General features: G+C 41.0%; 6 protein-coding genes and 56 non-coding genes across 68 annotated transcripts; 60 read left to right on the top strand and 2 right to left on the bottom strand.

The window, feature by feature from the left end:
* Window positions 1–1,848: 1,848 nt before the first annotated feature.
* Window positions 1,849–5,399, top strand: pane1 (proliferation associated nuclear element). The gene is made up of 6 exons (XM_012850478.3): window positions 1,849–1,995; window positions 2,853–2,929; window positions 4,071–4,169; window positions 4,509–4,588; window positions 4,760–4,851; window positions 5,180–5,399. Exons 1-6 carry the CDS (start codon window positions 1,939–1,941, stop codon window positions 5,327–5,329), a joined length of 555 nt encoding a protein of 184 aa, XP_012705932.2. The 5' UTR covers window positions 1,849–1,938; the 3' UTR covers window positions 5,330–5,399.
* A 6,948-nt stretch (window positions 5,400–12,347) lies between these two features.
* mb (myoglobin) lies at window positions 12,348–14,450 on the bottom strand. Its single transcript, XM_012850507.3, has 4 exons — window positions 14,347–14,450; window positions 13,589–13,690; window positions 12,862–13,081; window positions 12,348–12,769 (listed from the first exon to the last, which is right to left on the bottom strand). The coding sequence occupies exons 2-4, from the start codon at window positions 13,669–13,671 to the stop codon at window positions 12,629–12,631; spliced, it is 444 nt and encodes a 147-aa protein (XP_012705961.2). The 5' UTR covers window positions 13,672–13,690; window positions 14,347–14,450; the 3' UTR covers window positions 12,348–12,628.
* Window positions 14,451–19,454: 5,004 nt separating this feature from the next.
* Window positions 19,455–28,296, top strand: serhl (serine hydrolase like). 2 transcript variants are annotated; one of them, XR_002426924.2, is made up of 13 exons: window positions 19,455–19,661; window positions 20,270–20,413; window positions 21,407–21,520; window positions 21,647–21,688; window positions 21,764–21,783; window positions 22,452–22,526; window positions 24,196–24,305; window positions 24,392–24,471; window positions 24,552–24,586; window positions 24,757–24,833; window positions 24,917–25,004; window positions 26,810–27,210; window positions 28,094–28,296. XR_002426924.2 is itself a non-coding variant. In XM_012850508.3 (12 exons), exons 1-12 carry the CDS (start codon window positions 19,604–19,606, stop codon window positions 26,948–26,950), a joined length of 984 nt encoding a protein of 327 aa, XP_012705962.1. In that variant the 5' UTR covers window positions 19,455–19,603; the 3' UTR covers window positions 26,951–28,294. The 2 variants fall into 2 exon arrangements, 1 of the variants encoding a protein (XP_012705962.1); XM_012850508.3 differs by having other exon boundaries at window positions 26,810–28,294.
* Window positions 28,297–28,572: 276 nt separating this feature from the next.
* Window positions 28,573–38,064, top strand: atad5b (ATPase family AAA domain containing 5b). Of its 4 annotated transcripts, none has more exons than XM_021309504.2 (15): window positions 28,573–29,242; window positions 29,333–29,389; window positions 29,496–29,762; window positions 30,586–30,682; window positions 30,799–30,875; window positions 30,978–31,126; window positions 31,804–31,975; window positions 33,631–33,905; window positions 33,984–34,077; window positions 35,368–35,432; window positions 35,530–35,728; window positions 35,806–35,927; window positions 36,115–36,875; window positions 37,553–37,699; window positions 37,834–38,064. In XM_021309504.2, exons 1-15 carry the CDS (start codon window positions 28,942–28,944, stop codon window positions 37,934–37,936), a joined length of 2,886 nt encoding a protein of 961 aa, XP_021165179.2. In that variant the 5' UTR covers window positions 28,573–28,941; the 3' UTR covers window positions 37,937–38,064. The 4 variants fall into 4 exon arrangements, with proteins under 4 accessions (XP_021165179.2, XP_021165177.2, XP_021165180.2 ...); XM_021309505.2 differs by having other exon boundaries at window positions 28,574–29,242; window positions 29,514–29,762; XM_021309502.2 differs by having other exon boundaries at window positions 28,573–29,389.
* On the bottom strand, window positions 37,943–44,691 carry tefm (transcription elongation factor, mitochondrial). 2 transcript variants are annotated; one of them, XM_012850509.3, is made up of 5 exons: window positions 44,528–44,690; window positions 43,764–44,257; window positions 42,961–43,110; window positions 42,706–42,884; window positions 37,943–38,548 (listed from the first exon to the last, which is right to left on the bottom strand). In XM_012850509.3, the coding sequence occupies exons 1-5, from the start codon at window positions 44,568–44,570 to the stop codon at window positions 38,284–38,286; spliced, it is 1,131 nt and encodes a 376-aa protein (XP_012705963.2). In that variant the 5' UTR covers window positions 44,571–44,690; the 3' UTR covers window positions 37,943–38,283. The 2 variants fall into 2 exon arrangements, with proteins under 2 accessions (XP_012705963.2, XP_021165181.2); XM_021309506.2 differs by lacking the exon at window positions 37,943–38,548 and adding an exon at window positions 40,857–41,145 and having other exon boundaries at window positions 44,528–44,691.
* Window positions 44,692–48,153: 3,462 nt separating this feature from the next.
* LOC105933559 (arf-GAP with dual PH domain-containing protein 2) lies at window positions 48,154–122,454 on the top strand. Of its 2 annotated transcripts, XM_036136808.1 has the most exons (12): window positions 48,154–48,234; window positions 107,512–107,774; window positions 108,199–108,329; window positions 116,953–117,044; window positions 117,289–117,377; window positions 118,122–118,234; window positions 118,345–118,491; window positions 118,676–118,759; window positions 121,320–121,382; window positions 121,467–121,544; window positions 121,732–121,960; window positions 122,056–122,454. In XM_036136808.1, exons 2-12 carry the CDS (start codon window positions 107,687–107,689, stop codon window positions 122,082–122,084), a joined length of 1,143 nt encoding a protein of 380 aa, XP_035992701.1. In that variant the 5' UTR covers window positions 48,154–48,234; window positions 107,512–107,686; the 3' UTR covers window positions 122,085–122,454. The 2 variants fall into 2 exon arrangements, with proteins under 2 accessions (XP_035992701.1, XP_035992702.1); XM_036136809.1 differs by lacking the exon at window positions 118,676–118,759.
* On the top strand, window positions 49,495–49,605 carry trnal-caa. Its single transcript has 2 exons — window positions 49,495–49,532; window positions 49,560–49,605. It is a non-coding gene; the product is annotated as a tRNA-Leu (tRNA).
* On the top strand, window positions 51,484–51,594 carry trnal-caa. Its single transcript has 2 exons — window positions 51,484–51,521; window positions 51,549–51,594. It is a non-coding gene; the product is annotated as a tRNA-Leu (tRNA).
* trnal-caa lies at window positions 52,893–53,003 on the top strand. The gene is made up of 2 exons: window positions 52,893–52,930; window positions 52,958–53,003. It is a non-coding gene; the product is annotated as a tRNA-Leu (tRNA).
* Window positions 54,301–54,411, top strand: trnal-caa. The gene is made up of 2 exons: window positions 54,301–54,338; window positions 54,366–54,411. It is a non-coding gene; the product is annotated as a tRNA-Leu (tRNA).
* On the top strand, window positions 55,708–55,818 carry trnal-caa. The gene is made up of 2 exons: window positions 55,708–55,745; window positions 55,773–55,818. It is a non-coding gene; the product is annotated as a tRNA-Leu (tRNA).
* trnal-caa lies at window positions 57,115–57,225 on the top strand. The gene is made up of 2 exons: window positions 57,115–57,152; window positions 57,180–57,225. It is a non-coding gene; the product is annotated as a tRNA-Leu (tRNA).
* Window positions 58,524–58,634, top strand: trnal-caa. The gene is made up of 2 exons: window positions 58,524–58,561; window positions 58,589–58,634. It is a non-coding gene; the product is annotated as a tRNA-Leu (tRNA).
* trnal-caa lies at window positions 59,932–60,042 on the top strand. Its single transcript has 2 exons — window positions 59,932–59,969; window positions 59,997–60,042. It is a non-coding gene; the product is annotated as a tRNA-Leu (tRNA).
* On the top strand, window positions 60,959–61,031 carry trnak-cuu. Its single transcript has one exon. It is a non-coding gene; the product is annotated as a tRNA-Lys (tRNA).
* On the top strand, window positions 61,341–61,451 carry trnal-caa. Its single transcript has 2 exons — window positions 61,341–61,378; window positions 61,406–61,451. It is a non-coding gene; the product is annotated as a tRNA-Leu (tRNA).
* trnal-caa lies at window positions 62,741–62,851 on the top strand. The gene is made up of 2 exons: window positions 62,741–62,778; window positions 62,806–62,851. It is a non-coding gene; the product is annotated as a tRNA-Leu (tRNA).
* On the top strand, window positions 74,778–74,850 carry trnak-cuu. Its single transcript has one exon. It is a non-coding gene; the product is annotated as a tRNA-Lys (tRNA).
* Window positions 75,160–75,270, top strand: trnal-caa. Its single transcript has 2 exons — window positions 75,160–75,197; window positions 75,225–75,270. It is a non-coding gene; the product is annotated as a tRNA-Leu (tRNA).
* Window positions 76,187–76,259, top strand: trnak-cuu. The gene has a single exon. It is a non-coding gene; the product is annotated as a tRNA-Lys (tRNA).
* Window positions 76,569–76,679, top strand: trnal-caa. Its single transcript has 2 exons — window positions 76,569–76,606; window positions 76,634–76,679. It is a non-coding gene; the product is annotated as a tRNA-Leu (tRNA).
* On the top strand, window positions 77,596–77,668 carry trnak-cuu. Its single transcript has one exon. It is a non-coding gene; the product is annotated as a tRNA-Lys (tRNA).
* trnal-caa lies at window positions 77,978–78,088 on the top strand. Its single transcript has 2 exons — window positions 77,978–78,015; window positions 78,043–78,088. It is a non-coding gene; the product is annotated as a tRNA-Leu (tRNA).
* trnak-cuu lies at window positions 79,002–79,074 on the top strand. Its single transcript has one exon. It is a non-coding gene; the product is annotated as a tRNA-Lys (tRNA).
* Window positions 79,384–79,494, top strand: trnal-caa. The gene is made up of 2 exons: window positions 79,384–79,421; window positions 79,449–79,494. It is a non-coding gene; the product is annotated as a tRNA-Leu (tRNA).
* On the top strand, window positions 80,410–80,482 carry trnak-cuu. Its single transcript has one exon. It is a non-coding gene; the product is annotated as a tRNA-Lys (tRNA).
* Window positions 80,792–80,902, top strand: trnal-caa. Its single transcript has 2 exons — window positions 80,792–80,829; window positions 80,857–80,902. It is a non-coding gene; the product is annotated as a tRNA-Leu (tRNA).
* trnak-cuu lies at window positions 81,818–81,890 on the top strand. Its single transcript has one exon. It is a non-coding gene; the product is annotated as a tRNA-Lys (tRNA).
* trnal-caa lies at window positions 82,200–82,310 on the top strand. Its single transcript has 2 exons — window positions 82,200–82,237; window positions 82,265–82,310. It is a non-coding gene; the product is annotated as a tRNA-Leu (tRNA).
* Window positions 83,227–83,299, top strand: trnak-cuu. Its single transcript has one exon. It is a non-coding gene; the product is annotated as a tRNA-Lys (tRNA).
* trnal-caa lies at window positions 83,609–83,719 on the top strand. The gene is made up of 2 exons: window positions 83,609–83,646; window positions 83,674–83,719. It is a non-coding gene; the product is annotated as a tRNA-Leu (tRNA).
* Window positions 84,636–84,708, top strand: trnak-cuu. Its single transcript has one exon. It is a non-coding gene; the product is annotated as a tRNA-Lys (tRNA).
* On the top strand, window positions 85,018–85,128 carry trnal-caa. The gene is made up of 2 exons: window positions 85,018–85,055; window positions 85,083–85,128. It is a non-coding gene; the product is annotated as a tRNA-Leu (tRNA).
* trnak-cuu lies at window positions 86,044–86,116 on the top strand. Its single transcript has one exon. It is a non-coding gene; the product is annotated as a tRNA-Lys (tRNA).
* On the top strand, window positions 86,426–86,536 carry trnal-caa. Its single transcript has 2 exons — window positions 86,426–86,463; window positions 86,491–86,536. It is a non-coding gene; the product is annotated as a tRNA-Leu (tRNA).
* trnak-cuu lies at window positions 87,452–87,524 on the top strand. The gene has a single exon. It is a non-coding gene; the product is annotated as a tRNA-Lys (tRNA).
* trnal-caa lies at window positions 87,834–87,944 on the top strand. Its single transcript has 2 exons — window positions 87,834–87,871; window positions 87,899–87,944. It is a non-coding gene; the product is annotated as a tRNA-Leu (tRNA).
* Window positions 88,861–88,933, top strand: trnak-cuu. Its single transcript has one exon. It is a non-coding gene; the product is annotated as a tRNA-Lys (tRNA).
* trnal-caa lies at window positions 89,243–89,353 on the top strand. The gene is made up of 2 exons: window positions 89,243–89,280; window positions 89,308–89,353. It is a non-coding gene; the product is annotated as a tRNA-Leu (tRNA).
* trnak-cuu lies at window positions 90,270–90,342 on the top strand. Its single transcript has one exon. It is a non-coding gene; the product is annotated as a tRNA-Lys (tRNA).
* Window positions 90,652–90,762, top strand: trnal-caa. Its single transcript has 2 exons — window positions 90,652–90,689; window positions 90,717–90,762. It is a non-coding gene; the product is annotated as a tRNA-Leu (tRNA).
* On the top strand, window positions 91,678–91,750 carry trnak-cuu. Its single transcript has one exon. It is a non-coding gene; the product is annotated as a tRNA-Lys (tRNA).
* On the top strand, window positions 92,060–92,170 carry trnal-caa. The gene is made up of 2 exons: window positions 92,060–92,097; window positions 92,125–92,170. It is a non-coding gene; the product is annotated as a tRNA-Leu (tRNA).
* trnak-cuu lies at window positions 93,087–93,159 on the top strand. The gene has a single exon. It is a non-coding gene; the product is annotated as a tRNA-Lys (tRNA).
* trnal-caa lies at window positions 93,469–93,579 on the top strand. The gene is made up of 2 exons: window positions 93,469–93,506; window positions 93,534–93,579. It is a non-coding gene; the product is annotated as a tRNA-Leu (tRNA).
* Window positions 94,496–94,568, top strand: trnak-cuu. Its single transcript has one exon. It is a non-coding gene; the product is annotated as a tRNA-Lys (tRNA).
* On the top strand, window positions 94,878–94,988 carry trnal-caa. The gene is made up of 2 exons: window positions 94,878–94,915; window positions 94,943–94,988. It is a non-coding gene; the product is annotated as a tRNA-Leu (tRNA).
* trnak-cuu lies at window positions 95,905–95,977 on the top strand. Its single transcript has one exon. It is a non-coding gene; the product is annotated as a tRNA-Lys (tRNA).
* On the top strand, window positions 96,287–96,397 carry trnal-caa. The gene is made up of 2 exons: window positions 96,287–96,324; window positions 96,352–96,397. It is a non-coding gene; the product is annotated as a tRNA-Leu (tRNA).
* Window positions 97,314–97,386, top strand: trnak-cuu. The gene has a single exon. It is a non-coding gene; the product is annotated as a tRNA-Lys (tRNA).
* trnal-caa lies at window positions 97,696–97,806 on the top strand. Its single transcript has 2 exons — window positions 97,696–97,733; window positions 97,761–97,806. It is a non-coding gene; the product is annotated as a tRNA-Leu (tRNA).
* Window positions 98,723–98,795, top strand: trnak-cuu. The gene has a single exon. It is a non-coding gene; the product is annotated as a tRNA-Lys (tRNA).
* trnal-caa lies at window positions 99,105–99,215 on the top strand. Its single transcript has 2 exons — window positions 99,105–99,142; window positions 99,170–99,215. It is a non-coding gene; the product is annotated as a tRNA-Leu (tRNA).
* trnak-cuu lies at window positions 100,132–100,204 on the top strand. Its single transcript has one exon. It is a non-coding gene; the product is annotated as a tRNA-Lys (tRNA).
* Window positions 100,514–100,624, top strand: trnal-caa. Its single transcript has 2 exons — window positions 100,514–100,551; window positions 100,579–100,624. It is a non-coding gene; the product is annotated as a tRNA-Leu (tRNA).
* On the top strand, window positions 101,541–101,613 carry trnak-cuu. The gene has a single exon. It is a non-coding gene; the product is annotated as a tRNA-Lys (tRNA).
* Window positions 101,923–102,033, top strand: trnal-caa. Its single transcript has 2 exons — window positions 101,923–101,960; window positions 101,988–102,033. It is a non-coding gene; the product is annotated as a tRNA-Leu (tRNA).
* Window positions 102,950–103,022, top strand: trnak-cuu. The gene has a single exon. It is a non-coding gene; the product is annotated as a tRNA-Lys (tRNA).
* trnal-caa lies at window positions 103,332–103,442 on the top strand. Its single transcript has 2 exons — window positions 103,332–103,369; window positions 103,397–103,442. It is a non-coding gene; the product is annotated as a tRNA-Leu (tRNA).
* On the top strand, window positions 104,359–104,431 carry trnak-cuu. Its single transcript has one exon. It is a non-coding gene; the product is annotated as a tRNA-Lys (tRNA).
* Window positions 104,741–104,851, top strand: trnal-caa. The gene is made up of 2 exons: window positions 104,741–104,778; window positions 104,806–104,851. It is a non-coding gene; the product is annotated as a tRNA-Leu (tRNA).
* trnak-cuu lies at window positions 105,767–105,839 on the top strand. The gene has a single exon. It is a non-coding gene; the product is annotated as a tRNA-Lys (tRNA).
* Window positions 122,455–137,779: the final 15,325 nt, after the last annotated feature.

The raw sequence follows: 137,779 nt of genomic DNA, 5'->3' as shown, positions 1-137,779 counted from the left end.
CATAGAACTCAGACCGCCTCTACCAGCTTGTCTTCCATGTTGAACGAAAACGGCTTCGTCTCCGCCGCCGTCCTTCACCCCACGTCCAGTTCCTGATTAGTTGTGGCGCGACAAGACAAAAGTTCATTTTTCAACTCCAGCAACTGTCGCTTTGCATCAGCCGCAAGTGTCATGTCGCTCTGGCTTTGCTTTAATTTGCAAAGTTGCACCTTTTCATTGCTAGAAAACCATCTGTTGCCTCGCTTTTCGTCACATTGTATTTCCGTTACGGGTTTTGTATTAGTGTTGACACCTCTGGGCCACCGTACATTGCTCCTGTGTTGCACTTGTACTTAGAGATATTGTAAAAGTCTGTTGCTCGGGCTGCCACATTTGCGTTCGGTGGGAATGCACCTTTAGAATGCAGAATACACGATCTACAAGGTAATAATTTCAATTCTAAAAGGGAGATGTGTAGATTGATTACACACAACAATGGATTGAAATGTTTATTTTTGTTCATTTTGATGTCTGAGCATCCTAGAATATTGCATTAGAGCAACACAATAAGATTTTAATAAGGTAATGTCATGGCCTTTGTAGCCATGGAGTAGACTCCTGACTGCAGAGGCGTCCAGCAGACAGCCCCTTATACCGTGCAGAAGCAGGGGAAGAAACTAAAGGTCATTGCTAACGAAGCTCTTCAAAGTGATGTGCCCAAGCTTATTGAGCGAAATCCGAATGGAGAAAAGACAACGGGGACAACCACAATCTTGGGAAAGCCTCTGCGCAAAATCTGTTCAACAGTTTGGGGGAGATTCTTAAGGTGCCAACTGCAACTTGAGTCGGGACTAAAAGAGCCGCTACAAAGACACATTCAGGACTTTGTAAATTCTTATATATATTAATTTATAAAGCACTTCTCTAGTTATACCCACCACTCAGAGCGCTTTACACCACAGCCACTTTCACCTGATCATGCTCACTGATTAACTGAAATAATCTTAAATCTATCAGTTTGAGTAATGGCTACATAGATCTTGCCTTTTGTATTCAAATTAGGTTTTTGAAGATATTCTAATTTAATATGCATCTCGGCATACAATGGAAAACATATTTCTTATCTTACATAAAATTGAAAAAGGGCTCTTTGTAAAGAACAGACCTTTGTCGGTTCTAGGGGTTTATGTGTTAAATGTTTATTTGATCTGATCTTCACCAGGTTTTAAAATTGTTGAAATTGAACTGGAAGTGTGCACAACCATGCACATTACATTCCACCAGATCAATAGTTGTTAAATGATCAAACAGTCCGTACAAGTACAATCCAAGAGGGATATGTACACGTGAAATGGGTGTTATGTCTTTGTACCGTGACTTTTCAGAAGTAAGGTGCTGAATTGATTTGCATTTGGTAATATAGTAATTAAGTATGCCTGTGCAAATTCTCAGTTATCTGGGTCATCACAACAGCAAACAGGCTTAACTCAGAGGCAATTGGACTTTCACTGCCTCTGATTTAAGCATGTTTGCTGTATTAATTTAGTAAATATTCAAACAGTTACCTTTATATGTCCAGAAAAGTACTATACAAGCCTGAGTAAAAATATTTGAAATTATTTTTCTGTAAGGATGTTCACCCGTTGTTTTACTTTGGATGAAATAGAAAAATCATATCAATTTCACAAAACCATACGTTTACTAGTACAAAGCACTTTTGTGTTTTATTAAAATTTTTGTTGATATTTTGTTAATTTGCTCCAAACTAAATCTTGTGCCTGTCCTGTCAGGATGTTGGAACTGTTGGCTTGCAGTTCACGCTTGCGACCTCTAGATGGCGCGTAGCAACCATGAGACAGACGTCATGACGTCGGAGGTACGTTCAAAAAGGAAGCGCGAGCTAAAGAAAGGAGATGTGACAGACACGGAAAATCTTGGAAGTTGAATTTATCAGGGAGGATGTCTCTGTTAGCTCCGTTTAATAAACTTCCTACTCTGAACACGGCCAGTATCCTGGTGAGTTCGGGATTGTGTTTGTATCTTTCGGCGGTGTCGCGAGACCTTGTTGACGTTAACTCAGACTGTTCAGCTCGGTTTTTAGCTACAAAACAACTTTTACGTGCTTCTACCGTAGGTTTATACACGCCTCAGCCAACTGTGATGAACTTGCTTCGCCCAGTTTAAACATACCGCCTTTAGTCCTGTTTATTTTGATAGCTCGTTTATCCCAGCATATGTTTGATAAGTTAAACGGTGTCCAATGTGCGGCCCGGGGGCCATTTGGGGCCCTTAGACTGATTCCGTGCGGTCGCCATTGAAGAGTGATACAAAAACGGTTCCCCAGATAAGGTAGATGGTATTGCTTTGCTCTTTTTAATTTAGAGCATTTTTTTTTTACTTACACGGTGAAACCTTAAAGTGGAAACAACACAAAAGTGCTCATATTTTAATAGTCACGCCTTTTTGCTTTCTTTTTAATTTCATAGTGAATAGGACCACAAATATCCAGTAACCTAAATCTGTAATCAAACACACTTGTTCAGTACAGCTGATTTCAAGACGTTCTGTCTTCTCAAATGGTTTGATTCTAAATAATAAATGAAGTAACCAGCGATATGTATAGGGCCCATATTACCCATGTATAAAAGCAATAGTTAGCGCCTCACGCACACTTACTCCTCGTTAAATTGGGAAACTATGGTGATGTTACAAAATGTAAACCTTAAAGTTAAATACCAGCTCCTCTGTTATTTATCAAAGTTGATCCCTGGAGATCATCTTGTTCTGATGTATGGTCGGTGTCGATAATATGCTGTAGGTGTACGTAGTGTGCTCATCAGTCTTAATGTTGACACGGGATGATTTTCATGCAGCTGGTGGAGAGTGAGGAGAAGTTTCAACAGAGCTTAGCGGTTGCCCTGGTGGAGGAGATGACCGTAACCGTGAACGTGTGAGTAGCCCTCCCCTCACCCTGCTAACGCTGGAAGTCGGCTCTCCCAAAGAGAGGAATCTGGAAAGTGTGGTGTCACTAGCTATGTTTACGTGCCCAAAATTTCACGATTGAAATGTATTCAGATTAAAAAGCAAAAAAATAATCGGTTTGAACCGTTTATATGGGCACAAAAATCAATTAAGATTCAGAGATCTTAATTGATTGTGTGCCCATATAAAAGGTACAATCAATTTTCTTTTTTTTTTATACAAATACATTTAAATCTGATAGTGAAATTTTGGGCACATAAACATAGCTAGTGACAATCCTATCATAATGTGTGTTTATATGCCCCTGGCTTTATTCAGAATAGAACAACTCTGACATGCGCAGTTATTAAATTTCCCTAAAAAAAAAAAAAAAAAAAAAAACTACAGAAGAAGAACTTCCCTCTTTGCTGAACAACAAAAAATAGCAAACAAAGCATATTATCAGTTTGTGTTCTGAGCGCCCAGGCTGTACTTGCACCAGCTTCTAATTATAGTTGAGACATTACTGAATAAATAACAGTTTTGAGCTGTTTTAATGTTTCGACTAGACATGTGCTTCCCAATGTATTTCTGTCAGGGGCGCCCATGTGCACTCAGATCAGTTTGCCATATTTGGAATAACTTGAAACTGACAAGCGTTTATATGCATGTTGATCGGATTGCCAGTCGGCATACATTCGGAATATTCCATTCCGAATGAGTTTAATCTGACCATAATATTCTGATTGGCTTGTTTACATGACGCATTCTTATTCCGATCAGCCCTTTATTCCCATTACTTTTGCCATGTAAACATAGCTACTGTGTTCTTGTCAGAGAGAGAAAATCCAGATTCAGAGTGCTGTTATCATTTTCCATCTCTGATTGCAGTTTTCGCATCTTATTGAATTGCATCCAAGTTTTAATCAAGAGTTAATTTGGTCATGTTCTCAAAGCTTCTGTAATCAACCAAATGCAAGATAACTCTAGTTAACATTGCACTCAAAGCCAGTATTGCAATCAGTGTCCTTGCAACGTATTTATTGTTCTATAGTGTGAAATCAGTGATTAGTTGAATACTTTTCCCACGCATGGTGGGACTGATTTGACGTTCCCTCTGTATCAAGCAGGAGACTCGCCAGGACTCTCCCTCTTCCCTTGGAGAACGATGAGAGTCGACCGAGGATCGACCTGGTGGTGTTCATCATTAATCTGACCTCAGACCTGAGGTAACCTTCAAACTCACACTTTATTCTCAGAATCCCTTGAATGTGCGGGTTATCTCCAGGGTTTTGACACAGAAAACAGGTCCAACACATACCTAGAGCTGGAGAAATATCTAGAATCAAATCCAACACAGTTCAGTCATATAGACTGATTCAAACTCAGTTGCATACGAATCAGAAAATGTTTGTAAACAAGAGGGCCTTTATTATTCATTGTATAGACGGGGACTCCCAATGGTCGGTGCAACCCTTTTGGCACCGTCATCCATGTTTTCATTACATATCACTTTATAGAAGAATACATGCTAAAACAAATAACCCTCTGCCATGTTTGTTACGTAGTTTCAGGTCAGCAAAAGCTTCTCTGAAATATCTGGATCCTGGATACTTCCTCGGGAAAGTCTGCTTCATGGCTACTAATGGTATGACAAATCCGTTGCTGAATCACATGCGTTACCACTAGCGAAGGAGTTCACTAATAAAACCACTGCTGCATTAGCTTTAAGCCTAAATGCTTGGGACAGATGGAGGGAAACAAATGACTTTAACCATTTCTCTGTGACTGGGTGAGCTTTTTGTTCTTTTTGCCGTAGCTCGCCACGCGTCGGTCCACACAGGACTCCTGGATGCTGTCAGACAGCTGGCCGTCTCGCTCCACTGCCCCCTGTTGTTTGCAGAGGATCAGGTCTGTGCAACAATCACTGAGGATATTTCTGCTTTGTAGCCGTAATAAGATGAGGCAGAACATTAAAACGACAGAACAACGTTGGAATGTCCCCTGCTTTATCTAATGATGACAATATTAGTAGTGACCTATCTGTAGTTCAAAAATGTGAAAAAGAAAATCAGACTGCCATAATAATGATGACAGTGAGACTTGTGTGCCCATCTGGAGGCATATTGGTTTTTGTTTGTTTACATGCGTGTCTGTTCAGCCACATTAAGGACCCTCATTATAAGCATCTTCATAACAGTTTGTGTTTGTCGTGTGCGTGTTGTTCTCCCCACACCAGACTCCGGAAGACGTAAAGAGTTCAGCGAGAAGGCTGCTCACTATCCTTAAAGTGGCTTCCGGCCTCGTCCCAAACACTTCTGCTCTGTTCCTGTCAAACCTGACGAGATGCACCATGCCGCTAGACATCGACCAGCCAAGTTTTGATTAGCTCCCCTCAGTTTTTTATTTTTAATGCCTTTAAATTGGTTATGTGTGTCTGTTTCTTGAGTTTAATGATTATACTATATTTTTTGCAATTTACCTTGAATACAGTGCTATGTGTCTATCTTAAGTTGTTTTTTTTTTGTTTATTTTTAATAAAAATCCTCTGAGAAAATATAAAGATCTGTAATCACGATGTATAATTCTGCTCATCACATAAAAACGGAACCTTAGCTCATAAAGATAAGTCCTCCTGAGTAGCAGTCAGGATATAAGGAGGTCAGCTGGGGGAGGAAAAGGTGTGTCACCCGGAGCGTGTCCAGAGACACGGTCCCTAGTGTCACGTCTGCATGCAAGCACTAACACGCACACTATTAATAGTTATCATCCTGGCAGTTTTCCACCATACAAGATATTAAACACACGACCTCCAGTTGAGGACTACAAGGAGTCAGTGAGACAAAGGAATTTCTGCAAAAACAATGATAACTTTGTGTATTCTTGCTCCGAAAAGCTCTTTTCTCTCCGTGCTAGGGGCTTCGAAGACCAATCTAAACACAACACAACCAAGTGATCTTAGCACGAAATGTCCATCTGCACATTGTCTACACTTTACCCTGTTAACGCTGTAGTACAAAGAGCAGCTGATGACCTTCCGAGTCTGTATGAGTTCATCTCTGGCAAGGAATACGGAAAAAAAAACGCTCAAGAGGATGTTCATTCAGATGTTTTAGAAAGATGTTCTAAAAAAAGAAATCACTAAAAAACCAAACTAAAGCTGCTTTTACTTTTGTATGTGGGTGAATTGCAGAACACGTTAATCCAATCCAAGCGTGAGGAAATATAGTGGATTTAGTAGAACAAGGCTTGTCATGTTTAGAGTGTTGTTTTTGATGGGATTGGGGTTATGGAGTTCACAATGTTTATCTGTGTCAGGACGGAAATAGCTTGTGACATCACCTATTTTATTTCTTACATGTTTTGGATCAACTGGCCATCTGTAGATCAACATTTAGTGCTCTGTGAGTGACCCCAGATAGTCATAAAAGTACTAGCTTAATTTGAAAAGTAAGTCACCCACTCTGTTTCAAGCTTTCAGCATACCGAGGTGAGTGAATCTTCATCCGCACGACCATAATGTCTGCTAGTGTAGGGTGTGATTAAAGCTGCATTTGCTTCAGTATTGAAGCAGTGGAACATGTATACTGAATATCTATGCAGAGCGTTCGAAAGCTGTAGTGCCCATGCCACAACATTTTTCAGCATGTCCAAAAGAATCAATGACAACCTGAGTGAGTTGATGATCAAATTCTGAAAGCTAGAGCAGACGAGCCATTTGAATCCTAGCCAAAGACGGTAATCTTTAACCTTAAAGTTAAGCAAAGGCGAGCAAGGTTACACAAGGCTTAAGTTCTGGATGATGGTGATACATGTCTGTTCAAATAAATCAGTAACTATATTTATATGTAAAAAAACAATTGACCATCCAGCCTTTTCTAAGTACCACACACAAAACTTTCTGCAAGGATTTTGAAAGAAAAAACAAAAACAAAAAAAAAACTAGAAATTCAAACCAGCAAATAGTTTCCAGCAGATTTTATATTATAGGGATCCCACACTTAACTACTGGACCTGCTGAGAAGTCACAGACTTACTAAAGGCTGTATTAACCCAGCTGAATGCAACTAGTGAGGGTTACTGTTTGAAGGAACAGACACACCAGAAGGTGGCAGAAGATATTCTCAGAATCCAAAATGACTCCGCTCTAGTCGCACAGCGATGAAAGTTAAATTACTTTTAAGTTTAGCTCACAACAGAATTCCTCAAACTAAAGTTCGATTATATATTATGTAATGTTTTGACTAGATTGCTTAAACAAAGCTTTGATACTTATGATACTAACTTGATTCTAACAGCAAAACATTTGATTTAGAAATGCAGTTTTTTCATGTGAAGCCACAAGTAAACCACTTTATTTGATATATTTAACATTTTAATTAAAGCCTTTTTGCTGTTATACATTTGAAACAACCATTATTTATTGTATTTTAGTCTGTACTCTGAGATAATGGATTGTATTGCTGACACAAGTTACTTTGATCACCAAGCAGTTGGTAAAGATGTCATTTTAAGATTCAATTCCATACTTTGTACAATGCCTACTTCAATTTTTACTGGAAGTCCTCAAAAAGTCTTTGTACTCATCTTTTTGGCTGTATGTTCTTCTGGCTTTGCATCACAGTGTAGTTTTGGATTTATCTCTTAAACAAAAGGCCTTTTTTTTTTTTTTTTTTTTTTACAACTTAGAGAGTTCCGATAATTATGTAAATGTTGAATTCCGAATTTATTTTGTAGAGAAAGATCAGTGCGAACCTGAGCTGTTCATCATCGATCCAAAAAAAATCTGCGTCTGCCATATTGTAGAACATGTAAATGTCTTGCTGATTTTTGGCCAACAAGAGTGCATGTTGATGGTCTTTGATCCTTGTTTGTGGTATTTTCTTATGAAGCCTTCATCAATATGGGGCGAGTGTCATACTTCTACAGACCCACGTTTATTTCAGTAACTCATTTGAAATACACTCAACAGATTAATTACAACAGACTGATGTTTTTAAGCGTTTATTTATATTGATGATTATGACTTTCTGCTTACAGTTACCATGACATTAAAGATTAGAATAGTACACCAGACCAATTACACACATTTTTACAACAGAATTGTAGGCTTAATGAAAGGTTTGTTTAATACCTGCTTAAAAGTTTCAAAAAAGGTACTTTTAATCTGACAGTGAAGGCTCATCGGAACACGTGTAACTTACTTTGGAATACATATAATATGGATGTACTGTTAAGCATCAGAAGATGTAGAATATATTGTGTTTTGAGGCTTAAACTTTTTTCTTGTTTTTATATAGTTCCATGTTGTTCTATCTACAGGAAAGTGACAAACCTTTTAAGAGCGACTGGCTGATCGCCTCCAAGTCACGCAGCATTGAAGCAGTGCAGATACTGTACAGTGCATGCACATACTATACTATACTGTACTAAAAAATTTTTTTCGTTATTGGTCTTTTTGCTGTAAGTCATAACCATCAACATTAAAAGGAATAAAATATATCACTGGGTGAACTGAACTACTAAAATAAATGGCTTTTTTCCATGCTATTCTAATTCAGTGAGATGCACCTGTAGAATGAAACGAAGTTAGCAAAACATTCTGTCCAGAGCAAACAAAGTAAAAGTGGGTTTATGATGTGAACAATTCTTTTCATAAAGCTCTTTGCATTGAATTAATATTCATCTGATTGCTGCATAATAAACCCAAATCACTGCGAATTGACAAAGGAAAAAGATGCCACTAATCTTGCAGAACACACCATTTCCTTCCCAGCCAAAACGTTGGGCCGTGACCGTGTGAGTGTCCACAGAGTCCAAATTAACGTGCGTATGCAGATGGAGTCATCAAGTCATCTTGAGATATCAGGCCATTTCCTGTCTCTGCTGCTGTTGTTTGATATGGCTAAGACTAAAACAGCATTGAGCTCCTGTTTATTGCTGCTGAATATTTTTTTTTTTTTGCCAATGCATTATAAGCATTATAGTAAAATATATACAGAGTGTACTTTCTTTCTGCATAATATTTACGGAGTCCTCGTGGTTTACAGACATGTCAACCTACACTTGCTGGTGTTTACCATTAAAACTTTTAGTTGATACCTTAAACTTAAATCGGCATTTTATATGCTTCTAGAACTTGCATGGTAGTATTTTAAATATATGGTTTAAACCTTCTCTTTTGCCTTCTCAACTCCAACCAAACTCTCGGATGTATAAAGAAAATCTTATGATCAGCAGTTACAGTGATTGCAATAATTTCCTGGAATGCAGACTTCTTTAATTGCATGTGGGAGCCCAGCATAATTCACACTCTAACGCCCAGGCCAACTCTGAAAAACAACTAAACTTTAAAAAAATAAAAATAAATCACATATATAATAGGTCAACCACGCACCTGATAGCTACTCATTCACAAAGTGCATTGTATGGTGCTGGTCCACTGACCCATCCAAAAGCTCTGAGCGGGGGTGACCTTAGCTCAGTCGTCAGCTGCTCAGACTTCAGAGGACAAGGTGGAGGAGAAGTGGAGGCAGAGGTGTGTCTCCCTGGAGGGTTTGTGCTTCATGTCACGTCTGCAATGTGTGCAAACACACACGCGCACACACGCACTATTAAAAGGTTATCATCAAAGCAATTATCCGTCGGACGAGTTAACCAAACAGTGTTTTGGCACCAAGTGAAGACCTGGAAGGACAACAGGATGCCAGAGGGACGGAGGAATGTCCATGATAGCGCTGATAGCTTCGAGTCGCTTGGCTCTTTCACGCACGTCTTTGCTCATACGGACAGAAGCACTTGACCATTCGAGCTAAACAAAAAGGCCATGACTTTCCATTCACTGAATGTTTTTTTTTTTCCCCTAGGACCCTTGTTTTGTCCAAGGACAACTGGGTAACCTCTGTGTTTTGAGTTGTGTCTATATTTGACAACACGGAACCCAACAATCATTTTCAATCCATCCAAAACTGGTGAGGTTGCTGCCCCATGCTGCACGCTTTCATGCAAATAACATTAATGTGCATTTAAACTAAGCTAGGCTGCATCAATCCTCACCATTGTTGTTTCTAAGTATACTGTGCAACTAAGTTACACTCAAAGGGATATTTCAATCTCTTTTTGAAGTGAGGTTCAGTGACGTCATCTGTAACAGATTCCCTTGCAGAAAGATCCTTATAGCGCTGAGAGTTTATTGAGATAGGTCTTCATAGTCGTGGAAGGCTAGCTGCTAGACACAAGGGGGTCACCTGTTATTGCTTATTTTAACTATTCAGATCAACGTACACAGAAAGGTTCCCTTCTGTAGGATAGCTACCACGCTATATTTATGGATATTACATTAGTACACTTTCAGAAGAGATCTTTGTTGTGATTAAAAGAAGTGAGTGTGTTAGATGCCTGTGCAAATTCTCGGTCATTGCAAGTGCAGACGGGCCTAAATCTGAGGCAACTGGACTCTTGTTCAGTTCTTTCTGAAGACATTTCAACACCTATCCAGGGGTCTTTGTCAATTCTGGTGGCTCGCCCTTGAGCAACTGACTTAGAATGCACCTAGGAGGGTGGGGGCCTACATGTCCTTAAAATCAGCTTTGCACCCACTATAGGTTGCACAAGTGTAAGCCACCAGAATTAAAAAAGACTCCTGAGATATACATCTTTAGAAAGAACTGAACAAAAGTCTGGTTGCCTCCGATTTAGGCCTGTTTACGGTTGTGTGTGGTAGTTTCTTCAGCCAAACATCCTTGATGTTATTATGCTAAAGTTACATTAGCAGAGGTTGACTATTATCACTCTACTTGACCAGCGGATTCTGACTCCGCTGGAAAAATAACAACTGGGAATACCAGACAAGCACCAGATCAAACCACATCTGTCTGATCCGGTGCTTGTCTGGGACAAGCAAAAACGGATAAATCCCAGTAAATGAAGATGTAGCATGTAGTTCATGTAGCTAGTGTCGCACTGCTGTGAGAAAACAGCGGTAAACCTGATAACCGTCTCCTGCGAAAAGGTAGACATTTAATGTCAGCTAATTTAGCGTTGGACCCCTTGCATGTAAGCATCTTCAGCTTGAATTGTTTGAATTCATACACTCAGCCAAAACTGAAGTCTGTTTAGCTAGATGTTTGCTTTGGGTTTCTTCACTTTTCCAAAAGTAGCTTATCCCTTCATTTCATGGAACAGTTTATAACACCGCACATTTTGTACACTGCTGTTGTCGAGTAAGATTTATCAATATTTTTAGAAGCCTATATGTATTTTGACAGGAGAGAATAAAATAGTTAATCTGTTTTGTTAAAAGGCTTTTATCAGGTAAGTCTTACCCACACTCTTGTGTTTTCATTTAGAATAAACCCAACTATTAGCTAATGACTTGTGTGACAACGTTCCTTTTACCCAGTGTTTTTAATGATCTCTTTGTAAATGTTTTGTCCTCTTTTTATCTTTCTTTGCTTTTATTGCACTCACTATGTTTACTTGTGTCATTTATCTGCATTGTGTTGTTTCTTTTCTTTTTTTCTTTTATCTATTGTTTTATTGATCATAGCACTTTGAGATCTCTGTAAATCCAAAGCACATCCATCCATCCATCCATCTGTCCATTGTCTATACCCATTTATCTGTCCAGGGTTGCAGGGGGGCTGGGGTACACCATGGACAGGTCGGCAGTCCATCACGGGGCATGTAGAATGAATTCTAATCTAAAAATCATCATCCATACTAAAAAATGTCCCAGCGGTAGATGTGAATGCTGTTTCTGAACTTTCAAACAGTCTTCACGGCTGCATTGGATGAGTGTTTACCAAAGCGGCAACTGTTATTTACACAGGAAATGGAAACTGGAGTCCACTCGCCTCCAATGATCTTCCAAAGTTAAACACGCAGCGAGCACGATCAGCAAAACCATTTATTAGAAAATTATGGCAGTCTAAAACTCTACAAGATAGCGCTTACTCAAACTGCTGTAATATTTTGGAGTTTACCATTGCTTGACTTTTCTGTCAGTCAACTACTCTGATTAGAAATGCTTTACATGTTCTGTTCTCAGTATATAATTCCTGCAGGAAAATCCTTAGTGGAGAACCACCTCCAACCTACATTTCCTTTGTAAATAATCGTTTTCTTTTTAAATAATACCTGTCCAATGCAAACAGAGTAATGGTTAAAGATTTGTAAAGATGTTTTTAAGACTGTTTTAAGAGAGTCCTACTTGGTCTTGGCCTCTGTTGGACAAGTTATTTGCATCAGTCCTCCGAACCCAAATAATCAACAACTGGATTTAATGATGATAAAAGAGTTATTTACTGTGAGTTAGACATTAACCCCTTTTAATATAGCCCTACTGTGAAAATTCTGAACTTTTCCCTTTTGGGTAGATGCAAAACCACAGAGATGAGACTAAAGGGAATGAGCAGTAAGGAGCAGCAGAGCGTTTTTATTGGTTACATGAGACAATGATCAGCAGTACATCAAAACTGTTTCCAAGAATTTAGACGTATTTTATGAAAATATGCAATCAATTAAAATCAAAGCGCGTCTCTTGGGCTTAAAATGCAGTTTCAAAGGGTAAGGTTAATATTACCAACTGTCTTCTTACAAAACCAAGAGGAGCTTATGTCAAAACAGTAAAGAGCTTGCAAGTAGAAGATTCTCTGATTGTTAAAACCAGGCCTTGGAACCACAGTATTTAACCAGAAAAGCCCAGCTCTTTGTAAGTGGTGTCGATGTCAGCGATGACAACGGCCATCACGTTCCTCAGGGCCTGCTGGCCGGCAGCGTCCAGGCCGGCCTTCTCCCCCATGATTTTAGCGATCACCTCTGTAATCAGCTGAAAGGAAGGAAACATGGAGAAAGTCATGGAAACTGCTCCCAGAGAAGTCTTTGCAAGAGGAAGCGTTAGCATGAAGACAGCAGCCTCACCCTGAAGTTATTGATTGGGATCTTGTGCTTGGTGGCGTGGGTGTTGGCCAAAGGTTTGAGGATGGCGGCATGGTTGCCTTTGGCCTTTAGCAGCTCACCGAGCTTCTTCAGCACAGTAGCACCATGGGCAGAAACGGCGGTGTTACTGGCCAGGTCCCCCTTAGCAATGCCAACAAACTTCGGGAACAGCTTTTGGGTATCTGGGTGCTCATGGAATAGGCTGTGGGAAAACGCAAACAGAAGAATTATAACACATCTGTGACATTCATTTTACTGAGACATTTTAACATTGTCGAGGGAGGACGGTGTCACATATTTAATCTTTAACAAAATTTAGATTTCCATCTTGTGACTAGGCAGAGGTAGGTTACCGGTGTCACCAAAACTGTGTGTGTGTGTGTGTATAATTAGAACAATGGTGTATGTAAATTGATGTAAATCGACAAAATTCAAGGTTATATCAAATAAACTCAGGTTTAGCTGTTACATACAATTTTCTGTTGCACCATCACCTCTAAATGTGTGTAATTGATCATTTTCAGGCTTTATTGACTTCAATATAAAAAAAGTTATGTGCAAATAAAAGATATATCCTTCCTCACTGAACAAATTTCAACCAACTTCATTTACACAAGAGGGAGCTTACTTATTGAAACTTTCATTATTTCTGTGAAAACAATCAGACATGCAAGGAAGGGAAGAGTCCTATCTTTCCAGAGCCACTGACCGAGTCAGAACCATATTCCCGTGGGCGTTGTAATCCGCTTCCACTGGACCCCAGTGCTTGAGAACCATATCATAGTCCGTCATGGTCTGAGGAGACAAAAGTCTGACAAGAAACCGATTTAGATATAGCTCATGAAACACTTAGTTAAGGATTTAAATAGTTCAAAAGTAGGGCAAAACTAGTCTCCTGGTTTTAGGGTGTTTGTAAGAGCTCCACAAACAGTGTTATCTTGTTATGTGGTATTGCATTTACCCTGTTTGATTTCATGGCCTGGGGCCAAGAACAACTTCATTCAAGGGCACTTCATTACCAGAAAGATTTAGATCCATTACCTCATTTGCCCTCAGTGCGTGTGTAATGTAACCTCGATGCAATTTTGTTTAATTTAGGTTGAAATCAGTTGCACAGTAGCTTTCATTTGCATGCATTAATTTGCTATTATTGAGGTTTTTCTCATTTTAAGATATTTTCTTCTTTAAGATTTGCTTGGATTCAGCAAATCTTATTGCATGAAAAAAAATCTGAAGATTTCTTTTTATAGAATTTATGGTCAAGAACAATTTCTAACCATTTTAAACATATCTGGTATAAATCAGGACTGGTTATCTTAGTTAAATATTATTATAGTTTCTTAAAAGAAAATGTTCCTCAGACTAGCAATTTAGATTTTAATTCCATCAAACCTTTGACATTAATTTGAATGCCCTAATTTTTGCCACAGATTCTGATGCAAAACTAATAATAAAGGCATTACCGACCTGCAAGCTTAGAAATGATCCTGTGTGTTATCCAAAATTCTCCTTGGCCTGACACCCCCCTCCCTGAAGCTGGCCTTTTATACTCCCTCCCTTTGTCCCTGCCACCCAATTTTTTTCAGCGCTCCTATCAGTCTACTTCTCTCCCTGCACGTCTCTTAAAAAACGCTCTCAGCACCACAAACCTCTGATGGCCAACAAACATCAGCTCAGCGATCATCGTGTGATAACTGGGGCAGATTTTTCTCTTGACCAGCCCCAATAAAACAAGAAAAATGCTCATTTCCGTGGCTTGTCGTTTGAACTGGCCTGAAAATATATTCATACAGAGGAAGATGCTCTTAATTTATACACTATAAGAGTTCAGTAGCAGGAATTGCATGCAAACCCAAATCCTTTTCTTGGATCAGTATGTGTTTGATGGATGCAGAGAGTGGATGCAGAGAGTGCCATGCATCTATTTGCCTTGAAATTTTGTTCACATTTTGTTAGGTTAAAACCCCAAACGTCAATGTATTTCACTTGGTTTTCATGCAATAGCCCAATATATTTTTTTCCTAATCTACTGGAAGCTCCAAATCTTTTGGGTTTAGTTTCTATAATTTGTCCACGTCTGAAAACTGAAATTTATCAGACAGGATGGAGATTGCCTGTGAACAGCAACGTTTGTCTTACCACAGATTAACTATTGGATTTAGAGCAGGTCTCTGAATGGGGCATTCTGACACCCTCTTTCATTGCAATTTTAAACCCTTTCATTGCAGCTCTGTCTGGATGTTTACTGTCTCACCAACAGGTCTTCTTGTGTTTAGCTCCATCCAGTTATGCCTAAACTCTGACCAGCTTTCCTGTCCCTGCTGAAGAAAACAACCCCACAAAATAATGCTGCCACCGCTGTGTTTCACCAAGATGTGCAGTGTAGTTTTCTTGCCACACATACTGTTTTGCATACAGACAAGTTCAGTTTGAGTCTCATGTGTCCAGAGCGCCTCCCTCCACATGTTTGTTGTGTCCTCTAAATGGCATTTGTTGAACCTTAAATAGTACTTTCTGACAAAAGGGGATGCAAAGACATACAAGGATAGGAACTGCCTTAAAAAAAGACACAAATAGTTAGAAACACAGAAAACTACAAAGGTATAAAACAGAATGCATGAAAGCTTTACAAACCCAGACAAAAATGAAGCCATGTATGGCAAAAGCATCTTTTCTGTGATGGGAGTTGGGGAACAGATTACAAAAAAAACAATTACGGAAAAAATTAACAGGCTTGTAAAATGCTAAATGTGAAAAAATAAACTCTATATAAATAATACATTTTCTAGATTAGTACTGTAATGTTGTAAAAGCCACAAGTCACAGCAATTAACTATTTACACTCACGAGTTGGTTGATCAATAAATCATAAATGGTGACTTTGACTATTGGTAGTTTTTAATATTTTGGCTTCTTATATCTTCTACCCCAGACAGTCATTTTCTCTTTCATCACTGACAGTAAAGGTTGCAGCTTTGTTTCATCTTATTTGTTGATTTGCAGGATTCTAAAATTTGCACAATTAGACTTGTGATTTATTGTTTCCCTGAATGCTCCCTGCAGAGCATCGCTCAGTGGACACTTCCCTCATTTATTCTGCTCTAGATGTAAGGGCGGGGAAAAAACCCACTCCTGCACTGACTTTGAAGAAACAGAGCCCTCAAATATACAAAGGACATCATCTCAGTGTGTGGGGGAGGTTATGAAAAGGATGTGCAGCCCAAACAAAGAAGGAACACTTGGTTAGCCTATTGTGGATCTAAACTGTGCTTCAGAGACAGAGAAGTTTCTGTTCACCTGTCTGCAGTTTGCACAACTGCATGTGTTTCACTGGACAGCAAGGCTTTTTTTCCCCCCTTAGACTTTTTCCATGCCACAATGTAGTCACGCAGAGCTTGAGATTATTATTATTATTATGATACTATACACCTGCAGCTTTTGTTTTGTATAAACCCGCTGCAATGTTTTCTCTAAAAATCCAAATTTCCCCGGATCATTAACCATGCGTGTAAAATAAGTCTGAATGATGTAAAACAGCCCCCATCACGAAACATTTAAAAAAAAAAAAAAAACACTTGTAGATTTCATTTCATCTTCATATCATCTGACACACTGTTTGTCTGCCATGTAGTTTGTTTGAAAAAGAAATGGTCCAACAATGTAGCTTCAGTTATTGTCGTTTCACTGAAGTGTTTCCCCTTAAATGAAAGCACTCCTGTGGCATGCCTGTTATGCCATTTACGCATTCATAAATTCACTGAATTGACTGGTGGATCAAAAAATCGCAAATGTGGAAAACATGAAATAGTATCTGGATAACAAAGAAAGTTCCTACATCAGGCCATTGTCATATGGTGCAAAGCTCCTCTACCCTTAAACAACAGGTATATACAAAGAGTCACAGTCTTTGAACATCCAAAGTATCTCTAAGCGGTAACTCCTGAAAAAGTTTTTGCCTTCTTACAGATTTCTGGTTTTGCTTATAGTGACATTTAAATGTTTCAGATCATCAAATACATTTTAATATCAGACAGATTTTTTTGTGAGCTCCTGGATGAGTAGTTTATGTGTTTATGGATTTATTTTGATGGGAATGGTGAACCCTCCTCTTCTGGAAAGGTTCACCACTGTTTGGTGTTTTCACTGGAGTCCCAAAGACTTTCCAAAGGGCTTTACAACCCTTTCCAGACTGATAGTGGGAAACATTTTCATCTGTTGTTGAATTTCTTTAGATTGCTGCACAATGTATTGCTTTTTAGATCTTTTAATCTACTGCGTGTTGTTGGACAGGACTTGTTGATTATCAGGCTTGGGTGTGGAGGGTGAAATTGATCTATAAAAAATCTGGTTAATTGCAGTTAATTTACAATTTAACAAGGTTGATTTGATCTGTTATGTCCCTTAATAAATCAGATAATTTTTTTTAAAACTGTGGTTTGTATTTACTGTGGTTATTTCTGTCCGATGTAAGAACGTGTGGGATGATCCAAAAGATTTCAGTGTTTAGAACAATGGAAAAAGTGTAAGGAGGCATATACTTTTGTCCCAGTGTTGCACATGCAAAAGTAAAGCAATCATAAGAATTACACATACGGCATCAAGGAACCTCTGCACACTACATCTAGTCACTTTCTCGGGTTTGTGTATCTCAAAACATATGCAAAAATCCACAAATATACAAAAGTGGACTTGTGTCTAAGATTATGTTTCAGGTTGGAGAAGATTTATGACAATTATCAAAAAATATCAAACTTAAGAAGCTTAGTTGTCTATTGTTGCTACAAGAAGCCACGTTATCTCCTGAACAAGCGAACAGGAAAACTGAAAATAAAGAATAAGACTCCCTGAACTGAAGACTGACTGGATTGCTTGAAACAAATAATAACAAGGAATCCACGATGCAAGTCTTTTGTTGCATATGCCAGCATCCAAACTGCAGTTGTTCACTAAATGTTACCCTCCACATGAAGTATATCACCAAATGACCCCACAATCATCTTTTTTTTTCCTAGGTTAATTGATGATAAAACAAGAAGCAATGATACTACAACGGATGGCTTATTCATAGGCCATGTAGATAATTGCCAATTTCCAGATCTGATCCCTAGTACATGAAAAAACATTTATCAATCATAAAAAATAAAAACACCACAAAACAATGACAATAACAAAATACTAGATTCATGTTCACAGACTTGATTTGATTTGAGCCGTTGTTTGATTTCACCATTAAATGTGTTCAGATCTGCAAGAGATTTCAGTTCAGCAGGTGTGGTATTCCAGATCTGTGGCATTTTTCCAGCTTTGTCCAAAAGATGGTCCGCATCGGGCTGGTCTGCAGTTTCCATTTACTGCTCCCCTTGTAGTTGAATCAGCATTGTGACATTTCTGAGCCATACATTTCAAAATGTCATGGACAAGACCATTAATACATTAGAAAACAAATTTCACAAAAGAATACATTTGTCAAAACTTCATAAATTATGCTTTTCTTGAATTTTACAATGGTGCCATCTCGTTGGCTTTTGTTCGAGCACTTTTAAGACCTGTTTGTAAAGAGAATTCAAACCTTTTATGGTGGACTGGTTCGCCTGGCACCAGGCAGTCATGCAGTATGAAAAATGGAACAGGATCATTACATTAAAGAAAACAATTTGGCTGCATTAATCGACAAGCAAGATCTTATGTGACCAAAACAACTCGAATTAGTCCTTACAGACTTTGATCATTTTTTTATATGACCTTCAAATTTAAGATGGGAGTCCAGGATAAGTCCCAAATATTTGAATTAATTTACTCATTGCACGGTTTTTGATACATTTTTATCAGAACGTGGTCCATCAACTTTTGTCTACAAGAAAAATACATGGAGACTGTTTTAGATCAGTTAGAACAGGTATCTTCCATCCACTGAGAAACCTTGGCCATTTCCCTTTTTAACAGCTCTGCAGCTTTCTCTGGAGTCTTCGCTGAGACATAAATAACAGCGTCTTCAGCATACAGCGGGCACTCCACGTCAGTACAGATGGTTCAGTACAGACATTCATATAAAGACAGAATAACAGTAGAACCTTGTGGGATTCCCATTTTATATTCCTATGACAATATATTTTGAAGAATTATATCATATTTTTCCTGTGACAGTGAAACAAAATTTCAGCAGTTTCATCACTCTATTGGGTCAGATCTCGGCTGGTTATTAGTTTTAAAATAGCATTTTACAGCTTCTTCTGTTGCCTGAAAGTTCTTACAAATAAAATGTTTATAGATGTGTTTTCTTGCTTTTCCTTTTCCTTTTTTTTTTTTTTTTTTGGTAATGCACTTTAAATTGCTTTTTGTTTGAATAGTACATTGGTTTGATATCACAATCCAAAATATGTTGAAGGCCACACTTGAGCATCGTGATGTTGAGGCATTCTCCTGACCTTCGTGATTGATCCCTTTTGTGTAAGCTGACAAGAATGCCCTCTGCTGGTTAATGTTTAATATCGCGCTGGGTGAAAGGTCGCCCCTCCCCGTTTTAAACGCTGATTGGACTGAACCAGATGGCGCTGGACTGAACATCGCCAGCGTGTCCAATTGCAGCGTTCGCCTAGGTCACGTGGTTAGAAACACGGAAGATAGGATGGAAGTGATGTTTAGCTTTTAGTTGAAAACAAGTTTTTCTTATGTTATTATTGTAATCATTATAAAATTTATTGTTTTACTTGAGTAATTATCCGAGATGATACAAGCTTTAAAAAGTGTCAGACACGTCACGACCGGCACGGCGAAGCAAGCAGGTAACTACTGTACTTATAGTTAGAGGGAAAACAGGTTTTGATCGCTGGAAAATCACGACATATTCGAAAATCGCGCTCATAAAAGTAGGTTTTATGTGTCACATAACAAGAAAATGAGCATTAACTAATTTATCAACAGCATTATATCAGCTTGAACCTGGATATGTGTTTCCCTTTTGCAAATTGTTAGAATAGTCTTGGATTTGAAAACAAATCTTAACTTTAACATCAGCTGCTTCCTTACAGGAGCAACCTGTCATTTATACAAATGCATCCCTCAGATGTGTTCAGCTCTTGTTAAAGAAACTAATTGAAATATTTGCTTCTGTTTCACATCCCCTTAAAAACAGACTTCCCTGGAAGAATATTTGGAGAATTTATGATAGATTTCCAGGACCTAACTGGGGTAAAATGCAGATTTATGTCACTCTTCTAAAGTAAGAAGAAACTCACGGTTATTTACTTTATAGACTAGTAGGAAAACTAGTTGCAGATGGATTGACGTGATCATAGTCTGCAGGCTAAGAGTTGCAGTAAGTTCCTCTAGATCCCCAAATCATGTCTGTCAGCCCAGAGTAAGAGCATTTCTCCGCTCCCTCTTTGTCCAGTTTCAGAGCTCTGTATACCGGTCCCATGGGGGGAGATCAGAGGTAAAGCCTGGGGTCCTGATCACGGTCGGCCGGTTCTGTGCCTGCATGGCTGGGCTGACAACTGTGGGACATTCAACACGCTGCTCCCTCTTCTACCCAAAGGTGAGGGCTTCTCTGCAGTAAATGTGCAAACATGTTCTTTAATTATGCAGCCTGCTTTAATCAAACCTGGGGCACCTATTTTACTATCAGGGCTATGAAACTATCAATAACTCTGGAGCTCCATTTCTGGCCTGGTCCACCAATTTTTTTTTTTTTTTTTTTTTAGAATCTCCTCATTTCAAGGAGTTTTTGAAGCAATCTAACGCAGTTCTCAGGGAAGTGACCCAGGCCCACAGCATCACAGATCCTCCACTTTACCTAACAGTGGAGATGAGCTTTTCCAGATATTAATCCTTTGTTTCAAGCCGAACCCAAAGCACACAGTTCAAAATAAAGTCCTTTTTAGCATTCAGTTAACTCCACATGTTTATGGTTGCTATTTAAACTCTGTTACCCCAAGGTGCTATGCTGTGCAGTTTGCTAACAGTGAGTTTAGGAGATTAGTTTTTTCTTTTCCCCTCTTACCATCCTCTCCACTGTGCATGCCAGTAAGATATGCTGCGGTCTTCCTCCAGACTAATTTTTCACAGTTCCAGTTGTTTTGCATATATAAATATGTTGCTCTGAGTTATAAGGGCAAGTCTATTGTTAACAAGCTTTTTTGTTTCCTGACTAATGTCAGTCAACACACATCTGCCTTCTTGGAATGACACGTTCTCTTGTATTTTCCATTTTAGTGAGTGGTGGAAAGAAATTGGCCTTCATGTCAGATCATATGTATACCCCAGGGCAACAAAAAGTAAAAAAAAAAAACAAAACAAAAAAAAAAAAACTAAGTATGGCGCCTGTGATTTTGTTAAAAACAGTTATTTTCTCCCCTGGAAATCTACCCCCACTTTATAAATGTACTTAAATGAAAAGTTGTTTGTTTTTTGTGGTTGTTTTTTTTTCCCAGTGTTGGCTTGTGTTACTATGGGTGTTCATAAATGTGAAGGGCACTGTAACTATTTAAAGCAGGAAAAGTTCCTTGGTTTTTCTTCATCCTTTTACCAGACTTCAGGTACGTTGCGGTGGACCTGGTAGGACATGGCCGCTCATCCCATCGCCCTCCTGGGGTCCTGTACGCCTTTCCTTCTTACGTGATGGACGTGTGCAGAGTAGTTGATGGTACGGGAGCACAAGAAGTTGCAACCCTAATTTTTGGCAGCTAGAGCAAATCAAATTTTAGCACGTGAGCAGCTTTTTTTTATGACACCGAACCGATGTTGATGATGTACGAAATTACACCCACAGCCCTGCAATGGAACAAATTCTCCATCATTGGCCACAGCATGGGTGAGTAAAAGTACAGAAAAGAATTGCTTCTTTAAAATGTTCTTGTTTTTTTATTGTTTCTTGTTTTTGTTTCAGGTGGTAATATAGCTGGGATGGTGAGTGAGTCCATAAGGTTTCAGTTTACACACACAGTCCCCGGCAGGAGGACTGAGACAGCTTCCATGTTTTCACATTTTCTCATGGTTCAACATGGTAGTGGCAGCATCATGCTCTGGGAAGTCTTTTATTCAGCAGGGACAGGGAATCTGGTCAGACTTGATGGGAAGATGGATAGAGCTAAATACAGGACCGCTGTGGAGAAAAACCTGTTTGAGGCTGGAGAATACTTAAGCCTGGGGCAGAGCTTTAGCTTCCAGGAGGACAATGACCCTAAACATGAAGCCAAAGCTATGATGGGATTGTTTAAAATAGCAAGACTCGTCCTAAATCTGCCTGAGAATCTCTGGAAGGATTTGAAAGATGATGTTCACAGATGCTCTCCACACTGTCTGACTCTGTTTTTCAAAGAAGAACAAGGAGAAATGTCAGCCTGTAGGTGTGCAAAAGTGGTAGATACATACCCTAAGAGTCATGTAGCTGTAATCCCAGCCAGTAGTAGTTCTGCAAAGTAAGCACTAATGAAAGAAATGCACGCAACTTTATTCAGATTTCTTATTTTAATGTTTAAAAACATGTATAAATTCCTTCAAATTCACAATTCTGCCAGTTCAGAGTCTAATGTAGAAACGTCGTTGATCCAGCATCTATCTGGTGTTTTCCACAGTTCAGCGCTCTCTATCCGGAGATGGTGGATGCTATGGTACTTCTGGACTCTTACGGATTCTTACCAACAGATTCGGTATGTTTATCAACCCTGCAGCACTTTCTCAGTTTAATGCTCACTTCTTCACAACATCCAACACAACATGTCAAATAATGTTGGCACTTGAAGCAGTAAAAGTGTGGGAAATGGAGTGCAATGTTATCGCTATGAAAGACGATGTGTGGACCTGCTAAACTCAAACTACCCATTTGTTTCTTAAAGCTAGGGTTGGCGATTTTTTTCCAGAAGTTTCCCCAAGTCCCTTTTTGAATAACTGCCAAGTGCGAGACCGTCTTATTTAGGGGGATCCCGTGAAAATCCACTCTGGTCTTATTACTTTCTATTGAGGCTTTCTTCTCATAAACATGAACGCGGTTTACTTTTTGCGACTCTCAGCCATGTTCAAAGACTACGGTGAGAGCAGCGGAGCTACAATGAACGGCTAACCGCTAAGCTAACCGGATACATAAACACTAGAAGTGCACATGCGGAGCGAGCAACTGGAAAATAACAGGGAACGTACACTAACGTTACATGAGTGCATCAGAATGATTGCAATGTGGGACAACCAATAGATAAGGTGATACCCCCGGCACCCAAGGGACAGAGGGGGGGTAAGAGCAGGACCAAAACTCTGGCCAATCCCTGCCCTTCGGTGCAACAGGCAGGGATTGGTCTAAGTTTTTACAGGCCAGCAGCTCCCTTAGAGATCAAATTTTTTAACCTTCTTTTTCTGAATAGATGTATTGACGTCTTTCAGGATAGAAGGACGATTTCACCCAGTATAACAACAAGTGTTTCTGAACAGGATTACCAACTATAGCTTTAACAATTTTATCCTCTTCAGGGATGCTGGGGACCAGAGATGTTCGCAATAAATAAGAGAGTCTGTTTTTTTAATGCAGCTCTTTATTCTAAACACTGAAGCTTCATATGCAAATCTTTGGATGCACTGAAGAACACATTTGGTTTCACGTTGCCCTTTGTTTTATTTCATCACCAGGAGCCAAAACAGCCCCTTTGTTGACCTTTCAGCTACTTATATACAATGTGCGCTAAAGAGAATCATGACTTTCTCACAAAAGTCAGTGAATCCTGTGTTGTAAGCATAAGAAAGATGTGCTGGTTGTTTATCCTGAACACATTTTATTCGGAATTGGTAAGAACAAAGAAGGGCTGTGTTAGCTACAAGATGTCTTAATAATTTCTAAAATTTCATAAAAACCACTTCTGGGGCTGCTTCAGCACCTGGCTGACTTAATAGAACCATGAATTCTGCTCTCTAACAAAAGATCCTGAAGACTGTCTGCTCATCCGTTTGGAAGCTATAGCATACACAGGTAGAGAAGAAGAGTTTGAACGGGATGTAAAGCTGATTGAGATGCTTGAACAGGCCTTTTGTGCTCGAAATTCCTTCGATGTACCTTAACTAAAACAATTCTGCAAAAATAAATGGGCCTCAATTCCTTCAAAGCGATGGCCAATTATCAGAAAGGCTTGTTGGCAACTTTGGGTGCAATTAGTCTTTAAAGGGTAAGGTTGGTTATTGATTTCAAATCTGCATTTTGTATGTCTCTGGTTGTCCAATTTTGGTCTAAAAATGGATTGAGGCTCCAAATATATAAATGTTTGATAGGAAAAAAAACAAAAACATCCATAGAGGGGAAATACTTTTTGACAGCGTTGGTTGCCCATTTACTTGCAGAAAGAAATGCCCATGGTTTTACGGCAGGGGTTGGATGAGATGATACAGTTTGAAAAGAAAAAAGAAGACATGAAGACGAGAGTTTACACGTACGAAAAGGCTGTTGAGAGGTACCCCACCTTTCTGGTATCAGCTTTTCTTAAACTTTATTGTAAGTAACTCTCATTCCGTTTCATATTGTGTGTCCAACATCCAGGCTTTTGGTCGGAAACCAAAGTCTGACCGAGGAGTCTGCAAAGATCCTGCTGGAGCGAGGTCTAGTTGAAGTCGAAGGAGGTACATGAAGACCCTCCTCACTTCAAACCCGTTTTTTTTTTCCTCGTACACTCAAGTTGACGGATCTTTCTGTGTTGCAGGAGTGGCGTTCTCTAGAGACTTTCGGATCAACCTGGTAGGCTACTGTCCCACAGTTTGTCTCCAAGAACCTTAGGCCAGCTAACCTGACAACAGCCAGCTGTATGTATCGCTCCGCCTAGCTGAGTGGAGCTAGGCGGAGCGATACATACAGCTGGCTGTTGTCAGGTTATAGGCCAGCAGCTTGCAACTTCTTTGTGTTTTCAGAAAAACATAGTACGCATCAGTCTGGAGCAGAGTCTGGAGCTGCAGTCCAGGATAGAAGCCTCTGTTCTAGTTGTCCTGTAAGGGCTTCTTCTGCCTCCTGTTTTTCTGATTCCACTTGAATGCATCTCACTGAATACGCGTGCTATATTTGTTTTAACAGAGCAGAAGGTGGCTTTGAGAAGATCTTTGCAGAAGCTGATCAGAAGAAATTTACATCAGCTCTTCTTCAGGCCTACAGGGACCGAAGTGTGAGTTCATTCCTCCTTGCGGGGTTGTGTCCAACGGCGATGTTCGCATCTCAGTGTTCACTTGTGTGTATTAATGTATACCAATAGCAAAGATCGAAAAGTCCACTGGTCTTGGCAGTGCTGTCTGTAGTTGACTTCACAGAGGTGGATAAATCCTAGTTTTCCTTCATCCCTTTCACTTAACCAGGTCATTTTAGTTCCTGGCTGCATCTGAAAACGTCTTCTGGTTATGGACTCTTCCGCCAAAGCGGAAGTAGGTCAGCAGTCGCCATGATAAGTGCTTTCCGAATAGTGGAGTGAGTAGAGAAGGAGGTAGGAAAACGAGTCTGTATGCTTCGTCTCATAGCTCCTTCAGCATAGGAACCTCACAATGTCCCTTACCGGCACTAAGGAGCTATAAGGAATCCCTCAATCCTTTGCGTTACATGACATATCAGCACAGCCCACCTCACAGAAATGAACAAAAATGTCCAGAGAGAAGAGCGCACACTTGTAAGTAGTGCCATTTACTCTCACATATTACATGACTTGTTGGTCATCCGTATGGATGAGAGGCCTTTGGCCATCTCCGCCTTGGTTGTCTACAGCAAATAAAATCCGATAGATGGTGGCTAGGGGCTATAATTAGATGCATTCGGGTGCAGCCCCTGTCTATGCTGTGGCGCTGGAAATGCAAGTGGTTGGAACACAGCCCTTTTTATTCTCTGAACCTGGATTACAGTTGATAGAGATCAACACTGATTTGAGAAAATTGAAAACAGGACTAGAGGTTGCTTTTTTACTCAGTTTAAGAATAATTATTGCACCAGAGGTTATTTTTAGAGCTATGGAAAGCTGATATAAATCAGTGAAACACAAGAAGACTACAGCGGTAAGGTATTGACGTCACAGGCTACAGTCAATTTATTAACAAACCCCAAAATGGAAAAATGTTATCTCTTGAGTCGACAGCAACTCAAAAGGGAAAGGTTTGATACAGTTTGTCCTGGTAAATCCAGAGAGAGGATTTTTGTAAATCAAACCCTCACAGTACTGTTAAATAGTTTCGGAATTACCAGAAAGAAAAGTAATTATTGCCTCCGAGGGGGGCACAATAATTTATGCTTAGAAGATTATTACTTTTTCACAAAGGACCTGGGTGGTATGGTAGCTTTTTTTTCTCCAAGTAAATTAAATAATTGGTTGAAAACTGTGTTCTTATTTACTCAACTTATCTTTATCTGTTTTCAAAATTGTTTGATGATGTGAAGGACCTGTGTGACAAATAGGAAAATACGAGAGAAAGCTGCTCGGGGGCAAATACATCTTTATATCTTTGTGCTGTATGCCGTGGGTCCTTAAAAAAACTGGAGTAATCTGATGAGTGAAGAACACTAAAAAATGGGCCACCTAAAATAAATTTTGTAAAATGAACCACTTCATATCATTTTAAAAAAGTGAGAAGTTTAGCATTGGCAAAGAAAATAATCATCAAAGCAATGATAGTAAACACTTTGTAGTGTGTATGCATGGTTGTGTGCATGTCTGTATGTATGTCAAATACTGTGCTCGTTAGCTAAATAAGTGGCACAATTTTTATTTAACCCTGAAATATAATAGTACAGTTTTATTCTAGTGTTGAATATTCTTCATTAGTGTAGAGTTAAAAAAAAAAAACGTCTCTTTAAACTACCTGATAAGTTGAATTTGCAACATCTTCCATGGTGGGCACTAAATTCAAAATACACATCAACTCTTTTCTCCAGAACACTGGTGAGAAGTAAGAAGTTGAACTGTTTCTGCTTACAGCTGTTTCTCTGTTTCAGAACACGGTGGTGAAAGTTCCAGGCGATCATCACGTCCACCTAAACAATCCTGAAGTGGTGGCTCCTCTGGTGTCAGAGTTCCTGCAGAACAAAGCCGTCTCAGCGTCAGGATCCAAAGATGTTCACGCTCCTAAGTTATAGTGAACAGGCTATAGGACAAACCATTTCACCGTACTAATCTTAGGGACGTTTGTGATTCAACGCTGTCATTTGTGCGTTTATATACTGTAGCTCTGTTTACACTCACCTTGGTGCTTAAATCATCCAGCTGTTTCTGGAAGGTTTTGCTTGTGGTGATGAATAGGCGTAAAACTTAAGTGTTTGTTTAAAGTAACATGTTTTGACATGTTTTTTTTAAATCAAACTAGAATCGGTGGTGACAGCTCCTGCTTTATGAGCAAGTAAGCAAGTTTTTTCAAAAGAATCATTTACATTGAATGCATTAATACAATGTCTTCCTCTATACCAAGGGCAATCTAAGCATTTTTTTAACATCATGGTTGTCAAAATGTACATCAAATAAAGCTGTAAGACTTCTTTTACTTACTTTTTTCACCTTAGTGGCCTGACATGATTTTTATTGCTGTAGTAACGGAGTTAATAGCAAGTAATACAATTTTGTGAACATTAAATTATGTTACTGTTGGAGAGATGTAAGGTTGTGGAAAAAATTTACGTTTTCAGTTCAATTTAGTTCAATTTCAATTAATAAACTGCTTAATTTTAACTGCATAATGTAACTGAGAAAATAGACTACCCACACCACTTCCTTTAGTTGACAGTGATGAGTATTATCTCAGCTGTCCTTATAGCAAGGTGTAATGTCAACTGCAGGGGTTAAAGGGTGTACTCTGTTTTGTTTTTACACGTGTTGCAATGTCTGAAAGCTGTCAAAGGTTATGAATCCATGAAATATTTTTCCTATTTTATGTATACTTGCAGCCCTTAAGTGAATGTCCCTGCTTTTGTTTCACATGCTATAGCCTTTGGGTATTAGATGTATTTATTTAGGTCTGTTGTTTAAATCATCAGGCTGTTTATGAAAAATAATAATGCCACACACTCAACATTGCCTATATAAATTGTTGTGTTCCACAAGGTTCAGCCAAGGTCCATTTTTATTTCCTTTCTATTTGCTTCCACCGATTAGCATTATTCAGTCTTTTCTGATATTTGTTATCACCTCTATGGTGATGCCTTTCAGATGTCCTTTTATTCCTATAAAGTGTGCAGGCTGTCCACCCTAGTCTGCCATTTGACAGCCTTTTCTTTTCTTTTTTTTAGGTTATCCTGTCCAAAATGCCAGTATGACTTCAGACCTTTCTCCACCCAAATTATATCCAAGCATTACTCAAGTTCTTGCTTCCTTTTGCTTAAACATCAAATCCGTTATTTTTGCTTTAATAGCCTATTCTTTTTTGGAGATAGATCTAATCTGTTTTGTTTCATGTTTGTTTAATTGGGTAATAAAATTGTTGCCAGTGATCTTGCCGTCTGGTCATCACATTTTGCAAATAATGTATGCCATACCCCAAGCTTTTATTTTTATTTCTGGAGGCGCAAACCTGGTAGGGACATACATACCACAGAAGTGTTGCAGCAGAAGATGACTCAAAAGGCATTTTAAAAACATAGGATTTATTTTTCATATTTTGCAGAGAAAATAAAACAATCCCTAATTTGCCTTCCACTTCCCAATTACACACTATTGACTCTGTGTTGGTCTATAAAATAAGACTACAGTTAAAGACAGTGAAGTCTGTGGTGGTGATGACGTTACAAAATGTGAACGAGCAGTAAAACACTTTTGCAAGGCACTGTGGTTCTGTAAGCTTCTTCGTTAATAGACGATCTCTAGCAGAGTCAGCCGCTTTCTAAACAGACGATCTCTAGCTGCATTGTGACTTCATAACGTAAGATCTACGTGTTCTACAGGTGAAGATATTATTACAACCAAAAATCACTTATTGACACAGAGTTAAACAGGGTTCGGGTGCGAGCCGCGTTACGTCACACGTACATTTTTGTCGACGTCGCACAATTTGACGTCGGCGCCGTGTGTCGAATCAAAGCTGGGCGCCAAGTACGAAATGCCCGCAGATCTGAAGGGTTGACGGGGCTCAGTCAGTCAGATGAGGCGAAACAAACTCAAACGCAACAAACGCGTCCAGATCAAAGAGGCTGATCGCCACCATGTGCAAGCTGCGGTCATCGTGTTATCGGACGGCAGCTGCTCCGACGGCGAAAGTCTCCCAGCGGCTCACAGCTCGTTCAGCAAAGGATCAAGAATAGCTCCGATCTTCGGAGCTGCAGAGCAGCTCAGGAAGAAGAACGGCAGCTCTGCTGGGAGGTCTGATCAGGCTGGGCACACATCAACGCACCCTTCTCGGCGTGGTGACGCCAAGAGTCCGCCCCCAGGATCCCAGCTGGCAGGTAAACACAGAGCCGCGGCGGCTTCCTGCAGGTCTTCACATCTGGAAAGCTACCTGGAAGAAATCCACAACTCAAATCCAGCTTTTCCAGCTCCAACAGTTTTTAGCACTTTGCTGAAGAAAGCAGGCGAGGAGTCAAGGCCCGTGGGTGAGATTTACCAGCGTTACATTCATTCAGTGTTCATAAATATAAGGACTGACGCTAGACATGCACGTATTTCTATTATGGCAACTTCTCAAAAAAACAAAAACAGAGCACTCTTTCTATCCAGAGGCTTTGCAAACGCTCCTGAAGGAGAAGAGCAGAGGACCTGAAGTCACTCTGCAGCCTGACCCCTCTGCAGACCCTGAGGTGGGACCCTGTCCCCTGACGGGCCAGGATGGGAAGCAGCAGCCCAGAGGAAACGGGCTGAGATGCTGGAGGCAGAGCCGGAGCCCTTTAGGCCTGGGAGGCAGCTGTCATGTAAACCGCATCACGCCAGATGCTGAGCTAACGAAGGGTTCAGACCGGGTTCAGCCAGGTAAAGCCTGTCTCATTTGGATCAGTTTTGACCATAGGTCTGGGTAAAAAGAAAACCGCAACGCCCTCTTGGTTTTTACAAATCAGGACGTGACACAATCAGCAAACCAAACGACAGATTCCACACTCTTTGTTTATGAAATGTATAAGGAGCCAGAATGGAGAAGCTGTATGCTTTAACTAAGTAAACCCCATGATTCACTAGCTATAACCACTATTTTCACAGCGTTGTTTGATCAGTCTCACGTCACTATCAAATCATTTTGAGCCACTCACTTTATTGAATTTTGTGGTCTTTCATTTATACCTTTCAACTGGCTCTAGTGTTGTTACTTTGACTGGGCCACTGCATCACCTCTAGATCCTCTAGCCGTTGATGTTGTCTCCTACAAAAGATCATGGCCTGCCCTTTAGACTTGGCAACAGAGGTTTCAATTAAAGTTTCAGCGCACATGTGCCTGATGGTCCTGCAGACCCTCTGATTCAGAGGGAGTAGGCACATTTCTGCTTAACCCTATATAGAACACTACAGAATAAAAATAACAACAAACCAACTCAATCACTGTGTTGGATTTTTACATTTGCAGGTATTCTGTAGATTTTCTGTTTCGTCTGTCTAAACGGTCAGGATTGAGGCAAACAGATTTGTTTCATAAATCTTTGGTATATACAGGTTCATGGTTGGTTCAAGTCTAACTCATTTAGACAGTCCTGGCATGTAAAACCTCAGAGTTAAAGACTGGGTTTACTTTTATTTTTTACAGAGTTTTAGACATTGACAAGCTACAGGATAGGAACCGGTTTATTTCCCTTATTTTGTCCAGAGTCCAGTTTTGAGGATGTTCTCTGGACCGACAAGTATGCTCCCCGACATTCAAGTGAAGTCATCGGTAACTCTGCCTCAGTGAATAAACTGTACAGGTACATTTTAGTCTGCTCCTGAGCTCTGCCGTCTAACAATCAAAAGTTCTTACAGTAAATACTGTATGAGCAGAACTGTGTTTTTCCTTTTTCACACTTTTCTTTGTTGTGATCAGTTGGTTGAAGAAATGGAAACTAAGAGCTGACGCCGACGAGCGGAGACAAATGGAGCAAAAGCAACGAGAGGAAGGCAGTAAGGGTGTTTGTTTAGACTTTTACTAACATAAACTTTTGTTCAGTTGAACCCTAATTGCTTTTTTATGTTTTGGGAATATTTTAGTATCCTCCTGCGCAGCTTCATGGGACCGTGGAGACTTTCAGGGTGAGGCTGGCTTGGAGGATGGAGGAGAGGAGCCGTGTTGTAATGCCATGCTGCTTACAGGACCCTCAGGTGTGGGCAAGACGGCCGCTGTGTACGCCTGCGCTCAGGAGCTCGGCTTCAAGGTGAGCATTTACAATTTACTACTTATTAGACTTCTTTGGTTTATATTGGCTCACAGATACCCTGAGCTGATTGGACAGAAAGTATTTCCTGCTGTGGAATAATTGTATCATTGTATTTAGACATTATGATGGTAGATCCATTCTTGTTGTTGTAAACACCTTTACCAGGCCAAAGGAGGAAACCTCTTCTACCTGAGTTGAAACTTTCATATTTTTCAAAAGCCTTGACCTTTCTCCACATTTTGTCACGTGGTGACGACCACAAGCTTTCATCCATCCAGGATGTTCCTGTGCTTAGCTTCGCCCTTTGTTCAAACCTATCAGCTTAAAGGAAGCTGAATACAAATGCGTTCCACAATTTTTATATTTCTCCTGCATAGGAATGTAGCCACAGTAATACAGAAATTAAAAAAAGAAAATATTTAAGCATTATTCGTGCCCGTGACCTGAGACCCTCTTGTCAATAAAGCTTTTGCTATTTTTCAGAATATTTGATAAAAGTTAGAAGAAAGAAGATCGTTTTGGCACAATTAATGAGAAATATAAACACAAAATGAATGATTGGAACCATTTTAGTTGATATTAGTGGGTACATTTAATTGCTTATTCATGGGTCAATGTGAGATTAATTGAAAAATGTCATAATGAAGTTTTACTATTCCTTCTTTCAACGACAGGTGTTTGAGGTGAACTGCTCGTCGCGGCGCTGCGGCCGCCATGTTCTGGCCCAGCTGAAGGAGGCCACGCAGTCTCACCTCGTGGACACGCAGGGGAAAGATCCACTGAAGCCGGCTTACTTTAACAACTACAGTGTGAACAGCTTCACTCCTAAATCAGAGGCCTTACCAGGTAGGATGCTGTTTGCACTTAAATCCAACCAGAGCTGTTTTTTGAAATACAACAGAAATGTAAATGTCAAACTTTTTTTCCACCTAAAAATAGTCATTTATTCATAATCTGAAATAAATGAAGTTGATAGCAGCCACACATTAAAGGGTGCATCATCATGCTTTTAATGCCTTCCTTTTCACCTTGAAATCATTCAGTTGTGGTCTACATAAAGAGGAACTGCAAAGCTTTGGTCTGAATTACTCGTTATTGTTGCCCCACAGCCCCTGTTTTACCCTTGGTCTGAAATTTGTCTGAGCTGCGCTGTCTCTTTAGATGCAAATAAGGCACTTCACACCCCAACTCTTCCCACGCCAGGTCGCAGAGTGTTCCGCTCAACCCCATTCAGCCATTTTTGTAGCATGCAGGAAGACGGTGTAATGAATTGTGTGGGTTTTCATACACCCAACAACTGAACATTTTCACTTATCCTCTTGCAGCTTTGGCCTCCTTCAGCTCGGATTACAAAATCACCACGAAAAACAATTCAAATGGTGGATTCGCAAAACTGGATAGCAGGTCCATGACCTTGTTTTGAAGCTCTGCAGCAAATACTGTGAAGTAATTGTTTATAAAACATAATCGAGAGCAGAGAAAACTGAACAGATGGAAACATATTACTCAAGCAGAATATAAAGAGATCTACGCAGCACCTGGACGTACTACATTCAGATTTTCTGCACTGCACAAGACAAAATGTACTGAAAGGCAAAAAAAAATTAGATTTTGATTTATGTCCCCTTTTTACAGGGAAAAAAAAGTTTGGGTGAATCAGAAAATGCTTGGAGTGTTTATGTAAAATGTGAGGGACTTTATAGTCAGCCGCTTAAGTGGTGATGGGTTAAGACAGAGTACCCAGTATCATGCATGTTTTTGGCGTTTCCCTGCCTCCACACACCCAACTTAAATAAATGGGTGATCAACAGGCCTCTGCAGCTCTTTTATTCAGGTGAGCTAGAGCAGAGACACGCCTAAAACATGCAGGACAGCAGGTCCTGAGAACCAGGGTTGAAGACCTCTGGGTTAGGACACACATGTGAAACTGCTTTAGCACTCCTAAATGAATTAATTAGGCACGACGTGTAGAAGCTGATGACCTGCTGAGGAGGCAGCTTAGCCATTTTATTCAGATTTGTTGGACCAGGGACACGACTAAAGATTGCAGGACACTAGCCTTCAGGTGCTAGAGTCCTGCAATGTTAGGTAATAAAAGGAGCATCCACTGTAAGCTCAGTCTGTCCAGCAATGACATCTGGATCATTACCATGTGAAAAAAAATCTGTAAGTTAATTAGAGACGAATGCAAAACTTGGGTCTTCCAACAAGTACGCTGTTGGACCTTATTGTAAATTGACGTAAGGAGTCCATATCCGTGTCACAGTGACTGTTCAAGGTGCAGCTGCATGAACAGAGCATGTGTTTGACTGATCTACAGTCCAGATAGATCTGTTTAACCTCCCATCTCTATTAGAGATTATGGTTTCAAGACACGTACATACTCTTCCAAAAATATGTTTCTTATTTGCAACAGTAGAACCCTAACCCATGTTTACACAGTCATCCACTGAGTGCTTTTAAACCTCTTTTTCCTGTTTTATATGCTTTTTGTTTTACAGGAAAATTACAACACCCTAAAATTATCGCATCTACATCAAGAAAACGCACAACTCGAAACGTCCGCTCATCTGGTCGTAAATTCAAAGATAAGCCAGCCGCTGTCACCTTGGCTCACTACTTTAGGGTGAAGGGAAAAGCCGATTACTTTGACATTTCTGACAAATCAACAACTGGAAAACCAAAGACGGAGGAAGTGGAAATCTATTCTGCAGGATGTGATGAAATGGTGCCACACAGCAAAAAGACAGCCATGTCACTAATTCTGTTTGAGGAGGTAAACTTTTTGGGTATAAATAATGCTCTGTTTTAGGTGTTGTTTTATTATTTTATTTGCAACGTTCTGCCGTCACAGGTTGATGTCGTGTTTGAGGACGATGTTGGCTTCCTGGCAGCAATAAAGGCTTTCATGACTTCCACGAAACGGCCAGTCGTCCTGACCACCGGTGGTAAGTTTCATTTTTCATCTCTCTTTGTTTTCAATAAAAGTTGCACATTTTTTCTAAACTGCACAAGGTCAAAAGTATACATACAGCTGCAATAAAATGAAGTGTTATATTGCTCAGCACTTTCTGTAGCCACCAACAGGCTTTATTTAAATTGATCGTTTTCCTGTTTTTCAAACTTGGTCCAAGAGTTTTAATAAAGTCAAGGTCAGTGCCATTCCAGAAGATTTGTCCATTCTAAAACCAGTAAAAAAAGTAAAAAAAAAAACAGGATCATTGTCTTTTTGAAGCACCAAGTGTGCCATATGATAAGAGAAAACTAGTTTGGATGTTCAAGAACAACCCAGGAACCACTAAGGCTCTAGCCTATCCCAATACCAGCTACTCTTCTCTGAGGCGGTACGAACTGAGGAAAAGGAACTTACTCCAAAATTGGACCCATCAAGCAAGTCTGTATTTGCAGCCGTCCGCAGGGATAAGCTGAATGGGTTCTGGAAAAAAGTTTTATCATTAAATTGGCCAAATATTAACTATTTGGCTAGAATATTGATTTTTAAATTAGTCGAGGCAAAAAAAAGAAGCCTAAAAACAATGTGTTGTCTAGAACAGTGGTGATCATTTATAGACTTCTATCCCTGAACCATTCATATGAAAGTTCCCAGAGTTGACAAAACAGAGCGCAGCATTTGATATTTTATTTTGACAAAAGAGCAGCAGCCTGCAAACATGGAAGCCAGTAAGAGAAGCGGAACATAAGAGAACATCATAGACCTATGCTGTTACAGTAAAAATTCAGTGGCGTTTCACAGTAGCAATGGACCGTTGAGTAAATGGCGGGTCTCCGAGAAAGGCACAGTGTATGTGTTGTACGGATTTTACCACTAAGTGTCACTTATAGATCCTTTGATTGAACTCAGCGAATTCTAGCATGAAAGGAGCCAATTAGACCAGAAGATTGTTGATGGATGCAGTGGGGGTTCTCTGGAACTTGCTAAAGGAAATTTTAGGCAGGTTTCAGAGTATATATACATATCCTCTGAATTTATTATTATAGCCCTTTGAGAAAAAGGGAAAAAAATCACACTAAATAAAACTTTGTGCACCCAGTTTTGTTCATAAGAATGTTTTATACACATCTACCTTGGGGGAAAAAAAAAACCTTAATGGAACCACTTAAAGCTCCAAATGAAGGAGATTGATTGCTAACGTCTGATCAAATCGTTCAAACACAAAAACGCTGTTGCTTTCAATGCCTTTAAAGACATGCAGAGATGCTAAAGATGTTTTCCTTAGATCCATCTTTCAAAGAGAAATTTGACTGCTACCTGGAAGAAATCATTTTCAAAACTCCATCAGCTGTAAGTTACCCTAACATTCTTTCACAGCACCATGCATGCACACGTGTCACCACAGTGGTTGTAGTTAATTAGGCTCCACTTGTCTTTTTTTTTGAAGGTGAATATCTGTAGTTACCTGCAGCTGGTGTGTCTGGCCGAAAACGTTCGCCTGCCTTCAGATGATGCCAGCAGCCTCTTCAGCCTCGCATGTGGCGACGTTCGACGCTGCCTCCTGCAGCTGCAGCTCTGGGTCAGCGGGAGCAAAGGAGGGAGCTCTCAGGGCGGAGGGCTCGCTGAAGAACCAGCCAGCTCCCTCTGTATGTTTCACCCTGGTGAATCTGTTGGTTAAACCCCAGGACAACTAACCCGCCAGCCGTTTTGTCTCCTCACCCAGACTCCAGGTCGACAGGAGGAGGCGGTTTAGACTCAAAGTTTCCTCCGTGGCAAGCAGGCTGCTCTGCACACATGTTGGGTCTCCACCCTGTAACCCTGGATTACCTCAGAAATTCCTTAAAGGCAAGTAGGCCTACTTTACTACTGCATTCACACAGGGAGGCTCTATTGACTGGCACTGGACTTTAGATAGCCAGCTGAATAATATTGAATGCCATGCTTGTTTTAATTGTACAATTTTCTAAGTCTTTTTTTTCTTGCCCATCAAAACTTTGCTAGTTTGTGCTTTTTTTTTTTGTTTGTTCTCCAGCCTGGGTCCTGGTCTGAAACAGACACGACTTTTCTTAAAATCCTGGCGGAGAGCTGGAGAAGAAGTGTGCCTCTTCTCTATTCCAACCTGGAGCTCCTTCTCTCCGCCGCAGTCCCTGGACCTAATGCCGAGCCAAAATGCTCCGACGCCCATCTTCACATCCTCCGACGGAATCGCACCATCGGCTCGGAGGCGTCGCCGACCTGCACCAAATCTTCCAGGCTTAGCCGAAGGAGACGCATCGCTTCAGCGTCCCACGCCAAATCAGCGTCGGATTTAACCAGCGGACCTCAGAGAGCGTCATCGCTCCGTGAGACCGGGTCAAAAACGCCGAGCTCATGTGAAAAGCCAGAAGGCCGTGCTGCCAAAGCGGTTACTGACTGCTTAGACGGCCTGGCAGATTTCTTTGACCTCATGTCGAACATCGATGCCATGCTGCCGCAGTGCATTTCAGATCCACGCGCGGCTGAAGCGTTCGTTTGGACCGGAGCGGCTGTGAAGGACGGCTTGCTGGATGAGCCGGCGGAGGAGGACAGCAGGAGTGGGACGCAGGACAGGCTTCAGGAAATGAAGGCAGCAGCTGAAGGTCTGGGCTGTCGCCGGTGCTGGTGGAGAGTTACTGAGGCGCAGACTGAGGCCCACAGATGGAAACAAAAACTGGATGCCAAGCAGTGGGACAGACTGCAGGAGAGGCTGATGTTTACCACCTGCTCTCAACGGCAGAATCTGAGCTTTACCGCTCAACCCGGAAGTACACCAAGGTGAGTTCTCCACTTTTAACATGCAGCACTGCTTAGATCTGGAAAAAACTCATCTTACTGCAATAGTAGAAGCTCACTGAAAAAAGGAGCTTCAGTTTGAGTACGTTGCCCTGGCCCTCTACTACAGAAACAGGCCCACAGCATCACAGATCCTCCTCGCCTAATGGTGGGCATGAACTTAATTTTATTCAACAATTTTAAAAGCAACAAACACTGATCATAAAATAAAAACATGGGCTCCAGGTCCCTCATAGAGGCAGTTTTAAATGAAACTGAAAATGTAGAAATGACATGATTATTCCATTTCATTGACTAAACCCCAATGCCATAACTTAAACCCAAAGCGCATTCTGTTTGTCAGGGTGTTGACCTCCACTCATCAGGGGTCAAATAATCAGACGGTTTAATTAGCATCTGGCTACCTTCCTTTCTAAATTGAAAGTGAACAGCAGTGGTGTACGTCGTTTTCCAGTTTAGCTTTGTGCATCATTAAATGAGTGTAAGGAATCTGTGTGGTTTTAGACACTTGAGCCTAAATTTAAAAACTTTTACAACCTGGTAAATTATCTAAAGGGTCTCAGTCTTAATTTTTTTTCTGGGAGTATAAAGGAAGAACTGAACAGTTACAGGGTGCTTGATTTGTGTGACTTCTCCTCCCCTTTCTTTGACCTGTTCAGCGTGTTCCAGAGGAGGTTCAGACTCAGTCGGCTGGTGCTCTGCAGCAAGTCCTTCAGCCTGCTGGGGAACAGGCGGGCCGTCTGTGTCGACTACCTGCCAGTTCTGCGCTTCATCTGTCGCACTCTGGGTGCACAGCGGCTGGGAAGGTGGGCCGCTGATACCGTCCTAAGCTACACCGTTTCTGCTTTCAAAGCAAAGAATATCAAGAGTTAATTGTTGTCAAGATTTCTAAATCTAAAACCAAACAGTCCTTGAATCTTTCTGCTTGTTGTCCTTACAGTGCTTGGAACTACCCGAGCGCTACGCATCTGGGACTCTCAAAATCTGCAATTCGACTCCTGGCTGAAGATTTCACTGCAATGAACATTCAGAAACACTTCTGAGCTCGACATGTTTCACCATATTTATTTTACCTACACACGCTCCAATGGACTATTATAAATAATCATATTTTATTTTTCACATTTCAAGTGCAAATAGGAAAAGTAAATAAAACTATTTTTAGAAAGGATTTAACCACTCATTAAGGGGTGCTTTAATTGCTGAGGTCTGAACAACTGATAGTGAAGAGGTTCCAACACCGGAGGGAAAAACAGAATGTTGTGTAACAAAGATAAATACCAGATTCTGTACAAATCTCCTTAAAAACAGCCTAAGGTAGCGCTAAAGGGCTGATGGTACAGCTCAGGAGTCTGTAGTGCAGTCTGACCATGATGAATCCCAGAGGCAGCTAACAGGAGGATTCAGAGAGAAGCTCATAAAACGCCACGGCCTGAAGCAGAGCGTCACACAGCTCCTCCCCTCCTCTCCTGCTGCCCAGGTGGAAATAGTTCCTGTACTTGGCCAGCAGCTCCTGGGGGAAGTTTATCCTGGGAAACTTCTGCGTTACCGACTCAGTCATCAGCTGCTGCAGCGTCTGAGCCCCGCTCGTCCGAGACTCCCCCACAATCAGGCCGAAGTGCCGTCCCACAGCGATCCTCATCATGTTGAGAACCCTGGTGAGGAAAGCAGGGATTTGGTAAGAACAGAAAATGTGAAACGATTCCATTTAATGTACAGGGGTTGGACAATGAAACTGAAACACCTGGTTTTAGAATTTATTAGTATGGTGTAGGGCAGGGGTGTCAAACTCATTTTGGTTTAGAGGCCGCATACAGCTTAATCTGATCTCAAGAGGGCCACACGAGTTAACTCATTGCAAGATTAAATAGAACTAATAAAAGTGGACTTGTTGATTTTTATATTAAATTAATTTCACTTTTAGACAATATATTATGAATAACCTCAGCGTTTTTTTAAAAAAAGTATGTGCAATTTCAACAATACTTTACTTGTGCATTATGCACAAGAACTGATCACAGTGATTATACAATGTTGAAAAACATTTATTCACATTTTTGGAACTTAAAAACACTGTCCTACATGACAAAATACATCAAACAGATAAAAATTAAGAAATGATTTCAATTTTTCCACACCTGAAGCAATCTGCTGATTAAACACAGCGCCCCTCGTGGACAACATAGGAACTGCATATTTTCAATTAAACGAAGTACATGTTTTTTTCAATAATTGTTTTATATCATTCTGTTCCTTTTATCTCCTCTTTCACCTTTTCTTTTTTCTTCTTGTTCTTCCTTTCTTATCCTACTTTCCCATTGTAGTGTCCATATCATTTGAGATATTCCCCGCATGAATCATAATAAAACTATTCACATTCATAAATCAAGCGGAGCACTATGGCAAAAGCAGTACTGCTCTACTTGTGAAAGTCAAATCTGATGAGCTTTTTGTGGCATCTTATTGCCACATTGCCAGACAGGACACTGGAGAAAAAAAAAAAATTATTATTATTTTTTTTTTAAATAATGATAATGCATTTAGCCACAGGGCCGGACCAAATTGTTCGGCGGGCTGGATCCGGCCCGCGGGCCGTATGTTTGACACCCCTGGTGTAGGGCCTCCTTTTGCAGCCAATACAGCGTCAATTCATCTTGGGAATGACATATACAAGTCCTGCACAGTGGTTAGAGGGATTTTAAGACATTCTTCTTGCAGTATAGTGGCCAGGTCACGACGTGATGCTGGTGGAGGAAAATGTTTCCTGACTCGCTCCTCCAAAACACCCCAAAGTGGCTCAATAATATTTAGATCTGGTGACTGTGCAGGCCATGGGAGATGTTCAACTTCACTTTCATGTTCATCAAACCAATCTTTCACCAGTCCTGCTGTGTGTATTGGTGCATTGTCATCCTGATACACGGCACCTCCTTCAGGATACAATGTTTGAACCATTGGATGCACATGGTCCTCCAGAATAGTTCGGTAGTCCTTGGCAGTGACGCGTCCATCTAGCACAAGTATGGGGCCAAGATATGGCAGCCCAAACCATCACTGATCCACCCCCATGCTTCACTCTGGGCATGCAACAGTCTGGGTGGTACGCTTCTTTGGGGCCTCTCCACACCGTAACTTTCCCGGATGTGGGAAAAACAGTAAAGGTGGACTCAGAGAACAATACATGTTTCACATTGTCCACAGCCCAAGATTTGTTCTCCTTGCACCATTGAAACCAACGTTTGACATTGGCACGAGTGACCAAAGGTTTGGCTATAGCAGCCCGGCCGTGGATATTGACCCTGTGGAGCTCCCGACGGACAGTTTTGGTGGAAACAGAGGAGTTGAGGTGTACATTTAATTCTGCCGTGATTTGGTGGTTTTATGTTTTTTGGATACAATCCGGGTTAGCACCCGAACATCCCTTTCAGACAGCTTCCTCTTGCGTCCACAGTTAATCCTGTTGGATGTGGTTCGTCCTTCTTGGTGGTATGCTGACATTACCCTGGATACCGTGGCTCTTGATACATCACAAAGACTTGCTGTCTTGGTCACAGATGCGCCAGCAAGACGTGCACCAACAATTTGTCCTCTTTTGAACTCTGGTATGTCACCCATAATGTTGTGTGCATTGTAATATTTTGAGCAAAACTGTGCTCTTACCCTGCTAATTGGACCTTCACACTCTGCTCTTATTGGTTCAATGTGCAATTAATGAAGATTGGCCACCAGGCTGGTCCAATTTAAACATGAAACCTCCCACACTAAAATGAGAGGTGTTTCAGTTTCATTGTCCAACCCCTGTAGATTGTTGTAAAGCATTTTTCTGATGATATGGTGCGAACTCCACTACATACTAGGAAAATAACTAGGAAAAATACCCACCCAACCATGAACCATCAAATTAATCACACCAATTGAATCAACAAATTATGTACAATACAGCCAATCACATTGGTTTGTTTTTAGTCTTTTTTGAGATGTTAGTACACAACCAAGTTAGCTAAAAAGACAAGCAAGCAAACATGGCAGAAGAACCGGAGATAAAAAAAAAAAATACTATCAGACAAAAAAACTGAACTTCCACGTTCTAACAACTAAATCCCACAGGTCAACAGCTTCATCAAAGCCAGGCCCTTCAGATCAAGGAACAGTACTACAACCAGAACCCAGGGCAGCAGCTCTGGGACGGGTGGGAGTGAGACAGCCACAAACACTGGTACAGCAGCTATTCACAGCTCCGGCTGTGTTGAAGCTTGTCGGGACATGGAGAGACAGGACAAGCACCACAATTAGTCATTGACAAAAAGGAAACTGCCAGAAGGTTTGACAGAAACAACGTTATATAATGATGAATGTTATAAAGGCAGAGAGTTGTGGATTTTGTGCATTAGCAAGAAGCGAGTTTTCTGTGAAATTTACAGATTTGCTCCCATCAAATAATTGATCACGTTCTCCAAATGACTTTCTAAAGGCGGGGGTAAACAACTGGAAGTGGTAGGCCTTCTAGACAGCCATGAAAGTTCTGCTTTCATTAAGAGGGTGTCCAATAAAATGTGCTTACTTCTGTCAAACACCCATCAATATACAAATTAACAAACAAATGCGCACTGAGCAGCTAAGCAGTCTGTACTTCCTAACCATGCAACATCATCCACAAAGGCCTCATCAAAATACATGGTTGTCCGTATACAGAAGCTGTATCTATCACCCTCACAGTCAAGGACACGTTACTCAGATACGTTCTTGACATTAATAACATGAGAGCGCAAACATTCGATGGTGCATCTGTTCTCCGGGGGCCAATGTCTGACATGGTTATTTATTTAAAAACAAACGGTGAAATTTTACAGTTTACAGTTTTCCTGGTAACTTCAAGCTAGCTTCCCATCGTTAGCTTCATTTCAGGGGTTGACGTGAACGTCAGCCAATGCATAGCGGCACAATTTAATTCTGGGCCGTACATATTTATGTACCATCCTTTTTCTTTTATGTTGCATAAAAATTAAGCTATGGCTATAAAAGTACAAATTGGCTGGTAAAGTTGGAAGAATACTAGCGGCTAGTCACAGTCACCAATTAACAAAAAGGTTAATGTCTAAGGCCTGCATTTATTAATAAACACGCACACATATACTGAGTGTGTGTGTGTGTATATATATATATAAAAAATTGAGACTTTTTTCCGTTAAAATCTGTCCACAAACTATCGCCACTGCTTCCTCCTTGTCTGCCATGTTTGTTTACTCTGAACTCCCGTGTAATCTTAAGAGGTTTTGCGAGATTTCCCGTCTGAAATCTGTTCGTGTGTGGCGTGTTGAGCTTGTCGTCTGACTAGACACCACACGCTGTACGAGCAAACCTGTTTTATCTAAAACAGACCATTTTAAAATCCTGCCGTGTGAACCAGCTTTTACACTTTAATGTCCTCCATTGAGATCCATAAATCACATCATTTTCCAGGTGAGATTTTGGTTCAGATATGGCAACAACTTGCTTTTTGCGCTGAAGCATACAGAACAGTAGTGATGTGGGTTGAGTAACATCTTGTAAATAACAGCTGTGTTACTCTATTTCCAGAACTGAATGCTGGTAAATCTGAGCAGCAAAAGAGGTCAATAAGGTTCTATTAAAACCGACTGGAGTACGACACTGAATGAGATATGCCAATCCTACTCGTCACCCAGCTATTCAACAGTATGCATAGTAAAAAATAAATGACTGTAAAAATGTCACCATTGTGACGATGTATTAGTTTTAAATAATAGGACAGGAACGGTCGACAACAGCTGTTGCAGTGCATGTGTTTTCTGACCTGGGAGGAATATTGGGCTCTGGCGGGGAGATTCGGGGCTCCAGCAGAGCAAACAGCATGGCCTCCACAGTCCTCATGTGGGCCATGACAGGAAACAGAGCTGTATTCTGCACGGAGATGGAGGGCTTCTCTACCAGGTAGAAATCTGCTGAGGGGAGGACAGACACAACCGCGGACACCTGTGGGCACAAAAAGGTAAAGCCTTCCCATCCAGCTGGATACAGGGATGCAAAAAGCCGTGCTGAGCAAACTCACGTCATTCAGGTAGGAAGAAGCCATGTACGTTCCCTTCAAGAAATTAGGACACTCCATCTGTTGCCACTCCAATACAGTCATCCCACGGTCCACGTGGGCCCAGGCGATTTTATTAGTTCCACACACGATCGATACGACGGACGTGGCATCCTGGACACAGACCCATGCCATGAGAGCACTGCGTTACGCTGCCTTTGACCTTTACCTTATTAAATAACAGTGATCTAATGTGTAAGTATAACAGCAGTATATGCAATCCCTTACAAAAGTACCCCTGACCCTTAAACCTTTCCACATTTTGCCATAACCACAGTCTTCATATTATGAGAGTTTGTCATCTACAGACAGAGATGTTGCTTTTTCCAATAGCTCATTCCCAGTTAGACAGGATGGAGAGTTTAGACTTTGGGCCGTGATTCTGTAACATGAGCGCGCTTTCACCCAAAGAACCAGAGCTGCACAATTTCCCAATTTCTTTGTGACCTTAATGTGGAGGAAGATGAGGATCACTTTGTTCTTTACTGTCTTTTGGACTCAATTTAAAACTTTATTCAATTCAATTCAATTCAATTTTATTTATATAGCGCCAAATCATGAAACATGTCATTTCGTTTTTATGTACAAATAGAGGGCAAGCAGGTGTGTTTTGGGGAGATGCACCCATCTTAAGACAAAATCTTGAGATGGGTGCATGAAAAGTTTTGCATGCGTTGTTTTTATTTGTGAAGCCTGGGAAAGAAGAGTGTTGCATCCTGCTTGAAGCAGCACGTTCAGACAGGGAGGATCCTGAAGCAGCGTCTCACCTCTAACCAGGACCTGTCCACCTCCGGCCTGATGAACTTGGCCAGCTGCACCCTCACCTTCCTCTCCTTCTTCACCGGGTTCAGGATGGAGTTGAACACTATGACGGCGCTCTTGTGCTTCAGCAGCGGGACATTGACCACGCTCTCCAGGCTTTTGAACGGGCCGTGTTTGGTTCTGTACTCCACGACGTTGAGCGACTTGCGTCCTCGCAGCAGCTTGACGCGGGCCAGCTCCGCCAGGGTGGCGTTGTTGAGCAGCTGGAGGATGGTGTCCCGCTGTTCGGAGGTGTAGCAGGCGTCCAGCGTGCTCCCGCTGCCCTCCTCCTTACAGGGCTCGGAGGACGAAGTGAGAGCGGCGTTTAAGGTCTCGAAGCCCGCCGTGGGAACCCGGCTCCTCCAGCAGCAGGTGCACTGGAGGTAGCGCAGCTCCACGTCCGCCGGGAGGGAGCCGTAGCGAGGCCGGAGCAGCAAGCCGGGCTGCCCCGCATGATGACCTGCAGCGGACAGACACCAGAACACGGTTCAACGAAAAAGGAAAAAAAAAAAACTTTTAAAAACACCAGTTGTTAAAAAGAATCAGACAGCAGACAGACTTTGTCTTTCAATTACCTTTCCTGAAAGTACAGTACTATAAAGAAAGTGGCGTAAACAGTGATTTTACACAGGCATATTTATGTACCTACTAAACATTCAAAGACTTGCAACCGGCTGAACTAAACCACGCGGGATGTAGTTCAACAGACAATGTCACCATAGATACCAACCCCTTTGAACCACCGACGAGAGAAATCTTCTCGCGACCCACATCGCTTATTAAATTGCGTTACGAAAACATTTCACTTGGAGTTATTTTGAAAAGTGCGATGCAAACCACCATGTAGGAGCCTCTATCGGAAATACATCTTGATTCTTCTTTTGTTTTTTTGCGGCGGCCAAGAAACTGAAAGATATGAGTTACTGCCACCTACTGGTAAGGAGTGAGGGACACTACTCAAATTTGTGAAGGCCCATTTACCTGTCCTAATTGTATTATATTGATCAACTTCTTTTCCCTAAAATAAATAAATTAACATTTTATAATTCCACTTTCTGACTCGTTTCACAATAAATTGATTATATTAATTGTTTCTTTAAAATTTAAAAATGTTCTATTCTCTCCAAAAAACAAAAATTTTCCTATATCATGTTTGCGTATTTTAAATAGTCCAATGTTACCAAATCTTATTATTAATTGATCTTCTCTTCTGTTTCTCCTTTCTGTTGTCATCTCTCCCACCCTCTTGTGAATCTTATAATACCATCCTTTTTCCCTTCATTTTATTCTTTCTGCCCCATCATCTGAATTCTGGACAGTGACTGTTGTATTTCTAATAAAATGTCTGGATGACTTTCTGAATGACTGCTCTTTAAACTGAGCTTGAATCTGAAAGAATGATCGTTCTTAAAGGAGCAATAAGCGATTTTTCACCTCCAGGTGTATGGAGGACTGATTCTGAGATAATCAATAATATAGAAATAAATACATGCTCAATAAATACGGAAGTGTAAAGTAAATGCACAAACATACAGCAAATAAATAAATGTTAGCAGTATTTCAATTATACATTGAGATTAAAGTAAATATCTCTTACATTTATCTTATTTATTTATTCCTCTTTTTAATAATCACCTAATTTATTTTTCATTATAATTGTACACTATTTATTAGTTAGTTTTTAAATGTATTTATTTCTGTCTTTTATTTAAAAAAAATCTGTTTTATTCTTCCTTTCTATATTTTACCCCATTTATTTGTTACACCCCATTTATTTATGCCTGTACTTTTTCCATTTCTGTATTTATTTCTGCCTCATTATGCAAATGAGGAGGGGGCTGTCTTAACGGGACAATTGATCCATATTGGTTAGTTAGCATCAGCCTTCCATACTGGAATCTTCACACTGCTACCATCAATGGCTGCCACTACTGGCCGCAGTCTCAGTAGCTACCAGGTTATCAGTGAGCTGAGGCATTTAACAACTTAATTATAAACCATTGTGGTATTTTCAGACTATTATGTGTCGTGTGGATGCTCTGACTGAATATGTGTTTCAATAAGCAGCTCACATGGACATAGATGTCGGCAGGTGTCATGCCATTTCTCCCGACAAAAACTAGAGCCCTTGGGCTTGGAGCTCGAGCACGGGAAGAGCACGGGATGCAAGACACATGCAGAAGGATTTTGGTGAAGCAAGGAGAAACAGACGGGCAGAAGGATTTTGGAGGAGTAAAACCCTATTTCTAATGAATTATATCGTACTATTTATAACCTTCTAAAACCCTAGTCTGATAGAGCTGGTCACTTAATAGATATCTATTTCTCTTTTAATTCAGGCATAATCTGACAGGAAAAAAAGATTGTTAGGAGAGGACAGGACCATATCGAAGTTGTTTAAATAAAGACACAATCTTGTTGGGTGAACAATTTTATTCAATAGTTCACAATATTTAACAGTAGCTCTGAGAGATTGAGTGGAGTTGTCTCAGATGATACACTTCCTTAGGGTTTTCATGTCTCTTGAATCCATGCATGAATTCTGTCTGAAGAACTTGGTTCATACAAGAGCGTCTCTGTTATTGTCTTGACGTGTTGATCTTTGCACTGTATGTTGCGCATGGTCAGCAGACTCTGGATAGAGGAAATGAGTTGTGGCGCATGATGCGGTAAAAACGTTGCTGATAATAATCTTTGTTCACCACCTCCAAGCATTGATGTTGACCTTGGCTAGGGTGGTTTATTTCACAGCTGTAGCACATATCTTTCATAAATATTTGACAAGTAACATCAAGATTAAGTCAAACAGTTTTCACTGTAGCGATGAACTTGGAAGACATCCATCAATCGATTTCATCTTGCAATCCTTCCAGGGGTTGAGAGCTTTCAGGGACCTCCCTATCGACCTCATCGGCATACTCCACCACCGTCTCTGCTGACCCATTGTCCGTCATTTCTCCAAGTTGGGTGTCTGCAATGATAAACTCACTCGGAGAAGGTGCTCACAATGAGAAGGTAGAGGAGGATTATGAGTAGAAGACCAGTGAAGGAAGGTGGTGTGGACCCCGATTACAGGTTTTGGCACCTGCATAATCTGACCCTGTATACCAATATGCAGGCATCATCCTGAAGAATTTAAAGTCTGTCTTTTCTTGTGTAGAAGAATGAGTGAAAAATTAGTGTATCAGGAGCCTTCACTCTGTTTATTGGGTAGAGGGGGTGGGGCCTTAGAAGAGTGTTGGTTCTAGAGCAGTGATGTGCAGTCAGGGGAGGCAAGTGAGGCCAGGCCTCACTTGTCATCATGGAAAGAAAGAAAATATATAATAACATAATATAAATTTTGATTCACTCAGTCATTTGTAATAAGTATTTTTTTATCTAATTTCCTCATTTTTGATCATATTTTCTTTAAAATTGCAGACTTTTCGCTATTTTCCATGTAAATTCTTGGTGGCGCTTGATAGCGAAGCCGGTGAGGCCGCAGCGTGCTTGGCCTCGCCTGGGATTGCCCAATCCCATGTTAACTGCGCTGGCTTCCATTCTCTTGTCTCTAGATCATAAATTCAATTGTTCAAACAGTTATGAACTGATTTAAATGTATGTGGATAGCTTATTGTGTTTTGGTCATCAAACTGTGTGCAGGTAACATGTTTTCGTGCTGCTGGGCAATCATAAACGGCAAAGTGGTTGTAGGTGAGGCCTGCAGTTCCTTGGCCTCTAGGCAGGGGGCGCTCAAGGGGCACCGCTCCTGATCCCAAAACAGTAAAGTGACAGCAAGTTATGGATGTATTATTAGCGAGTTATGCTAAACAAGTAAAGAACTAAAAGACTCTAAACATACAGCCAGAACAGGACTGATCAAGGAAGGCTTTCCTCCCTGGCAGTGAGCTCCACTGAGACTGAGAGAGTTTTAAAACTGAAGAAGATAAAGAGAACTTTTACCGGAAAATGACCGATATTTTTGTTCAGAAAGAGCGCCGCATGGACTCCATGTAGAGGTAAGACAGCGATAATTATTCATGTTTTGTTTTTGTATATAAATGTGCGTAATTTAGGTTATAGTTTTTAAATGTGTCACAAATGCAGAAATCCATCATAACTCAAACTGTTACCAATCAAACGACAAATAATTTAGTTTTATTTATTTTTCTCATCAAAGAATCAATATTTTTTCCATGTCTCTTGGTGATTTGATTTGGCTTAATCAGTCTCCTTCAGCACTTTGCAATGAGTCTACTCTGTGAGTGTATATATAATCTGACTCTGATGACGTCAGTGCCTCACCAGCTATGAACCATACCGCACGTCACTGTTCTAGAGGCTGTTCCTGATATGACTGTTTTTTTTTTTTCACAGAGAAAATATTGACCCAACAAAGTGAGCTTCTAAAGAAGTTGGCCCCTATTTCATCCATTTTCCGACACCATGCATGAAAAGGTAAGGACAACATGGTTCTTAATATGGTCTGTATTGTATGGAAAATACTCATTCCCAAATCTGCTTGCACGTAGAAACCATCGCCCGCTTTTAGTAGCTCTTGTTTCTATTTTGCGCTAAAGAGAATCTTTCAGGTATCAATTTCCCAATCGCATGGGGACTCTTTTTTGAGATACACTGTAGAAGGGGTTGCTACACCACCTTTGTTGATGTGGGGGATCGCGAGTATCAGAATTGCCTGATCTATACGTCAAGTTGCACGTATTTGATAAGCGTGTGAGCTCCTCTGCTGGGTCAAGCTGGTAAAGTTGGAGCTCACCTGTTTTATACTTGAATAGGTACCCCCATTCACCAAACATTAAGTTTTCAAAGACCACTCTTCATTTGCACCCGACATAGATAAAATGTGAATTTCTGGGGGGCATCGGTTGTAAAGCTCAAATCCTGGAATACGGAGATTGGGGTCTGACATACAAGAGATGTCTTGCTTGAAAGGATTCGACAATTGTTTGAGGTCATGAAAGCTGCTGTTTTTTTCATAGAAGGGGTATCCCAGTGTCATCCTCAACATTTTCCATTTCTCTGGGTTGGGTAACAGCGATCTCTAGGCTCAGACATCGAAGACTAGAGCCTAGTTCTTCATCCATAACTATCGCAGACGATTCAGTGATCGCTTCTCCAATTTGTTGTGAGTCTTCATATTTTTGAAAAAGAATGTTTTAATTGACATAATTTGTTCCCACCGTATTTATGTGCGTAATTTAGGTTATAGTTTTTAAATGTGTCACAAATGCAGAAATCCATCATAACTCAAACTGTTACCAATCAAACGACAAATAATTTAGTTTTATTTATTTTTCTCATCAAAGAATCAATATTTTTTCCATGTCTCTTGGTGATTTCACCGTATTTAAACTGGATACTCCACCCACAAGGTTAGGAGGTGGCATAGTTAGCATCTGGTAATCATTAAGGCAGTCTTAAGGTAGGACTTAGGCTGGTAGATGGTGAACAAAGCTAACCTGACTCTCACCAGATGGATGTTCCGCCGTGCTCCACACGTCTCCACACATCCATCTGCACTCGCTCCATTGGAGCTGTATTTCAGAAGGAGGGGGCTTATCAAAAATCGTTGCAAAGGATTGGACAAACCACTTGTGCTTCATCTTTACAGACATGCTGATTCAACCACTCGCATTGAAACGAATGCAAGTGGGTTCAAGCTTTCTCTATATATCTGCTAGACAGCATCCTCAGTATGTCAGGATGGCCGAGCGGTCGAAGGCGCCAGACTCAAGGTTCACCTCCTTACTCATTCAAGAGGCTTCTGGTCTCCGAATGGAGGCGTGGGTTCAAATCCCACTCCTGACATACTTATGCCCATTTTGGCTTTATCTCCATAAAAAAATGTTATCAAGAAGACATTTTAAAGATGTCATGTAATGGATTACAAATCATAAATTCCTTTACTGACACTTGGAGAATTTTGCTTGCAAACACGGGGACATCTTTGATTCCGCTTTCCATTAGCCCATGGCAGACTGGTCTATGGAAACACATGGGCCAAATCATTTTGGTCTGACATTTCTTTGATAGACATTTCAACTCTAGCTATTTGTCTCTGTGTTGCCCTATGATACACTGGCGACCTGTCCAGGGTGTACCCTGCCTATCGCTCATTGATCGCTGGAGATGGGCACCAGCACCCCCACAACTCTTCAAGGACGATCGGGTATAGAAAATGAATGGACGCATTTTGATTTTGAGTTAAAAAAGATGAAAGAAAACAAACTTTTCACTTAAGAATCAATCATTTTTATTCTCATCATACGCTGCCGTCATGCTATTTTTGACGAGACAGACACCTGCTCAGGATGCACACAGATTACATTTACCACGCAGACATGACGAGGCATAATGCTTCCAAACTTTTGTTTTCCCATGAAATATGTTGATTGCACTGACCAACAACGCTTGATGAAAAGCTTAAAGCATGCAAACGTTCTTTATGTAATGGATCATGTAATGGATTACAAATCATACATTTCTTTACTGACACTTGGAGAATTTTGCTTGCAAACACGGGGACATCTTTGATTCCGCTTTCCATTAGCCCATGGCAGACTGGTCTATGGAAACACATGGGCCAAATCATTTTGGTCTGACATTTCTTTGATAGACATTTCAACTCTACTGACCAACAACGCTTGATGAAAAGCTTAAAGCGTGCAAACGTTCTTTAGGGTCTGATAAGACTCATATCTGAGTCCAAAAGAATCGGATAGCACTCCTTTTACAAACGATATAGATCACTCTGCTGTTGCATGAATTAGTCACCTAACACTCCATCGTTGATACACTCATGGTCGCAGTAAACTGCAATCATTTTTAAACCTCCAAGTTACAGAAGTGCGCAGTCTGCACGGATGTCCAACCAGACATTCGTTGAGAAAACATTTTTCAGGTGTAACTTCTTGAAAGAATCCTGGTCTCTGTTGTGGTGTACAGAGGAAAAACAGAATCTGCGTGTGTGGGGAAGGCCTGGCACACGTGCGGTATGGCGTAGACTTGCCTCCTTTTGCTACATGGAGGTTTAGCATGGCTTAGCATCTGTGAAGTTTCAATGTTGTCCACTAGTGTCATTTGCACAGAGATGGGAATTAAAACCTTGTGATGCCCATGTGTTACCACAAACAGAAAAAACAGTCACATTTTCAATGAATTGTTGTTGTGTAAGAGTACCTGACTCGCAACTTGAAAAGGAAGAGCATGTCTGGATATGTTATTTCGGTCTGTCTATCTGTATTTCTATCTAGCGTTATCATTACTTTTGTCCGCAGCGGTGTAGCCAATCACAGAAGCGCAGTGGCCCGACTAGCTCAGTCGGTAGAGCATGAGACTCTTAATCTCAGGGTCGTGGGTTCGAGCCCCACGTTGGGCGATTACAGTATCTTTAACTGCCCATGTTTGATTAAGCTAGCTAGCTATACTAGTATTTCGTCCAGACCAGTGGTTGTCTTGTCTCTTTATACGATTGTGTATTGCTATATGTGCTTGTGCAATTGAGCCAGTGTTATTGAAAAGCTGGCAGCTATCTAAATGCTATACACAAAGGACTACATGTACGCTCTGCGCAAAAAATACAAGCCTTACTCTTGTGCCACATACTAACATTTTGTTGAACACATTGAATGTAGGTTATTGATAAGAAGCTTTCTCTATATATCTGCTAGACAGCATCCTCAGTATGTCAGGATGGCCGAGCGGTTGAAGGCGCCAGACTCAAGGTTCACCTCCTTACTCATTCAAGAGGCTTCTGGTCTCCGAATGGAGGCGTGGGTTCAAATCCCACTCCTGACATACTTATGCCCATTTTGGCTTTATCTCAATAAATTTTTTTATCAAGAAGACATTTTAAAGATGTCATGTAATGGATTACAAATCATACATTTCTTTACTGACACTTGGAGAATTTTGCTTGCAAACACGGGGACATCTTTGATTCCGCTTTCCATTAGCCCATGGCAGACTGGTCTATGGAAACACATGGGCCAAATCATTTTGGTCTGACATTTCTTTGATAGACATTTCAACTCTACTGACCAACAACGCTTGATGAAAAGCTTAAAGCGTGCAAACGTTCTTTAGGGTCTGATAAGACTCATATCTGAGTCCAAAAGAATCGGATAGCACTCCTTTTACAAACGATATAGATCACTCTGCTGTTGCATGAATTAGTCACCTAACACTCCATCGTTGATACACTCATGGTCGCAGTAAACTGTGCAATAATTTTTAAACCTCCAAGTTACAGAAGTGCGCAGTCTGCACGGATGTCCAACCAGACATTCGTTGAGAAAACATTTTTCAGGTGTAACTTCTTTTTAAGAATCCTGGTCTCTGTTGTGGTGTACAGAAGAAAAACAGAATCTGCGTGTGTTGGGAAGGCCTGGCGCACGTGCGGTATGGCGTAGACTTGCCTCCTTTTGCTACATGGAGGTTTAGCATGGCTTAGCATCTGTGAAGTTTCAATGTTGTCCACTAGTGTCATTTGCACAGAGATGGGAATTAAAACCTTGTGATGCCCATGTGTTACCACAAACAGAAAAAACAGTCACATTTTCAATGAATCGTTGTTGTGTAACAGTACCTGACTCGCAACTTGAAAAGGAAGAGCATGTCTGGATATGTTATTTCGGTCTGTCTATCTGTATTTCTATCTAGCGTTATCATTACTTTTGTCCGCAGCGGTGTAGCCAATCACAGAAGCGCAGTGGCCCGACTAGCTCAGTCGGTAGAGCATGAGACTCTTAATCTCAGGGTCGTGGGTTCGAGCCCCACGTTGGGCGATTACAGTATCTTTAACTGCCCATGTTTGATTAAGCTAGCTAGCTATACTAGTATTTCGTCCAGACCAGTGGTTGTCTTGTCTCTTTATACGATTGTGTATTGCTATATGTGCTTGTGCAATTGAGCCAGTGTTATTGAAAAGCTGGCAGCTATCTAAATGCTATACACAAAGGACTACATGTACGCTCTGGGCAAAAAATACCAGCCTTACTCTTTGTGCCACATACTAACATTTTGTTGAACACATTGAATGTAGGCTATTGATAAGAAGCTTTCTCTATATATCTGCTAGACAGCATCCTCAGTATGTCAGGATGGCCGAGCGGTCGAAGGCGCCAGACTCAAGGTTCACCTCCTTACTCATTCAAGAGGCTTCTGGTCTCCGAATGGAGGCGTGGGTTCAAATCCCACTCCTGACATACTTATGCCCATTTTGGCTTTATCTAAATAATTTTTTTTATCAAGAAGACATTTTAAAGATGTCATGTAATGGATTACAAATCATACATTTCTTTACTGACACTTGGAGAATTTTGCTTGCAAACACGGGGACATCTTTGATTCCGCTTTCCATTAGCCCATGGCAGACTGGTCTATGGAAACACATGGGCCAAATCATTTTGGTCTGACATTTCTTTGATAGACATTTCAACTCTACTGACCAACAACGCTTGATGAAAAGCTTAAAGCGTGCAAACGTTCTTTAGGGTCTGATAAGACTCATATCTGAGTCCAAAAGAATCGGATAGCACTCCTTTTACAAACGATATAGATCACTCTGCTGTTGCATGAATTAGTCACCTAACACTCCATCGTTGATACACTCATGGTCGCAGTAAACTGCAATAATTTTTAAACCTCCAAGTTACAGAAGTGCGCAGTCTGCACGGATGTCCAACCAGACATTCGTTGAGAAAACATTTTTCAGGTGTAACTTCTTGAAAGAATCCTGGTCTCTGTTGTGGTGTACAGAAGGAAAAACAGAATCTGCGTGTGTTGGGAAGGCCTGGCAGCACGTGCGGTATGGCGTAGACTTGCCTCCTTTTGCTACATGGAGGTTTAGCATGGCTTAGCATCTGTGAAGTTTCAATGTTGTCCACTAGTGTCATTTGCACAGAGATGGGAATTAAAACCTTGTGATGCCCATGTGTTACCACAAACAGAAAAAACAGTCACATTTTCAATGAATCGTTGTTGTGTAACAGTACCTGACTCGCAACTTGAAAAGGAAGAGCATGTCTGGATATGTTATTTCGGTCTGTCTATCTGTATTTCTATCTAGCGTTATCATTACTTTTGTCCGCAGCGGTGTAGCCAATCACAGAAGCGCAGTGGCCCGACTAGCTCAGTCGGTAGAGCATGAGACTCTTAATCTCAGGGTCGTGGGTTCGAGCCCCACGTTGGGCGATTACAGTATCTTTAACTGCCCATGTTTGATTAAGCTAGCTAGCTATACTAGTATTTCGTCCAGACCAGTGGTTGTCTTGTCTCTTTATACGATTGTGTATTGCTATATGTGCTTGTGCAATTGAGCCAGTGTTATTGAAAAGCTGGCAGCTATCTAAATGCTATACACAAAGGACTACATGTACGCTCTGGGCAAAAAATACCAGCCTTACTCTTTGTGCCACATACTAACATTTTGTTGAACACATTGAATGTAGGCTATTGATAAGAAGCTTTCTCTATATATCTGCTAGACAGCATCCTCAGTATGTCAGGATGGCCGAGCGGTCGAAGGCGCCAGACTCAAGGTTCACCTCCTTACTCATTCAAGAGGCTTCTGGTCTCCGAATGGAGGCGTGGGTTCAAATCCCACTCCTGACATACTTATGCCCATTTTGGCTTTATCTAAATAAATTTTTTTATCAAGAAGACATTTTAAAGATGTCATGTAATGGATTACAAATCATACATTTCTTTACTGACACTTGGAGAATTTTGCTTGCAAACACGGGGACATCTTTGATTCCGCTTTCCATTAGCCCATGGCAGACTGGTCTATGGAAACACATGGGCCAAATCATTTTGGTCTGACATTTCTTTGATAGACATTTCAACTCTACTGACCAACAACGCTTGATGAAAAGCTTAAAGCGTGCAAACGTTCTTTAGGGTCTGATAAGACTCATATCTGAGTCCAAAAGAATCGGATAGCACTCCTTTTACAAACGATATAGATCACTCTGCTGTTGCATGAATTAGTCACCTAACACTCCATCGTTGATACACTCATGGTCGCAGTAAACTGCAATAATTTTTAAACCTCCAAGTTACAGAAGTGCGCAGTCTGCACGGATGTCCAACCAGACATTCGTTGAGAAAACATTTTTCAGGTGTAACTTCTTTTAAAGAATCCTGGTCTCTGTTGTGGTGTACAGAGGAAAAACAGAATCTGCGTGTGTGGGGAAGGCCTGGCACACGTGCGGTATGGCGTAGACTTGCCTCCTTTTGCTACATGGAGGTTTAGCATGGCTTAGCATCTGTGAAGTTTCAATGTTGTCCACTAGTGTCATTTGCACAGAGATGGGAATTAAAACCTTGTGATGCCCATGTGTTACCACAAACAGAAAAAACAGTCACATTTTCAATGAATCGTTGTTGTGTAACAGTACCTGACTCGCAACTTGAAAAGGAAGAGCATGTCTGGATATGTTATTTCGGTCTGTCTATCTGTATTTCTATCTAGCGTTATCATTACTTTTGTCCGCAGCGGTGTAGCCAATCACAGAAGCGCAGTGGCCCGACTAGCTCAGTCGGTAGAGCATGAGACTCTTAATCTCAGGGTCGTGGGTTCGAGCCCCACGTTGGGCGATTACAGTATCTTTAACTGCCCATGTTTGATTAAGCTAGCTAGCTATACTAGTATTTCGTCCAGACCAGTGGTTGTCTTGTCTCTTTATACGATTGTGTATTGCTATATGTGCTTGTGCAATTGAGCCAGTGTTATTGAAAAGCTGGCAGCTATCTAAATGCTATACACAAAGGACTACATGTACGCTCTGGGCAAAAAATACCAGCCTTACTCTTTGTGCCACATACTAACATTTTGTTGAACACATTGAATGTAGGCTATTGATAAGAAGCTTTCTCTATATATCTGCTAGACAGCATCCTCAGTATGTCAGGATGGCCGAGCGGTCGAAGGCGCCAGACTCAAGGTTCACCTCCTTACTCATTCAAGAGGCTTCTGGTCTCCGAATGGAGGCGTGGGTTCAAATCCCACTCCTGACATACTTATGCCCATTTTGGCTTTATCTAAATAAATTTTTTTATCAAGAAGACATTTTAAAGATGTCATGTAATGGATTACAAATCATACATTTCTTTACTGACACTTGGAGAATTTTGCTTGCAAACACGGGGACATCTTTGATTCCGCTTTCCATTAGCCCATGGCAGACTGGTCTATGGAAACACATGGGCCAAATCATTTTGGTCTGACATTTCTTTGATAGACATTTCAACTCTACTGACCAACAACGCTTGATGAAAAGCTTAAAGCGTGCAAACGTTCTTTAGGGTCTGATAAGACTCATATCTGAGTCCAAAAGAATCGGATAGCACTCCTTTTACAAACGATATAGATCACTCTGCTGTTGCATGAATTAGTCACCTAACACTCCATCGTTGATACACTCATGGTCGCAGTAAACTGCAATAATTTTTAAACCTCCAAGTTACAGAAGTGCGCAGTCTGCACGGATGTCCAACCAGACATTCGTTGAGAAAACATTTTTCAGGTGTAACTTCTTTTTAAGAATCCTGGTCTCTGTTGTGGTGTACAGAGGAAAAACAGAATCTGCGTGTGTGGGGAAGGCCTGGCACACGTGCGGTATGGCGTAGATTTGCCTCCTTTTGCTACATGGAGGTTTAGCATGGCTTAGCATCTGTGAAGTTTCAATGTTGTCCACTAGTGTCATTTGCACAGAGATGGGAATTAAAACCTTGTGATGCCCATGTGTTACCACAAACAGAAAAAACAGTCACATTTTCAATGAATCGTTGTTGTGTAACAGTACCTGACTCGCAACTTGAAAAGGAAGAGCATGTCTGGATATGTTATTTCGGTCTGTCTATCTGTATTTCTATCTAGCGTTATCATTACTTTTGTCCGCAGCGGTGTAGCCAATCACAGAAGCGCAGTGGCCCGACTAGCTCAGTCGGTAGAGCATGAGACTCTTAATCTCAGGGTCGTGGGTTCGAGCCCCACGTTGGGCGATTACAGTATCTTTAACTGCCCATGTTTGATTAAGCTAGCTAGCTATACTAGTATTTCGTCCAGACCAGTGGTTGTCTTGTCTCTTTATACGATTGTGTATTGCTATATGTGCTTGTGCAATTGAGCCAGTGTTATTGAAAAGCTGGCAGCTATCTAAATGCTATACACAAAGGACTACATGTACGCTCTGGGCAAAAAATACCAGCCTTACTCTTTGTGCCACATACTAACATTTTGTTGAACACATTGAATGTAGGCTATTGATAAGAAGCTTTCTCTATATATCTGCTAGACAGCATCCTCAGTATGTCAGGATGGCCGAGCGGTCGAAGGCGCCAGACTCAAGGTTCACCTCCTTACTCATTCAAGAGGCTTCTGGTCTCCGAATGGAGGCGTGGGTTCAAATCCCACTCCTGACATACTTATGCCCATTTTGGCTTTATCTCAATAAATTTTTTTATCAAGAAGACATTTTAAAGATGTCATGTAATGGATTACAAATCATACATTTCTTTACTGACACTTGGAGAATTTTGCTTGCAAACACGGGGACATCTTTGATTCCGCTTTCCATTAGCCCATGGCAGACTGGTCTATGGAAACACATGGGCCAAATCATTTTGGTCTGACATTTCTTTGATAGACATTTCAACTCTACTGACCAACAACGCTTGATGAAAAGCTTAAAGCGTGCAAACGTTCTTTAGGGTCTGATAAGACTCATATCTGAGTCCAAAAGAATCGGATAGCACTCCTTTTACAAACGATATAGATCACTCTGCTGTTGCATGAATTAGTCACCTAACACTCCATCGTTGATACACTCATGGTCGCAGTAAACTGTGCAATAATTTTTAAACCTCCAAGTTACAGAAGTGCGCAGTCTGCACGGATGTCCAACCAGACATTCGTTGAGAAAACATTTTTCAGGTGTAACTTCTTTTTAAGAATCCTGGTCTCTGTTGTGGTGTACAGAGGAAAAACAGAATCTGCGTGTGTGGGGAAGGCCTGGCACACGTGCGGTATGGCGTAGATTTGCCTCCTTTTGCTACATGGAGGTTTAGCATGGCTTAGCATCTGTGAAGTTTCAATGTTGTCCACTAGTGTCATTTGCACAGAGATGGGAATTAAAACCTTGTGATGCCCATGTGTTACCACAAACAGAAAAAACAGTCACATTTTCAATGAATCGTTGTTGTGTAACAGTACCTGACTCGCAACTTGAAAAGGAAGAGCATGTCTGGATATGTTATTTCGGTCTGTCTATCTGTATTTCTATCTAGCGTTATCATTACTTTTGTCCGCAGCGGTGTAGCCAATCACAGAAGCGCAGTGGCCCGACTAGCTCAGTCGGTAGAGCATGAGACTCTTAATCTCAGGGTCGTGGGTTCGAGCCCCACGTTGGGCGATTACAGTATCTTTAACTGCCCATGTTTGATTAAGCTAGCTAGCTATACTAGTATTTCGTCCAGACCAGTGGTTGTCTTGTCTCTTTATACGATTGTGTATTGCTATATGTGCTTGTGCAATTGAGCCAGTGTTATTGAAAAGCTGGCAGCTATCTAAATGCTATACACAAAGGACTACATGTACGCTCTGGGCAAAAAATACCAGCCTTACTCTTTGTGCCACATACTAACATTTTGTTGAACACATTGAATGTAGGCTATTGATAAGAAGCTTTCTCTATATATCTGCTAGACAGCATCCTCAGTATGTCAGGATGGCCGAGCGGTCGAAGGCGCCAGACTCAAGGTTCACCTCCTTACTCATTCAAGAGGCTTCTGGTCTCCGAATGGAGGCGTGGGTTCAAATCCCACTCCTGACATACTTATGCCCATTTTGGCTTTATCTCAATAAATTTTTTTATCAAGAAGACATTTTAAAGATGTCATGTAATGGATTACAAATCATACATTTCTTTACTGACACTTGGAGAATTTTGCTTGCAAACACGGGGACATCTTTGATTCCGCTTTCCATTAGCCCATGGCAGACTGGTCTATGGAAACACATGGGCCAAATCATTTTGGTCTGACATTTCTTTGATAGACATTTCAACTCTACTGACCAACAACGCTTGATGAAAAGCTTAAAGCGTGCAAACGTTCTTTAGGGTCTGATAAGACTCATATCTGAGTCCAAAAGAATCGGATAGCACTCCTTTTACAAACGATATAGATCACTCTGCTGTTGCATGAATTAGTCACCTAACACTCCATCGTTGATACACTCATGGTCGCAGTAAACTGTGCAATAATTTTTAAACCTCCAAGTTACAGAAGTGCGCAGTCTGCACGGATGTCCAACCAGACATTCGTTGAGAAAACATTTTTCAGGTGTAACTTCTTTTAAGAATCCTGGTCTCTGTTGTGGTGTACAGAGGAAAAACAGAATCTGCGTGTGTGGGGAAGGCCTGGCACACGTGCGGTATGGCGTAGATTTGCCTCCTTTTGCTACATGGAGGTTTAGCATGGCTTAGCATCTGTGAAGTTTCAATGTTGTCCACTAGTGTCATTTGCACAGAGATGGGAATTAAAACCTTGTGATGCCCATGTGTTACCACAAACAGAAAAAACAGTCACATTTTCAATGAATCGTTGTTGTGTAACAGTACCTGACTCGCAACTTGAAAAGGAAGAGCATGTCTGGATATGTTATTTCGGTCTGTCTATCTGTATTTCTATCTAGCGTTATCATTACTTTTGTCCGCAGCGGTGTAGCCAATCACAGAAGCGCAGTGGCCCGACTAGCTCAGTCGGTAGAGCATGAGACTCTTAATCTCAGGGTCGTGGGTTCGAGCCCCACGTTGGGCGATTACAGTATCTTTAACTGCCCATGTTTGATTAAGCTAGCTAGCTATACTAGTATTTCGTCCAGACGAGTGGTTGTCTTGTCTCTTTATACGATTGTGTATTGCTATATGTGCTTGTGCAATTGAGCCAGTGTTATTGAAAAGCTGGCAGCTATCTAAATGCTATACACAAAGGACTACATGTACGCTCTGGGCAAAAAATACAAGCCTTACTCTTTGTGCCACATACTAACATTTTGTTGAACACATTGAATGTAGGCTATTGATAAGAAGCTTTCTCTATATATCTGCTAGACAGCATCCTCAGTATGTCAGGATGGCCGAGCGGTCGAAGGCGCCAGACTCAAGGTTCACCTCCTTACTCATTCAAGAGGCTTCTGGTCTCCGAATGGAGGCGTGGGTTCAAATCCCACTCCTGACATACTTATGCCCATTTTGGCTTTATCTCAATAAATTTTTTTATCAAGAAGACATTTTAAAGATGTCATGTAATGGATTACAAATCATACATTTCTTTACTGACACTTGGAGAATTTTGCTTGCAAACACGGGGACATCTTTGATTCCGCTTTCCATTAGCCCATGGCAGACTGGTCTATGGAAACACATGGGCCAAATCATTTTGGTCTGACATTTCTTTGATAGACATTTCAACTCTACTGACCAACAACGCTTGATGAAAAGCTTAAAGCGTGCAAACGTTCTTTAGGGTCTGATAAGACTCATATCTGAGTCCAAAAGAATCGGATAGCACTCCTTTTACAAACGATATAGATCACTCTGCTGTTGCATGAATTAGTCACCTAACACTCCATCGTTGATACACTCATGGTCGCAGTAAACTGTGCAATAATTTTTAAACCTCCAAGTTACAGAAGTGCGCAGTCTGCACGGATGTCCAACCAGACATTCGTTGAGAAAACATTTTTCAGGTGTAACTTCTTTTTAAGAATCCTGGTCTCTGTTGTGGTGTACAGAGGAAAAACAGAATCTGCGTGTGTGGGGAAGGCCTAGCACACGTGCGGTATGGCGTAGATTTGCCTCCTTTTGCTACATGGAGGTTTAGCATGGCTTAGCATCTGTGAAGTTTCAATGTTGTCCACTAGTGTCATTTGCACAGAGATGGGAATTAAAACCTTGTGATGCCCATGTGTTACCACAAACAGAAAAAACAGTCACATTTTCAATGAATCGTTGTTGTGTAACAGTACCTGACTCGCAACTTGAAAAGGAAGAGCATGTCTGGATATGTTATTTCGGTCTGTCTATCTGTATTTCTATCTAGCGTTATCATTACTTTTGTCCGCAGCGGTGTAGCCAATCACAGAAGCGCAGTGGCCCGACTAGCTCAGTCGGTAGAGCATGAGACTCTTAATCTCAGGGTCGTGGGTTCGAGCCCCACGTTGGGCGATTACAGTATCTTTAACTGCCCATGTTTGATTAAGCTAGCTAGCTATACTAGTATTTCGTCCAGACGAGTGGTTGTCTTGTCTCTTTATACGATTGTGTATTGCTATATGTGCTTGTGCAATTGAGCCAGTGTTATTGAAAAGCTGGCAGCTATCTAAATGCTATACACAAAGGACTACATGTACGCTCTGGGCAAAAAATACAAGCCTTACTCTTTGTGCCACATACTAACATTTTGTTGAACACATTGAATGTAGGCTATTGATAAGAAGCTTTCTCTATATATCTGCTAGACAGCATCCTCAGTATGTCAGGATGGCCGAGCGGTCGAAGGCGCCAGACTCAAGGTTCACCTCCTTACTCATTCAAGAGGCTTCTGGTCTCCGAATGGAGGCGTGGGTTCAAATCCCACTCCTGACATACTTATGCCCATTTTGGCTTTATCTCAATAAATTTTTTTATCAAGAAGACATTTTAAAGATGTCATGTAATGGATTACAAATCATACATTTCTTTACTGACACTTGGAGAATTTTGCTTGCAAACACGGGGACATCTTTGATTCCGCTTTCCATTAGCCCATGGCAGACTGGTCTATGGAAACACATGGGCCAAATCATTTTGGTCTGACATTTCTTTGATAGACATTTCAACTCTACTGACCAACAACGCTTGATGAAAAGCTTAAAGCGTGCAAACGTTCTTTAGGGTCTGATAAGACTCATATCTGAGTCCAAAAGAATCGGATAGCACTCCTTTTACAAACGATATAGATCACTCTGCTGTTGCATGAATTAGTCACCTAACACTCCATCGTTGATACACTCATGGTCGCAGTAAACTGTGCAATAATTTTTAAACCTCCAAGTTACAGAAGTGCGCAGTCTGCACGGATGTCCAACCAGACATTCGTTGAGAAAACATTTTTCAGGTGTAACTTCTTGAAAGAATCCTGGTCTCTGTTGTGGTGTACAGAGGAAAAACAGAATCTGCGTGTGTGGGGAAGGCCTAGCACACGTGCGGTATGGCGTAGATTTGCCTCCTTTTGCTACATGGAGGTTTAGCATGGCTTAGCATCTGTGAAGTTTCAATGTTGTCCACTAGTGTCATTTGCACAGAGATGGGAATTAAAACCTTGTGATGCCCATGTGTTACCACAAACAGAAAAAACAGTCACATTTTCAATGAATCGTTGTTGTGTAACAGTACCTGACTCGCAACTTGAAAAGGAAGAGCATGTCTGGATATGTTATTTCGGTCTGTCTATCTGTATTTCTATCTAGCGTTATCATTACTTTTGTCCGCAGCGGTGTAGCCAATCACCGAAGCGCAGTGGCACGACTAGCTCAGTCGGTAGAGCATGAGACTCTTAATCTCAGGGTCGTGGGTTCGAGCCCCACGTTGGGCGATTACAGTATCTTTAACTGCCCATGTTTGATTAAGCTAGCTAGCTATACTAGTATTTCGTCCAGACGAGTGGTTGTCTTGTCTCTTTATACGATTGTGTATTGCTATATGTGCTTGTGCAATTGAGCCAGTGTTATTGAAAAGCTGGCAGCTATCTAAATGCTATACACAAAGGACTACATGTACGCTCTGGGCAAAAAATACAAGGCTTACTCTTTGTGCCACATACTAACACTTTGTTGAACACATTGAATGTAGGCTATTGATAAGAAGCTTTCTCTATATATCTGCTAGACAGCATCCTCAGGATGGCCGAGCGGTCGAAGGCGCCAGACTCAAGGTTCACCTCCTTACTCGTTCAAGAGGCTTCTGGTCTCCGAATGGAGGCGTGGGTTCAAATCCCACTCCTGACATACTTATGCCCATTTTGGCTTTATCTCAATAAATTTTTTTATCAAGAAGACATTTTAAAGATGTCATGTAATGGATTACAAATCATACATTTCTTTACTGACACTTGGAGAATTTTGCTTGCAAACACGGGGACATCTTTGATTCCGCTTTCCATTAGCCCATGGCAGACTGGTCTATGGAAACACATGGGCCAAATCATTTTGGTCTGACATTTCTTTGATAGACATTTCAACTCTACTGACCAACAACGCTTGATGAAAAGCTTAAAGCGTGCAAACGTTCTTTAGGGTCTGATAAGACTCATATCTGAGTCCAAAAGAATCGGATAGCACTCCTTTTACAAACGATATAGATCACTCTGCTGTTGCATGAATTAGTCACCTAACACTCCATCGTTGATACACTCATGGTCGCAGTAAACTGTTAGGATATCAACAAGGTCAAGTGGAACGAGCTGTTTATCCCAGAACTGCATGGCACACTTAGATGGCACTGACCCAAAAGATTGGCACATATCTGTCAGATAGCACCCTGGTGGTGACACATTTTCCCTGCTGATGTCACAGTTTGGATGTGTACCGCCCTTGTATGGGTGTGACCCGAGATCCCTTTATAATGTTTGTGTGATGAGCACTCGAGGCCTCCTGCCGATCAGGGGCCCATCAGCGCTGGTGTGACTGTAACTATTTCTCTGTCTTTACCTAGATAAAATATAACTAAAATCATACTTGTCTGTTTTATGCTTCCTACATTCAAGGTAATAAGTAAGTGGGGGTCGCCTGACTGGGTAAAACGAACTGGGTCCACCGAGGGTGTTTCACCGTAGACACGGCACGGTGAAACAGTAACAAATTGGTGTTTCCTGCCCGGACCCAAAAGGCGGCATACCACTTTCCGTTTTCCGGCCAGGACGTCATTCCGGAAGAAAAACACACAGCTTGCGGCCGCAAAAAAAAAAAAGGTAAGGAGATTTCATTCATCTCCTAGTGTCTTTTTCTTCCTGGAGGGCCGACTTTTTGTACTACTAAAGGCAGAGAGAAAGGTTTGAGGATAATTGTTTGCAAACGTGTCGATAAGAATTTGGGATTTGCGTGCGGTCACAGAGGTGAGAGTCCGGGAACCCATGGCCAGGGTTCCGAAAATACTGTGCACCTTGAGAATTTAGGGTTTAAAAGGGCCCCTTGTTAGGCACAGAGGAAAATACGTGTTCCTCTGTGTTTAGCATAAAAGCAGCCATTCTGACAGACACGCCATTACGCGTGGCTTTTAAAAGATCAAAAAGCCGTTGGATTTTTGGTTTCGATAGTTCCAGAAGTTCTCTTAAAGAACTTTAAAAGCAGCTAATCCAATTATATGTGCCTATAGAACGCGTAAGAGTTGGATTTTTGGTTTCGATAGTTCCAGAAGTTCTCTTAAAGAACTTTAAAAGCAGCTAATCCAATTATATGTGCCTATAGAACGCGTAAGAGTTGGATTTTTGGTTTCAATGGCTCCAATAAAGTTCTCTTAAAGAACTTTAAAAGCAGCTAATCCAAAGATATTTGAAAAAGGTAAGTTAAAGGGTACCTACAGAGCGCATAAGAGTTGGATTTTTGGTTTCAATGGTTCCAAAAAAGTTCTCTTAAAGAACTTTAAAAGCAGCCAATCCAAAGGTATTTGAAAAAAGTACGTACAGAGTTAACCAAAGCTTGGCCAGAAAGTGTGTGGGTGTGTGTGTGTGTGTGTGTGTGAGACACGTTATTGTCATTGAGCCGTGGAAGTGAAGTGAAGGGTAAGGGCCTTCTCATCCTGAGTACACTGGCTCATTGAAACTGCCGTGTAAAAACACAATAATAAGGCATATAGGAACATAATAAGTTTTGGTGTCTGAGAGATAAAAAATAAGCTCTCATTGGACCGGGGTCAGGACGCTGTCCCAGCAGGTTGGCCAAGACGTGTGAGTGCTGAAATGGCTGAGAATCAGGCAGAAAATGAGCTCCAGGGGGGTTCTTTAGGAACACTGTTGGAGACAGGAAAAGGGAGCATAGTGGCAAGCTTTCCACATAAAGATGCTGAAAACCATTTAAAACAATTTGAGGAGTGGTGTGAAAAAATGAGGAGAGACGGGGTCTTTGGGGATACAGAAGGACCTCCACCCGATGCCCAAATGTGCACTTACTATTTGCAAATATTGAAAAATAGACTAGCTCAAGCACAAGTAGAAACGGCTAATGCAGGTGAGTTTGCTACAGAAAAATGCCAAAAAGAGGAAATCAAAATAGCAGGCTTGAGAAAACTAACTGAACATTATTTCAGCATTTGCTTCTCAGGCCTCGACAAACAACAAGAGAGTGAAAATCTGCAAGGGGTAAGGGAATCATCTTCTTTCAAACAAGAAGGTAAGTACACAACTATGCAAAACAATCTGCATGGTGATAAGGGAGAACTGTTATCCAAGGCCAGGAGTGTGGTGACTTCATCAGACCCTTCGGTGCAGGTGCCTGGTATGGTGTTATGTGGGGGACAGATAAGCTGTGACGTAAGACCCAGATGTAACCTGCATTCTAGCGAAACTGATCTTTCTTTACCTGCAACAAAACAAAGTGTGCAACTGCCATTGTTTCAGACTCACAGTGCTACAGGACAGGTGAATGCAGCTGGTTACAGCCCTCTTTCATGTGCTGACAATGTTCATCTGAGGCACATGTTCCCTGATCCCAGAAAAGGGGCGCACCTTTGGATCAAAGCATTCGTGGAGACTTTAAGCGGGTATGTATTGGCTATTGGTGATGTGAGGACTGGCTTATCAGCATACCTGGAACCACAAGAGGTACATGCGGTTGAAGTCTCTGCTGGAACTGACGTACTAGGAACAGCTGCTCCTTTGGCCCCAGTGGCACGGCAACTTTGGAGCACATTGAGGACATTTTTATCCAGTAAGTACGGATTCTGGCCTTTTTAAATGACACTACACGTTGGGCAGGGGAGACGGCTTCAGCATATGTGAACAGAATGTTGAAAGTTTGCGCGCAAGCTGTCTGTCTGATATTGTTGCCTTTGTCATGTCTTGTACAATATATTGTGTCTGTTGAAATGAGATTATTGAGTCAGAGTGAGTGGGGGAGAGACTGCTTGGATCCGCGGATATTGAGTGTGTCTGTGTGTGTGTGTGTGCAAATAAATCTTTGTGTGTAAGTGAGGTTACAGATAAATGTATTTGTGTTTTGTTTTGTTTTGGGGGTTTTTGGCGCAGGGGGGTGTTCAAAGTGCAACCAGTTGGTCGGGGCAGTTGGATTAATAAGAAAAAGAAAAGCGAAAGTTTTTAATAAAATAAAAAACAAAAAGGAAACGGAAACGGAACTAAAAGGGCGTTGCACCGGGGAAGCGTTTACGTGGGGACCGACTGGGACTTCTGTTGTGGATAAAATTGTTCGTAACTATTAAATGCAACGTATAACTTTCAAAAAGGGGTAAGCGTCCAGGTGTCTGCGAGACACAGAGTTGTATCCTTGCGGGGCTGAAGAGTAAAACCGTGTTTGGACGAAACATTCGGGGGTCGTAGCCAGCGCAAGCTCTCCACTTTTAAACTAAGCGGGAACTTAACACGTTGAAAATACATCTTTCGGCGTTGCTATAGACGTTTAAAACCTATGAAAAACATAGAACTATTTAAGACAGTCAGAAAAAGCAGGCCTGCACGTGTTTGTCTGTCTGAATGTCGTCAGTTTCTATGTATCTGTATGTATGTAACTGCATGTAACTGTACGTATGTATGTGTCGTTTGTAACTAAACGTTCTTCTGTGTGAATTAATTAATTCGGTTAAAAATTATTGTTCATGGTTTCAAGATGATCATTTGTTTTGGGAGAACTGCAGCTCCGTAATTCAAATGACATTTTGAACATGGACTAGGTTAACAAAAAGGTAAAAGTAAGAGAGATTTAAATAACAAAGTTTGTTTTTTTTAACATTAAATATCTGGGCAAATTAAATTGTTACACTGAGATATGCTAACATGTCTTAAACAGAAAATATCCCAGGGCTGTAGGAAATACTTGGGACTGGGGATAAAGTTTTTGTTGTTTGGAGCTTAAATATGCAGTACAGCAACCAGAGGCGTTAGGGCTGTATTCAGTTATGCTATTAGATTGCGTTTGGCTTGTGTTTGTCAATGAATTCATGACAGCTGAAATAATAACAGAGTAAAAGCTTTTATATTGTAATTTTGGAACATTAATAAAATGGCAAACAGCATATGGGGAGCATATGGGAGAATGTTTGGGAGAAATGGAACTGGATGGGATATGTTTAAAGGGGAGATTTTTAACTAAGGATTTTACAGCTGCCTAAAAAGAAGAATTTAAGAGCATTAAGATATACATGATTTTTGATTTAAATAGATGAGACAAACTGTGCTTTAAACAAACTGTATGGGACTAAATATGGTTGCCTTTCTAAGGGTTCTGTATTAATTTATTTTATTTCTTTTTACTGGGGATTTGAATGCAGCTAATGAGAAATTTTGAGAAGTGTCAAGATATCACAAGGCCACATTAAGCATGTCATCGGTTACAAAAGCATCTGATGTTATTAGTTATGCTGAGCTGAGGCAAGCCTCAGAGGGTCAGTTTAACCTGAAGCAGGACAAAAGATATGATAAACAAATCTGACCATGATGTAAACATCTGAATGTTATGGCAAGGCTGGGTCTGTGTGTTCTGGCCTGGGGGCACGAAAACTATGTCAGAGTGAAAAAATAAAATAAAGCCACCTTCTCAATGTGCTGAATTGCGGGGAAAACTCTTATCAGGTATAGAAAAACACCAGAAGCTCAAAAGCCTGAAAGAGAAAACGGTTGCTTTAAAGTTTCACCCTTAACCAATTAAGATTGAAAAGCATTAATAACTAAGTTTGCATGATCAAAAGAGCTAGAGAGAAATCAAAAGAATGCTATAAGATATTGGAACACACATAATGCACTCCTGGGGAGACTTTTTACTTTCGGGTTTTTATTGTTTTGTGCATTTTTGATTATTTCTTTGTTAAATGATTCCTTTGCTTTAATTTTTACATCACCAGCGGCAAAAAAGTGACAACATTTAAGGTTGTTTAGCAGATAATTTAAGAAAAGGAGAAGTTTTAATACAAAACGCTGAAAGAAAAGGAACAAGAGATTCCTACCTCCCCTGGACCAACCAAGAACTTAGACACATCACGTTAAGAACCAAGACACTAAAAAAAAGACCAGGTTTTCTTTTGTCACCTAATACACTAACAGAATTGTTTTTCTCTGAGTTACTTCTTTTAGATGATGTGAGATGAAACTGTAGAGCCACCTTTTGTTCCGACAGAAGACTCTGGAAAGTGAGCTCTTTCAGGCCGTATGGTAAGAAGTCATGATCTAAAATGGACGTGCAGGGATTGACAAAAGTGACTAAATTATGCTAAGTTTAACAAACTTATGACAGGTAATATTGAGACCTTCTTGGCAAGGCAAGGCAAATTTATTTATAAAGTACAATTCAGCATTCGGTATCCTTCTAGCGGTAAGAAGGTGGCTTTGGAAATTGTTCATGTACCTCTTCCAACTGTTCCACTCTCCACTGACTCACATTAACATTTCTATCCTGTTCTCTGCTTTTTCTTGCAAGGAAACCTGGTCAATATGATAGGGATGTGCTAACATAGAGATTTAGTCTCATTTTAGACATTCTCAGATGCGAGAGAATACAGAAACAGTGCCGCAGTGCCATGGGGGCTGATCCTTGGGACAAGGAGAAAAAGGTGATGTACTTGACTCCTGCCTAATCCAGTTTTTAATCAAATTTTGAAAAAAAAAAAAAAAAAAAAAAATCAGTAATGTTTGCAGAAGCTGCATAGAGGTTTAATGGAGAATGTGATGCTACAAAGTTAAGAGAAATGTTTTTATCAATGAACTTATACAAAGAGGTTGAACTGTCTGTAAAATATTTTGCTTGGATAAATTTTTAAGGGATCAAGATCTGGGGTAAAGGTGAAGAACTTCAAGAATAATTTTGTTTTAGAGGGAACGATGTGGTTGATTTTGTTTTGAGACAGTTTTCTTGTAATTTTTGTTTTGATTTTTTCTTTTCAACTTATTTACACTACACTACGGATGAAGATAGACAATTCTTTTATTAGACAATTTGATTTTGGACAAAATCCATATTGGCAAAATGCTGGCAGAATTCCTTGTGGTTTCAGACACAACGGTTGGAGAAAGAAGATTCATGGACAATGCTCGTCCTGGAACGATGTTGTGGTACTGAACTGAGACATGAGGACTGAAAATGGACAACTAATTGCAGGGGCAAAGACAGAGGCATCGGATAACCTTCAATGGACCGCAACACGAAACAAAGATGAGTTGGCAGACACCCCTTCTGCATTTCACATCAGATTTTCCTGCACATAATTAAAACACGAAACACACATTAGAAACATACACATTGGCGGATGCGCTTAGAAGAAAACTTTCAGATTCAAAGCAATCAGGATTATAATTAAACCCGTAGGATGTTAATTGTTTTAAGTCAGAGCTGTTATTAGCGAGCGATAAGAGGGTCAAACGCATTCGGACAAGTGGTACTGGTCTGGAAACAAAGCTGGTAGAGATTTTGGGCCGCTGATAAGAAGGATTTTCTTTTACTTTTCTAACAAGGTTTTTATTTAAATCATTTAAAATACATATAAATATGTTTTGGAATTTTATTAACCCCACAAGGGGTTTTGAAGTAGATTCAAAGAGGCACCTTTAAGATACAATAAGCTTCATAAAATACATCATGCACGAAAAGAAATAGGGAACACCGCTAATAGACATCCATTTTGCAGCAAAATATTAAGTTACGGGATGAGAGCATAGAGCAGCTTAAGTAATTATGCTAAACCTAAAAGGTTTGACAACTTATATTTGGGATTACAGTAAGGGGATTACATAGAGGGGCCGTTTAAACGTAAAAGGAAAGTGGATAAGAACAATGTATGCTATAACATCAATGGGCGAAAAAGTTAAAGTAGGCATTACAGCAACAGTTAATAGCATAAAAGAAATGAACTAACGAGTGAGCAAGCTAATTTTTCAATATAAGCAGAATAAACTCTAAACCTTTTAACCTTGTTCAAGCGAAGGAGAAATTGTGAGCACAACATTTACTGGGTATCTTAGAGTAAGAAGAGGCGCAAATAAAGACCAAATAATTAGGATGCCTGTAAAATCTGCCACTACGGCAGACATCAATAAAGCACCACAAAGGTTAAGGACTTAAATGGATAAAACTGCAAGTTTAGAATAATGCCTTATTCTAATAAATAACTTGGGTAAATTAGGGATTAAAGCACCAGTGTAAATAGTTTGGAATTGTACGCAGTTACCTAAAAGGTTTGAGGAGACTTAACAACCACTGTTTGAACACAAAATAGCACAATAGTTGTCCTTTAACTAAATGTTAAAACATCCAGAAGAAAAAACCCCACATAAACATAGTTTAGCCATCTATTAACCTAGTGGTCTTTTAGACCAGGATAATCTAACGATCGTCCTCGTGTACATCCAGAAAAGTAATGAGGTCAATTAGATTAGTTGGACATTTGGTATCTGGTCAGGACAGCAGAAGTGACTCCTGGATACAAGATGATGAGGAAGGATAACAGCTCCAACATGATATCAATGCATGAAGGTTGGCTCTGAGGAACATCAGAGCTGCAATGGCATCAGACAGTGACACTACTGCTGTGATAAAGAAAATTTTGAAAAGAACTATGCATGACTGCTTTGCTTCACAGGTGATGGAATTCAACTACAAGGTTTCACGAACATGACATGGAGAGGTTGGCGTTCAGGAAACGTACCTAGAACACACTCTTGGACTCTTTGGGGTAAATGGGCTCTAAAGGGGGACACTTAACAGGAGATGAACTGAAAGCCTGGGCTTACGACGAGAGACATTTCAGACAGGGGGTGTGGACACCCAGGAATTGCTGCTGTGGTTTGAAAATGTCAGAGATTTGTCGCAGGTGGTGGAGTGTTTCGATGACCCAGGCGCTTGAAACCAGGCTGAACAGAGGAGACGACGTCGTGTTCCCACAGGGATTACCTGTAACCTAACACTGACTGTGAACAATTTTATGTTTGGGTTTGCTGGGGTTGCCAAAAGGAGCATCGGAGATGACTTTCTCTATCCTGACCAGGTTCACACTTAAAATGCAAAGAAAAAAATTATAGAGGCCAAAACAAATACGGACATAGAGAAGTGTTTATACAAAGAATTCCACTATTCGTCAATTTAAGGTGCAGATACTAAGGCTAAACAAAGAACTAGATAAAGGGCAAAACTTAAAGCTGATCATTTACCAACGGGTGGTCAATATTTAAGAGGGTTTAAAGGAACTGCACAATTTCTTCAATAATCACAACAGACAGTGATTGATGAAACAAAAAAGCAAATTCTAAAATGGGAATTTTTAATCTGCTGGGACAAGACGGTGCAAACATAAAATAAGGATTTATAGATCACTGGGTGATATAAGATCACAAAGGTAATAATAATAAATGTATGAGAATGTAAGAAAATCACTCGGAGTAATGTCTGCTTAAAGTTTTTCAAGGATAAACTAAACACATGAGAACAAGAACTAGATACTTGTTAAAGGGTTGATTTACTTGGGGATATAATTATGCTTGGATGTATTATCAATTAAACTAATGTTGAATGACTGAAAAAGGTTTAAAGACCTAGAGCAGTATGGAGCTACTTACATGGTCAGGGGGCGATGTGTTTAATAAGCAACAATGAGTTACTGCTCACAGCATACTACAGTTTAAAGGTTTGTTTCAAACAAGATTCAAACAGGGGGACATAAGATAAAACCAGGGTCGCTTACAAAAGCGGTCTGTTAAAACAAGCAGAAGTGATTAAAAAATCAAGAATTAATGGGGTTAGAATTGCTCTTCGCTTCAGGTGGAGGGCGCATTCAACTACAAGTCTTTTGGGTTGATGCACGTCAAGCTGAAAGTGATTCACAGAACTACTTCCTGTCTCCGCCCTGGGCTACACCCACTTCCTGAATAGCAACCAATCACAACTCCGTGTGGGCGAGGGGCATGCACACACTTCCTTTCTCTTAGCTGAGCTTTTCAAAATAAGACAAGAAGTACATAGGGCTGCTTCTTATTAACATCACAACATTATTCTGCAAATATATATAGTGGAGCTTTCTTTTACAAACTTAAGGGTTTTTCTGTTGGACTTTTTAGAAAAATGTGAAGTATTTTGCAGCTGGTTCAGTAAGAAGTTTCTGAAAGGTTTTAATACAATTCCTTGTGTGCTAGATAAATTGAGATGAACCGTGTGACAGTAGCCATGAAACATATGATGATAAATTTCTATTGCAGAGATCTTTTCAACTGTTGGACAATTGTAAGATGAGACACACATGGGAAAGAATTATAGAGAAATGCTGCTGCAGATAACGTTGAACTTTCAGATTTCTCCTTTTATATAAGAGTAGTGCAAGATCTGATGATTACAGTAAAGGAGGTTAAGCTAAGAGCATAATAATTGTGAACGGAAATATCTGGATGTGAAAGTGTTTGAAGAAGGTAAATGTAAAAAGGATTGGGAGTCTTGATAAGAACACTAATTACACCTTGTTTCTGTTATCCAACAGTAAACAAGGCCTGGTGTCTGCCAACCATCTCAACAGAGCATTTTACTGGGGATAAAATGCTTATTGCCTAAAAAAGGACAGGACTCTCATTACCATCCAACTAAATCGTTTTTGTCCATGCGGAGGAACCAAGAAAAGGACTGGGGATGAAGAAGCCAGAGACCTCTGATTCCTTATTCTTCATCGGGAGGAGTTGCCTGAAGAGACCCTAAGCGCGATTAGATTATTTTCTGCCTTGTGCCTGAATGGCCTGAAGGCTTCCTTAACTTTGCGTTATTGACGTACAGACTCTTTTTATATCGCAAACCTGATTTTTTCCTTTCTCTTCTCCACTGACTTCCATCACCATGTTTGATTTTATGTGTTATGATGTTTATACTGTGATGTTGCATTATGTTGATCACTATGGCTTTATGACTAAGAATGAAAACTCTCTGTTACAGACACACACACCAAGACCTACAGTTCTTGCAATCTTTTTGCTTTGTTATATAGAGAACCAGGATCTGATGGCTATCACAGATCCATAAATTACTTGGTAAGCCTAATTTTTAGATTCAATACAGGGTGTCTTCTCGCTCAGATTGGCCCAGAGTGGGAGTGCCCTTGACTGGGCTCCATCACTTTTTTGCCATTTCTTAGAGATGGTTTTTTGTGATGAAGACCAAGCCTGCCCTCTGATGCCCCCTACTGGTACTCTTGGATTTGTGAGGTTGGAAAGGGATGGATGTTTGTCCATAGGAATGGAGAGTGGAGGACCGAGTAGGAGGTTTCTTGGGGTGGGGGTAGAGTAGACGAATTTGGCCTTGATTAAGGTACACCTTTAGCTTATATAGTCTAAAGTAAACTTAAAATAATGTGCGCATAGGAACCTAAAACAGGCCTAGCTCAAATAGTTGAACCCTAAATTGTAGTTAAAATGCTTGGACTGTGGTGTTGAGTAAAAAATGCTGAATTATGATGTATTCATGCTGATTGATGCTAAGATGTTTCCATTGTGGTTTGTCCGGCCCTTTTCTTGGAACTGTTTTCGTTGTGATGTGCCTTTGGGGCACACCAACAGGGGGGGTTAACGGACAACTGGACTGTTTTTACAAAGTGCTTTTCAGTCACACCAGCAGAGATTGTGTGACCCCAGAGACTGAACCGCACTATCGACTGCCATGGAGATCACAGATGGATGGACTCTGGAAGCCGGAAGCTGACGTGATTGGATTGCTTGGACTGGACGGAATGACCGACTGTTCTGGGAGAGGGACAGACTGAGAGCTGTCGTTCCACTGGTTGATCATCTTTGGTGATGTGCCATAATGACACATCATCAGGGGGACTGTTAGGATATCAACAAGGTCAAGTGGAACGAGCTGTTTATCCCAGAACTGCATGGCACACTTAGATGGCACTGACCCAAAAGATTGGCACATATCTGTCAGATAGCACCCTGGTGGTGACACATTTTCCCTGCTGATGTCACAGTTTGGATGTGTACCGCCCTTGTATGGGTGTGACCCGAGATCCCTTTATAATGTTTGTGTGATGAGCACTCGAGGCCTCCTGCCGATCAGGGGCCCATCAGCGCTGGTGTGACTGTAACTATTTCTCTGTCTTTACCTAGATAAAATATAACTAAAATCATACTTGTCTGTTTTATGCTTCCTACATTCAAGGTAATAAGTAAGTGGGGGTCGCCTGACTGGGTAAAACGAACTGGGTCCACCGAGGGTGTTTCACCGTAGACACGGCACGGTGAAACAGTAACAAAACTGTGCAATAATTTTAAACCTCCAAGTTACAGAAGTGCGCAGTCTGCACGGATGTCCAACCAGACATTCGTTGAGAAAACATTTTTCAGGTGTAACTTCTTGAAAGAATTCTGGTCTCTGTTGTGGTGTACAGAGGAAAAACAGAATCTGCGTGTGTGGGGAAGGCCTGGCACACGTGCGGTATGGCGTATATTTGCCTCCTTTTGCTACATGGAGGTTTAGCATGGCTTAGCATCTGTGAAGTTTCAATGTTGTCCACTAGTGTCATTTGCACAGAGATGGGAATTAAAACCTTGTGATGCCCATGTGTTACCACAAACAGAAAAAACAGTCACATTTTCAATGAATCGTTGTTGTGTAACAGTACCTGACTCGCAACTTGAAAAGGAAGAGCATGTCTGGATATGTTATTTCGGTCTGTCTATCTGTATTTCTATCTAGCGTTATCATTACTTTTGTCCGCAGCGGTGTAGCCAATCACCGAAGCGCAGTGGCCCGACTAGCTCAGTCGGTAGAGCATGAGACTCTTAATCTCAGGGTCGTGGGTTCGAGCCCCACGTTGGGCGATTACAGTATCTTTAACTGCCCATGTTTGATTAAGCTAGCTAGCTATACTAGTATTTCGTCCAGACGAGTGGTTGTCTTGTCTCTTTATACGATTGTGTATTGCTATATGTGCTTGTGCAATTGAGCCAGTGTTATTGAAAAGCTGGCAGCTATCTAAATGCTATACACAAAGGACTACATGTACGCTCTGGGCAAAAAATACAAGCCTTACTCTTTGTGCCACATACTAACATTTTGTTGAACACATTGAATGTAGGCTATTGATAAGAAGCTTTCTCTATATATCTGCTAGACAGCATCCTCAGTATGTCAGGATGGCCGAGCGGTCGAAGGCGCCAGACTCAAGGTTCACCTCCTTACTCATTCAAGAGGCTTCTGGTCTCCGAATGGAGGCGTGGGTTCAAATCCCACTCCTGACATACTTATGCCCATTTTGGCTTTATCTCAATAAATTTTTTTATCAAGAAGACATTTTAAAGATGTCATGTAATGGATTACAAATCATACATTTCTTTACTGACACTTGGAGAATTTTGCTTGCAAACACGGGGACATCTTTGATTCCGCTTTCCATTAGCCCATGGCAGACTGGTCTATGGAAACACATGGGCCAAATCATTTTGGTCTGACATTTCTTTGATAGACATTTCAACTCTACTGACCAACAACGCTTGATGAAAAGCTTAAAGCGTGCAAACGTTCTTTAGGGTCTGATAAGACTCATATCTGAGTCCAAAAGAATCGGATAGCACTCCTTTTACAAACGATATAGATCACTCTGCTGTTGCATGAATTAGTCACCTAACACTCCATCGTTGATACACTCATGGTCGCAGTAAACTGTGCAATAATTTTTAAACCTCCAAGTTACAGAAGTGCGCAGTCTGCACGGATGTCCAACCAGACATTCGTTGAGAAAACATTTTTCAGGTGTAACTTCTTTTTAAGAATCCTGGTCTCTGTTGTGGTGTACAGAGGAAAAACAGAATCTGCGTGTGTGGGGAAGGCCTGGCACACGTGCGGTATGGCGTATATTTGCCTCCTTTTGCTACATGGAGGTTTAGCATGGCTTAGCATCTGTGAAGTTTCAATGTTGTCCACTAGTGTCATTTGCACAGAGATGGGAATTAAAACCTTGTGATGCCCATGTGTTACCACAAACAGAAAAAACAGTCACATTTTCAATGAATCGTTGTTGTGTAACAGTACCTGACTCGCAACTTGAAAAGGAAGAGCATGTCTGGATATGTTATTTCGGTCTGTCTATCTGTATTTCTATCTAGCGTTATCATTACTTTTGTCCGCAGCGGTGTAGCCAATCACAGAAGCGCAGTGGCCCGACTAGCTCAGTCGGTAGAGCATGAGACTCTTAATCTCAGGGTCGTGGGTTCGAGCCCCACGTTGGGCGATTACAGTATCTTTAACTGCCCATGTTTGATTAAGCTAGCTAGCTATACTAGTATTTCGTCCAGACGAGTGGTTGTCTTGTCTCTTTATACGATTGTGTATTGCTATATGTGCTTGTGCAATTGAGCCAGTGTTATTGAAAAGCTGGCAGCTATCTAAATGCTATACACAAAGGACTACATGTACGCTCTGGGCAAAAAATACAAGCCTTACTCTTTGTGCCACATACTAACATTTTGTTGAACACATTGAATGTAGGCTATTGATAAGAAGCTTTCTCTATATATCTGCTAGACAGCATCCTCAGTATGTCAGGATGGCCGAGCGGTCGAAGGCGCCAGACTCAAGGTTCACCTCCTTACTCATTCAAGAGGCTTCTGGTCTCCGAATGGAGGCGTGGGTTCAAATCCCACTCCTGACATACTTATGCCCATTTTGGCTTTATCTCAATAAATTTTTTTATCAAGAAGACATTTTAAAGATGTCATGTAATGGATTACAAATCATACATTTCTTTACTGACACTTGGAGAATTTTGCTTGCAAACACGGGGACATCTTTGATTCCGCTTTCCATTAGCCCATGGCAGACTGGTCTATGGAAACACATGGGCCAAATCATTTTGGTCTGACATTTCTTTGATAGACATTTCAACTCTACTGACCAACAACGCTTGATGAAAAGCTTAAAGCGTGCAAACGTTCTTTAGGGTCTGATAAGACTCATATCTGAGTCCAAAAGAATCGGATAGCACTCCTTTTACAAACGATATAGATCACTCTGCTGTTGCATGAATTAGTCACCTAACACTCCATCGTTGATACACTCATGGTCGCAGTAAACTGTGCAATAATTTTTAAACCTCCAAGTTACAGAAGTGCGCAGTCTGCACGGATGTCCAACCAGACATTCGTTGAGAAAACATTTTTCAGGTGTAACTTCTTTTTAAGAATCCTGGTCTCTGTTGTGGTGTACAGAGGAAAAACAGAATCTGCGTGTGTGGGGAAGGCCTGGCACACGTGCGGTATGGCGTATATTTGCCTCCTTTTGCTACATGGAGGTTTAGCATGGCTTAGCATCTGTGAAGTTTCAATGTTGTCCACTAGTGTCATTTGCACAGAGATGGGAATTAAAACCTTGTGATGCCCATGTGTTACCACAAACAGAAAAAACAGTCACATTTTCAATGAATCGTTGTTGTGTAACAGTACCTGACTCGCAACTTGAAAAGGAAGAGCATGTCTGGATATGTTATTTCGGTCTGTCTATCTGTATTTCTATCTAGCGTTATCATTACTTTTGTCCGCAGCGGTGTAGCCAATCACAGAAGCGCAGTGGCCCGACTAGCTCAGTCGGTAGAGCATGAGACTCTTAATCTCAGGGTCGTGGGTTCGAGCCCCACGTTGGGCGATTACAGTATCTTTAACTGCCCATGTTTGATTAAGCTAGCTAGCTATACTAGTATTTCGTCCAGACGAGTGGTTGTCTTGTCTCTTTATACGATTGTGTATTGCTATATGTGCTTGTGCAATTGAGCCAGTGTTATTGAAAAGCTGGCAGCTATCTAAATGCTATACACAAAGGACTACATGTACGCTCTGGGCAAAAAATACAAGCCTTACTCTTTGTGCCACATACTAACATTTTGTTGAACACATTGAATGTAGGCTATTGATAAGAAGCTTTCTCTATATATCTGCTAGACAGCATCCTCAGTATGTCAGGATGGCCGAGCGGTCGAAGGCGCCAGACTCAAGGTTCACCTCCTTACTCATTCAAGAGGCTTCTGGTCTCCGAATGGAGGCGTGGGTTCAAATCCCACTCCTGACATACTTATGCCCATTTTGGCTTTATCTCAATAAATTTTTTTATCAAGAAGACATTTTAAAGATGTCATGTAATGGATTACAAATCATACATTTCTTTACTGACACTTGGAGAATTTTGCTTGCAAACACGGGGACATCTTTGATTCCGCTTTCCATTAGCCCATGGCAGACTGGTCTATGGAAACACATGGGCCAAATCATTTTGGTCTGACATTTCTTTGATAGACATTTCAACTCTACTGACCAACAACGCTTGATGAAAAGCTTAAAGCGTGCAAACGTTCTTTAGGGTCTGATAAGACTCATATCTGAGTCCAAAAGAATCGGATAGCACTCCTTTTACAAACGATATAGATCACTCTGCTGTTGCATGAATTAGTCACCTAACACTCCATCGTTGATACACTCATGGTCGCAGTAAACTGCAATAATTTTTAAACCTCCAAGTTACAGAAGTGCGCAGTCTGCACGGATGTCCAACCAGACATTCGTTGAGAAAACATTTTTCAGGTGTAACTTCTTTTAAGAATCCTGGTCTCTGTTGTGGTGTACAGAGGAAAAACAGAATCTGCGTGTGTGGGGAAGGCCTGGCACACGTGCGGTATGGCGTAGATTTGCCTCCTTTTGCTACATGGAGGTTTAGCATGGCTTAGCATCTGTGAAGTTTCAATGTTGTCCACTAGTGTCATTTGCACAGAGATGGGAATTAAAACCTTGTGATGCCCATGTGTTACCACAAACAGAAAAAACAGTCACATTTTCAATGAATCGTTGTTGTGTAACAGTACCTGACTCGCAACTTGAAAAGGAAGAGCATGTCTGGATATGTTATTTCGGTCTGTCTATCTGTATTTCTATCTAGCGTTATCATTACTTTTGTCCGCAGCGGTGTAGCCAATCACAGAAGCGCAGTGGCCCGACTAGCTCAGTCGGTAGAGCATGAGACTCTTAATCTCAGGGTCGTGGGTTCGAGCCCCACGTTGGGCGATTACAGTATCTTTAACTGCCCATGTTTGATTAAGCTAGCTAGCTATACTAGTATTTCGTCCAGACCAGTGGTTGTCTTGTCTCTTTATACGATTGTGTATTGCTATATGTGCTTGTGCAATTGAGCCAGTGTTATTGAAAAGCTGGCAGCTATCTAAATGCTATACACAAAGGACTACATGTACGCTCTGGGCAAAAAATACAAGCCTTACTCTTTGTGCCACATACTAACATTTTGTTGAACACATTGAATGTAGGCTATTGATAAGAAGCTTTCTCTATATATCTGCTAGACAGCATCCTCAGTATGTCAGGATGGCCGAGCGGTCGAAGGCGCCAGACTCAAGGTTCACCTCCTTACTCATTCAAGAGGCTTCTGGTCTCCGAATGGAGGCGTGGGTTCAAATCCCACTCCTGACATACTTATGCCCATTTTGGCTTTATCTCAATAAATTTTTTTATCAAGAAGACATTTTAAAGATGTCATGTAATGGATTACAAATCATACATTTCTTTACTGACACTTGGAGAATTTTGCTTGCAAACACGGGGACATCTTTGATTCCGCTTTCCATTAGCCCATGGCAGACTGGTCTATGGAAACACATGGGCCAAATCATTTTGGTCTGACATTTCTTTGATAGACATTTCAACTCTACTGACCAACAACGCTTGATGAAAAGCTTAAAGCGTGCAAACGTTCTTTAGGGTCTGATAAGACTCATATCTGAGTCCAAAAGAATCGGATAGCACTCCTTTTACAAACGATATAGATCACTCTGCTGTTGCATGAATTAGTCACCTAACACTCCATCGTTGATACACTCATGGTCGCAGTAAACTGTGCAATAATTTTTAAACCTCCAAGTTACAGAAGTGCGCAGTCTGCACGGATGTCCAACCAGACATTCGTTGAGAAAACATTTTTCAGGTGTAACTTCTTTTAAGAATCCTGGTCTCTGTTGTGGTGTACAGAGGAAAAACAGAATCTGCGTGTGTGGGGAAGGCCTGGCACACGTGCGGTATGGCGTAGACTTGCCTCCTTTTGCTACATGGAGGTTTAGCATGGCTTAGCATCTGTGAAGTTTCAATGTTGTCCACTAGTGTCATTTGCACAGAGATGGGAATTAAAACCTTGTGATGCCCATGTGTTACCACAAACAGAAAAAACAGTCACATTTTCAATGAATCGTTGTTGTGTAACAGTACCTGACTCGCAACTTGAAAAGGAAGAGCATGTCTGGATATGTTATTTCGGTCTGTCTATCTGTATTTCTATCTAGCGTTATCATTACTTTTGTCCGCAGCGGTGTAGCCAATCACAGAAGCGCAGTGGCCCGACTAGCTCAGTCGGTAGAGCATGAGACTCTTAATCTCAGGGTCGTGGGTTCGAGCCCCACGTTGGGCGATTACAGTATCTTTAACTGCCCATGTTTGATTAAGCTAGCTAGCTATACTAGTATTTCGTCCAGACCAGTGGTTGTCTTGTCTCTTTATACGATTGTGTATTGCTATATGTGCTTGTGCAATTGAGCCAGTGTTATTGAAAAGCTGGCAGCTATCTAAATGCTATACACAAAGGACTACATGTACGCTCTGGGCAAAAAATACCAGCCTTACTCTTTGTGCCACATACTAACATTTTGTTGAACACATTGAATGTAGGCTATTGATAAGAAGCTTTCTCTATATATCTGCTAGACAGCATCCTCAGTATGTCAGGATGGCCGAGCGGTCGAAGGCGCCAGACTCAAGGTTCACCTCCTTACTCATTCAAGAGGCTTCTGGTCTCCGAATGGAGGCGTGGGTTCAAATCCCACTCCTGACATACTTATGCCCATTTTGGCTTTATCTCAATAAATTTTTTTATCAAGAAGACATTTTAAAGATGTCATGTAATGGATTACAAATCATACATTTCTTTACTGACACTTGGAGAATTTTGCTTGCAAACACGGGGACATCTTTGATTCCGCTTTCCATTAGCCCATGGCAGACTGGTCTATGGAAACACATGGGCCAAATCATTTTGGTCTGACATTTCTTTGATAGACATTTCAACTCTACTGACCAACAACGCTTGATGAAAAGCTTAAAGCGTGCAAACGTTCTTTAGGGTCTGATAAGACTCATATCTGAGTCCAAAAGAATCGGATAGCACTCCTTTTACAAACGATATAGATCACTCTGCTGTTGCATGAATTAGTCACCTAACACTCCATCGTTGATACACTCATGGTCGCAGTAAACTGTGCAATAATTTTTAAACCTCCAAGTTACAGAAGTGCGCAGTCTGCACGGATGTCCAACCAGACATTCGTTGAGAAAACATTTTTCAGGTGTAACTTCTTTTAAGAATCCTGGTCTCTGTTGTGGTGTACAGAGGAAAAACAGAATCTGCGTGTGTGGGGAAGGCCTGGCACACGTGCGGTATGGCGTAGATTTGCCTCCTTTTGCTACATGGAGGTTTAGCATGGCTTAGCATCTGTGAAGTTTCAATGTTGTCCACTAGTGTCATTTGCACAGAGATGGGAATTAAAACCTTGTGATGCCCATGTGTTACCACAAACAGAAAAAACAGTCACATTTTCAATGAATCGTTGTTGTGTAACAGTACCTGACTCGCAACTTGAAAAGGAAGAGCATGTCTGGATATGTTATTTCGGTCTGTCTATCTGTATTTCTATCTAGCGTTATCATTACTTTTGTCCGCAGCGGTGTAGCCAATCACAGAAGCGCAGTGGCCCGACTAGCTCAGTCGGTAGAGCATGAGACTCTTAATCTCAGGGTCGTGGGTTCGAGCCCCACGTTGGGCGATTACAGTATCTTTAACTGCCCATGTTTGATTAAGCTAGCTAGCTATACTAGTATTTCGTCCAGACCAGTGGTTGTCTTGTCTCTTTATACGATTGTGTATTGCTATATGTGCTTGTGCAATTGAGCCAGTGTTATTGAAAAGCTGGCAGCTATCTAAATGCTATACACAAAGGACTACATGTACGCTCTGGGCAAAAAATACAAGCCTTACTCTTTGTGCCACATACTAACATTTTGTTGAACACATTGAATGTAGGCTATTGATAAGAAGCTTTCTCTATATATCTGCTAGACAGCATCCTCAGTATGTCAGGATGGCCGAGCGGTCGAAGGCGCCAGACTCAAGGTTCACCTCCTTACTCATTCAAGAGGCTTCTGGTCTCCGAATGGAGGCGTGGGTTCAAATCCCACTCCTGACATACTTATGCCCATTTTGGCTTTATCTCAATAAATTTTTTTATCAAGAAGACATTTTAAAGATGTCATGTAATGGATTACAAATCATACATTTCTTTACTGACACTTGGAGAATTTTGCTTGCAAACACGGGGACATCTTTGATTCCGCTTTCCATTAGCCCATGGCAGACTGGTCTATGGAAACACATGGGCCAAATCATTTTGGTCTGACATTTCTTTGATAGACATTTCAACTCTACTGACCAACAACGCTTGATGAAAAGCTTAAAGCGTGCAAACGTTCTTTAGGGTCTGATAAGACTCATATCTGAGTCCAAAAGAATCGGATAGCACTCCTTTTACAAACGATATAGATCACTCTGCTGTTGCATGAATTAGTCACCTAACACTCCATCGTTGATACACTCATGGTCGCAGTAAACTGTGCAATAATTTTTAAACCTCCAAGTTACAGAAGTGCGCAGTCTGCACGGATGTCCAACCAGACATTCGTTGAGAAAACATTTTTCAGGTGTAACTTCTTTTTAAGAATCCTGGTCTCTGTTGTGGTGTACAGAGGAAAAACAGAATCTGCGTGTGTGGGGAAGGCCTGGCACACGTGCGGTATGGCGTATATTTGCCTCCTTTTGCTACATGGAGGTTTAGCATGGCTTAGCATCTGTGAAGTTTCAATGTTGTCCACTAGTGTCATTTGCACAGAGATGGGAATTAAAACCTTGTGATGCCCATGTGTTACCACAAACAGAAAAAACAGTCACATTTTCAATGAATCGTTGTTGTGTAACAGTACCTGACTCGCAACTTGAAAAGGAAGAGCATGTCTGGATATGTTATTTCGGTCTGTCTATCTGTATTTCTATCTAGCGTTATCATTACTTTTGTCCGCAGCGGTGTAGCCAATCACAGAAGCGCAGTGGCCCGACTAGCTCAGTCGGTAGAGCATGAGACTCTTAATCTCAGGGTCGTGGGTTCGAGCCCCACGTTGGGCGATTACAGTATCTTTAACTGCCCATGTTTGATTAAGCTAGCTAGCTATACTAGTATTTCGTCCAGACCAGTGGTTGTCTTGTCTCTTTATACGATTGTGTATTGCTATATGTGCTTGTGCAATTGAGCCAGTGTTATTGAAAAGCTGGCAGCTATCTAAATGCTATACACAAAGGACTACATGTACGCTCTGGGCAAAAAATACAAGCCTTACTCTTTGTGCCACATACTAACATTTTGTTGAACACATTGAATGTAGGCTATTGATAAGAAGCTTTCTCTATATATCTGCTAGACAGCATCCTCAGTATGTCAGGATGGCCGAGCGGTCGAAGGCGCCAGACTCAAGGTTCACCTCCTTACTCATTCAAGAGGCTTCTGGTCTCCGAATGGAGGCGTGGGTTCAAATCCCACTCCTGACATACTTATGCCCATTTTGGCTTTATCTCAATAAATTTTTTTATCAAGAAGACATTTTAAAGATGTCATGTAATGGATTACAAATCATACATTTCTTTACTGACACTTGGAGAATTTTGCTTGCAAACACGGGGACATCTTTGATTCCGCTTTCCATTAGCCCATGGCAGACTGGTCTATGGAAACACATGGGCCAAATCATTTTGGTCTGACATTTCTTTGATAGACATTTCAACTCTACTGACCAACAACGCTTGATGAAAAGCTTAAAGCGTGCAAACGTTCTTTAGGGTCTGATAAGACTCATATCTGAGTCCAAAAGAATCGGATAGCACTCCTTTTACAAACGATATAGATCACTCTGCTGTTGCATGAATTAGTCACCTAACACTCCATCGTTGATACACTCATGGTCGCAGTAAACTGTGCAATAATTTTTAAACCTCCAAGTTACAGAAGTGCGCAGTCTGCACGGATGTCCAACCAGACATTCGTTGAGAAAACATTTTTCAGGTGTAACTTCTTTTTAAGAATCCTGGTCTCTGTTGTGGTGTACAGAGGAAAAACAGAATCTGCGTGTGTGGGGAAGGCCTGGCACACGTGCGGTATGGCGTATATTTGCCTCCTTTTGCTACATGGAGGTTTAGCATGGCTTAGCATCTGTGAAGTTTCAATGTTGTCCACTAGTGTCATTTGCACAGAGATGGGAATTAAAACCTTGTGATGCCCATGTGTTACCACAAACAGAAAAAACAGTCACATTTTCAATGAATCGTTGTTGTGTAACAGTACCTGACTCGCAACTTGAAAAGGAAGAGCATGTCTGGATATGTTATTTCGGTCTGTCTATCTGTATTTCTATCTAGCGTTATCATTACTTTTGTCCGCAGCGGTGTAGCCAATCACAGAAGCGCAGTGGCCCGACTAGCTCAGTCGGTAGAGCATGAGACTCTTAATCTCAGGGTCGTGGGTTCGAGCCCCACGTTGGGCGATTACAGTATCTTTAACTGCCCATGTTTGATTAAGCTAGCTAGCTATACTAGTATTTCGTCCAGACGAGTGGTTGTCTTGTCTCTTTATACGATTGTGTATTGCTATATGTGCTTGTGCAATTGAGCCAGTGTTATTGAAAAGCTGGCAGCTATCTAAATGCTATACACAAAGGACTACATGTACGCTCTGGGCAAAAAATACAAGCCTTACTCTTTGTGCCACATACTAACATTTTGTTGAACACATTGAATGTAGGCTATTGATAAGAAGCTTTCTCTATATATCTGCTAGACAGCATCCTCAGTATGTCAGGATGGCCGAGCGGTCGAAGGCGCCAGACTCAAGGTTCACCTCCTTACTCATTCAAGAGGCTTCTGGTCTCCGAATGGAGGCGTGGGTTCAAATCCCACTCCTGACATACTTATGCCCATTTTGGCTTTATCTCAATAAATTTTTTTATCAAGAAGACATTTTAAAGATGTCATGTAATGGATTACAAATCATACATTTCTTTACTGACACTTGGAGAATTTTGCTTGCAAACACGGGGACATCTTTGATTCCGCTTTCCATTAGCCCATGGCAGACTGGTCTATGGAAACACATGGGCCAAATCATTTTGGTCTGACATTTCTTTGATAGACATTTCAACTCTACTGACCAACAACGCTTGATGAAAAGCTTAAAGCGTGCAAACGTTCTTTAGGGTCTGATAAGACTCATATCTGAGTCCAAAAGAATCGGATAGCACTCCTTTTACAAACGATATAGATCACTCTGCTGTTGCATGAATTAGTCACCTAACACTCCATCGTTGATACACTCATGGTCGCAGTAAACTGTGCAATAATTTTTAAACCTCCAAGTTACAGAAGTGCGCAGTCTGCACGGATGTCCAACCAGACATTCGTTGAGAAAACATTTTTCAGGTGTAACTTCTTTTAAGAATCCTGGTCTCTGTTGTGGTGTACAGAGGAAAAACAGAATCTGCGTGTGTGGGGAAGGCCTGGCACACGTGCGGTATGGCGTAGATTTGCCTCCTTTTGCTACATGGAGGTTTAGCATGGCTTAGCATCTGTGAAGTTTCAATGTTGTCCACTAGTGTCATTTGCACAGAGATGGGAATTAAAACCTTGTGATGCCCATGTGTTACCACAAACAGAAAAAACAGTCACATTTTCAATGAATCGTTGTTGTGTAACAGTACCTGACTCGCAACTTGAAAAGGAAGAGCATGTCTGGATATGTTATTTCGGTCTGTCTATCTGTATTTCTATCTAGCGTTATCATTACTTTTGTCCGCAGCGGTGTAGCCAATCACAGAAGCGCAGTGGCCCGACTAGCTCAGTCGGTAGAGCATGAGACTCTTAATCTCAGGGTCGTGGGTTCGAGCCCCACGTTGGGCGATTACAGTATCTTTAACTGCCCATGTTTGATTAAGCTAGCTAGCTATACTAGTATTTCGTCCAGACCAGTGGTTGTCTTGTCTCTTTATACGATTGTGTATTGCTATATGTGCTTGTGCAATTGAGCCAGTGTTATTGAAAAGCTGGCAGCTATCTAAATGCTATACACAAAGGACTACATGTACGCTCTGGGCAAAAAATACAAGCCTTACTCTTTGTGCCACATACTAACATTTTGTTGAACACATTGAATGTAGGCTATTGATAAGAAGCTTTCTCTATATATCTGCTAGACAGCATCCTCAGTATGTCAGGATGGCCGAGCGGTCGAAGGCGCCAGACTCAAGGTTCACCTCCTTACTCATTCAAGAGGCTTCTGGTCTCCGAATGGAGGCGTGGGTTCAAATCCCACTCCTGACATACTTATGCCCATTTTGGCTTTATCTCAATAAATTTTTTTATCAAGAAGACATTTTAAAGATGTCATGTAATGGATTACAAATCATACATTTCTTTACTGACACTTGGAGAATTTTGCTTGCAAACACGGGGACATCTTTGATTCCGCTTTCCATTAGCCCATGGCAGACTGGTCTATGGAAACACATGGGCCAAATCATTTTGGTCTGACATTTCTTTGATAGACATTTCAACTCTACTGACCAACAACGCTTGATGAAAAGCTTAAAGCGTGCAAACGTTCTTTAGGGTCTGATAAGACTCATATCTGAGTCCAAAAGAATCGGATAGCACTCCTTTTACAAACGATATAGATCACTCTGCTGTTGCATGAATTAGTCACCTAACACTCCATCGTTGATACACTCATGGTCGCAGTAAACTGTGCAATAATTTTTAAACCTCCAAGTTACAGAAGTGCGCAGTCTGCACGGATGTCCAACCAGACATTCGTTGAGAAAACATTTTTCAGGTGTAACTTCTTTTAAGAATCCTGGTCTCTGTTGTGGTGTACAGAGGAAAAACAGAATCTGCGTGTGTGGGGAAGGCCTGGCACACGTGCGGTATGGCGTATATTTGCCTCCTTTTGCTACATGGAGGTTTAGCATGGCTTAGCATCTGTGAAGTTTCAATGTTGTCCACTAGTGTCATTTGCACAGAGATGGGAATTAAAACCTTGTGATGCCCATGTGTTACCACAAACAGAAAAAACAGTCACATTTTCAATGAATCGTTGTTGTGTAACAGTACCTGACTCGCAACTTGAAAAGGAAGAGCATGTCTGGATATGTTATTTCGGTCTGTCTATCTGTATTTCTATCTAGCGTTATCATTACTTTTGTCCGCAGCGGTGTAGCCAATCACAGAAGCGCAGTGGCCCGACTAGCTCAGTCGGTAGAGCATGAGACTCTTAATCTCAGGGTCGTGGGTTCGAGCCCCACGTTGGGCGATTACAGTATCTTTAACTGCCCATGTTTGATTAAGCTAGCTAGCTATACTAGTATTTCGTCCAGACCAGTGGTTGTCTTGTCTCTTTATACGATTGTGTATTGCTATATGTGCTTGTGCAATTGAGCCAGTGTTATTGAAAAGCTGGCAGCTATCTAAATGCTATACACAAAGGACTACATGTACGCTCTGGGCAAAAAATACAAGCCTTACTCTTTGTGCCACATACTAACATTTTGTTGAACACATTGAATGTAGGCTATTGATAAGAAGCTTTCTCTATATATCTGCTAGACAGCATCCTCAGTATGTCAGGATGGCCGAGCGGTCGAAGGCGCCAGACTCAAGGTTCACCTCCTTACTCATTCAAGAGGCTTCTGGTCTCCGAATGGAGGCGTGGGTTCAAATCCCACTCCTGACATACTTATGCCCATTTTGGCTTTATCTCAATAAATTTTTTTATCAAGAAGACATTTTAAAGATGTCATGTAATGGATTACAAATCATACATTTCTTTACTGACACTTGGAGAATTTTGCTTGCAAACACGGGGACATCTTTGATTCCGCTTTCCATTAGCCCATGGCAGACTGGTCTATGGAAACACATGGGCCAAATCATTTTGGTCTGACATTTCTTTGATAGACATTTCAACTCTACTGACCAACAACGCTTGATGAAAAGCTTAAAGCGTGCAAACGTTCTTTAGGGTCTGATAAGACTCATATCTGAGTCCAAAAGAATCGGATAGCACTCCTTTTACAAACGATATAGATCACTCTGCTGTTGCATGAATTAGTCACCTAACACTCCATCGTTGATACACTCATGGTCGCAGTAAACTGTGCAATAATTTTTAAACCTCCAAGTTACAGAAGTGCGCAGTCTGCACGGATGTCCAACCAGACATTCGTTGAGAAAACATTTTTCAGGTGTAACTTCTTTTTAAGAATCCTGGTCTCTGTTGTGGTGTACAGAGGAAAAACAGAATCTGCGTGTGTGGGGAAGGCCTGGCACACGTGCGGTATGGCGTATATTTGCCTCCTTTTGCTACATGGAGGTTTAGCATGGCTTAGCATCTGTGAAGTTTCAATGTTGTCCACTAGTGTCATTTGCACAGAGATGGGAATTAAAACCTTGTGATGCCCATGTGTTACCACAAACAGAAAAAACAGTCACATTTTCAATGAATCGTTGTTGTGTAACAGTACCTGACTCGCAACTTGAAAAGGAAGAGCATGTCTGGATATGTTATTTCGGTCTGTCTATCTGTATTTCTATCTAGCGTTATCATTACTTTTGTCCGCAGCGGTGTAGCCAATCACAGAAGCGCAGTGGCCCGACTAGCTCAGTCGGTAGAGCATGAGACTCTTAATCTCAGGGTCGTGGGTTCGAGCCCCACGTTGGGCGATTACAGTATCTTTAACTGCCCATGTTTGATTAAGCTAGCTAGCTATACTAGTATTTCGTCCAGACGAGTGGTTGTCTTGTCTCTTTATACGATTGTGTATTGCTATATGTGCTTGTGCAATTGAGCCAGTGTTATTGAAAAGCTGGCAGCTATCTAAATGCTATACACAAAGGACTACATGTACGCTCTGGGCAAAAAATACAAGCCTTACTCTTTGTGCCACATACTAACATTTTGTTGAACACATTGAATGTAGGCTATTGATAAGAAGCTTTCTCTATATATCTGCTAGACAGCATCCTCAGTATGTCAGGATGGCCGAGCGGTCGAAGGCGCCAGACTCAAGGTTCACCTCCTTACTCATTCAAGAGGCTTCTGGTCTCCGAATGGAGGCGTGGGTTCAAATCCCACTCCTGACATACTTATGCCCATTTTGGCTTTATCTCAATAAATTTTTTTATCAAGAAGACATTTTAAAGATGTCATGTAATGGATTACAAATCATACATTTCTTTACTGACACTTGGAGAATTTTGCTTGCAAACACGGGGACATCTTTGATTCCGCTTTCCATTAGCCCATGGCAGACTGGTCTATGGAAACACATGGGCCAAATCATTTTGGTCTGACATTTCTTTGATAGACATTTCAACTCTACTGACCAACAACGCTTGATGAAAAGCTTAAAGCGTGCAAACGTTCTTTAGGGTCTGATAAGACTCATATCTGAGTCCAAAAGAATCGGATAGCACTCCTTTTACAAACGATATAGATCACTCTGCTGTTGCATGAATTAGTCACCTAACACTCCATCGTTGATACACTCATGGTCGCAGTAAACTGTGCAATAATTTTTAAACCTCCAAGTTACAGAAGTGCGCAGTCTGCACGGATGTCCAACCAGACATTCGTTGAGAAAACATTTTTCAGGTGTAACTTCTTTTTAAGAATCCTGGTCTCTGTTGTGGTGTACAGAGGAAAAACAGAATCTGCGTGTGTGGGGAAGGCCTGGCACACGTGCGGTATGGCGTATATTTGCCTCCTTTTGCTACATGGAGGTTTAGCATGGCTTAGCATCTGTGAAGTTTCAATGTTGTCCACTAGTGTCATTTGCACAGAGATGGGAATTAAAACCTTGTGATGCCCATGTGTTACCACAAACAGAAAAAACAGTCACATTTTCAATGAATCGTTGTTGTGTAACAGTACCTGACTCGCAACTTGAAAAGGAAGAGCATGTCTGGATATGTTATTTCGGTCTGTCTATCTGTATTTCTATCTAGCGTTATCATTACTTTTGTCCGCAGCGGTGTAGCCAATCACAGAAGCGCAGTGGCCCGACTAGCTCAGTCGGTAGAGCATGAGACTCTTAATCTCAGGGTCGTGGGTTCGAGCCCCACGTTGGGCGATTACAGTATCTTTAACTGCCCATGTTTGATTAAGCTAGCTAGCTATACTAGTATTTCGTCCAGACGAGTGGTTGTCTTGTCTCTTTATACGATTGTGTATTGCTATATGTGCTTGTGCAATTGAGCCAGTGTTATTGAAAAGCTGGCAGCTATCTAAATGCTATACACAAAGGACTACATGTACGCTCTGGGCAAAAAATACAAGCCTTACTCTTTGTGCCACATACTAACATTTTGTTGAACACATTGAATGTAGGCTATTGATAAGAAGCTTTCTCTATATATCTGCTAGACAGCATCCTCAGTATGTCAGGATGGCCGAGCGGTCGAAGGCGCCAGACTCAAGGTTCACCTCCTTACTCATTCAAGAGGCTTCTGGTCTCCGAATGGAGGCGTGGGTTCAAATCCCACTCCTGACATACTTATGCCCATTTTGGCTTTATCTCAATAAATTTTTTTATCAAGAAGACATTTTAAAGATGTCATGTAATGGATTACAAATCATACATTTCTTTACTGACACTTGGAGAATTTTGCTTGCAAACACGGGGACATCTTTGATTCCGCTTTCCATTAGCCCATGGCAGACTGGTCTATGGAAACACATGGGCCAAATCATTTTGGTCTGACATTTCTTTGATAGACATTTCAACTCTACTGACCAACAACGCTTGATGAAAAGCTTAAAGCGTGCAAACGTTCTTTAGGGTCTGATAAGACTCATATCTGAGTCCAAAAGAATCGGATAGCACTCCTTTTACAAACGATATAGATCACTCTGCTGTTGCATGAATTAGTCACCTAACACTCCATCGTTGATACACTCATGGTCGCAGTAAACTGTGCAATAATTTTTAAACCTCCAAGTTACAGAAGTGCGCAGTCTGCACGGATGTCCAACCAGACATTCGTTGAGAAAACATTTTTCAGGTGTAACTTCTTTTAAGAATCCTGGTCTCTGTTGTGGTGTACAGAGGAAAAACAGAATCTGCGTGTGTGGGGAAGGCCTGGCACACGTGCGGTATGGCGTAGATTTGCCTCCTTTTGCTACATGGAGGTTTAGCATGGCTTAGCATCTGTGAAGTTTCAATGTTGTCCACTAGTGTCATTTGCACAGAGATGGGAATTAAAACCTTGTGATGCCCATGTGTTACCACAAACAGAAAAAACAGTCACATTTTCAATGAATCGTTGTTGTGTAACAGTACCTGACTCGCAACTTGAAAAGGAAGAGCATGTCTGGATATGTTATTTCGGTCTGTCTATCTGTATTTCTATCTAGCGTTATCATTACTTTTGTCCGCAGCGGTGTAGCCAATCACAGAAGCGCAGTGGCCCGACTAGCTCAGTCGGTAGAGCATGAGACTCTTAATCTCAGGGTCGTGGGTTCGAGCCCCACGTTGGGCGATTACAGTATCTTTAACTGCCCATGTTTGATTAAGCTAGCTAGCTATACTAGTATTTCGTCCAGACGAGTGGTTGTCTTGTCTCTTTATACGATTGTGTATTGCTATATGTGCTTGTGCAATTGAGCCAGTGTTATTGAAAAGCTGGCAGCTATCTAAATGCTATACACAAAGGACTACATGTACGCTCTGGGCAAAAAATACAAGCCTTACTCTTTGTGCCACATACTAACATTTTGTTGAACACATTGAATGTAGGCTATTGATAAGAAGCTTTCTCTATATATCTGCTAGACAGCATCCTCAGTATGTCAGGATGGCCGAGCGGTCGAAGGCGCCAGACTCAAGGTTCACCTCCTTACTCATTCAAGAGGCTTCTGGTCTCCGAATGGAGGCGTGGGTTCAAATCCCACTCCTGACATACTTATGCCCATTTTGGCTTTATCTCAATAAATTTTTTTATCAAGAAGACATTTTAAAGATGTCATGTAATGGATTACAAATCATACATTTCTTTACTGACACTTGGAGAATTTTGCTTGCAAACACGGGGACATCTTTGATTCCGCTTTCCATTAGCCCATGGCAGACTGGTCTATGGAAACACATGGGCCAAATCATTTTGGTCTGACATTTCTTTGATAGACATTTCAACTCTACTGACCAACAACGCTTGATGAAAAGCTTAAAGCGTGCAAACGTTCTTTAGGGTCTGATAAGACTCATATCTGAGTCCAAAAGAATCGGATAGCACTCCTTTTACAAACGATATAGATCACTCTGCTGTTGCATGAATTAGTCACCTAACACTCCATCGTTGATACACTCATGGTCGCAGTAAACTGTGCAATAATTTTTAAACCTCCAAGTTACAGAAGTGCGCAGTCTGCACGGATGTCCAACCAGACATTCGTTGAGAAAACATTTTTCAGGTGTAACTTCTTTTTAAGAATCCTGGTCTCTGTTGTGGTGTACAGAGGAAAAACAGAATCTGCGTGTGTGGGGAAGGCCTGGCACACGTGCGGTATGGCGTATATTTGCCTCCTTTTGCTACATGGAGGTTTAGCATGGCTTAGCATCTGTGAAGTTTCAATGTTGTCCACTAGTGTCATTTGCACAGAGATGGGAATTAAAACCTTGTGATGCCCATGTGTTACCACAAACAGAAAAAACAGTCAGATTTTCAATGAATCGTTGTTGTGTAACAGTACCTGACTCGCAACTTGAAAAGGAAGAGCATGTCTGGATATGTTATTTCGGTCTGTCTATCTGTATTTCTATCTAGCGTTATCATTACTTTTGTCCGCAGCGGTGTAGCCAATCACAGAAGCGCAGTGGCCCGACTAGCTCAGTCGGTAGAGCATGAGACTCTTAATCTCAGGGTCGTGGGTTCGAGCCCCACGTTGGGCGATTACAGTATCTTTAACTGCCCATGTTTGATTAAGCTAGCTAGCTATACTAGTATTTCGTCCAGACGAGTGGTTGTCTTGTCTCTTTATACGATTGTGTATTGCTATATGTGCTTGTGCAATTGAGCCAGTGTTATTGAAAAGCTGGCAGCTATCTAAATGCTATACACAAAGGACTACATGTACGCTCTGGGCAAAAAATACCAGCCTTACTCTTTGTGCCACATACTAACATTTTGTTGAACACATTGAATGTAGGCTATTGATAAGAAGCTTTCTCTATATATCTGCTAGACAGCATCCTCAGTATGTCAGGATGGCCGAGCGGTCGAAGGCGCCAGACTCAAGGTTCACCTCCTTACTCATTCAAGAGGCTTCTGGTCTCCGAATGGAGGCGTGGGTTCAAATCCCACTCCTGACATACTTATGCCCATTTTGGCTTTATCTCAATAAATTTTTTTATCAAGAAGACATTTTAAAGATGTCATGTAATGGATTACAAATCATACATTTCTTTACTGACACTTGGAGAATTTTGCTTGCAAACACGGGGACATCTTTGATTCCGCTTTCCATTAGCCCATGGCAGACTGGTCTATGGAAACACATGGGCCAAATCATTTTGGTCTGACATTTCTTTGATAGACATTTCAACTCTACTGACCAACAACGCTTGATGAAAAGCTTAAAGCGTGCAAACGTTCTTTAGGGTCTGATAAGACTCATATCTGAGTCCAAAAGAATCGGATAGCACTCCTTTTACAAACGATATAGATCACTCTGCTGTTGCATGAATTAGTCACCTAACACTCCATCGTTGATACACTCATGGTCGCAGTAAACTGTGCAATAATTTTTAAACCTCCAAGTTACAGAAGTGCGCAGTCTGCACGGATGTCCAACCAGACATTCGTTGAGAAAACATTTTTCAGGTGTAACTTCTTTTTAAGAATCCTGGTCTCTGTTGTGGTGTACAGAGGAAAAACAGAATCTGCGTGTGTGGGGAAGGCCTGGCACACGTGCGGTATGGCGTAGATTTGCCTCCTTTTGCTACATGGAGGTTTAGCATGGCTTAGCATCTGTGAAGTTTCAATGTTGTCCACTAGTGTCATTTGCACAGAGATGGGAATTAAAACCTTGTGATGCCCATGTGTTACCACAAACAGAAAAAACAGTCACATTTTCAATGAATCGTTGTTGTGTAACAGTACCTGACTCGCAACTTGAAAAGGAAGAGCATGTCTGGATATGTTATTTCGGTCTGTCTATCTGTATTTCTATCTAGCGTTATCATTACTTTTGTCCGCAGCGGTGTAGCCAATCACAGAAGCGCAGTGGCCCGACTAGCTCAGTCGGTAGAGCATGAGACTCTTAATCTCAGGGTCGTGGGTTCGAGCCCCACGTTGGGCGATTACAGTATCTTTAACTGCCCATGTTTGATTAAGCTAGCTAGCTATACTAGTATTTCGTCCAGACGAGTGGTTGTCTTGTCTCTTTATACGATTGTGTATTGCTATATGTGCTTGTGCAATTGAGCCAGTGTTATTGAAAAGCTGGCAGCTATCTAAATGCTATACACAAAGGACTACATGTACGCTCTGGGCAAAAAATACAAGCCTTACTCTTTGTGCCACATACTAACATTTTGTTGAACACATTGAATGTAGGCTATTGATAAGAAGCTTTCTCTATATATCTGCTAGACAGCATCCTCAGTATGTCAGGATGGCCGAGCGGTCGAAGGCGCCAGACTCAAGGTTCACCTCCTTACTCATTCAAGAGGCTTCTGGTCTCCGAATGGAGGCGTGGGTTCAAATCCCACTCCTGACATACTTATGCCCATTTTGGCTTTATCTCAATAAATTTTTTTATCAAGAAGACATTTTAAAGATGTCATGTAATGGATTACAAATCATACATTTCTTTACTGACACTTGGAGAATTTTGCTTGCAAACACGGGGACATCTTTGATTCCGCTTTCCATTAGCCCATGGCAGACTGGTCTATGGAAACACATGGGCCAAATCATTTTGGTCTGACATTTCTTTGATAGACATTTCAACTCTACTGACCAACAACGCTTGATGAAAAGCTTAAAGCGTGCAAACGTTCTTTAGGGTCTGATAAGACTCATATCTGAGTCCAAAAGAATCGGATAGCACTCCTTTTACAAACGATATAGATCACTCTGCTGTTGCATGAATTAGTCACCTAACACTCCATCGTTGATACACTCATGGTCGCAGTAAACTGTGCAATAATTTTTAAACCTCCAAGTTACAGAAGTGCGCAGTCTGCACGGATGTCCAACCAGACATTCGTTGAGAAAACATTTTTCAGGTGTAACTTCTTTTTAAGAATCCTGGTCTCTGTTGTGGTGTACAGAGGAAAAACAGAATCTGCGTGTGTGGGGAAGGCCTGGCACACGTGCGGTATGGCGTATATTTGCCTCCTTTTGCTACATGGAGGTTTAGCATGGCTTAGCATCTGTGAAGTTTCAATGTTGTCCACTAGTGTCATTTGCACAGAGATGGGAATTAAAACCTTGTGATGCCCATGTGTTACCACAAACAGAAAAAACAGTCACATTTTCAATGAATCGTTGTTGTGTAACAGTACCTGACTCGCAACTTGAAAAGGAAGAGCATGTCTGGATATGTTATTTCGGTCTGTCTATCTGTATTTCTATCTAGCGTTATCATTACTTTTGTCCGCAGCGGTGTAGCCAATCACAGAAGCGCAGTGGCCCGACTAGCTCAGTCGGTAGAGCATGAGACTCTTAATCTCAGGGTCGTGGGTTCGAGCCCCACGTTGGGCGATTACAGTATCTTTAACTGCCCATGTTTGATTAAGCTAGCTAGCTATACTAGTATTTCGTCCAGACGAGTGGTTGTCTTGTCTCTTTATACGATTGTGTATTGCTATATGTGCTTGTGCAATTGAGCCAGTGTTATTGAAAAGCTGGCAGCTATCTAAATGCTATACACAAAGGACTACATGTACGCTCTGGGCAAAAAATACAAGCCTTACTCTTTGTGCCACATACTAACATTTTGTTGAACACATTGAATGTAGGCTATTGATAAGAAGCTTTCTCTATATATCTGCTAGACAGCATCCTCAGTATGTCAGGATGGCCGAGCGGTCGAAGGCGCCAGACTCAAGGTTCACCTCCTTACTCATTCAAGAGGCTTCTGGTCTCCGAATGGAGGCGTGGGTTCAAATCCCACTCCTGACATACTTATGCCCATTTTGGCTTTATCTCAATAAATTTTTTTATCAAGAAGACATTTTAAAGATGTCATGTAATGGATTACAAATCATACATTTCTTTACTGACACTTGGAGAATTTTGCTTGCAAACACGGGGACATCTTTGATTCCGCTTTCCATTAGCCCATGGCAGACTGGTCTATGGAAACACATGGGCCAAATCATTTTGGTCTGACATTTCTTTGATAGACATTTCAACTCTACTGACCAACAACGCTTGATGAAAAGCTTAAAGCGTGCAAACGTTCTTTAGGGTCTGATAAGACTCATATCTGAGTCCAAAAGAATCGGATAGCACTCCTTTTACAAACGATATAGATCACTCTGCTGTTGCATGAATTAGTCACCTAACACTCCATCGTTGATACACTCATGGTCGCAGTAAACTGTGCAATAATTTTTAAACCTCCAAGTTACAGAAGTGCGCAGTCTGCACGGATGTCCAACCAGACATTCGTTGAGAAAACATTTTTCAGGTGTAACTTCTTTTTAAGAATCCTGGTCTCTGTTGTGGTGTACAGAGGAAAAACAGAATCTGCGTGTGTGGGGAAGGCCTGGCACACGTGCGGTATGGCGTATATTTGCCTCCTTTTGCTACATGGAGGTTTAGCATGGCTTAGCATCTGTGAAGTTTCAATGTTGTCCACTAGTGTCATTTGCACAGAGATGGGAATTAAAACCTTGTGATGCCCATGTGTTACCACAAACAGAAAAAACAGTCACATTTTCAATGAATCGTTGTTGTGTAACAGTACCTGACTCGCAACTTGAAAAGGAAGAGCATGTCTGGATATGTTATTTCGGTCTGTCTATCTGTATTTCTATCTAGCGTTATCATTACTTTTGTCCGCAGCGGTGTAGCCAATCACAGAAGCGCAGTGGCCCGACTAGCTCAGTCGGTAGAGCATGAGACTCTTAATCTCAGGGTCGTGGGTTCGAGCCCCACGTTGGGCGATTACAGTATCTTTAACTGCCCATGTTTGATTAAGCTAGCTAGCTATACTAGTATTTCGTCCAGACGAGTGGTTGTCTTGTCTCTTTATACGATTGTGTATTGCTATATGTGCTTGTGCAATTGAGCCAGTGTTATTGAAAAGCTGGCAGCTATCTAAATGCTATACACAAAGGACTACATGTACGCTCTGGGCAAAAAATACAAGCCTTACTCTTTGTGCCACATACTAACATTTTGTTGAACACATTGAATGTAGGCTATTGATAAGAAGCTTTCTCTATATATCTGCTAGACAGCATCCTCAGTATGTCAGGATGGCCGAGCGGTCGAAGGCGCCAGACTCAAGGTTCACCTCCTTACTCATTCAAGAGGCTTCTGGTCTCCGAATGGAGGCGTGGGTTCAAATCCCACTCCTGACATACTTATGCCCATTTTGGCTTTATCTCAATAAATTTTTTTATCAAGAAGACATTTTAAAGATGTCATGTAATGGATTACAAATCATACATTTCTTTACTGACACTTGGAGAATTTTGCTTGCAAACACGGGGACATCTTTGATTCCGCTTTCCATTAGCCCATGGCAGACTGGTCTATGGAAACACATGGGCCAAATCATTTTGGTCTGACATTTCTTTGATAGACATTTCAACTCTACTGACCAACAACGCTTGATGAAAAGCTTAAAGCGTGCAAACGTTCTTTAGGGTCTGATAAGACTCATATCTGAGTCCAAAAGAATCGGATAGCACTCCTTTTACAAACGATATAGATCACTCTGCTGTTGCATGAATTAGTCACCTAACACTCCATCGTTGATACACTCATGGTCGCAGTAAACTGTGCAATAATTTTTAAACCTCCAAGTTACAGAAGTGCGCAGTCTGCACGGATGTCCAACCAGACATTCGTTGAGAAAACATTTTTCAGGTGTAACTTCTTTTTAAGAATCCTGGTCTCTGTTGTGGTGTACAGAGGAAAAACAGAATCTGCGTGTGTGGGGAAGGCCTGGCACACGTGCGGTATGGCGTAGATTTGCCTCCTTTTGCTACATGGAGGTTTAGCATGGCTTAGCATCTGTGAAGTTTCAATGTTGTCCACTAGTGTCATTTGCACAGAGATGGGAATTAAAACCTTGTGATGCCCATGTGTTACCACAAACAGAAAAAACAGTCACATTTTCAATGAATCGTTGTTGTGTAACAGTACCTGACTCGCAACTTGAAAAGGAAGAGCATGTCTGGATATGTTATTTCGGTCTGTCTATCTGTATTTCTATCTAGCGTTATCATTACTTTTGTCCGCAGCGGTGTAGCCAATCACAGAAGCGCAGTGGCCCGACTAGCTCAGTCGGTAGAGCATGAGACTCTTAATCTCAGGGTCGTGGGTTCGAGCCCCACGTTGGGCGATTACAGTATCTTTAACTGCCCATGTTTGATTAAGCTAGCTAGCTATACTAGTATTTCGTCCAGACCAGTGGTTGTCTTGTCTCTTTATACGATTGTGTATTGCTATATGTGCTTGTGCAATTGAGCCAGTGTTATTGAAAAGCTGGCAGCTATCTAAATGCTATACACAAAGGACTACATGTACGCTCTGGGCAAAAAATACAAGCCTTACTCTTTGTGCCACATACTAACATTTTGTTGAACACATTGAATGTAGGCTATTGATAAGAAGCTTTCTCTATATATCTGCTAGACAGCATCCTCAGTATGTCAGGATGGCCGAGCGGTCGAAGGCGCCAGACTCAAGGTTCACCTCCTTACTCATTCAAGAGGCTTCTGGTCTCCGAATGGAGGCGTGGGTTCAAATCCCACTCCTGACATACTTATGCCCATTTTGGCTTTATCTCAATAAATTTTTTTATCAAGAAGACATTTTAAAGATGTCATGTAATGGATTACAAATCATACATTTCTTTACTGACACTTGGAGAATTTTGCTTGCAAACACGGGGACATCTTTGATTCCGCTTTCCATTAGCCCATGGCAGACTGGTCTATGGAAACACATGGGCCAAATCATTTTGGTCTGACATTTCTTTGATAGACATTTCAACTCTACTGACCAACAACGCTTGATGAAAAGCTTAAAGCGTGCAAACGTTCTTTAGGGTCTGATAAGACTCATATCTGAGTCCAAAAGAATCGGATAGCACTCCTTTTACAAACGATATAGATCACTCTGCTGTTGCATGAATTAGTCACCTAACACTCCATCGTTGATACACTCATGGTCGCAGTAAACTGTGCAATAATTTTTAAACCTCCAAGTTACAGAAGTGCGCAGTCTGCACGGATGTCCAACCAGACATTCGTTGAGAAAACATTTTTCAGGTGTAACTTCTTTTTAAGAATCCTGGTCTCTGTTGTGGTGTACAGAGGAAAAACAGAATCTGCGTGTGTGGGGAAGGCCTGGCACACGTGCGGTATGGCGTATATTTGCCTCCTTTTGCTACATGGAGGTTTAGCATGGCTTAGCATCTGTGAAGTTTCAATGTTGTCCACTAGTGTCATTTGCACAGAGATGGGAATTAAAACCTTGTGATGCCCATGTGTTACCACAAACAGAAAAAACAGTCACATTTTCAATGAATCGTTGTTGTGTAACAGTACCTGACTCGCAACTTGAAAAGGAAGAGCATGTCTGGATATGTTATTTCGGTCTGTCTATCTGTATTTCTATCTAGCGTTATCATTACTTTTGTCCGCAGCGGTGTAGCCAATCACAGAAGCGCAGTGGCCCGACTAGCTCAGTCGGTAGAGCATGAGACTCTTAATCTCAGGGTCGTGGGTTCGAGCCCCACGTTGGGCGATTACAGTATCTTTAACTGCCCATGTTTGATTAAGCTAGCTAGCTATACTAGTATTTCGTCCAGACGAGTGGTTGTCTTGTCTCTTTATACGATTGTGTATTGCTATATGTGCTTGTGCAATTGAGCCAGTGTTATTGAAAAGCTGGCAGCTATCTAAATGCTATACACAAAGGACTACATGTACGCTCTGGGCAAAAAATACAAGCCTTACTCTTTGTGCCACATACTAACATTTTGTTGAACACATTGAATGTAGGCTATTGATAAGAAGCTTTCTCTATATATCTGCTAGACAGCATCCTCAGTATGTCAGGATGGCCGAGCGGTCGAAGGCGCCAGACTCAAGGTTCACCTCCTTACTCATTCAAGAGGCTTCTGGTCTCCGAATGGAGGCGTGGGTTCAAATCCCACTCCTGACATACTTATGCCCATTTTGGCTTTATCTCAATAAATTTTTTTATCAAGAAGACATTTTAAAGATGTCATGTAATGGATTACAAATCATACATTTCTTTACTGACACTTGGAGAATTTTGCTTGCAAACACGGGGACATCTTTGATTCCGCTTTCCATTAGCCCATGGCAGACTGGTCTATGGAAACACATGGGCCAAATCATTTTGGTCTGACATTTCTTTGATAGACATTTCAACTCTACTGACCAACAACGCTTGATGAAAAGCTTAAAGCGTGCAAACGTTCTTTAGGGTCTGATAAGACTCATATCTGAGTCCAAAAGAATCGGATAGCACTCCTTTTACAAACGATATAGATCACTCTGCTGTTGCATGAATTAGTCACCTAACACTCCATCGTTGATACACTCATGGTCGCAGTAAACTGTGCAATAATTTTTAAACCTCCAAGTTACAGAAGTGCGCAGTCTGCACGGATGTCCAACCAGACATTCGTTGAGAAAACATTTTTCAGGTGTAACTTCTTTTTAAGAATCCTGGTCTCTGTTGTGGTGTACAGAGGAAAAACAGAATCTGCGTGTGTGGGGAAGGCCTGGCACACGTGCGGTATGGCGTATATTTGCCTCCTTTTGCTACATGGAGGTTTAGCATGGCTTAGCATCTGTGAAGTTTCAATGTTGTCCACTAGTGTCATTTGCACAGAGATGGGAATTAAAACCTTGTGATGCCCATGTGTTACCACAAACAGAAAAAACAGTCACATTTTCAATGAATCGTTGTTGTGTAACAGTACCTGACTCGCAACTTGAAAAGGAAGAGCATGTCTGGATATGTTATTTCGGTCTGTCTATCTGTATTTCTATCTAGCGTTATCATTACTTTTGTCCGCAGCGGTGTAGCCAATCACAGAAGCGCAGTGGCCCGACTAGCTCAGTCGGTAGAGCATGAGACTCTTAATCTCAGGGTCGTGGGTTCGAGCCCCACGTTGGGCGATTACAGTATCTTTAACTGCCCATGTTTGATTAAGCTAGCTAGCTATACTAGTATTTCGTCCAGACGAGTGGTTGTCTTGTCTCTTTATACGATTGTGTATTGCTATATGTGCTTGTGCAATTGAGCCAGTGTTATTGAAAAGCTGGCAGCTATCTAAATGCTATACACAAAGGACTACATGTACGCTCTGGGCAAAAAATACAAGCCTTACTCTTTGTGCCACATACTAACATTTTGTTGAACACATTGAATGTAGGCTATTGATAAGAAGCTTTCTCTATATATCTGCTAGACAGCATCCTCAGTATGTCAGGATGGCCGAGCGGTCGAAGGCGCCAGACTCAAGGTTCACCTCCTTACTCATTCAAGAGGCTTCTGGTCTCCGAATGGAGGCGTGGGTTCAAATCCCACTCCTGACATACTTATGCCCATTTTGGCTTTATCTCAATAAATTTTTTTATCAAGAAGACATTTTAAAGATGTCATGTAATGGATTACAAATCATACATTTCTTTACTGACACTTGGAGAATTTTGCTTGCAAACACGGGGACATCTTTGATTCCGCTTTCCATTAGCCCATGGCAGACTGGTCTATGGAAACACATGGGCCAAATCATTTTGGTCTGACATTTCTTTGATAGACATTTCAACTCTACTGACCAACAACGCTTGATGAAAAGCTTAAAGCGTGCAAACGTTCTTTAGGGTCTGATAAGACTCATATCTGAGTCCAAAAGAATCGGATAGCACTCCTTTTACAAACGATATAGATCACTCTGCTGTTGCATGAATTAGTCACCTAACACTCCATCGTTGATACACTCATGGTCGCAGTAAACTGTGCAATAATTTTTAAACCTCCAAGTTACAGAAGTGCGCAGTCTGCACGGATGTCCAACCAGACATTCGTTGAGAAAACATTTTTCAGGTGTAACTTCTTTTTAAGAATCCTGGTCTCTGTTGTGGTGTACAGAGGAAAAACAGAATCTGCGTGTGTGGGGAAGGCCTGGCACACGTGCGGTATGGCGTATATTTGCCTCCTTTTGCTACATGGAGGTTTAGCATGGCTTAGCATCTGTGAAGTTTCAATGTTGTCCACTAGTGTCATTTGCACAGAGATGGGAATTAAAACCTTGTGATGCCCATGTGTTACCACAAACAGAAAAAACAGTCACATTTTCAATGAATCGTTGTTGTGTAACAGTACCTGACTCGCAACTTGAAAAGGAAGAGCATGTCTGGATATGTTATTTCGGTCTGTCTATCTGTATTTCTATCTAGCGTTATCATTACTTTTGTCCGCAGCGGTGTAGCCAATCACAGAAGCGCAGTGGCCCGACTAGCTCAGTCGGTAGAGCATGAGACTCTTAATCTCAGGGTCGTGGGTTCGAGCCCCACGTTGGGCGATTACAGTATCTTTAACTGCCCATGTTTGATTAAGCTAGCTAGCTATACTAGTATTTCGTCCAGACGAGTGGTTGTCTTGTCTCTTTATACGATTGTGTATTGCTATATGTGCTTGTGCAATTGAGCCAGTGTTATTGAAAAGCTGGCAGCTATCTAAATGCTATACACAAAGGACTACATGTACGCTCTGGGCAAAAAATACAAGCCTTACTCTTTGTGCCACATACTAACATTTTGTTGAACACATTGAATGTAGGCTATTGATAAGAAGCTTTCTCTATATATCTGCTAGACAGCATCCTCAGTATGTCAGGATGGCCGAGCGGTCGAAGGCGCCAGACTCAAGGTTCACCTCCTTACTCATTCAAGAGGCTTCTGGTCTCCGAATGGAGGCGTGGGTTCAAATCCCACTCCTGACATACTTATGCCCATTTTGGCTTTATCTCAATAAATTTTTTTATCAAGAAGACATTTTAAAGATGTCATGTAATGGATTACAAATCATACATTTCTTTACTGACACTTGGAGAATTTTGCTTGCAAACACGGGGACATCTTTGATTCCGCTTTCCATTAGCCCATGGCAGACTGGTCTATGGAAACACATGGGCCAAATCATTTTGGTCTGACATTTCTTTGATAGACATTTCAACTCTACTGACCAACAACGCTTGATGAAAAGCTTAAAGCGTGCAAACGTTCTTTAGGGTCTGATAAGACTCATATCTGAGTCCAAAAGAATCGGATAGCACTCCTTTTACAAACGATATAGATCACTCTGCTGTTGCATGAATTAGTCACCTAACACTCCATCGTTGATACACTCATGGTCGCAGTAAACTGTGCAATAATTTTTAAACCTCCAAGTTACAGAAGTGCGCAGTCTGCACGGATGTCCAACCAGACATTCGTTGAGAAAACATTTTTCAGGTGTAACTTCTTTTTAAGAATCCTGGTCTCTGTTGTGGTGTACAGAGGAAAAACAGAATCTGCGTGTGTGGGGAAGGCCTGGCACACGTGCGGTATGGCGTATATTTGCCTCCTTTTGCTACATGGAGGTTTAGCATGGCTTAGCATCTGTGAAGTTTCAATGTTGTCCACTAGTGTCATTTGCACAGAGATGGGAATTAAAACCTTGTGATGCCCATGTGTTACCACAAACAGAAAAAACAGTCACATTTTCAATGAATCGTTGTTGTGTAACAGTACCTGACTCGCAACTTGAAAAGGAAGAGCATGTCTGGATATGTTATTTCGGTCTGTCTATCTGTATTTCTATCTAGCGTTATCATTACTTTTGTCCGCAGCGGTGTAGCCAATCACAGAAGCGCAGTGGCCCGACTAGCTCAGTCGGTAGAGCATGAGACTCTTAATCTCAGGGTCGTGGGTTCGAGCCCCACGTTGGGCGATTACAGTATCTTTAACTGCCCATGTTTGATTAAGCTAGCTAGCTATACTAGTATTTCGTCCAGACGAGTGGTTGTCTTGTCTCTTTATACGATTGTGTATTGCTATATGTGCTTGTGCAATTGAGCCAGTGTTATTGAAAAGCTGGCAGCTATCTAAATGCTATACACAAAGGACTACATGTACGCTCTGGGCAAAAAATACAAGCCTTACTCTTTGTGCCACATACTAACATTTTGTTGAACACATTGAATGTAGGCTATTGATAAGAAGCTTTCTCTATATATCTGCTAGACAGCATCCTCAGTATGTCAGGATGGCCGAGCGGTCGAAGGCGCCAGACTCAAGGTTCACCTCCTTACTCATTCAAGAGGCTTCTGGTCTCCGAATGGAGGCGTGGGTTCAAATCCCACTCCTGACATACTTATGCCCATTTTGGCTTTATCTCAATAAATTTTTTTATCAAGAAGACATTTTAAAGATGTCATGTAATGGATTACAAATCATACATTTCTTTACTGACACTTGGAGAATTTTGCTTGCAAACACGGGGACATCTTTGATTCCGCTTTCCATTAGCCCATGGCAGACTGGTCTATGGAAACACATGGGCCAAATCATTTTGGTCTGACATTTCTTTGATAGACATTTCAACTCTACTGACCAACAACGCTTGATGAAAAGCTTAAAGCGTGCAAACGTTCTTTAGGGTCTGATAAGACTCATATCTGAGTCCAAAAGAATCAGATAGCACTCCTTTTACAAACGATATAGATCACTCTGCTGTTGCATGAATTAGTCACCTAACACTCCATCGTTGATACACTCATGGTCGCAGTAAACTGTGCAATAATTTTTAAACCTCCAAGTTACAGAAGTGCGCAGTCTGCACGGATGTCCAACCAGACATTCGTTGAGAAAACATTTTTCAGGTGTAACTTCTTTTAAGAATCCTGGTCTCTGTTGTGGTGTACAGAGGAAAAACAGAATCTGCGTGTGTGGGGAAGGCCTGGCACACGTGCGGTATGGCGTATATTTGCCTCCTTTTGCTACATGGAGGTTTAGCATGGCTTAGCATCTGTGAAGTTTCAATGTTGTCCACTAGTGTCATTTGCACAGAGATGGGAATTAAAACCTTGTGATGCCCATGTGTTAACACAAACAGAAAAAACAGTCAGATTTTCAATGAATCGTTGTTGTGTAACAGTACCTGACTCGCAACTTGAAAAGGAAGAGCATGTCTGGATATGTTATTTCGGTCTGTCTAACTGTATTTCTATCTAGCGTTATCATTACTTTTGTCCGCAGCGGTGTAGCCAATCACAGAAGCGCAGTGGCCCGACTAGCTCAGTCGGTAGAGCATGAGACTCTTAATCTCAGGGTCGTGGGTTCGAGCCCCACGTTGGGCGATTACAGTATCTTTAACTGCCCATGTTTGATTAAGCTAGCTAGCTATACTAGTATTTCGTCCAGACGAGTGGTTGTCTTGTCTCTTTATACGATTGTGTATTGCTATATGTGCTTGTGCAATTGAGCAAGTGTTATTGAAAAGCTGGCAGCTATCTAAATGCCATACACAAAGGACTACATGTACGCTTTGGGCAAAAAATACAAGCCTTACTCTTTGTGCAACATACTAACATTTTGTTGAACACATTGAACGTAGGATATTGATGAGAAGCTTTCTCTACATATCTGTTCATTGAAAACAGTCACGTTTTCAATGAATCGTTGTTGTGTAACATCACCTAACTCGCGACTTCAAAGGGAAGAGCATGTCTGGATATGTTATTTCGGTCTATCTGTGCAATAATTTTAAACCTTCAAGTTACAGAACTGCACAGTCTGCACGGATGTCCAACCAGACATTCGTTGAGAAAACATTTTTCAGGTGTAACTTCTTGAAAGAATCCCGGTCTCTGTTGTCTCTGTAACACTTTCTTATTAAATTCAGACAGAAAGGTTTTTCTTCTGTTTAATGGAACATCTGCTGAAAAAACTACTACTTTACTTTATTTTTTTAAATAATTATTAATATTGCCTCTAAGAAAAATTTTAATACCAGAAATTCTCCATTGTTTGAAATTGGTTTAGTACATCCTAGGTGTCTGGAATGATTATGTGAAAGATTTAATCTTCCTCTTTCTTTGACGGCAGCTCCCAAGCTGCCCGTAGTGCACACAATTTAATCTTTTAAATGGGGCAGACCAAGTCCATTTTGCAAGGCTTATCCACCGGGGAAGCAATTTTTGAAGATCAGCTGCAACACACGACTTGCTGTTTGCACAGATTTGTTTCTGCCCACACAATTTAGCTGTCGTTATTTGGAATATTTGAAGATCAGGCCCTCAGTGTCATAGTTTTAGGTTTTAGAGCCATATTGCTGATATTGACATATTTATGACTTTCAAACTCATATTTAAGACAGATCATCAGATCAGCAGAAAAGGTCCTCCATAATAGGTTTGTTTCTTAAATTTGTTAATATGAATCAGAGAACGCTGGTAGATTTAATGTTACAAAAAATCTTGCTTCTTCATTGATGATAAATTTGACTTCTCTACTTTTGTCACTGCAATTTGCTGTATCTATAATTACAGGGTACACAATGAGCTGTTACATGCTTCCTTATTCTTTTCAGGTTATTGTCTAGGTTAGTATGTCCAAACCTTTCCTCTCTTTGTCTTTACACACAATCCCTTTCTCCCTTTTGTCCAACTTGATCCTATAGTAATGCCCCTGTCAAAGTCCTGCTCAGAACCAATATGGTTACCTACATGATCCACAAAGCAGCTGATGTTTCAAAGCAGCTCAAGTGCAAAAAATCAAACAGTGTGCACTGAAAAGCCTCTCAAAGTTAATGTATTCTTCACCTAGCAGCTTGCAAACTGCTGTGAACTGAATTACACAGTTATAGTGCAACTCCACCACCAAGATAACGTCTTGCCCATGTCAAACTCCAACTTTTTTATGAGCTGCAAGCCAATAAGCTGATTTGGTAAGGCAATCGCTGTGTCGCAGAGTGACGTTTGTTTCACTTCCTTTCTCAGTTATTTCTGGACCTCTGTGTTTTGTATGCAGAACAATAAACTTCATGATGCTGCCCTGCTAAGAGGAAATACAGCCCCAGTGAGAAGAAACAGTGTTTTTTACCTGCGGCAGAGCAGAACCGCTCTGACTGGAGCCAACATGGAGTTGATACCTAGTAGCTGTTTCCTCTGGCATTAACTGTCTGTGTGTCAGAGACCTTTCCTCTATGGCCAGTGATAGCAGAAACAACAAAATCCTGCTGGATCTGGTGCAGCAGCCCGGAAACAACCTATGTGCTGACTGTGCAGCTCCTGGTAAGTACGCTCTCACAGATTAACGATAAAAGTCTGGACATCTTGTACTGCATGTTAGGATATTTAAGACTTTTTCATTCATTGCTGATTACACTGTAATAGCCTTATTAAATGGAGTGTACAAGCAGTAAACAGTAGCTATGCGCCATGTGATATTTTGAAAAGCAGAACATTTAAAATTGTGTTTTACTGCTCAGGACACGTTTCAGTATAAGCTGTATGTAGGGAAGCAGTGACTAGTATAATTCTGTTATGACCTAATTGTTCCTCTTATAACTACCAGCACTTTGACACCATAAGAACAGTTTAGACATTATTTTCCTTTGTGACAGGAAGACACACTTTAAAGTAGATAATACCTGCTTTTTTTGTTCAGTTAGGTCCTTCACATAAAAATAAAGATTGTGGTCTTTCACTCTCACAGAGCCTGACTGGGCCTCGTACACCCTTGGCGTGTTTGTGTGCCTGAACTGTTCGGGCATGCACCGCAACCTGTTCACTGTCAGCAAAGTGAAATCCATACGACTAGATTACTGGGAGGATTCATTAGTGCAGGTATGGATTTATACCATGGTTCAGTTTGAGTTTCATTTATAATTGATTCAAATATTTCTTTTGCAGTTATATACAAGACCGTTTTATTCTGCGTCTCTGATGAGATTTTCCTCAAATGCAATGTTCCATGAAAAAGAAAGTAGGCTCTGTTTTCGATTCTGATGTTTTTAAAAAAAATAAAAGAACAATAACTGCTTATATACACACCACATGTTATTATTTTTAACTTTATCAGAAGATAACTATATGTATAAACAGTGTCCAAAACTAAGTCCAACTTAGCATAGTGTCCTAGTGTCCAGGGAAAGCTGCTCCTTCTACCCCCCCCCCCCATTAAGCCCATTTTGCAAAATGGATATTATGAGAAATTCCCTTTTAACACATTTTCTACTTCCATTTGCATGTTTACTGCTTGTAGAAACAGTCCAAGCACTAACTAAAAACATCCAGCTATTTTTGCCAATAAGCAAATGTTGCTGTTTCATAAAACCCCTAAATTATTACATCACAATCATCTACTAACCCCAGCTGAACTGAGCCCAGCCCCTCACCTAGCAATCCAAGTGAAGTAAAACTGTAATATACAAAAACGTAGCACATTATTTTTATAGCACATTTTACATTGAAGTTGTAATTATTACTGGACTAAATCACACAACTTAACATTGGAATTAATACATGCTGAAAACTTTGCATACAATTCCCTCACACTTAACAACTGAAAAGACACAGACCACTATTGGTTAGCATTTAAAAGGAAACATAATACCTCACCTTTAAACATTCTCTTTAAACATTCAAGAGAATGAGGTTCTTAAAAGTCTCTAATCATTTTTTAAAGAATTTTTTCTGTGTTTAATTGAGGGATATAGCATGTCTTATAGCTCAGATTTTCACTATATTAAGAAATGTTTTATAAACTCTTTCTTTTGTTCTCTTTGTTTTGCTTGAAGATTTTTCATATATGTGTCACACCCCCCAGGGTGTTTGACACTATTAGGCCGTGGGCCAGAATCTGTACGGTGACTTTTCGTATGAACTGTCAGGGGGCAACTTTCTTGCACCGGGATAAGTTGCTACACATAGCAGTGATCTCAAAACACCAATGTTCCCACGTTTTCACTTGCACATTAAGAAGTTATAGCCGATAAAAAATCTAAACTGTGGCGCTCCAGTCCAATAAGTCACGTGATTCGATTTTTGCTGCTCAGCCAATCCGATCGCTGTATTGTCAGCTGAGCGAGTTTACCACGTCATCATGGCTGCGCCCGTAAGATGGTTGTTTCTGTTGTGTCTGTTTCCAGACGAAGAAAGCCCAATAATAGCATTTTGTGGCGCCACCTGGCAGAGATCTTGATGGCAAGAAAAAAATAAATAGCCCAGACCATCCATCCATTCATCCATCCATCCATCCATTTTCTAACACGCTTATCCCTGCGTTCGCGAGGTGCCGGTCCCTATCTCCAGCTGTCAATGGGCGAGAGGCGTTGTATAAACTGGACAGGTCACCAGTCCATCGCAGGGCAGAAATAGTCCAGACTTTTGCCCAATTTACTGTGATATCACCAAGACCTGCTGCGCTAGGATAGCACAGGTGTCGTTGTGCCAAACGACTTATCCCCGCCAGAATTTGTATTCCCTGCACCAAGAGCGCATTCAGCTGGAAGAATGAATCTAGTCAACTCCGCCTCATTTCCAACCTATTAGGCGTGGAAATGAGGATGTTTTACTTTTCTTAACGAAATATAGCAATGGTGTCGTTACATTATCGTTCATCCATCCATCCAGTATAATACGTTATGAGAAAGAAAACGGTCATTTCCAGATGTGTCACGAAAATATTAGCTTTATGTTATTAGATTGTCGAATGTCTGTCTGCTGAAACCAAAATCCACCTTCCTAAGTCCATCACAGCTGTCTGCTGGTTCTCTTTTTTCTTTTTTGGTAGCTAAACCCGCATGAATAGATTATATAAAGCGGATTTCACGTGTGATCAAATGAACACTGAATAAAGGCACAGCCAAAATTATCAGATTTAATAAGATTTTAATTCAACCAAGAACCTTATCGAGATATTAACCGTATTAAGAAAACGAGATATGTCTCTTTTAAAAATAGAACAACGTATTAGGAGTTTAAAAAAAATAAATTTCATTTTACTAGAATGTGATGTTTAAAATATTTAGACTTCACAAAGCTGGAGGTTAAAACTTTTATTGATTTCAAAAATACAATACAAAATTCTACAAATTCCGAAGGGGATAACTCGTTTGGCACAACGAGTTTATACAACGCGTCTCACCCATTGACAGCTGGAGCTCGGCACCAGCACCTCGCAAACCCAGCGGGGATAAGCGTGTTAGAAAATGGATGGATGGATGGATGGATGGACAGATGGTCTGGGCTATTTATTTTTTTCTTGCCATCAAGATCTCTGCCAGCTGGCGCCAGAAAATGCTATTATTGGGCTTTCTTCATCTGGAAACAAATGCATACAAACATCTTACGAGCGCAGCCATGATGAACTGATGAACGCGCACAGCTGACAATACAGCGATCTGATTGGCTGAGCAGCAAAAATCGAATCACGTGACCTCTTGGACCGGAGCGCCACAGTTTAGATTTTTTATCGGCTATAACTTATTAATGTGCAAGCGAAAACGTGGGAACATTGGTGTTTTGAGATCACTGCTATGTGTAGCAACTTATCCTGGTGGAAGAAAGTTGCCCCCTGACAGTTTATACGAAACTTCTTAAGGAAGCGTCCTACAGATTCTGGCCCACGGCCTATATATGTATATAGCGCCAATTCACAACACATGTCATCGCAAAACACTTTACAAAGTCAAATTCAATCAAATCATACAAACAGATTGGTCACAAAGTTTCCTATCTAAGAAAACCAAGTAGATTGCATCCAGTCTTTGACAAACAACATTCACACCTCCTGAAAGAGGGTGGAGGCACGGTGGACAGTTGTCTGCATTGTCGATGGCTTTGCTGCAGTCCCTCATACCGAGCATACATGTAGTGACAGTGGAGAGGAAAACTCCCCTTTAACAGGAAGAAACAGCCAGCAAAACCAGACTCAGTTTGAACGGCCATCTGCCACGACTGACTGCGGGTTAGAGGAGACAGAGCAGAGACACAAAAAAGCACAGAAGCACACACTGATCCAGGAATCTTTTCTTTGTTATATGGTAATGACAGATCTGCCCCTCTGGATATAGCTAACAGAACGCCAGACCAGGTGTACCTACTATGAAGAGAAAAAAGGCAGAGAAAACAAAACGTTTAAAGTTGAAATTACAACAAATAATGCAAAATTGGAGAACAGTAGGAGAACTCAGCAGCGTGAGAGAAATAGATCTTGATGTCCTCCAGCAGCCTGAGTCTATATCTGCATAACTACAGAGATAGCTCAGGGTGACCTAAGCCACTCTAACTATAAGCTTTGTGAAAAAGAAAACTTTTAAGCTTGGTCTTTAAAGTAGCCAGAGTGTCTGCCTCACAGACCAAAACTGGGAGTTGGTTCCACAGGAGAGGAGCCTGATAGCTAAAGGATCTGCCTCCCATTCTACTTTTAGAGACTCTAGGAACCACCAGCAGACCTGCAGTCTGAGAGCAAAGTGCTCTGTTAGGAACATACGGGGAAATCAGAGCTCTGATATATGATGGAGCTTGATTATTAAGGGCTTTAAAAGTGAGAAGGACAATTTTAAATTATATTCTTGATTTAACAGGAAGTCAATGAAGGGAAGCTAAAACTGGAGTAATATGATCCATCTTGTTGATTTTCATCAGAAATCTTGCTGGAGCATTTTGGGTCCACATTTTGTGGACTCCCTGATAGTAAAGAATTACAGTGGTCCAGCCTTGAGGTAACAAATGCATGGAATAGTTTTTCAGCATCACTCCTGAACAGAATATTTGTAATTTTGGCAATATTCTGGAGGTGAAAAAGGAAAACCTAGAAACCTGTCTAATATAGGGTTTAAATGACATGTCCTGGTCAAAAATAACACCAAGGGTAATAAAGTAAAAACTTTATTACCAGAGGTTGATTTAATACCATCAAGATTAAGTGATTGATTAAGAAGCTTATTTTTAAGGACTCCGGTTCAAAGATAACAACTTCTGAAAAGTCTTCCAGCAGGTCTTTGATGTCATCAAGACATGCCTGTAGTCTAAATAACTGATTGGATTCAGCAGGATTTATGGATAGATATTCAAATTCATCTATCCATCCATCCATTTTCCGTCATGCTTATCCCTGTGGGGATCGCGAGGGGAGCTGGTGCCTATTTTCAGCTGTCAAGGGCAAGAGGCGGGGTACACCCTGGACAGGTCGACAGTCTGTCGCAGACAGGACAAACAACCATTCACACACACATTCACACCTAAGGAGAATTTAGAGAGGCCAGTTAAGCTAACAGTCATGTTTTTAGACTGTGGGAGGTAACTCATTGTTACAGGGGTTTTGTCAACAAGTTGTTGTAGATGGTCATGGCTGCAGGCAGGAAGGATCTCCTGTACCGGTCTGTTTTACAATATATATTACATACAGTGTCATCAGCATAACAGTGGAAATTAATTCCATGCCGTCTGTTAATTTTAGCAATCAGGAGTAGATAGATAGATAGATAGATAGATAGATAGATAGATAGATAGATAGATAGATAGATAGATAGATAGATAGATAGATAGATAGATAGATAGATAGATAGATAGATAGATAGATAGATAGATAGATAGATAGATAGATAGATAGATAGATAGATAGATAGATAGATAGATAGATAGATAGATAGATAGATAGATAGATATAGAAAAGAATTGGCCCAAGGACTAAACCCTGTGGTACTCCCCAAGTGACCCTGGAGTATGAAGATTTATCATTAACATGAACAAACTGGAGTCTGTCAGATGAACAAGATTTAAATCAGCCTAACAATCTCCCCTAATCCCTACAGCACATTCAAGTCTTTCTGGGGGAATATTGGGAGTAACTGTAAGAAATGCACTACTGATCTAACAGGACAAATACTGACACAAGTCCATTATCTGGGGCCATGAGAAAATCTTTAGTGACCTTCACCAGAGCTCTTTCAGTGCTGTGATGAGCTCTGAAGTCTGACTGAAACTATTCAAACAGGTTATTACTGTGTAAAGCTCTATTTGATTTGCAACTAGTTTCTCAAGAATTTTATATTAGAAAGGAAGATTAGATATAGTTCTGTAATTTAATAATTCATCTTGATCAAGAGAGGGTTTCTTAAGTAAAGGTTTAATAACAGCTACTTTAAGAACCTGTGGTACATATTCATTTACTAAGGATATATTAATCATGTCTAAAATGGGGGCATCAATCAAAATGAATCTATCTTTAAATAACTTGGTTGAGATTGGATGTGACATACAAGTTAAAGGTTTATATGAAGCTAAAATTTTAGATAGTTCAGAAAGCTCTACTGTGTCTAAACAGTTCAAACATCGGTCAGGTTTTAAAGATTGCTTCAATGCTGTCTCACTTACTGAGGACAAAGTAATCATGATTGGGAGGATGCCAATGATTAAAAAAAATAGAATCAATTTTATTTATGAAAAATCCCATAAAGTCATTACTGCTGAGAGCTAAGGGCATGGGTGTATAAAGAGAGCTATGGCTCGGTGTAAGTTTGGGAACTTTTATTCTCTATTAATGATGAAAAATATGCTGCTCTAACTTTGAGAATGGTCTTTTTTATTCTTTTTTTTTACCACAGTAGACTGTTTTTCCAGATTAGGTAGGTTTCCGCGATGTGTATAGCACCAATTCCTCTCCAACTTCCTAATGTTGTGGTTTAAAGACTGCAGCTCTAGAGTAATTGAGGGAGCAACCTTCTTCTTCAAGGGGGCTACTTTGTCTAATGTAAAATGCAGTGAGGAAATAACATCAACTAGAGCATCAGTTTGTGAAGGGGAAGAAATAACATTGCTGCCTCTGTTGTGTATTTCTGTGAAACTAAGGTAATTCAAAGGGGTGCAGACTCTTTAAAGTTTGATACAGTATTGTCTGATAAAGATCTACTATAATGAAGCCTTCTTTTGGGGGTGGAGAACTCAGGACAAGTTAGACACACAGGACACACTTCCTGTGTCTAACTTCCTGTCTGGCTCATCTGGTTTACAGAAACTGACACCTTTTGTTTTGTCATCTGTCGCAAATAGACTGGATCCATGTTTCTGACAGACAACAGAAGAGGATTCTCTGTCATGCCGTAGCACCACAGAGCCTGTAGGAAATACCCTATTGACTAGACCGGCTTTTATTTGTGACAATGTAAAACGCATGGCCGATGGAGTCTGTGTGAATGAGGGGTTAGAAATTGTATCTTGTTTCTGTTTCTTCTATGTTTGCCCTGTTTTCAGTCTTCCACCTTCATGTTGTTCACCTGAGTTTTTTCTCATGAACTTTTCTCGCACCTGTCCTGCTTTCCCCTCTGTTCTTCCCTCTCTACTCAAACCACCTGCTCCTCTCCCTTATTGCTGCAGCCTCCGTAGTGCTACCCCTCCGTCCTGTCTGCTCCTTGTGTGTCCTGGTCCATGTTATTACCTGTTCTGCCTGTAAGTTTGTTACTTTCATTCATTAAATTATACACCATTCACCTTATCATGCAGCTGCCCAGCTCTTGTCTGCTCTTTGGTTCATCTACCACCCCATTAAACCTCACAATATGCACATATGCTCTGGTTTCATATTTTGAAGTCATAATTTTAGTTGGTCTATTGTGTGGACAACAAGGACTCCTTATTGAACTGACTACTTTTTCTAACTAAAGCATGGATAGTGACAAGATCAATATTTGTACGCACTGTAGGAATACCACTAAATTTGGCTTCTTCTTTATAGCTTTTGCTGGCATTGAGCTAAAATGCAATCTTACAGTCTTTTAATAAGTGTGAACTGCATTTTTAAAACACACTTTTAAATATGGAGGCTTTCAAACATTTTGTGAAGACACGCTGTTATGAGTGGTGTTCTAAGAACTCGATAATCCGGCCACTGAGTTACGATTAAAAGATATATTGAAAAGATGATTGATGGAGAACGAGGCCGGTGAACAGAACCAGTATCATGAACTCACAGATGTAACTAGACTTGACCAGAAGCTTTAGACAGAATCTTGATAGCAGCCACATATGTGTCTCCAGCACAAAGAGAGCAAAAAAGAAGAGTCCCACAGGAACCCTTCCTTTAAGCCATTGCACACAAACACTAGCAGGAGAACCTATGGGGGCAGAGCAGGGACAGAATCCAGGGAAGACACAGGGACAAAAACAAAGGGGAAGCCGCTGAAGCAAACTCACACATGTAGGCAGGTAGCAAGACGAGAACAGGCTATACAGTGTAACGTGGTTGTAAGCAGACAATGTTCTGGCAGTGAGTGAAATAATGAGGCCGGTATAAGTAGGCAGGGGAACAGGTGAGCAGAGTTGGCAGTAATTAGTGCAGCAGGTGGAGCTAATTGGATGGAGACTGGTGGGTGTTGACTGAGGGGAAGGGAATCTAATCAGTCCAGTAAAGTACAAACAAAAACCTAGATCATAACACCCACATCGAAATTAGAACAACTGTTGATTGAGAAAAGATTACAACTGAAGTATAGACTTGTTAAGCCTGAGCCGAGTTATTTTACAGTGACTACAGATTTTTTGAATCATATTTTCAAAATTTCTGAACTCTTCACTATATCTGTTAAAAGAAAAATAGAAGTTTCACAAGCTGTACATGAACAATTGTCTGGGCTTGAGTTTAGTGAGGGGTTTACAGGGTAGTAATTCAGGACCCTGAAGTTTTAGGGCCCCAAAAATTTAGATTTTTAATACACACTTTGAAGTGTTTCACAAACTCAGTTTTTTTCTAACTTTTGAAAGTAAACTGTTTATCCCATATTGGGTAAGATGTTTAAATTTGCTGGATTTCTTTTTTCTAGATAACTAATGTGCAAGAACTTGAGAATAATTTTGTGATAACACCCCTCTAACCCCCAAGTATATTAGACGTACCAACAACAAGACTACACACACATGCTCCAAGCCTTCTTTGATTATGATATATTTCAGTGTCTTCGTTACATTGCCACATAAAGCCCTAATGCGGAACCTTTTTGTATGGATAAAGATGTTTCCAAATTAATAATCTATAGTCCTCTGTAGGGACAAGAACAACATTTTTCTGAAAAAAGGAAAAAAACAACGACTCCAAACATTTGGTGGCCACATCATCCTAAAAACAAGTCTGACAATTTCCCACAAATTTACAAGAATAGAAACACCATGATGCAGGATGACCGAAATGTCATTGTTATTATTGGCTAGTTTGAATATTGATTTATACAAACTAAATATTACATTTTGGTTTATATTTTGACATGACGTCATTTATCAAAGGTTTTTCTAGTATGCGCTGCTTTGTAGATAAAAAAGGTCGTACAAAAGATGGATGCACCTTCTTTTACAGTGATTATTAAATTGATCTGTTTTGCCTAAATTCACCAGTTGAGTTGTCAAATGTGAAGGAAACTGAATAAATGTGATGTCCTCTTGTAGCCTTTTAAAACCCATGATGCTGTGGTTTCAGTTCATGAAAGAGAGGGGGAATTCTGCTGCTAGAGCCATTTTCGAGAAGTGTGTCCCAGCCTTCTATTACAGACCACAGCATCACGACTGCATGTGAGTGACTTTGACTGTATTTACTCCTTATTCACCTCATCGACTTAGTATAAGAGGAAAGCAAAAATTCACCAACCTCTTTAATGAATGGCAGAGGAGAAGTCGTGTTCCACACTACAAAAGAGGAACAGTGTAAAAACGTGATGATTGGACATTGTGTATAAATGGAGCTAATGCTTGTGTAAATAACAAAAACATATTTCTAATACAAAGCAAGCCTAAATGTGTTTGTGCTTTGTTTCAGTGTTCTTAAGGAACAATGGATCCGTGCAAAGTATGAAAGAAGGGAGTTCACTGGAGAAAAAAATGATTTTCTGCAAAATTACACCTTAGGTAACTCTCTTCAACCATTCAATAACATGTCTCCCGAAATGCAAAATTTCACTGATGTCATTCTGTTTCCTGCCTTGCCATGTATGTTTGGATTAAAAGACTTTAAAAAGGTCTAAATGTGTGGAAATAAAGCAGATTTTATGGAACAATAAAATAACGCATGTGTATTGGGATCAAGAGTGTGTAATTCAGTGTTCTACTGCATCAGGACAGTAAACATTAAATTACTCATCTATTTTTTTTTTTACATTAAAAATCAAATGGCCATCTTGCGATGACAGTTCAATACACTATGATTTCCCCCAGGTGGTCAGATCGTTTTTAACAATGTTAATCATATATTAGGTCATGCTGTTAGTGTCACGCATCCAGTATGTCGGGGTGTGTGAATCTTCTCCAGTGCAGACAGGACTGCATTGGCTAACATGAGCTAAAGTTACGTTATTATTGGGTTATTGCTGCAATATATTTGAGTAGCATATGCATTGATTCTGTAGCAGGGGCACACATGTGTGATACATGGAACATACGAGACCAGCATCTCATAAAAGCCTGGTTTAGCTTGTGACCAAATTGTGTATGCTACACTGTTAAATGTCTTGCAAGGTTATGCTGGAGCCTTTTTATCTAATAAAGTGTATAATTATATGCCATTGAAACGCAAGGTAGGTGCAGTATAGTGTGACTGGGGTATTACAATTATAAACCTGATTTTCAATAATCAATCTGGCGTATCCATTCCAGATTTGTTTGAATCGACACTTTGGAAGAAGGGCAGAGACAACAAGCAGTATCTCAGAAGAATCTTTCTGTTGTCACAGAAGGATTTCACCCTCAGATACTTCACTAAAGAAGATGTGAGTTCTTTTAATACATAATGCATTTCTGAAGCATAATGCGGTTATGTCCAGCAGAATCTTTCTCTGTCTCATTCTCTCTCTAAATCAATCTTCTAATCAAAATCAAGTCCAAGGTAGCAAAAGCAGTTATCAGCATGAAGGATCTGAATGCACATTTCCAGCCAGAGAAGATTGGTCATGCTCATGGGCTGCAGATATCCTATCTGGAGGATGAGCGTACCAGGAACCTGTTTGTTTACCATGAGAATGGGCAGGTGAGGCCAAGTTCTGCAACTTCCTATAAATATGTGGCATGAAACCAAATCGTGACATGAAAATGTTAATCCTTCTTCTTCCAATATTAACTAAAAGCAAAGACCTGGCAGAAAGCCCGCCTTTGCAGAAGTAATGCACCTCTCAGCTTTCTCAACATGCTATTGCATGTCTTACTCTTTCCAGGTCATCGTGTCCTTCTTCAATGCTATTCGCGCCACACGCCTTGCGTACCTCCTAAAGAAACACCCCACTCTTCGGCATACTGATGTGAGACAGTTTTAGTTTACTTTTTTTCCACGCACTGTCTTGATCCACGTTTGTCACAACCAGAAGCTAATGCGATATGAATAAAATGAACAGAAACAATGCTGTTTCAGACAGTTGAGGTGAGTGTGTCTGGATGTGGAAGTGAAACGAAACAGAAGCACCATCATAAGCCAGTATTGTGGGGTGGTATTGCTTACATTTAATAGAAATTGTTTTGTTCAGACTCAGCTTTCTCACATAGATATTTTTGTTCCTACTAGGCCCTCTAGCAAACCCCCAGACACCATTTATAGGCTTTTGGTACCTTTTATTTTTTTTACTCTCATTTCATATGTCGTCTGCTCTCTTTAGGGGACACCACAGTGAATCATCTGCTTCATTTCACCCTGCCCACAGTATCCTCCTCTGTTACATCAGCCCTCTCCACAGCCTCATTTGAATCTTCTCTGTGGTCTTAGTTTTCCTCTTCTGAGGCAGCGCCATCTTCAACAACTTCTGCCTAATACAGCTACTGTCTTTGAGTTTTCCAAAACATTTCCTTTCTAACCTTTTCACATTTTAACCACAAACGTCTGCGTATTTTGAGCGATTTTATGCGATAAATCAACAAGGCAGAATGCATTTGACAGGTGGAAAGGAAAAGGTACATGCTAAATGCAGGTTTACTGAGACATGGCCATTCACCTAAAATTTACAGGCCACAACAGAAATAACAATCTGAGAAGCAGTCAATAGGCCCACCGTAATTCTGGAGGGGCTGCAGATTAGCTGCTCCAGAGTCCTCCATGTAAGAGAAATTGTTAACATACATTACCTTTAATCATACATTTCACTAATTGAAAGTAGGGCAATTTCAGCCACTGTTGGGAGAAAACGTTCATTTTGTAGTTTACATTAAACCATGTAGTGGACACCCAAAAACATGTGGAAGATGTTACAGTGACAGGATGAGACTAGATTTAAACTTTAAGACTACGTGCACACATTATGGGCATCAAATGGGAAAACTAACACTGGAATGAGTAATGCTTTAAGTAACCAATATTCCAGACACAGTTACGTTTTAAGAGGTTGTTTGAAAGGTTGAGTAGAGGCTGACAAGGCAGGCAGAACCAGACTTGACCAGATGCAGGCAGGAACCAACTTGACCAAGTAGCAAATTGTTCCCAGTAATGCAGATCATGGCACAACAAAATTCAGGAGTCACCTTTATCAGGTGGAGCACACAAGCATTAGCAAACCAGACTAGAGCAGGTCCATTGAATAGTCAGGCAGGGCGACGAGTAGACACTGTGAACCAAACACCTGCAGATAATGTGACTAGACGTTCTGGCAGGGAGTGGATGAATGAGGCGGGTATATAAAGGCAGGGTGACAGGTGAGCAGAGTTGGGACTAATTAGCAGCAGCAAGTTGAGCTGATCTGGTGCTGAGTGGTGGCTGGGAGGTGACTGAGTTGATTGGATTGTGACTGATGGCTGAGAGGAGGGGAGCAAAGAGTGGAAAATTAGTCCAGAAAGTCCAAACAAAAACAAACAAAAATCTAAATCATGAAACATTGCACATCACTGTGAACACAAAAGGGCAAATTGAAGCATGGTGATGGCTCCATCATCATGGGGTAATACTTTCTTCAGCAGGGACAGCAAAGTCGGGCAGCTAAATACAGGGTAATCCTGAAAAGGAAAAACCTAAAAAGACCTAAAACTGATTCAGAGGGTTGCCTTCCAAAAGGTTTAGATCAAAACACATTAATATGATGGAATGGCCACGTCAATTCAGTTTTGATTCTGTGGAAAGACTCTAAAATCCAGTCTGACTGAGCTTGAGCTATTTTGTGAAGATAAATGTGCAAATAAATTCTCTAAAAGTACAAAACTGCAAGATGAGAGATGCTCCAAAGGACTTTCATCATAGGGTTTAGAAACAAAAGCAAGCCACACTTTAAAATAATGACAGACACAAGTCATTGTCATCCAACTTCACAATATGCACAGCAAAATGTCAGTTTGAGGGGTGTCAATACTTTTGCAAGACACGGTCTTCTAACATTACCCTTTTGGTCCGTTCCATTTGAAGTCTCAATACATCTTCAACTCTGCCTCCGCTCTGTCTTTCTGTTAGTACCACCAAAGCCTGAGGCTATATGCCCTGCCTGTCCTCTTTATTCCCTCTTCTCTTCCTTAAGTCTGCTCTATACCTTTCTTGTACACTACCTCCAGCTACTTAAACTCATTTATCTTCAATACCTTTATATCTCACAGCTCCATCAGTTCCATCCCCTTCAATATTAAAGTATTTTTTTTGTTCCACCGGGTGTGGGTGATGAAAATGTGTTTAGGTTTCTACCGTTTTTTTTTAGGCTCTTGGGTTTTTATTGCAAAATTGAACACTTACATAAAATTAAATAATTAAAACGCTGCATCATTACCAGACCTGCTAATGCTAAATATTACTAATGTAGTTTAAGTTTGTGGGCTGAGCTAATTTGAGCTGGTGACTATTCAAACCACTATCCATGTATTTAACAGCTTTACTGGTGTGTGTTTTTTTTTGGACAGTTAATACCTCAAATAACGACACACTGCCTGATGGAGGGTTATATGGAGAAAACCGGCCCAACGGTTTGTTCTGCTAGAAGAATCTATCCATTTATCTGGACGGTCCATTCTTCAGCCTCATCAGATTGCTGCGTTTGTGTTTTTCAGCAACGCGAGCCTTTCAAGAAGAGGTGGTTCACTCTGTGCTCAGTGACCAGGAAGCTTCTGTATTTTAAATCTCCTCTGGTAATAAAATGATCATTTCTGTTAATCTTACATGGACATTTTTATTGAAGTGCATTTAAGGCAAAAAAAAAAAAAAAAAACATTATCATTCAAACAAAATGCCTTTTGGTTGTCCAGTATGAAACAAGACCACTGCATGTGCTTTCAAACCCTGTTGAGAAATCTTTTCTCTGCGCTGGATTGTCAGGACGCCACAGATCTGGGCGCTGTCTTCATTGGATCCCACGACCACGGCTACTCCGTGTCAGAGAGCAGCGGCCGGTGCACGAGGTCGGGCAGGTGGCGCTGCGGGATCACGCTGGAAACACCGAGCAGGCAGTTTGTGTTCATGTGTGAGCAGGAGCAGGAGAGGAGGCAGTGGATGGAGGCCTTCAGAAAGGTCATCCTACAGCCCATGACCCCGGAGGATTACGCTAGTACGAGGATCTTGCCCATGAAGATGCAACGCAGACCATCTCAGATAAAGGAGGCACCCTCATTACCAACTCTCTCTCTCTCTTTTTTCCTACAGATGAAGCCACTTTGAGGAGAGGGAAATGACTGGGACATTTTCACTAAGTGACTGCAGGAGTTACTGCTACTGCTGAGCTGCTGTGGCTTCCTGAGACTGATGTAGATCAGAGGCAGCATCTCTTTTGGTGTTTTATTGGACTTAGTAAAAGATGTTTGCAGTATGCATTACATATTTAATGGAAGAAAATGCTGTATTTATTGAATTACTGACTTTAGATTAAAAAAACAATTATATAATGATCACTCCTAGGTTCAAACACCACATTAACCATGTTTTGTTGTAGAGTTTTTATGTAACGTAATTTGCACATTTTTTAAAATGACACTTTTCTTTTTTACTGTCTGTAATAACTTTTGACCAAAGTGGAATAAATATTCGATTCCTTTATATCCTAAATCTTGTTAATGTGATTATCCTTCTTTATAATCCTAATTTTTAATTTACGCAGGAAATTCAAAACATGATAAAAAAAAAATCACCAAACCCAAACTAAATAAGTCCTGGCTTTTCGAGAATTCAAGCTGTCAGTAAAGACAGAGGGGTTGCAGGCAACTGCTAATTGTTTTGCATTTTTATTTAAGTTTCTAATTTTTTTTCCATCAGCATTGAGTGATTCCATAACATTTTTCTCCAACTGATCTAAAAAAAGATGCTATTAATTAAGTTTTTTTTTTGTTTATTTCACAAAGCCAAAATGTTCAGATATTGAATTAAACAGTTTGGTACAACGTCATAGATTTGTTTTGTTACAAAGAACAATCACCACAGTAACTTCCACTTCATACCAATATGTTGGTCTAAAAGTTTTGGTCTGAAGTTCATTGATTTTGAAAATTAAAATAAAGATTTTAACTACGTCTAAATGCTATTTAGTACACATACAACTGACACGCACAGGTGTGTGTGTCAGTTGTACACGTTTACACATGGACACGTTTAAGTATTATCATTAATTAATTTATTAATTTACAGCTTTTGTGCGGATCCCCGCCCCGAGCCAAGAACATGTTCCTCAACATTATTCACAGTCTACAGTACTGGGTTGGAGGTTCCTCCCTGTGGTCTCTGACCGTCCCGCTTCGGTAGATGATAAAGTATGGCAAGCCGTTTTAACATAAAATAGGCTTCACCTCACTCAGACTCCATCCATCCATTTTTCAACACATCTATCCCTGTTGGGGTCGCGAGGGGTGCTGGTGCCTATCTCCAGCTGTGATGGGTGAGAGGCGGGGTACACCCTGGACAGGTCACCAGTCTGTTGCAGGGCAACACAGAGACAGACAGGACAAACAACCATTCTTGCACACACTCACACCTTAGGAGAATTTAGAGAGGCCGATTAACCTAACAGTCATGTTTTTGGAGTACCTGGAGAGAGCCCACACAAGCACAGGGAGAACATGCAAACTCCTTGCAGAAAGAGCCAGGGCAAGGGTAGAACTCAAGCCCAGGGCCTTCTTACTGCATGGCAACAGCGCTACCCACTGCGCCACTCTGTAGCCCACTTACATTCCATATATCATAAACAGATATTTGACTAGACATAATAGTTATTTAAGATATTTGTATTTATATTTTGACTAGGCAAAATACCAATTTCAGATATTTCTAATTACATTCTAACTAGTCCAAATGACGTCAGATGTACCATTAGTTTGTATGGGGGCTCCAATTTAAGATATCTCCAATACATTACTGAAAGGTACAGATATAAATATATTAAATTATGACTATTCATAAGGTACATTTGAGATATTTGCAGTTTTTATTCTGACTAGTAATAATTCCAATTAAAGATGTCTCAAATTACCTTGTTTTTCAAGATATCTTGAATGTATTTTAAGATATCTCAAAGTAAAGATTTGACTAGTGCAAACAAAATTGCAGATATCTTGAAAGCAAATAATGAGTAGGCAAAACTAGGTTTTAGATATCTAGAATTGTATTTTTGTTTAGTCAAAATTCCTTTCAAGATATCTAAAAAACAAAAAAAAAATAGCGATATCTTAACCATTTTTTTTTTATCTAGACAGCCTTTGTATTTCAGATGTCTTGAATGATCATTCTGACTAGTCAAAACGTGCCACTTACAAAGCATTCTTGGCAGAAAGTTTAAGATATCTATACTGGCATTTGTTATTCAGAGGTCTGCAATGTCAGGTATTTCCAGTGCTAATTTTCGTGTTTTCAACACGATTTTTAGTGCTGCAGGTCGTGCTCGGCACAAATTAATAAACACAGATGATTTATTGTCTGCAACCAGAAGACTTTTTTAGACGTCATGGCAACAAAGTCGAGGCAAGTGACTGCTGTCGGCCAATCAGGTGATGCCATTTGAGATGTCTCAAAAGGCATTTTGATTCTTCAAAATGTGATTGAAGACATCGAGTCGTTCTTCTTACTAGTGAGAATATAAATGCATATATCTTAAAGTACCATTCAGGATAGTCAAAATGTATTTTTTACAAGTCAAAACTTGTTTTTTGATATCTTAAATGTATAGTCAGAATAAGCCGATTTTATGTTAAATGGGCCTGCCATAAAAACCTCCTCTCCTCTTTATTACACGCTCGCGTGTTGGTGTTTTTCATTTTTCTGCCGCACGTTGGCGCAACTTGACCCACCTGTCTGTAAAGATGTGAAATTAAACAGGAGACTCACTCGGACCCGTTTTTCTTGTAACACAGACAGATTACATGCCAAAATGACCGATAACACGAATACATTTATCTGCCGTTTAAACTACGTTCAGTTGAAGACTAATGACGTGACAGCTGCTTTGTTGTGTTTATCCGAAATATTTGACACGTTTAATCCACAGTCAGCTGAAGCGAAGAGGCGTGGCGCAGCTCTGGCCGCCGATGACGCTGCGCAGCAGAAAACGTCGCCTGATGATTCGCTCTGTCGTCACGGCCGGGAGCCGAACGTCTGACCGGGCAGTCAGTCAGTCAGGCAGGCGGTGTTTTTAGTTTTTAACCCGGCCTGCCGTCAAACCGGATGTTATAACCGGCTGTGCGGTGCAGAGATTTAGGGATGCGTCGCTCAGCGGGGAACCGGCGCACAGCGGAGCTGAAATGCGGACGTAGCCGTTAGCTGGCGGGCCAGGCCGCGGAGAGCTGGCTGTGCTGTCCCCGCCTCCTCCGCACCGGGACAGGAGCACGAATGCTGAGCGCGGATCTCTGCACCGACTCCGGTAAAAAACGTTGGCGAAGATGCGCAAGGACGTGAGGATATTGCTGGTGGGGGAACGTAAGTGGAGCCGTGGCGTAGAGCTGGAGCTGTGTTTGCAGAGACAGCCTCTGTTCACTTTAAAAGAGCCAGATGCTCCCAGCTGAGCATGTGATGCTGACTGTCCTCATGACGATGATGATGATGAGGGTGATGGAGGCTGGAAAGATCCCTCCTTATTTTACGTTCTTCGACCCCTGAAATTATCTAACTGGTCTCTAGTAATTATACTATATTATTAAAATAGTTTTCCCTATGAATATTTATTCCTACATCTTTTTTATCCATGCAGGGGATTGGAGGCAGCTGTCTGAGATCACAGGATGAAAGGCCACATGCACAAATTTAAATTTTGCATCACAGTTTTAGAAATGCAAAATCTGTGGACCTGTGATATCATTTAGATCAGGGGTCACCAGCCTGTTTAAAACTGAGAGCTACTTCATTGGTACTGTGTACCAAGGGATAGCAGTACTGACTTTTGAACTAGTAGAGTCAGAGGCTTTTTTAAAAAAAAAAAGATATTGTCATTTTCAAATTTATATAAAAGCAAGAGTGATTCTGAAGGAAGATCATTGGAATAAAATAACATTTTAGATGTAGGGTTGTGCTATTTTTTTAGAAAAGGCTGGAGGGCACCACATGTGGCCCTAGGAGGCAACCTGGTGCCTATGGGCATCATGTTGGTGACCCCTGATTTAGAATAATGAAATTCCTTGCAAATACACTGAAATTAATATTAGTGTGTTTGTGAACTATTTTGAACCAGCTTTTAGTTTCAGCTGAAACGCATACTTGTCTCTAAACTGCCTTGCCCTCCCTCCCCAGCCAAGGTGGGGAAGACGTCCCTCATCATGTCCCTGGTCAGCGAAGAATTTCCAGCTGTGGTATGAGCGCTTTACTTTCACGCCGCGGCTTTTCACTGAGACGTTGTTTCCAGATGAGCAGTGATGGGTGTGTTCGGTTTGGTCCAGGTTCCCTATCGAGTCGAGGAGATCACCATACCAGCAGACGTGACGCCAGAAAGAGTCCCCACACACATCGTGGACTATTCAGGTACTCTGCAACCATGGTGGATCAGTCCTGCTTATCTATGTTCTACCCTCACCCTACAGTGACCTACAAAAATATTTACACCCTCTCAGCTTTTTCACCTTTTGTCACTTTACCACCACAATCTCCGTTTTTTTTTTTTAGGATTCATTAAGATAAACAAACATAATTATGTATAATTGGGAAGTGGAAGGAAGACACAAACACGGTTTTTGATTCTTTAAAAACATAAACAGTCGTATAACTGTGGCATCCATATGTTTTCATTTCTCTTGAGTCAACGCTTTCTAGAACTTCGTTTAGCTCCAGGTACAGCTGCAGGTCTTTTAGGTTCTTTCATTGTCAGGTTTGCACTACACGCCGACCATTTGGCCCAGTCTTCTTCTGGCAAAATAGTTCAGGTCAGATTGGATGAAAAGCATCTGCCTTTAACACGATTACCCTCAATTTAGTTTAATCCATCTTCCCATCAGCTTCGACCAGCATCCGTATCCCTGCTTAAAGAAAAGCATTTCCACAGCATAGCTGCCACCGCCTTGTTTCACCATGGGTTTTGTGTGTTCCCTGGGACTTTCATTAACATTTGATTACCATTTAGTTTGCCACAAATAGCATTAGGTTCTTTTAATGCAGGCAAAAATGTCGGTCTCACGTGACTAGATCATCTTCATCCATGTTTGCAGTGTCCCCTAAACGGCTTGGAGAGGACCCCAGTTAACTTTATGTTAATAATGGCTTTCTTCTCACTAATCTTTTATAAAGATCAGATCTATATAGTGTAAAAGTAACAGTTGTTCTCTTGACGGGGTCTCCCGGTACAGGCGTGGATCTCTGCAGCTCCTCCAGAGTTGCCGTGAGCCTCTTGGCTGCTCCTCTGATTATTGTCCTCTTTGCTCGGTCTGTCAGTTTAGGAGGTAGACCATGTTTTAGTAGGGTTGCAGTTGAGTCATAAAATGGCTCTTAACCTTTAAATTATGGATTCTACAGAGCTCTGTAAGATGTTTAAAGCTTGTAATATTGTTTTATAAGCTAGCCCTGCATTAGCGATTCCCAGACCTTTCTCCCTTCGTCTTCTTGATGCTGTTTGTTCACTGAAGTTCTTCAACAAACCTTTGAGGCAGCTGCATTTGTATCTAAATTAAGGCCCAGTTTACACAAAAACGCTTTCTGGTGAAATTGGAAGAGTTGGGCTGCGTTTGCCGAATGTTTCCTCGCTGACGCCAATGTTTAAAACCAGAGTGTAATGGTCCAGAAACCGTTTGTATTGTCGTGTAAACAGGAAAAGGTAACTTTTTTTCTTTTGACAGGGAATCCCTGGCTCGTTCGCAGTACATCAGAATTCAGTAGAAATAATGCACACAGGCACAACATTACAGCTGCCTACAATTTTAAAAACCGCAGAGGAAGGGAAAAAAAGGCAGACTGTACTGTGTTGGCTGCAGACGTGACAAGGCACAGTTATAATTCAAAATGACTCAGCTTGAGCAACAGTTGAGCCTCGTCGTCTGTCTGTAGGAAAACTGACTTGTAGACAGCATGCACGCGCGTGTTGCGTTTCAAAGAACGCAGTATGCTAGTGGCATGGAGTGGGACTTGCACCTTTTTTCTTTTCGCCATGTAAACAGAGATTTTAATTAGAATGTCGTCCTGTACACGTGTTAACAGAACCAGAAAACAAGTTCATTTTTCAATTGATCGATGTTGTGTAAACAGGACCTCTAATATACAATTAATTAGTCAGCTTCTGAAGATAGTTGGCTACACTGGATTTTATGAAGAGGTAATCGTTAAATACTTTTTGACACATTTTTCTTTGAAAAAAATGGTTTTAACTGTATATCCTTCCATGTTTTACTGTTTGGCATTACTTTGTGTTGATATGTGTTGTGTTGACATAAAATCCCAGTGAACTATAGTACATCAAGGTTTGTGGTTGAAACGTGGCAAACTAGGGTGTGAAAACTTTGCGAGACGCTGTACTTGTGCTCCTTCCACAGAGGCAGAGCAGACCGACGAGCAGTTGTTTCAGGAGATCTCTAAGGTCAGTCAGTGAATTATGCTCGGCTCAGCCAGCTTGAAGCGTTTTAACTTCAGGTGAAAGCCTAATGGCCGTCTGTGCTGATCTCTCCTGCAGGCAAATGTTATTTGCATCGTATACGCCGTCAACAACAAGACATCCATCGAGAAGGCGAGCCTGTTCTGCCGGCATTTCCATCATTTGTTTATATGTCAGGTCATCTTTTTGACACACGAGACAGACAGTGATCTATCTTAATTATCTTTGCAGGTGACAAACCACTGGATTCCTCTCATCACCGAGAACACAGACAAGGACAGCAGGTGTGTGCATTTAGACCGCGCAGGGGAGAGGAGGAAGACGTGTTTAACACTGTAGCATTAAAAACTATGGGGAAAGACAAGCACCCTTTAGATGATTAAACGTTTCTGTTGTTAATTGCTGTATATTAGGTGTTGTGACATGTCTGTGTTTATGTGCCCAGGGTTCCTCTGATTCTGGTGGGCAACAAGTCAGACCTGGTGGAACACAGCAGCATGGAGACCATTCTGCCTATTATGAACCAGTACAGCGAGATAGAGACGTGTGTTGAGGTGAGAAAGTGTAACATCTGCGACATAATGTCACATAGTCTGATTGACAAAAAGGACACGTGTCAAATATACAGGTCAACAGGATGACAGATCCTCCCCCATACATCAAGGCGATAATGAGGTGCCTTTTCTAAAAATGCATGCTTTGTTTCATGCTGGATCCACCTGGAGTGTTGGTTGCTGAAAAGCTCTGTCTCAGTCTCTTCTGACCAAAATGAACGGTCGGTTCCAGTTAAAACCTCAGCAGAGTTCAGCAAACTCTACACCATTATGTTTCGGATGGTAGAACAGAAGATTTTTTCTGACATCACTCCAAAACAACCAGTTGGCACCAAGATGGGATCTAATGGTTGTTTTGAAGACGAGGTGATCCCATTATACCACTCTTTGCTGCAGTTCACTAACGTTTAGCTGAACTAAGATTCTTTTAAACCTGAATCCTTGTCCAGCCTTGTTTGCCACAGATTTGGTTGTGTTAAACTCCTTCATTAATGCTTTAATTGTAGATATGGGAGGATTGGGTAAGTCATTTTCTTGTAGCCTGACATATAAACTTAAGCTCCGTCTGGACACCTCCATCCACATAACCGGCTACAAACTAGCGTATTTGCACATGCGAGCCAAAGTAGACCTGGCCTCTCCCCTAACTGGCATGCGCTAACACACAAAAAAGTCTGTCTGTTGTGTCTAACTGTATATATTGTTTGTGTGCATCCTGAGCCGGTGTCTGTCTCAAATAAATGCCACCACGGTAAGACGCGGTGACAAGATTCTTGAACAATGGCGGACTTCGGCGTTGTGTTTCAGACACTTCAGTTTATCGTGGATTTTTCACTAGCACATTTTTCCTCTACTGACGTTCTTTCTCCTGTGTTTGTGGTTTTCACCCTGTTCTTCCTCCTTCTTTATTTCTGTGGCGGCATTACTGCGCCACCTACTGCCGTGGCATAAGCCCCTCGGGCTTCATGTGGTTTAATCTTTATGCTCAGGTTTTCTCTTCTTTCTCATTTTGAAGAGTAGCACCAGCATCTGGGCATGTGTCTCAGATCATCTTTACACCTAAAAATACTAAAGTGTGAATAATTCAATCTGTTCAGTTACGGTACTTTTAGGGATGAGGGTTTTCTTTGGATGAAAAATATTCTTTCTTTCATGATATTTTCCCCACTTATCAAACATGCTGAAATATTTAAATATATGGTGCAAACAAGCTGTTGCAGCTGTTTTAGGTTTTTACACATGTTTATCTGGGATGCCAGTAAGCGAGGAAGGTGCTTTCTTATGATTATATCTGGAGTCAAAGCTAACATTTGCACATTGTCATCTCAGTACACTCAAAGGGGTCGTATCATGCTTTTTATTGCCTTCCTTTTTATATTGAAATCATTCAATGCTTTGATCTGAATTCCTCATTACTGTTGTAATGATGTCCACGATCATACTCAGCAGTTCTTCAGCAAATACTGTGACGTAATTGTTCACAAAACTTACTAGAGAACGGAGAAAGCTGAAAAATATGACCCAAACAGAACATGAAGATATCTAAGCAGCACCTGGAGAGACTATATTCAATCTCCCTGCATTCCTAGAGACTCCAAGTACACAACAAAATATATTTAAAGGGTAAAAAAGTTAATTTTGGATACTCGCACTGACTTTATTTCTCACTGTTTGAAATTATTTGCTCTCTTTTTAGGATTAAGAAATAAAAAGCTCCTTTTTTTCCTCAGCTTGTCTTGAACTCCTCGCAGGAAGTCCTGACCTGTTGATAGTCTAACCAAGCTCCACCTGTAGGTGTTTTCAGACGGACTAATTAGTTCAAAGCTTTGCTCAGACGGATCGCGTGTCTTAATATCCTGTCTGACGGCTACTTAGAGCAGCTCTTTCGGCAGTGATTTATTTTTTTCACAAGGATACAAATGCCAGTGGTTTTCATATCATTAAGTAAAACCCTGCATGTGTATGTAGAAAAAACATGCACACATAAGTTTGTTTTTTCCCTCCTCTTTATAGTGTTCAGCAAAGAATCTGAAGAACATCTCTGAGCTGTTCTACTACGCCCAAAAGGCAGTCCTCCACCCCACAGGTCCCCTCTACTGTCCTGAGAAGAAAGATGTAAGTGCCTAAAATAACAAATTGTGCATTTCTCTTATTTAGCATATAGCCCTATTTTGAATAGAGATTTAGTGGCAAATTTTTGGTCGTTGATTTCTGCAAAGATCTGACTGTTGTGGCCATTTATGATAAGTTTTGTGGATTGTAATTTCTACCAATTTAGTTTTCTTCTTTGGGTAGCTGGAATATATTTAAGTTAGTTTTAGAACCAAAAATTTTAATTTTATATTTGGAATTGTTTAGATTACGTTGTTAATTGTTAGACCCTCCCATTAGTTTGAGTAATTAAGAACACACCGGGTGCTCGGTGCAGGGCTATGGTTTGGTAAATGTCTGGTGTGTTGACGGGAGGTTTTGTAAATCATTTTTTGACCACTTTTTAGAGCTTCGAACATCAAATTGAGATTTTTTGTTTTCAACTAAGTTGCAAAACATCTTTTAGTAATTATTTTGTCTCTACTTTTCAAGAAATAAATCACATATTGTTTTATGAAATGTTTATTTCAGGATCGGGAGAGATCGGCAAACACAAATAAGGACTCAAACACTGTTTCTGTTAGAATATAAGGCACACATTTATTATTATTCCCCACAGAATACAGCACATCAAAACAATTAGCTCTTCACACACGCAAAGTAGCAGGCAATAAAGCAACAAGCTTTCAAACAAACGTGACGCTCAACAGATTCTCAGAATCAGCTCTTACCATTGACACGAACTGGGAGCCCTCAGTCCTAGGTTAAGATCAGCGTTCACGATGCCGGTATTCCACACACGAACTCACGGCAGACTCACCGGGCTGAGGGCAGTCACCTCTTTATATACTTGTAAACAAAGAGTCAGATGTGGAGCGAGAGTGGCCATCTCTCACTCAACAGCTGCCCTGCCTCCCTAAGCATGTTTCCCAAAACATCAACCGTTCCCAGCACCTCAGCAGTGTGCGAAGCAAAATAATATGAGTGCTCTCAGAATACAGCAAATATAAGCAAAATAAGAAATACAGAATCAGTCTTTCCCACAACACATTGTCATAGGTTCCCACCACAAGTTAAAACAAGTTATAACAAAATAACACATGTGGTTCTTAGTTTTATGTGAGCATCATAACAGGCACGAGCATGTATGTTGCTCTTAGTTTAAAACTAACCAGTTTTTCCCAAAATACATAGTCAAAGAACAAAAATAACTCTTTAATATATCATTCCACCCCTTGGTCTTTGACAAAACCTAATTTTGGAAAAACCATCCCCAAGATCTATTTTCATCAGCAAAGTTATCCTTTCTGTCCCACACCACTTTTTGATTATAATCTTCAACATTACATGAGGTTAACACTATAATAACAATGATAAGCAAAAGCAAAGGAGGTACTACATAGTTTCGAGCAAGTAACAGACATTCCATTAAAAATGTCCCACCAATGATGTGCAGATGATTGCTCTATTAACTTAGCCGCATGCAGAACCTGTCCTTGGGCCATAAATGTAGACACCTTTAAGCTGGAAATGTTGGACCTGTGTGATTTAACTAAGCAATTTAGTTCCGTAGACTGATTCAATGCGCATTTGAACCAATCCAGGGAGATAGTGAAATTGGTTAATTGATAGGTCACGTTATTCCAACTCCAGATGTATACATCAAAACACCCAACGAAAGGCACCTGAGGTAATTGAGGATGACTCTTTATTGTTTCTCTAGCAGGTTCATGAGTCCAATCACATAACACCTCGTCTCCGGTTAAACATGGGTTAAGATCTCCTTGTTGTAGCATACATACCATCCCTTTATCAGCAGTCTCGCATAGATCCAGGTCATGGGTTGTAGTTTGTCTGTGGGCCAAACCAATCACCATCCAGTTTCAAAAACCAATACCTCTGTACAGTTACTACGGGCAATATATAATAATGACAGACAGTAGTACTATTGATAACATCAATTTGTGTCCAATGTCCTTCACACATAGTAGCATTACAATAGGTCTTCTGTGGTTCTAGTTGTAACCAACTTTTACTACTAATGTTCCATAGTTGTCTCCATTCGTGGAAATTTCCGGTAGTAACCACACGCTTAAACCGTTCTTGTTGTATGTGAGCGTGCATCATTTGTACGTTACATACCATCCAGTTCAAAGCTACAGAAATGTTCGTTAACACTTCTGCTGTCATGTTCCACATCTTTATTTGCCAGTTCAGTTCTTTAAGGAAGATCTTTGCAGTTTCCTCCTGTGATGTTACAACAGTAGGCATCCATAATCCAACCTGATGAACAGCTCTTGATGCATGCTGTCCAGTGTTTAATAACATAGTTCTTGTTATGTTATTGTCAAAAGCGTTGGAAACACTTAACACAGTACCTGTTCCACCAAGCAAAGTGTCCCATCATGCACGTTTCGTCCTAGTGCATGTTGGCAGAGGAGGAGAAAAAAAAAAAAAACAACAAAAAAACTTTCCAGTGAACTTTGTTATCTTCGATTGTGCCATTTGTTGACAAGTGTGTGCAGCAGGTGCAATTTGAGTGTGTGTCTTCTTACACGCTCGTTCTGTAGATGATTCATATTGGCACAAACCTCTCCTTGAATCCACTTTAACGTTACATCCCTTGAAGACTACTGGAATGCTTCCTACACGCCACCGAGAGCATGTGTAGTCATCCTGGATTCCGGTGCACGTGCTGTCTCCCCATCACAGTTGATACGGCTGAACCACTTCGTTCAGAATCCGGACTGGTGCTTCTGCCCAACAGAGGTGTGCCAGCAGGACCATGGCAGCGAGGACATGGAGGATGATGGCCCCAAATCCTGCACCAGCCCTGTGGTGCCTCCCATGGTTTGGGACGTCCGCCATCGCGCTGTCCCTCGGGTCATCCAATCAGCAGATCCCACGGAAACATGGATCTGAAATCAAAATTAGTATTGCTATAAGACAAAAGAATAAAATTAGTTTCTCTTATATAACATTTATCCATTTTTTCCTCCCCTGAGTAAAATACTGACACTGTTGCATCATTCCCTTGTGAAATGATTTCAGCTGGTCTAGGTGGACCATTTTTTTTGTCTCACCCAAACTTGGCTCCTGGTTTATCTGTTGAGCCAAACCCCCTGCTCCTCTTACAGTGATGTTAGTGGGGGCAGCCACCCCTTGAACCTCTGTCATTTCACAGGGTTCCACTAGCAGTTGTGCTAGTTTTTCTTCTTTCTCAATTACCAGGGATTTTCTCCTTGATAATCCCCATCAATCACTTTAGCTTGTATTGTCATTAACAGCTGAGGCCTGCAACTCCACAGGCCCGGACATCATCTTTCCCAATGACACAGCTTGTTGTATGGCTTTCTTAGCCAAATCTAATGCTCTTTGCTGTGCTTCTTCCCAGATAAAATTTTCTTTTTCAGACACTTTTCAGAATTGGAATGACCACATCCTTGTGCCATAAAATGCCTAATGTTTACACAATGTATAAACAAATGTGTAAATAAATGTAGGTGAATTTCATGCTAAAATATTTTTAACTCCTGTACTAAACATTTACATGTACATTAATACATTTTCCATTCAGATAAAATCACAAGTTTTATTGTTTATTTATTTTTACTCTCTTATGCACACATAATCCTGAGCGGTTTCTCAGTTTGTCAAATGCAGAGACAGTAAGACTGCCCCTGGAGCAATTGGCCTATTAGTCAATTGGGCCAATGCTTGCATCAATTTAGACTTCCAATCTGTTAAGTCATGATTATCAGACACACATTTTTTTTTTAATTCTTTCAACAGTCCATTCACTCTCACAATCAGCCCAGCAGCTTGCATATAATATGGAATGTGATAAATCCATTCGACATGTCGTTCTTATATCATCAATTGACCAATTCGTGATCTGAATTGGCAGGGCTCGGCCTTCATCCTAGTTAAACTCCATCAGATCCATCAGATCAGGGTACATGTTGCTCCTCCTCCATCTTTGTTCTTTCTTTTCCTTTTTCTCACTCTCCTTACTTTTACCTCTTTGCCCGAGGATTCCTCAGACTCTGACACCTCAATCTCAACCACCTTAGCAGGTTTCTGCGCACAACAGGCTCAGATTCTTCAGCAGGTGGAGCCGATGTTGTGGGATGAATCGCCTCTAGCAACAACTGAATCAAAGAATTTAATGGGTCCAGTTCAGCTCCAAATCCTGCACAGTTAACTTTTAAGCCTCTTCTTTGACACATCTGTCTCAACTCATCAGTAGGCAATGCGTGTATCTCTGAAGCAGGCACCCCAGCATTAATCAGTGCCCTCCACAACATGTTACGTGGTGGACCCTGTTGATTTCTCCCCCGCTCCCTTTGCGGCCTGCGGACCGGAGTTTGTTGAACTCGTGGTCTGCATTCCTCCTGCTTGCCCCATTCTCCCAGATTCCCCAGCTCCATGATTCGAGCCTTGATGGTTTCCATCGGGGCATCTGGAGCTCCCAGCATCACAGTAAGCATAGCTTGCCCGATAATGCTGTGGGGCAGTTTTAATCAACTGATCTCTCACCACCTTCGGAACAGCCACTTGCTGATATCCAGCCACCATCCCCACTGGTAACAGATCACGCACACACAGCCTCGTCAGCCTCTGCACACACTCCTTTAATGTTAACCATTCTCCAGAAATTTCGGGCCAATCAGATACATTGGGACATGTTGCTCGTACTGCCTCACACCACACGTCAAACAATGATCTCGCCTGATCCCCCAAATTTCTCACTTCTTGCCTATAATTAGCATTTACATTCCCATCAGTGCTCAGACCACCAAATGCCATGCCATCTCCGTGATCTATTTCAATCTGTTCTGCACCTTCATCCAGCAATCGAGCCACCATAGATCAGTGGGTTCGCCCGGATGCTGCCTTAATTTTTTAGTGATATGAGCAACTTCATCCTGCGAGTAATCTTCTGTTATGGTCCGTGACACTGCCGGCGGCTGCGGCTGTTCCACCCATTCCATAACAGGTTGTCCCGCAGCATCAAGTACATCATTACCTTGAGAATCTAGCCGCTGCCGGAAGGCTGCGGGTACATGCTGCTGCTCTCTTCTCCTTCGGACGACGGGTTTAACCCCCAATGGAGGGAAAGGACGTGGATCTGGAGGACCTCCAGAATCACTGTCCTCCTCATCGTCCACATATTACCGTCCCAGCTTTCGGGATCCCAACCAGACCCCAATCCAGCTACAAACAAACGGACTTTTTTCAGAGGAAAACGGCGGGGTTTTTTCCCCTGTGTTTTCCTTGTTAACACAGACACCTGGGCCACAGCTTTTTCTGCAACACTGGTTCATCTGTTCCAGCTGATTAGTCAGCATTTGCACATGCTGCCGATACAGCGACTCAGCAGACTGCAGCTCAGTCATTGGCCTGTCTGTCTTTTAACTGCTGAGTTTTTAATTGTTGGCCAGCTTCATACTGCTGCTTCCATGCCGTAGCACAAATCCACAAGCGCCTCTGTAATCCGTCCACCGGAGCCTTTTTTTGCACCTCAATCTTCTGCAACACTGCCAATAATTCTTCGGGTCCCGCTGCCTCCAGCTGACCACCCCACGGCTCCGGTCGGCCCCCACCATTGCGCAAACACAGCGCTACCTCGTTACAGTGAGGAAGCTCCCATCCGGGTATTATCTCTTCCCCCTGAATTTCTCATCTGAGTTCTTATTTCTCCTTTTAAACATATTTCTAAACATATTTGTGTATTGTAGTCTCTCCTCCAATCCTGCCGACAACGCCAAAATGTTTTATGAAATGTTTATTTCAGGATCGGGAGAGATCGGCAAACACAAATAAGGACTCAAACACTGTTTCTGTTAGAATATAAGGCACACATTTATTATTATTCCCCACAGAATACAGCACATCAAAACAATTAGCTCTTCACACACGCAAAGTAGCAGGCAATAAAGCAACAAGCTTTCAAACAAACGTGACGCTCAACAGATTCTCAGAATCAGCTCTTACCATTGACACGAACTGGGAGCCCTCAGTCCTAGGTTAAGATCAGCGTTCACGATGCCGGTATTCCACACACGAACTCACGGCAGACTCACCGGGCTGAGGGCAGTCACCTCTTTATATACTTGTAAACAAAGAGTCAGATGTGGAGCGAGAGTGGCCATCTCTCACTCAACAGCTGCCCTGCCTCCTAAGCATGTTTCCCAAAACATCAACCGTTCCCAGCACCTCAGCAGTGTGCGAAGCAAATAATATGAGTGCTCTCAGAATACAGCAAATATAAGCAAAATAAGAAATACAGAATCAGTCTTTCCCACAACACATTGTCATAGGTTCCCACCACAAGTTAAAACAAGTTATAACAAAATAACACATGTGGTTCTTAGTTTTATGTGAGCATCATAACAGGCACGAGCATGTATGTTGCTCTTAGTTAAAACTAACCAGTTTTTCCCAAATACATAGTCAAAGAACAAAAATAACTCTTTAATATATCACATATATTTTTACAAAACAATGAAGTCGGAAGTGCGTGCAAATCAACCACCTGTTACCACCCATGGCCTATGTTGGAAATTTAGTTTTTTTGGAACATAGAAGGCCACGAAAAAAAAAAACCCAACAAAGCAATTAATCTTTCTTAACAAAAAAGGCTGAAACTTATAAAGCTGCTTATTAAGCAGCCTTTCTAGATTGGGCGGTATTTTCAGACAAATGCATCAGCTGACATTTGAATCTGCCTTTAGCA

Source organism: Fundulus heteroclitus, chromosome 5 (genome assembly GCF_011125445.2).
Source record: "Fundulus heteroclitus isolate FHET01 chromosome 5, MU-UCD_Fhet_4.1, whole genome shotgun sequence".
Classification (NCBI taxonomy): Eukaryota; Metazoa; Chordata; class Actinopteri; order Cyprinodontiformes; family Fundulidae; genus Fundulus; species Fundulus heteroclitus.
This window is presented reverse-complemented; position numbering and strand designations above follow the sequence as displayed.

Bases quoted from the DNA above. Each gene is read 5' to 3' on its own strand.
- pane1 (XM_012850478.3), top strand. From the start codon at position 1,939: ATGTCTCTGTTAGCTCCGTTTAATAAACTTCCTACTCTGAACACGGCC. The intron at 1,996-2,852 runs GTGAGTTCGGGA...ATTTTCATGCAG, and splicing joins TGAACACGGCCAGTATCCTG to CTGGTGGAGAGTGAGGAGAA. The intron at 4,170-4,508 runs GTAACCTTCAAA...TTTGTTACGTAG, and splicing joins AATCTGACCTCAGACCTGAG to TTTCAGGTCAGCAAAAGCTT.
- mb (XM_012850507.3), bottom strand. From the start codon at position 13,671: ATGACGGACTATGATATGGTTCTCAAGCACTGGGGTCCAGTGGAAGCG. The intron at 13,082-13,588 runs GTCAGTGGCTCT...GTTTTCCCACAG, and splicing joins GGGAATATGGTTCTGACTCG to CCTATTCCATGAGCACCCAG. The intron at 12,770-12,861 runs GTGAGGCTGCTG...CCTTCCTTTCAG, and splicing joins TCCCAATCAATAACTTCAGG to CTGATTACAGAGGTGATCGC.
- serhl (XM_012850508.3), top strand. From the start codon at position 19,604: ATGATACAAGCTTTAAAAAGTGTCAGACACGTCACGACCGGCACGGCG. The intron at 21,784-22,451 runs GTGAGTGAGTCC...TGTTTTCCACAG, and splicing joins GTGGTAATATAGCTGGGATG to TTCAGCGCTCTCTATCCGGA. The intron at 22,527-24,195 runs GTATGTTTATCA...ATTTACTTGCAG, and splicing joins GATTCTTACCAACAGATTCG to AAAGAAATGCCCATGGTTTT.
- atad5b (XM_021309502.2), top strand. From the start codon at position 28,942: ATGAGGCGAAACAAACTCAAACGCAACAAACGCGTCCAGATCAAAGAG. The intron at 29,763-30,585 runs GTAAAGCCTGTC...TATTTTGTCCAG, and splicing joins TTCAGACCGGGTTCAGCCAG to AGTCCAGTTTTGAGGATGTT. The intron at 35,729-35,805 runs GTATGTTTCACC...CTCCTCACCCAG, and splicing joins AGAACCAGCCAGCTCCCTCT to ACTCCAGGTCGACAGGAGGA.
- tefm (XM_012850509.3), bottom strand. From the start codon at position 44,570: ATGTGGGTCGCGAGAAGATTTCTCTCGTCGGTGGTTCAAAGGG. The intron at 44,258-44,527 runs GTTGGTATCTAT...TGTCCGCTGCAG, and splicing joins CTCGTCGGTGGTTCAAAGGG to GTCATCATGCGGGGCAGCCC. The intron at 42,885-42,960 runs GTGAGTTTGCTC...TTGTGCCCACAG, and splicing joins CTTCTTCCTACCTGAATGAC to GTGTCCGCGGTTGTGTCTGT.
- LOC105933559 (XM_036136808.1), top strand. From the start codon at position 107,687: ATGGCCAGTGATAGCAGAAACAACAAAATCCTGCTGGATCTGGTGCAG. The intron at 107,775-108,198 runs GTAAGTACGCTC...TCACTCTCACAG, and splicing joins TGCTGACTGTGCAGCTCCTG to AGCCTGACTGGGCCTCGTAC. The intron at 118,492-118,675 runs GTGAGGCCAAGT...TACTCTTTCCAG, and splicing joins TTTACCATGAGAATGGGCAG to GTCATCGTGTCCTTCTTCAA.